Genomic DNA, 121,792 nt, shown 5'->3' with positions numbered 1-121,792 from the left:
CAGGGACAGGGTTGAAAATTATTATATATGAATAAAATATGACTGTTTGGTGCAAAAAACCTTTACTAACATTCTAAGTCGACCTCAGGGAAGTTAATAAAATTATTTAAAAAAAGAATATGTCATGACCCATTTAATGCAGAGGTTATCAGGTCTTATCTTGTTATTTGTATATAATGTACCACACATGCAAAATATATAAATATATGTATATGTATCCAGGGAATTTTAAGTGCTAAGCATAAACTTACACTTCTGGCCCAGCAGAGTTTAAGCATTAGATCAATAATGTGCATTCAGATAGTTAGTGATGTCATGAAACTCATGAAATTCATGTATTTTAATATTCATATTGGAAAGTGGGTGAACCACTGATCTGTTGAAATGGCTGAAAAGACTTAATGTTTGTTATTTATGTAATAATTATTATTTTGAAAATGCATTAAATTCAAGCTACAAGTTACTGTTATTTAGGGAGGAAACATATTGAGTGATCAGTACATCATTCAGTTACACAAATAACATCTCACTAATCATTATAACAGGTTAATGGGACAGGAAATAGTCGGGTACATTGTTCAGATGCAAACAAATCCACATCACTTTACGTCACTTATAATGCATTTGAAAGATGTTGCCTCCTAAGGAACTTATGAATGAATGGCTATTTCATGGCACTGGTGATAGAGATTTATAATTGGATTATAAACCATACCAAATATACAGTGATATACTACAATTCAATATGGTGTAGTAAGTGTAATAAATATATTTTATGTGCACTTTGGTGTTTTTTTCTCTACATATTATCTTAATAGATGCTGATATTTTGATTTCAGGTATTAGGACAACAGAAAATACTTCAATAATAGTGAAAGTTTGAAACTGAGGAGTTCTGCTGTACTTCAGAAAGCAGTACATGGCCTTGTGAACTATATGATCACCAGTAGACCTACCAGAGCGTCTGAAGATCGTGCAGTCACTGCAGGATACAGTCCATTCTCTGTGGTCAACAGCACTGAACGCGCCTTCTCACTGCCTGCAATGCAACATCAAATAATAATTCATTTATGAAGTACATATGTACATAAATGTAATTTAAAAGCAATAGTATAAGTCCTTCTAGCTGAAAACATGGCAGAATAACACACACACACACACACACACACACATGTTGGTGCGGCTATCCTTATGAGGACTCTCCACTGACATAATGATTTTAGAACTATAGATTCTAACCCTTTCTGCATTTTTACATTTTCAAAAAAACATCATTTAGTATATATTTTTTTAATTGACTTGAATTATGGGGACACTAGAAATGTCCTCATAAACCACATTTATAGCATAATACCCTTGTAATTACCAGTTTGTAACCTAAAAATGTCCTCGTAAACCATCCAAACCCGCACACACACACACACACACACACACACGCGCGTGCGCACACACACACACACACACACACACACACACATATATATATATATATGAGGTTTTTACAGATGAACACTTGATTCAGAGTCATGGTACAAAGATCTGAGATCTAACCTTGTTGATACAGTTGAAAATGTGCAATTTTATTGATGTTTTTGTTTAAATAGTGGAAAAATATGTAATTCAACAAAGCTGTAGAATAGATAAAGCCTTTTTGGGTCACCTTGTTCATTGTATGGGTCATTTGGTTAAGTAATTAAGAATTTTTAAAAGAATATCTACAAAAATGTGGAATAATCTGGAGTACTACATCAATATAAATGTTATAGAAAATGGGTTGGCAGCTTTAGCAGATTAATTAATAATTCATTTAGACATGATGGGTGTAATTGTTAAAATACATTCTTCTATCCCTTAAAGGTGCTATAAGCGATTTTTTCATGGAAAGGTATGCAAAAAATGTTCCTACTCCCTGGAAGATATTAATAAAATAAGTGTCCTGAGATAACTCACCGGTCACTGTGACAGCTCTAGACTCTGTAAACAGCAAACAAAAATGTGTCTGTGGTCCACAGACAATGACGGTTTCTGCCTGTCAATCATTTTGCACGTTTTCATAGTATTGTAGTTGCAGCGAATTATTGAGGCATAATGCATTTTTATGCCATGTTGTTCATAACAGTTGTCAGATGAGGGCGCTATTTTGCAGCTGTTGTTTTTAACAACTGTTTCTGCTCTCAATAAAGCTCATTTTGGTATCTTTGGAGTTCGGGGCGTGGCTAATCCAGTGGCTCAGTCTCGTGGAAGTAGAATGGCTGAAATCGCTTACAGCACCTTTAATATGCAGAGACAATTAAAAATGAGCCATTCATAGACTAATTTCCCCCAAAGAGTGTAAACACTGTGGCACCTTCAAAACATGTCAGCATTGGGCTCAACAAATGTCATGAGTTCGGACTGGAAGTTTGACCAGTTTGAACGATCAGGGGTGCGTTTCCCAAAAGCATCGTTAGCCAACTATTGTCGCAAGTTCCATCATTATTTGGTATGCTGTCTCACAAATTGGTGTTTCCGGAGGCCAAAGTTCCAATGAACATTCGCAAACAGCATTGCAAAGTTGTGTGGTTGGAACTACAGCTCTTCACCTGTAGTTAGAAGAATAGTTCCTTGTTAGTTTGCTGTGTGGACATCATTTGACTTCACTGAGGCTTCTAGATCTTTTATTCCATATATATCTTTCATTCTATCTTTAAACACTTAAGAAAACTGCTTATTCCGGGGTTTTGCAGAAAGCGGCATTGTGAAACGTCATGTAAATGCGAATGCAGACATTTAAAGGATTACATACTGTTAAGAGAAAGCCCTTTAACACACAGTTTCTGTTGGAGAACACAGTTTATGCGTCCATGTTAACACATAAGATAAGTTCTTATATGTTTTTGAAGAGTGCACATGTGCTAATGTTCTCAAGTGTGCTGGGGGAACCCCAAAGCCTGATGTAAAGGGAAACTCCACTATTGCAGCACAATCATCTGTTGTATTTACATAGTGCATGCAGCTTTTGTGTCTTCAGCAGTTTTTGCACACTAAACAGCTTTCTGGTTTATGTGTAAACGAGCTATTATGATTTAATATCCACAGAAGTTACTACTCCATCCCCTGCGTAACGTCATAAGCTCAATATTGTTAAACCAACATGGTTTGAACAATGGATGTTCAACATAGTTACTACGATTTTGGGAAAAAGTGGTCACTAGCTAGTTACTTTTTTAAATGATGCATCGTACTATGGTGATTAAACAGTGAGTTACATCATTGTATGGGAAATGCCCCACGGTAGTCAAAGGGAGTGTTTAGGAATCCTGTATGAAAAATGTCATTATTTTTGCAGTTATGTTTTGTGACGCTAGTGGCACATTACTTCACCTGTGCAAAAGTGTTTAATAGTGGAAAAATTAAACATTTAAGCTGTTCCCAATTTTTTGCCCATGACTGTAAAACTGCGATTTTCATATTAATTAAATTATATTCTCTGTCCTAGGACAATATGATTTGGATCAGATAAAGTATTTAGAGAAGAGGATGTGTCCAGGGCCAGCAGTACATGTGTTTGAAAGCGGCCCACACACACACACACACACACATGCACACAAACAAGCTTAAGGGTCAATGATCAAGACAATGTGGTGGGTATAAAATGCTAACTATGCTGTCTTACTGTGTTTCTGCCTCACATATTTGCTTAGCTATATAAATGAGGACATACTTAGACTTATATTGTTTTAATATAAAGCTAATTATAAATACTACAGACTAAACTTAACCATACCTAAAAGAAAAGCTTTTGTGTGGTGTTGAGGGGCCTCCAGGAGAGGTTTGAGAACCACTGCCATAGATATTCTATGGGCAGAACTGTCTTAACCTTAACATGCTAAAGCTGACCGTTACATTCTGTCCTATGAGTGAGCCGTGGAGATTATCTCATTAAATAAAAGAATCTCTGACAGTGCTTCCCTGTCAGTGATAAAATTATGGAGAAAGCAGCTTTTAGCGCTATTTGATGGACAAAACAATCCCAGATGAGACTAGTGACAGAAATCAAGTATTTTTCAGCCTATGTAAGGCACATGGTGAGTTCAAAGCGGCGCTCAACACCGGTGTTGCCGCTCTGACACGAATCATGAATGCAGCTTCACGATTGCTGTAGGAAGGCGGATAGCCACAGTCTACCGGCAGATTAATATTGTGCAGGATGAGAGTTTAAGAGATTTAATACCCATTGCAATGAATATGCAACCTATGTGGGGACCAGTTCTTTCAATTAGTCAAACTCCCACTTAGACTTTGGAAAACATTTGATGTGACTTGAATAGGTGATATTTTAGTGCATTTCTATGTTTATATTGTGGAAGGCTTTGTTTGTTAAAATGTTAATAAAGCGTTACATTGCTACATTTTGTTTTGTTTTGTTTTCTTCCTTAGATGGAAATAAATTAATTTTGACAAGAAAAGAAGCATATATAGTGTCAAATTTCTAAAATTAACTAAAACAAATTATGTGATTAATTGCGATTAGAAATTTTTATCGACTGACAGCACTAATATACATATACGTATGTATATATATATAAAACTATGAATATTATTAGATTGGCTGTTGGCCATTTGTAATCAGGTCAGAGTTTGGAACAGGCAGATCTGTCAATAATAACCCTGTTGCTATTATTATCGGCAGATAGTAATAGTGTGCTTCTATTTTACACTTAGAAAAAAAAAAGTGGTAACTTGCAATTGTTACCTCAAGAATCTATTTCTACCTGATCTAATCCATAAAGCTTACTTTTATTCGCTTCAACTAATATATAAACGTATTAATAAACTTGTTTTGTCAAATATTAATATCACTAAATCAATCTGAATATATTAGGTTACAACCACAAAAAATGTTAAGGGCTAAATCAGATAGAAATAGCTCCTAAAGGTAACAATTGCAGGTTACTACTTTTTTGTACAGTGTATTACAGTAATTAAGTAAGAGTAGTAAAATACTGTGTACCTGTGTACTGTGAATTAACTACTCATCCCATAATGGCATAATCAAATAATGAACAATGGTACATTATAATATTATTGACTTATAATCATATACTGTAAGTATAAAAAAACAATATATTTTACTTTTATTGAAGTTGTTTGAGAGTGTAGGGAGACCGACTCGATTACGTCATTCACATTGATTTATGAGAGTGGGCTGTCACACTTTTTGTGTTGTTCTTGTTTCCAAAATAACAGTGAATTCTCTGATTGGTGGATTACTGTTCAGGATTATGTGTAATTTAGTTATTTTCCAGGAATATGGCCATTTTTTTGTGTGTGTGTTTTCTACAGAAACATATACCACCAGTTACCAGTCTTGGAGTTCATGGTCGCTTTTTCATGCAAGGTTTACTGGTTATTGTTATCAGTCTCTCTATGGAGAAAATGAATGGGATTTTTCACCCAGAGCTTTGCTGTGCTCTTATATGACATTACTTCAGGTTTCCTTGGGCCAGTGTTTCCTAAACCTAATAATATGATAACTCTTACAAACCTGTAGTAAATTCAAAATTCTTCAGAGGATGTCAGCCTTTAGTTGTGAGCGAGGAAAGCCAGATTTGGTGAGGGTTTAAACTTCATGCAGTCTGTGAAACATGGTAGACATGTCAGCATATCTCATTAATGTCTGGAGAGAGTAGCTCAAGACACAGGTAGAGTTAGTGCTGCCCAGAAATGTGTGAGGAATGATAGTATGGATAGGGAAAGTGGTAGTAGTGTCCTGATTATGAAAAATTAGTTAGAGAAAGAACCATAGCATAGACACAGGAGGGTAGGCACATTGGAAAAAAAATGTGTTTATTGGACTAAGTATACCATACAAAGAAAAAACAAATTAATTAAAGCCAATGTTACAGCATTGCTGCTGGCAGTTTGTTCTGGAGAGAGTTTGTGAGCGAAAGTATGAGATGATACAGAAAGAGAATGTTATAATCATTAAAAAAATAAGCAAAGTGGAACAATTAAAAATTACACTTCAGGATTACAAAAATACAGCAGAATCTCAAGTAAGATGCACAGCGGTAATTTCATGGCAAATCAGACAGGAGCTGCACCACCAAGTGAAAGTCCAGAATTTAATTTAGCACTGTTTGGCAGTTTGTGGCTGAGAAATCCTGATAGACAACATTAACACTAGCATAACTCTGGAGATCAATTGTTTTATGCACTGTGTTTTCTTCTTGAGTATCTGCATTGTGTAAACAGAATCAGATTGTCAACATGAGACCCCATAAAATCAAAACTGGAGGTTTGTTTCATGTTTAGATAATGTCTGTTTTGAGGCCAATTAGTATTCTAAGTGTTGACAGTAAAACATTTTAGCAGATATATACATTTTAACATTAAGAGACTTCATATTTCTGGATAATGGACCAAAAATATTGATGACATCATCTTCAACTTTTAGCTTTAAAAAAGGGACAAGCCCTTTATTATGTCAACTTCCTGTTTCAGTTGGGATTACATCAATACAGGAAACTGTGCTCGTCACACCATTTCATGAGGTCTTTAAGCCTGAAAAGGTAAATTGTAATTTTGACACTGGTTACAGAATCTCCTGGGTTGCAAATGCAGCTCACCCTGGGTACAGTAATTTTAATTAATTCATTATTAAAATGATATAATATTATCATTAATTAAATTATAGCTGATTTTTCAAAATCCCTCTGTTCATTGTTTGTACATTTCAGGTCTGACCTTTGCATGGCACTGCCTGTATCCAAATTAAAGCTACAAAAACAAAATTTTTAAGAATAAAAATAGTTTCAAAAACAGTTCTCTATAACATCTATATAATGAATGTCATTGACCATGTATAATTCTACATATGAACTGATTTTGCATACTTAAAGGGATAGTTCAGCCAAAAATGAAAATTCTCTCATCATTTACTCACCCTCATGCCATCATAGATGTGTATGACTTTCTTTCTTCTGCAGAACACAAATTAAGATTTTCAGAAGAATATATAAACTCTGTAGGTCCATACAATGCAAGTGAATGGGTGCCAAAATGTTGATGCTCCAAAAAGCACATAAAGGCAGCATAACAGTAATCCATAAGACTCCAGTGGTTAAATCCATATCTTCAGAAGTGATATGATAGGTGTGGGTGAGAAAAAGATCAATATTTAAGTACATTTTTGCTAGAAATTCATCTCCCTGCCCAGTAGATGGCGATATGCATGAAGAATGTGAATCACCAAAAACAAAAGAAGAAGAATGTGAAAGTGAATGTTAAAGTGGAGATTAACTGAGCAGGGATGAGAATTTATAGTAAAAATTTATTAAAATATTGATCTGTTTCTCACTCACACCTATCATAAATCTTCTGAAGACATTGATTTAACTACTGGAGTCATATGGATTACTTTTATGCTGACCTATGAGAACATTTTGGCATCCATTCACTTGCATTGTAAGGACCAAAAAATCTTCATTTGTGTTTTGCTGAAGAAAGAAAGTCATACACATCCGTTATGGCATAAAGGTGAGTAAATGAGAGAATTTTCATTTTTGTGTGCACTATTTCTTTAACTTTTAATTATTTTGGCAACCCTTTATCAATCTAGATTTCTAATGAGTATTTTTGATTAATTTTACATACAAATTGTAATCAAATATTGAATTACATTTTGTTTTCTTAAAAAGAATATGAGCATTTTGTACAGGCGTAAACGTATTGTATTAATTGATTAATGTCACCTCTTTTTCATTGTGAATATAAAGTATTAATAGTAAGATGGCTTTTCATTTCCCCATCTGAGCATCATTTTACTCAAACATGATGCAATATGGCACAAGTTCTTCTTCTAACATGGCAAGACAAAGAGATAAGTGAAGACAGCAAAGCAGCTGGTATTAGTGAAATAAATTACTTTGTTGTGTTTATGTCTTTATGGCATTTAAGTGTGAATGTGCAACCAATGTGTATATTATAAATTGCAGCGTGAAGTATTTACCCATGTTTCCACTGATCATAGTATAAATATTGTGGGGTTGTACTTGCTGGGGCCTGAAATCTATGCCCCTGATTGCCTTTATTTGCCAGCTGCTAACACTTTCTTTGAACCTGTACAGTACTGTAGCAGATGAATCGTTTGAAACCCCTTTGTATTAAGTCTGTTTAATATTCAGTGCCCTGTTTTCTTGTCTTTTGTGTGGGTGAAACAAGTGAAATTTGAACCTTGATCCAACCTGATCCAAAATGGCAAAATCCTTCCATATATTAGAATACAGAGGCACAGAAAGGTAAATTTGTTCAATAAGGTCAGTCTGTATAATAATGTGAGCAAATGTACAGTGTTATATCACCTTTCATGTTGGGAAATATAAAACACTTTCTGTAAATAGAGAAATCCTGGACAACCAAATGTAATGAGTGGTTTAGAGGTTTCAGTAAGGCTACAGGAAAACATACATTGCATGGCCAAAAGTTTGTGACTCCACACCCATATGTGCTTGCTGAACCATTAATTTAAAACCATAAGCATTAATATGTTGTCCCATGTCACTGTATGCTGTAGCATTAAGATTTGTCTTCACTGGAATTACTGGAATAGAAAAACCTTTTAATTACAATAGGGCATCCACATACTTTTGGCCATGTAGTGTAATTGCCAAAAACATCATCACGTTGTATGAATCTACTCTGTGTTTTCATATTGTATGAAATATAAAATGGGATAGATATATTTATCAACAATATTTATATAAATTGTTGCTACATCATTGTATGAAGCACTATGATCTGATCTAACCTTTATCATATGGGATACCAAGGTTTAAGACTATCCTCTATTACATTTTTGTACATTTACATATTATTTGTTCACTTTTTTCTCACTTGTTCTGTATATTACATTTAAAAGGATAAATAAAGGTTGTTTTTCCTTGTTAAAAAGGTTTTATACTTAAGGAAATGTTTAAAATAATGTGCACTCACATGAGGTGAAGACTCCAATCATATCAGCAGCCTAATAAAAGCTGTTTTGCATGATGCTGCATCCACACCACTAGGTGTCAGTATAAAGTCCAAGTTAACTGGAATTTTAGCCAGCACAGCATACAATAATTACTGAGAGCACCTTTAACATATAAATAAAATGTTTCGTATGGGGTACAATTTTGTGGTTCACATATGCTTTGGCCTGTAGACTAGCCCCTTCTCCTACAAAAATGTTCCCTCAACTTGCTGAATGAGCCATAAAACCTTACACCAAAAGAACAAGAAAATCGGTGGAAAACAGGTCAGAAAAGAGTGAGAAGATTGAGAAGAACTTCTCTCATGTCACAGAGGTGGAGATGCTGTTAGTAACAGGGTGAGGTTTGTTTTTAAGGAAGGCAGAGCCTTGGTGAATGTGCTCCAGGAAAGAGAAGTTATGAAAGGTCACATGACAGCACAGCACTGGCAGCGTTTTTTCTTTTCTATACCTGTAGGCGGCACATCTTTGGTCGAGCTATCATCTTTGCCCTCTGAAGAAAGTTCAGTGGTATCAGACAGAGGTCGGCCCGACACAAGGTCTGCAGCGTTGCCATCAATAGTGGAGATATCAGTGACAGTCTTCTCTCGAAGAGATTTTTCGTCATCCTCGTCAATAAGGACAATCTCGGCCTTGATGGTGCCATCAAAGCCAAGGAGCTTCTTCGTCTCCTCCTCGTCTTCTATGCTGTGATAGCCCATGAAGATCATGGTCACTGGTTTCTCAGCTGATGCCTGTGGATTCTCTGTGAATTTACTTTCATAACTTTGCGGGGCTCTACTGGAGATTTGTTTCTTGTCTTGCTTGGCCTTATTGTGCACCATCTGCTCCTTAGAAATCAACTCTCCTCCCATTGTTTGTGGCTCAGCTGGTGTTAAAGTTATCCTGGCACCATCACCTTGCTGGTGTGTCTGGCCAGCTTGTTGAATTAGTTTGTCCACTTCACTGGAACTCCAGGCGTGCATTCCATTCTCCATCATAGTAGATCCCCCAGAACGCACCTCGTAGATTACTTTTCGACCGTCATCGTAGACTTTGACCCCCCGCTGGTGGGCTTCTTGTGGGCTGACTGCTGAGGCAGAGAGGATCTTGGTGGTACCAGTTTTCCTGTCCTTTTCGACGTTGATCTCCATGGCGTATAATGCTTGGGGGAGATTGCAGATGATTGTGGGTTAATTGTGAACTCAGTGTGGACTATCATGCTTTACTGAAATGTGGCATGCTTGTTATTAATAATAGTTCTTTAGTGATCACTTTGTCCATACAATGAATTTAACCTACCCTTTTGCAGTTTTTATGCTCTCAACAGCCAATAATTAACTGCACAAAACTTTGTAGCAGGGACATGCCCTCATTGCAAAGTGAACTCGTTCAATATAGTTTAGACATATGTTCTTTTACCTTGCATCATTTTGGTTGTGGTTTTCGAAGATGAGGCATGTCACTCAACCTGTCCATGCTGGCATAAGCCTAATTTGACTATCTTCTACCATGTAAAAAAGATGAATTTGAAAATACTGTTGAGTTTGACTGGACGCATGGCCCTTGACATCAACAACAAAGAATATGCTTAGTATTTTCTCCTGCCTTTTAAATGTTGATAAGACTTTATTAATTGCTTTATTAATTATGCATAATTATATGATTAATTGCATTTTACTATTTGCATTTTGAATGGCCTTTTCCGTGCTGTTTGCGGCTTTTTACAAAACAGACTTGCAACCTATTTTTGGGTTCCGATCCACCAGTTGAGAACCACTGCTCTAAACCATCGATGTAAATGAATTAACTAATAATGTTTACCTACTTTTGTCATTTGTTAGGATGGGTTCTGCAGCATTTCTACAATACATTTATCGTACATCTCCCTCCAACTGATGGAACAAGACATGGACTAGAGATGCAATATGTCATGTTATAAATGTTTAATGTGGAACCATTTTCACATCACAGGTCCATTGTAAGCGTGCTTCTCTGAACTGGTCATTAGCACATACTCAATAAAGGCAGGTGCTACAATTGTCCAAAGTCTTCCCAAGTTTATTCAATCTAAGCCTTTGATATAATTTTGAAACTAGCGACCTGTACACTACTGAATATAGATTGTGAAAATTGTCATCTTGTCCATGCACTCTCACAACTATGTTCTGTTGAGTAACTGTGCCATCTGGAATCTACATTACCATGCCCGCTTTTGGCCATGACCCAAACCCGTGACCACCCCAGCCCCTCCCACAAGCCAAACAAGCACCTACCAGATTTTCTTGGGTGTTGTTGATCCCCTGAAGCTGAGACAGGAGTTTGGGAGTTGAATTCTGGGAGGTCTGGGATCTGGGAGCAGTTGTAATTCACTGTATCTGTCCAGTGGAGAGCAGAAGAGAAACTAAAACTGGATTCCTTCATTCCAAAGCCCACCAAGTATATGCTCTCCCCTTCCAATCTCCCTTACTAAACTGAGTTTCTTTCTCTCCCTGTCTCTCTCTCACCCTTTTTTCCGTGAAGCAGCTCATTGCTTAGACAGCAAAAGCAGCGCAAGTGAATTAGAGCAAAACAATGGTGCGTTGGGTTAGTGGGATTCCCTGTGAATAGGTGGATCATGGTATACAAAGTGCAGAGTCATTGCCGTATGTTTGGAGTTCAATAGTCTAGCTGAGGCAAGAGGGATATGGTCCAAGAGGCTAATGTGTGGCTAGGAGTGACCCCTCTGTCCGACAAAAGGATGTAGGTAAACGGCATGTGTGTTTTGAAAGACTGTCTACTAGGCTTGGGATCTATACCCTTTTCATGCATTGATAATTAGAACATTTTCCTGATGATTATCAGTATACTGTATATCGGAATTTTTACAGATATAAATAGGGTGGCTTATTGCACAATTTTGTCTCTTCATACATATTTCTCAACACAACTTTGGTAAAGTGTGAGCTCAAAATTCTGTAGTGCTACAGAGCGCAACTTGCATAGTTTTCCATTAAATTCTACCCAAATCATTATCAGAGGACATAGATTATGAACTCTAGCCATCACTGGATGATATATTGTGCATAAAGTATGTATCTTTTATATAGCATATACAATGTATATTAAGTTACAAGTATGTCTTTTTGTGGTTTGACAGCTTGAATGAATCCTATTCAAGGCTACATACAGTAAATTGTGCATAATAAACTTGTGTACCATAAAAATGTACACCAGTTTCATACAGTAACCTGCAAACTCATCAACGTCACTGTTCATTCTAGAAGTACAAAAACCTTTGTAACTTTTGTGTGTATAGTGACTAGATCCACAACTTAGTTTGGACTGCCACCTGCCGCATCAACGTGTCCTGTGTTTGATACCTGTGCCTTGTTCTACCTGCGACTGGCTTCAGTAAATTTAATATCAACCCCTTGTGGTCTCCTATTGCTATTACTTCAGACTACATTAAACTGAAAGCCAACTCTACAGTGAATTGGAAAGCATAGAAATTGGGCTTCTAATTTAAATGTCGGCTTATTTTAATATATTGATGCTTCAAACAACGTATCGAGAAAATAACTGATTAATAAACAATATACATCGATATTGTATGATATTCCTCCTACCTGTTCTAGCACCTTGGGAGGGGGATACCATGGTTAGATCATGAAGTAACACATAACGGCTTATAGAGATGCCTATGAGTTTGGCCTTAAATGTGGTATTGTCAGATTGCTCTGGATCCTATGGGAAAAAAGACTTATAAAAGTACAATATTTATACATGTTATCCATACCTCCATCTGGATTCTGAAGACTCTGTGGATAGAAAAAAACGAGAAGCTGTTAATGTTCATACAAGACGCTGATGTAGTTTTAATTCAACATATTTCTGCTGTATAAATGTGTCATGGGGGGGATTTCACTAAGAATGATTTGCGCTGATAGCGTTGTTTATTTATATACAATATAAATATATATATATTATATAAATAATACACTGTTTGCGTTGTTTTAGCACCCGATTCACTACATGAAATGCAAATCACAGAATGGCACAAATTTCCTATCTTGCAGGTTAGGATAATGCTAGGTGCTTAGTGCTAGGTTGTGGAGGATGCAGAAGTCTACCAGGCGTGCTTCATTGCGACTGTACAGCTTAATTCCACTACTGTTATCCAGACCTGAATCAGTTCTATAAAATGCAGAAATTTGCTCATCTAAACCGTCTTGCTATATGACCAGTTATAAAATGTTCTCCATCATTTGATTAATTATTGTCATAATCGTATAATCATAATCCATGTGCTATAACGTTAATTGCACCAACCAAATAGCTCTGATTGAAAAGCTTTTGAAAATTAATAAAAAGCTATTTAAAATAAACCTGATTTGCATAGAAAGGAGGTGTGTTTGTGCAGAAATACCATTTGCAAAAGTGCCGCGACTGTTTAGTGAATTTGCCTCAGAATGTTTCTTATTAAGTTATTTCTCTGTTTTTCTGAATTACTGCATTACTGTTCTGAACTTTGCATATGTTCTTCTATAATGAAGATCACTCACCTTCTGTAGATCTTCAATAGATCTCTCTGTTTCCCGCAGTCTCTCTCGGAGAACCTGCTCTTTAGCTGAAATCTGGGATTCTTCATTCTCCAAAAGACAGATTTCTGATTCTAATCTACGAAAACACAATAAATAATTTCATAAAACAAATTTACATAAAATGCTAAATATTTTAATGAGAAATGCAGAGAATATTCCCCAACTGCCACAAAAAAGAAATGAATGCATTAGTAAAGCTTTTGTAAAGAAGAAGTCAAGATTTACATTTTAATTATAGATTTACTGAACTATTGATTAAAGGACCTTTATTTGACACATTAATATAGTTTAGTACAATATGGTAAAACTTTATAATACCTACATGGTATAAAGTATTTGTAAAGAATTTGTTTATTGTTAATTAATTATTTATAAATTGTAGTTCTTACATTGTTGATACACTAATAGAGTATATACAAATATTATGTTATTCATTTATATGTTCTGTTGCAAATGATTTAAGATTTTTTCATATGTTCATGTACAGTATAAGCTGTTTGATAATGGTTTTTCAAACTTAAGTAAACAACTCGTTAACCATACCTAACCAATGTATTTCATTTGATGCAAACCAGTGGTAAAGAAGTGTTTATAAGAACATAAAGAAGATATAAATCTGTATTTAATAATGTTTTATATATATACATTTATATATGTAATCAATTGGACACACTGCATATGAATATTTAATTAAAGGAATATTCTGGGTTTAATAAAATTTAAGCTCAACCAACAGCATTTATGTCGTAATTACCAAAAAAAATAATAAAAAAAAAAATAAAAAAAATGGACTGGTCTTACCTATTCTTTAAAAAAGACAAAGATCTGGGTTACGGTGAGGCACTTACAGTAGGACACATACAGACGGTTTCATACATATAGCCACAAACAAAACATGTGCTAACAAGATTTTAGTGTGATAAAATTGCTTAATAACCTTTCCTGTGTAATAATATAATTTCTTTATTAACTATGAATTTATTCCTTCTTAATGTTCTCACACATTTTTTTTCCACGGGTTTGCATCAATTAAAATACATTGGTATGATTAACAAGTTGTTTACTAAGGATGAAAAACCATAATCAAACTGTTTATATATGAACTTATTAAACAATAATAAATCATTTGCTACAGTGAACATAAGTGAATAACATAATATTTGTATGTAGCCTATTAATAATATATATAATGAAATATCACACTTGATGTGTTATGTGTTTTGCTGTGTAGACATGCCACCCATTGAGTAAAACTATTGCATGGAATTCTCAGTTGTTTGCATACACACAGTGGGGAAATGAATGATACATATCCCTTTAGTGCCAATTAACCCATGCATATTCTACTGTTCCCAGCAGACTCCATTCTCACTCATTCTGAATGCTGGCAGCCAATGAGGAAGCGGCTCTGCCTCCGCCCATGAGAACTTCCGGCTATTGTTTGGATCACTGAGGTTATGTGGTCTGCAATAACAAAAGGCAAGGAGTCTTCCCACGATTCCTGTCTAACATTCCCTCTACATAAGGACACACACTATCTATGTATATAAAAGTAATAGATGGATGGATTTCAGACTTCTCCTTTTGTGTTCCACAGAAGAAAGTCAGTCATATGGGTTTGAAACAACATGTGGGATAGTAAATAAAACAGAATTTTCATTTTCAGGCGAACTATTATTAAACTATAGCATTAGCATTTTTTTTTTTTTTTTTTTTTTTTTTCGCTGAGGAGTTGTCTCCCCACACATACACAAACACACACACACACACACACACACACACACACACACACACACACACACACACCAGCAGGAGGTCAGGCCCTGTTTCCAGTCTCTAAATATGAGGTGGAGCCCAATAGAGAGAAAACACACCAGCAATAAATCACAGCAGCTGAAATTGAGCAACAGAGAAAGTGATGTCACAGGTATCAGACAAGTGAGCAAGAATACACACACTCCATGTACTACTGGCAGTTCATGGCCATCCCTAGAGACTGCTGTTTTAAAGGTGTACCACCAGTGAATTTGATCCTGCACTTCATGAAGTTGGTTGAAAGAATAATCAGAGTGTGCAGAGCTCGAATCAGGACAAAAGGTGACCAATTTGAAGAAGCTTGAATATAATTGTTTTGATTCAACTTTCTTGGTTACTATGTAATTCTCATATTTGTATTATTATTATTATTATTATTATTATTATTATTTTTTTTTTTTTTTTGGTGGCCACTATCATTCTAAAATGTGAAAAATAGTTATAATAAAAATTATGAGTAGAAATTTGCTAAATCTTATCATTTACATGTCTATTTAATTATGTGCATCTCCCTTTGTAGACTCTTAATACTGAATGACTGCAAGCAGGGGTGTAGGAACCATTATAACTGAGGAGGACATGTCCCCTTCACATTTAGAAATAACTAAATTCGCCCCCAACTTTTTCACACACACACTTTTTGAGAAATAATAATTACATTTTAATATGTTTATTTTGCAAGGGAAAAAAGTGCAGCCATTCACCTAAAACAAAGCCTTTAAGACCCCGCAGAAGCCTCTGCCAGTTGGTTGCTTTGGCAGTGGGCGGAATTAAGTCAAAAGCGCTAATCCCATTGGCTAGCGCTCACATCTCACAGTCCACGTTTTGAACCAGCAAATCAGTTTGAGTGAACACAGATAATGTGATTAATATTAATGAGTACAACAGCCTCCCAGGCAAGACGTGCACAAAAAGAGTCATATTTGACTATTGTGAATGAAAACACTTTACATTTTGGTAACTTTTAGCAAGATTTTAATCTCAGACCTCTTTATTTTTTGTCCTTTTCACTGAAACACCGAATGACCAATAATCATGTACAACTTCCAGCCAAAAACATGAAGAGGACAGACATTCGGGATTTCTTTCATAGAGTCGTGTGTGACAACAATAATCTAATGTCATAGTACACATCTAAACAATGATATTGTTTTTGTTTTTGTTTATTTTTTTACTTTTCCATGTTTTTTTTTTTATTTATTATTTTTTTTTAGCTGTTATATTGAATTTAGATTAATGGTAATGGTGATGTTTGTGGCATATCTAATAAAATAAATAAATAAAAAAAAGATCAGTCTAAGTCAACAGTGTAGACAGAGACATGACACAAGCTTCTGGAATTGGTAAGGTAAGAAGACCATATTTGACACTGTCCTTACGGACATTAAGGAATTGTGTGTGTGTGTGTGTGTGTGTGTGTGTGTGTGTGTGAGAGAGAGAGCTTTGATTCTTTGGTTCTGGCTGACTGGACCAATGTTTGAAATGTTTGACAACAGTCATTCAATTATATGATAATTCTTTTGTTTAACATGAACATTTTGATTCATACATGGTTTCTACATAAAAAAAATGCTGATGTTTCTTAAAAGGTCAGTTGATATGCTTTCTTTCAAATGATATAACATATTCTTAAAAGTTAAAACACATTCTAAACAAATCAAAAATTATTTTAAACTGTCATATTGTGAAAAGAGGCTGATGAGATTTTGAAAGTGTCCCCCCAATTTTTAGATCATTCCTACGCCCCTGACTGCAAGCCTGATTAATTATAGGGACAGCAACACCAAAAAGTCTATGACAGATCATTCTGTAACTAGTGACAACAATACACCCATGACTAAAATAAGAATATGACAGAAAGGAATATGACTTTGACTACAAAACTACAGACAGGAAACACTAGGGAGCAGCAGGCCACATATGAGGCTGGTTATTACAGAGAGTCAGAGACACAATTCTTCAAGGCCATCTAGTGGTAGAATCATGTCATAGCAAGGGTCAATTTCATCAAGGGCAATTACGTTCAGAATGAAATACTACTAGCATACTGCTTACTGAATAATGTGCACTATACTTTATATTCATACTATTTTTAAAAACAAAATGATAAATGTTCCAGTAAAATGCTACATTGTTGTCAAAAGACATCATTGCATGCATCCAGCAATTGGCATCCAGTAATCTTGGAAATCTTGAAGTTGAACACCCACAGTATTGCTTTGTGGATTGCAGCATTGCATGTAGTATGCTATGGTTGTATACTAAACATTTTAGTAAATGTAGTATGTTACTTAGGTATTCTACAGGATATTTGCATACAGTGCATTCGGGCAGACTCATATATTCTGTATTATCATTATCTTCATCATTATCATCAATAATTATACATTTTGTTGGGGTAACACTTTACAATAAGGTTCCATTGGTTAACATAAGTTAATGCAGTACGGTATCATTAACTAACAATTAACAATATATATATTACAGCATTTATTAATCTTTGTTAATGTTAGTTAATTAAAATGCAATTGTTCAATGTTAGTTCATGTTAGTTCATAGTGCATTAACCAATGTTAACATATGCAACTTTTTGATTTAAAAAATGTATTAGTATATGTTGAAATTAACATTACCAAGATTAATAAATGCTGTATAATTATTGTTCATTGTTAGTTCATGTTAACTAATGTAAAAAAATGGAACCTTATTGTAAAGCATTACCATTTTTTGCTTAATATATCCACATTAAGGTCATTTCTGCCTTAGTAAACAGTATATCCAACATCCAATAAGGCAGGCCTATGTTTGAGAGATATAAGTTATTAGTTTATGCAGGAGGACTATTTTGTTTATTTATCTGTCGCAAAACATTCATAATATACTCTGTCTGGGTGTGTTTATATATTTATGACAGATTCATAACCCTGTATCACACTTGTGCTCAAAGCTCTCACAGAACAGACACAACTAGCACGAAACAGTCACAAAGACTTTTATTTTGAAAACCAGTAACAGGAAATCTGTCATACAAAAGCAAATGGGACATTTCTGTGAGGTCTAACTGCATATGCACACAAGGTTTTCATTAATCTGAACACTGGGCCTTGTCACTATATATTTTCTGTAATACCTTCTTATATTCCACTTCCATGTGCAAATAAAGAAACAGTGTTTGCAGTTTAGTGTGAAAGGCCTGCACTGAATCAAATTACTGTCCTGCGGATATCTCAGTTTATCCAATATTATGATGTTGTTTTTTAAGTCAGTTGGAAATTTGATCAAACAGAACTTCTTTTATCATAGAAAGGTGCCCGCTACAGACTTTATTTGTTACACGTGTCGACTGCCATTGAATGTGATGGGTGTACACCATATGACTCATTTAAAATCAGCTTGAACTTTTTGTTCTCCATTTTTTTTCTTTTTCCAAATCAGTCAGAGGTCAAGACTCCATCTTCTGCTGTGTCTCCGGATGACCTCATGCAGGTCTCACGCCCACCCCTTACTTCCTGCATTGTTTCTCACATGTCCTGTCTGTGTGTGTCATTATGTTCTATTGACTCTGAATAATGTGGGACTAGTGAATGAACTACTGGTGCTGTTGAACTATATTTTTGTGTGAATCTTATGAAAAAATGTCCAGGTCACATTTCACTCCAAAACCAAAGGAAAGAAAAACACCAAAAAGAAATGATAATTTCCATAAATAAAATGAAGCCTTTAAAAGACCTACAATGTTTTTGCATTGTAACACTACATAACAATTGAATAATGACCATAATGCGTCCAGTTTTTTGATTTGTTGGAATTCACATTATTCTCAATGCTGATTCTCATGAGATTCTTATTTCTGTAATACAATAAAAAAAACACTGTAATGAGTGTAATCCAATTATTTTTTTTATTTGAATCACCATAAATGTGAGAATGTTTTACTTTACATTTCAAATAATATTTTTGTTCACATTACAGTAATGATAATGCATTATTATTATTATTTATATATTATTATAGTTTATTATTCATAGTATTATTATGATAAATTATAACTGATAATAATTATATTTTATTACTACAGATTTATATTTTTATTATTATAACATTTTTATCATATTATATTTTCCATATATAAAATTGAGCCAATTTTTAAGACCATTATTATTATTATTATTATTATTATTTTGCATTGTGACATTATTTTAATGACAATTAAGCACATTTCCCCCAATTTTTTTGTAATTAAGATTAATCTCAGTGGTGATTTTCATTCATTTCTCATTATTATAATACAGTAAAATACTGTAATACAATGATGTTTTGATTTAAATCACCATAAGTTTGGAAATGTATTAACATTTAAAAAAACATTTTTTTTTCATATTACAGTAATGATAATGCATTGTTATATTATTATCATTATTAATAATAAAAATAAGAATAAAATGTCTTTATTTAATTGCTATATTATTATTATTATTATTATAATGCATCCAGATGTTGTGCCTTTTTTTTTTTTTTTTTTTTTTTTCGTAATTCAGATTATTCTCAAGAGTGATTCTCAAATACATTAAAAGTATGGCAATACAATGATTTATATTTTGTGTGCAAATGTATTTGCATTTCAAATAAAATATATATTTCCCCCACATCACATTAATGAAAATGCTATTTTATTTGCATTATTGACAATGTCTTAACCTTTTAAAAGCAAAATATATTTTATTATTCTGTAGATTTTGTGGTAAAATGTGAGCTGGACATGTTCTTGGCAGAAAAAATCTGTAATAATCATCACTCCAAACACAAACAGAATCATTCATTGGTGTCACATCATGATCTCATGGTGACCATGATGTCTAATCCCATAAAAATTGTTTGAGAGCCATCATAAATGCTTAATGAAACATTTTCCATGCTCCCTATCCCCGTCAAAACAGTGGCAGACATGCAGTAGCAGAGTCACATGATAAGTTACGAGGTCGTAGAATAGTAATGGCTGGCAGTTTTATCAGCAACGCTGATGTAATGTTTATTTATGGCTATCTTTACACCAGTGCAAGAGGAGAGACTTTACACTCTCCTTTCACCATATTAGGAGGTCATCTCGCACAGTTGTATAAACAGTGTGTGTGCAGGTGTGTGTGTTGGGGAGGGAGCTCTATGAGTGAGTGAGTATCATGTCAATGCTACATTTTTCCTGGAGAGCCCAGTAGTTACAAGCTTACTTAGACTTAGTGGCTGGGATGTCTTCTGTAATAAATTTTTAGGAGAGGTCTGCCCTCAGAAAAGATGCAGTGCCGAGCCTATAGTTAAAACCATACACACAAATGTTCTCATTTTTTTTCAATAATTGAATGAAGCCAAATTTCTACAACGAAAGAAGCTAAACTTGGTGAACGAAGCCCGCATTTATACTATGTGTGGCGTTCACCCAAAAAACAATTATCTTTTCATTTACTCACCTACATGCCATCCCAGATGTGTATTACTTTCTTTCTTCGGCTGAACACAAACAAAGATTTTCAGAAGAATATTTCAGCTCTGTAGGTCCATACAGTGCAAGTGAATGGTGGCCAGAAATTTGGAGGTCCAAAAATCACATAGGTCAGCATAAAAGTAATCCATATGACTCCAGTGGTTTAATCCATGTCTTCAGAAGCGATATGATAGAAACATCAATAAATAAGTCCTTTTTTACTATACATTTTCTTACCTGACCCAGTAGGTGGCAATATACCTGAAGAATGTGAATTTGAAAGTGAAAGTGTAGATTTATAGTAAAAAAGGACTTAAATATTGATCTATTTCTCACCCACACCTATCATATTGCTTCTGAATGTATAGATTTAACCGCTGGAATCATGTGGATTACTTTTATGCTGACTTTATGTGATTTACATGCTTCAAAGTTCTGGCCACCATTCACTTGCATTGTATGGACCTACAGAGCTGAGATATTCTTCTAAAAATCTTTGTTTGTGTTCTGCAGAAGACAGAAAGTCATACACATCTGGGATGGCATGAGGGTATGTAACTGATGAGAGAATTACAATTTTTGGGTGAACTATCCCTTTAACACTTTTTCTAGGTGGATGCGTTACCAACATAATTATGTGGGCAATGTTTGATTTGTAAACAGTACTTTAAGGATTGTTATGTCACATCCATTTCTGGTAACTTCGTGCATGCCGTATGATACCAAAGTTACTGCATTTGCATGACATAGGTTAAAATATTTGATATCACTAACATAGACAAGGTTAGTAAGCTATTTTATCACACTTTCCTCATATTAACATGTTTAATGGTTAAGTCTTTTGGCTATACTTTTGAAATAGTGGGTATTTTAATGTTTATCCCAGTGCAATGACTTGCCTCGTAGACTTCTGTTGTAAGTGCAACATTATCTAAATTATTGTCTGTGGTTGTGACAGCATGAAACAGATTCTGTCAATTGTGCTTACATATTTTGAAGCTAAACCCTTAATAACCATTCATCTTAAATATTCCAGTCTTCATTCTTCTTGATCAACACTGCAAAAAGTCTTGTGCACCCATTTATTTTGGGGAATCTACACTGCAGGCACAGAAATAGCCACCAGCCACTCCCTCAGTCTCCACACATCTGCCACAGAGGCTGTTCTATTCCTCCATTCCTCCCTCCGTCCTCACAGAAAGACTTCTGTGTGCGTCCCCACCCCCAAACCCAGGAAATATCACCTGGCACCCACAAACAGGCTGGCCATACAATGCTCTGAGCAGCCACCTCGTCCATTCGCCTTAATTTACCTTTACAATGACAGATGAATGTTCACAGCCCAGGGATGTTTGCTTTTTTAAGTGACCATAACCTAATGCAACCTATATGAAGTGAGAGAGCGAAAGCCAAAGACTTGCTAAAACCTACACAATGGATTAGACAATGAATTTCTGTGCATTACTGAAGGGCAAATCAACAATCAACACAATGATGTCATATAGAAGAGCATCATCCACTCCAACACTTCAATCACAATGTAACTGTTTATATAATCACTTCTGAGTATCAAAGGTAACACATTTTTAACTTATGTAATATGAGTTTTCAAAATCAAAAGTGTCAAACTTTTTCCAAACACTCCCACACAGTTTATATGAGATATTCAACATCTGAATAACAACTGATTAGGTTGAAACCAGTTAACCCTCTTCTCTGTAAAAACAGTGTAGGCAACAGTGTACATTGCTATTGTTTTTAGTTAATTTAATTTATTTTAAGTAAATGTCTACACTGAACCTTAAATGTCAGTAAAAGCTGCCATCATTGTAACAATTACGTGTTTAGAATATGTTACTTTAAGAAGATTTCTTAAGATGAGTCCATCACAAATACTTTCGAAATTTAATAGCAAGGAGGATATGAATTACAGTTCCCTATCTGTCACTCACTCAACATTGTGTCGATGTAGTGACACTAGGGGTCACTCTTGGGAGCCCCGAACACCTCTGCTTTTTGAAAAAAGGCCAATGGGAATTGGCAAGTGGAATTTGCATGCCACTCCCCCGGACTTACGGGTATAAAAGGAGCTGGTATGCAACCACTCATTCAGATTTTCTATTCAGTGCACTGAATTCAATTCAAAATCAGTTCTCTTTACTGTTCACCTAAAACTGCTGGATTTACGGCGCATTTCAGCGGCTTCTCCCCCTCTGCACCCGTGGAGTGCAGAGAACGCCCCTGGGAGCTTCGGCAGAGCAAAAGAGTATATTCTAAAAGAGTATATTTTCCTTATAAAAGAGCGGCACACACGGAAACGTCTATTTCCACTTGAAATACCCCACCTTCTCTGGGCGGGGTGTGGTCTCCGCGGTGTCTTTCCCTTGGGAGTGACATTTATGGCCCCCAGTCGCTTAACAAATTCCATGAAGAAATGAAGGACGGTCGCAAAGTATTTACATGTCCCAATCAGGCAATGTCTTTTATTGAATCAATGGGTGAGTAACCATTGGGTGTTTCTCATGTGAGTGAATTGACTCACTGTACTTACTCTTGAGGAAGCTGGGCGACATTTTGGTTTCTAGCGGCTGGAGTTTATTTTGTAAATAACACTTTTCCTAATAGAAACTTCTACATTGACGAAAGATTAAATTTGCATTGAAGTTCCCGGCCAGTTTGAGAGTGGACACTACAGATGACCACAAAATATCTACATGCTCACTCAAAGGATGTCTTTTATAAAGTTGACGGATTGTGTAATCATGGTATATACTTTTATGCGGCCTCTGAGTGAATTGACTCGACCATCCGGGAAACCGGGATGTTGGTTTTGTTTCTTGTTGTATTGGTTCCGCCTAGCAGCTGGAGCTTGCTATTGCTTGTTGAATAACACTCCTTTGGAACAGCTGTGGATTAATCTGTTCGTTCTTCGTGCTTATTCCTCCTGCTGGCTGTAGTTTGTTTTGTTGAGTTTTTTTGTGGGACATTAGAATGATTACGTCATCCATTGAACTCATGAACATTGAAACAGCCAGCTCACTGAACATATCTGAACATTTAGATCAGCTGTAATTTGTTTTGTGTAAGATCACACCTTTGAGACAGTTCTGTGAATGAATCTACACATTCTTTGTGTTCATTCTTTCTATTTGCTGGGTTTATTTTACAAAGTATTTTCTGTTATATAATTTTGCCTCACAAATTTGTGAGTCAAAATTGTGCAATCCGATGGCAAAATTGTCGTAGGGGCTCGAGGGCGTTCATGGACCTTTTGAGTTTAGAGGGATTGATGCCGGTTGGCGCTTTCATGCACGGGGTAAATGCGCATGTTTTTCTTTTTTCTGTTTGTTTTGTTCGGGGGGAAGTTTGGGGTTTGATTGTTTCACTAATGGGGAATGTGGTCTGTATAATTTTGTTTTTGACACACAATTTATTTTTCCTACTATATCAAAATGTCATATGTTAATATGAGTGTACTATCTCTCTCCACATGGAATGTAAATGGTTTGGGGCACTCCATAAAAAGCAGGAAGGTTATTACTTTTCTTAAACGTAAGAAATATGATATAGTGTTTCTTCAAGAAACACATCTCTCCCCGCAGGAAGCTGAAAAATTTGGGAAGATATGGGGTGGACATGTTTTTTTTAGTGCTGGCTCAAGTAAGAGCAAGGGAGTCATTATATTGATAAATAAACATCTACAATTCAAATGTCTCAAACAGACTAAATATAAATTAGGGAGAGTCATTATTGTTTTAGCTGAAATTCAAGGGCAAAGGTTGATTTTGGCTAATATTTATGCACTAACGCTGATGATCAGGGCTTTTTTATAGATCTTGAAGGGATGTTGCAAGCCGCTGGCACCCCTCATGATATAATACTGGGAGGAGACTTTAATCTATTGATGGACTCAGTCCTTGATCACAGTGAAGCAAAAGTGTGTAAGCCCCCTAGAGCAACATTGACACTTCTTGGTCTTACGGGTATTTGGAGACTTTTGAACCCATTTGGTAGGGACTATACATTTTTTTCATCAGTCCATAAGATTTATTCTAGAATAGATTTTTTTTTTATATATCCAAATTTCATCTGTTGTGGATTGCTCAATTGGAAACATTTTAGTCTCAGATCACACCCTGGTGAGTTTAGAGGTGATGCCACATATAGAGAAAAAGAAATCATATAGTTGGCGCCTTAATGTATCCCTTTTGCAAAATCCTGATTTCCAACAAATGTTAAAGACTGAAATCAATGTTTATATGGAGACCAACTGTTCCTCAGTATCCTCTGTGGGTGTGGCTTGGGAGGCACTTAAGGCAGTTCTTAGGGGCCAGATCATACAGTATGCCTCATTCATCAAAAAATCCAAAGCATGAGAACTCGTGGAGTTGGAAGGAAATATTAAAAGTGCAGAGGCAGAGCTGAAGTGCTGTATGTCAGCTGATGGCCTCAGAGAATTGACCCCATTGAAATATAGATATAATACTATTTTGTCGCGGAAAGTGGAGTTTTGGTTATTCAGGGCAAGACAGTCATACTTTGAGTCGGGTGACAAACAGGGAAGCTTTTGGCTAGATATATAAAGCAGAGAGAGTCTCTTTCTATCATTCCCTCAGTGAAATCTGCTGGTGGTGAAATTTTTACCTCAGCCATTGATATTAATAATGCCTTTAAAGAATTCTATCTTGATCTTTATAGTTCCACATCTTCGTCTACTGATGAAGATATTAGAAACTTTGTGGAACCATTAGATCTTCCTAAACTGACGATTGAGCAAAAAACTCTCTTGATTCTTAGACAACCTTGGAGGAGCTTGACGAGATAATTAAGTCCCTATCTACTGGCAAGGCTCCGGGGCCAGATGGTTTTGCCGCAGAATTCTTTAGATCTAATTCTACAGAACTGGCTCCACTTTTGTTAGAAGTTTATACTGAATCAGTAAAGAATGGAAAGCTTCCTCCAACCATGACACAAGCCCAGATCAGTCTGATTCTTAAAATGGAGAAAGATCCAAGCGAGTGTAAAAGTTACCATCCAGTCTCCCTGATCCAACTATATGTAAAAATATTGTCAAAAATTTTGTCTAACCGATTAAGTAAGGTTATGACATTTCTTATACATATAGATCAGGTGGGATTTATTCGGGGCTGTAGCTCTTCTGATAACATCAGGCGTCTCATCAATATCATGTGGTCAGTAGCGAATGATCAATCTCCGATCGCTGCCATCTCACTTGACGCCCAAAAGGCATTTGATATGGTAGAATGGGATTATCTTTTTAAGATTTTGGAAATGTATGGGTTCGGGAGTACATTTATTGGTTGGATTAAGTTACTTTGTAGACACCCCATAGCAGCGGTACAAACAAATGGATTAATTTCAGATTATTTTACTCTGGATAGGGGCACTCAGCAGGGCTGCCCTCTTTCCCCATTATTGTTCTGTCTTGCCCTGGAACTATTAGCAGCCACGATAAGATAGGAGGATGATTTTCCAGGGGTGGTTGCGGGAGGTGTGGTGCATAAGCTTCTGCTTTACGCAGATGATATTTTATTATTTGTCTCTGAACCTACTAGATCTATGCCTTGCCTCCACAGAATTATTCATTCCTTTTCCAAGTTCTCAGGATACAAAGTCAATTGGTCTAAATCCGAAGCTTTGGGACTGACAGCGTACTGTCCAGTAACGGCTTTTCAGCCGGGCGCCTTCCAGTGGCCCAAACAGGGCATTAAGTATTTGGGGATTTTATTCCCAGCAAATTTGTCTGATTTAGTTACTGTTAATTTTGACCCTTTAATAAAAAGGTTTTCAAGCGATGTGGGCAGGTGGGCTTCATTACATTTATCGATGATTGGGAAGGTTAATGTTATTAAAATGAATTGTATTCCAAAATTTAACTACCTGCTACAATCTCTCCCTGTAGATGTCCCCCTCTCTTATTTCAAGCAATTTGATAGCATAGAGAAGTCCTTCATTTGGAATGGTAAACGTCCCAGATTGCATTTTAATAAGTTACATAGGCTGACAGACAAAGGAGGGCTAGGCCTACCTAAGATTTTGTTTTATTACTATGCGTTCAGTCTCAGACATTTGGCTCATTGGTCACTTCCACCTGAGAGAGCCCCTCCCTGGTTTGTTATTGAACAGGCAGTTCTTGCCCCTATTTCACCATTACAAAACATCTCTATCAAACTAATTGGAAAAGTTAAGTTACACCCCCTTATTTCGCATTTACACTTGGTATGGACTAAAGTGTCCAGATTGTTTAAATTGGACACTTATTTAAATGTTGCCTCGAGCATATGGCAGAACCCAAGATTGTGTATTGGCAAGTCCCCTTTCTGCTGGCCAGAGTGGATTGTGAGGGGGGTTGCTACACTCGGTGTCCTATATGAAAGTGGAGTGTTGAGATAGTTTGAAAACTTGGTCCAACATTTTGGGATCCACAGACCTCAGTTTTATAGGTATTTACAACTGCGCCACCTGTTTTGTACTATTTTTGGGAGTAGCACACACCCCCCTAAGGAGGCAGATGCTTTGGGAGAGGTGATTGCGGCTTTTGGAAAAGGTCATGAGGCATCAGTGTACTACTCCCTGTTAATTCAGAGTATGGGGGACGGAGCCTTAACTTCTCTCAAGAGAGTATGGGAGAAAGATTTCAACTTGGCATTGGAGGAAGGAGTGTGGGCTAAGATTATTAAAAACGTTAAGTCTGCATCTAAAGATGCAAGGGTGCGCCTTATACAAGTCAAAATTTTGCATAGATTTTATTGGACCCCCTCTAGACTGTATAGGCTTGGTCTTAAAGACACACCCACCAGCTGGAGATGCCAATCGGAGGATGGAGACATGGCCCATGTTTTTTGGTGGTGTGTCGAGATCCAGAAATTCTGGTCGAAGGTTCAGAATTTTGTGTGTGACGTGGTAGGCACTCAGGTTTCGTTTTGCCCCAGACTTTGTTTTCTGGGCGATGGGGCGGTCATCGATGTGGGGGATGGCCATATAGAGAACTGGGTTCTGACCTGTGTGATGATTGTCAGGCAGGTTATTTTGAGGGATACCGGCGGTGGTGTCGGGGAGGGGGGGTTGTGGGGTTTAAATGTTTATTTTTATATATATGTATATGTTTACATTTCATTGTTATTGTATGATTTAATAAAAAAATGTTAATTACAAAAAAAAAAAAATATAGCATTGTAACAGAGCCGAGTCTCCATCATTTCAAAATAAGAACCCCTGTATGTTTTGGGCTTGTTTACAGTTAAAAGTCCCACATTATGCACCAAAACTTCATTTTTTCCCCTGGTCATTATTGATATTTTGGTTAAACAATAAACTAAATCTGGAAGAAAGAAAAAAAATCTGGAATTTTATTCATTTTGGAATGTTGTAGCCTTAATGTTTGTGCCCGTCACAGTAAGAAAATACTTTTTTTTTTTTTTTACATTTTATAAACTATTAAAAAAAACTATCAACTGATTAATCGGTTACCGCCCTTTTCCACTGTCTTAGTTATCGGTATCGGCAAAATCCAGTATCAGTCAACCTCTATCTGTAATTACACTTTTAGTATTACAGTTTCACAATGATCTGTTATGCATTACTATTTAAAACGCAATTACATATATAATTAAATTCTTACAAGTTTACATTTTCAGTTTCACACGTCAGCGATGTACTTCTTTTGATTTTTTTAATCAGTTATTGAATTGTTACTAGTGCAAATGTTCATTCCTGATATCAATAATTCAATTACAACTAGTAAAAATGCTATGCTGTCTAAAAATTATTTTAACATGTTTAATTCAGTATTTCAGATATCTGGATATTGATTTCAGACATTAAATTGAAGAGTAATTATAAATATCTTAAAAGGCTTTCTTATTAGTTACAATCACATTGCAGATATCTGAAATGTACATGGTTTTACAATGTTAAATATTAAGTGCTTTATCTCACGTATTCTATGAGAAATTTGCATGTAATGGAGAGCAAAGTTAATTCAGCATTATTTAATCTTTTTTTCCACAGACAACAAGACAAGTTTCTTAAGACTAGCAATCTCTCTGGGCTAGGTTTCTCTACATTCAGAAGCTTTGAGACATTCTCAACTTCAGTCTCATAACAGATTGTAAGAGAATGCAGAGACCCTCAGGCCTCCTCTAATAAAACACAGTTACTATAACTGAAAACACATGCTAACACACAAAACTCCAATTAAGCCAACTAAGCTTCCAAAAGTGGAAATTTCAACAATCAACAGCTTATTGTTGATTACTGTAGGAGTATTCGCTATTCCGCTGGCGAGCTGGGCATCAGCCACGGAAACTTCAACCAAATGAATAGAAAATAGTTTGAATTTATTGAACTGACGTAGAAAGTTATTTTATTAGTATGCATATTTGTGTGCATGTGCATCTGTTCCTTGTTTATGCATATTTTCTTTGAACTTATTAAGTAAAGTAAGAATTCCCAATGAGTTCCAGCTTTGGTTCGTGCATGGAATAATGCAAAAATACAGAGCTAACAAACTTGTTTTTAAAGGGTGTCGTACAATGTGAAGTAGTGTTTAGTTCTTTACGGTTGGCGGGTATGTATTATACTGTAGAATGAAATTTATGTTTAGTCACAAGTGAGAACATTTGGACTATTTTACAATAGCTGAACATGAGTCAACAAACTTAAAGTTGGAACTATCTATTTTATAATAAAAATATTTTTACTATTAGTTTTACTATTTTGAGTCTTTCGTTTTTAACTTATATATTACATAACATGTTTTTGCACTGAAGCCAGACTTAGCATTCATTTGTTATGAATAGTTGTATCTTCAGGTGTCCATCAAGTTCCAAATAAAAAAAAAAAATAATCCAATCAAATAAAGAACCATTCATTTGTAAAAAATAATAATCATAATAATTTACATGGGATTACACTGTATTTTTGCAGAATTTCCAGCAAAAATAACTATATAACAATATATACCGTTATCATTATTTATAATTACTCATCCTGTCATATATACGGGTCATGCTGCCGACCCCTACTATTAAGTGTGATGTTCAACAAATGATTTAGCTGGTTTTCTAGCATATTAAGCAGTTGTAATGCCTCCTTTTTTGAAGCAACAATGCTGTGGGGTTACCTTTCCAAAATATCAGACAGACTATTATTGAATAGTAATATCTGTTATTTAGTTCTCCCAGAGCAATCAACAGAAAATCAAATCAGCTACACAATGCATTCCATATGAGGAACCCTACAATGTCGTCTGCGGAAGGTCAAATACATCTACCAGATGCACTTGAAGGAAGTAGCTTTGAAGTTCTCATAATTAAAAGCAAAGCTGAGCAGAAAAACAGATCCCATTGAAGACTCAAGAAAATGATTCCAGTGTTTGGGAAAAGAGTTGCCTAATGGATGTTGTTGCAGGAAGTACACACATGACCCCCAAAAGGGGCTTCTTTCGAAATATGCCTTCAAAGATCTCAAGTAAAGTGAAAAGTGTTCAGTAAACATTCACCATCCTGACAAGACTAGCTTAGATCAGCTGGTTCAGCTTGAATTTCCATGCTGGTCCAGGCTGGTTTATGCCAGACCAAGGATAACTTGCTGGTTAAACTAGTGAAGCGAGTAAAGAATGGGAACCAGCATCCAAAACCCAACATGTATGCTGGTGACTAGCTATGCTAGTCTTTTCAGTAGGGGAATCTTTGAAAATTATTTTTTTAGTAGAAAACTGAACACATTGTCGTACCTCTGAATGCAATCTTCTAGTTTTTTGACGTGAAGTTCATCTTGCTCGACTTGTTTCCTGCGGCATTCGTCTTCCTCTTGTGGTACTGCTGGTGTCCCCTGTAGAAGCCATCTCTCCCTCATAGATTTAGACTGTAGGAAAACAAACACATATCTCACAGTCAGGTTGATCTAGTTCCTGAAGGCTACGTTCACACAGTCAGTGTTTGGGACTGACAAACATATTTATTAACAGGTGACTTTTGAATTGTCCTGTACTACAGTAAACTCTTCACCAAAGTAAATATAAAAGATGGCAACTTTCATAACACAGGAAAGTTTAATCACAGTTAACACAAAGACAAAGTTATAGCATTTGGGTCACGCCAACCCGGTGTCATGACAAACAGTAATTCTAGAACAAGATTGCAAAATTATAAAATGTTCTATTAATTGGCTCGTACAAAAATCACATGACTTTACTCCTAAAGAAATATAAACGATTTTTACTAAGTTTAATCCCTAACCTAAACCTAACCATAAAGTTTAACCCCTAAATCAAACCCTAATAAAGTGTTGGATTGATTTGTGGCTAAAATTTGATGCCTGTAATTATAGAAAAAAAAAAAAAAAAACTAATGTGCCTTAGATTAAAAGGCACATTAGAAATGAAAGAGACTCATGAAAGAGATTTTGTCTTGGCCTCAGGAGATAAGTTGGCTTGAAGGAAGAGAGATTTTTATTCTCAATGACTGAAAGAGATTTGATAACGATTTAAAATTCTGTCTGTTGATTGGTTGGTTGGTTTGTATGGGAATTAAAGTTGTACCTTCTCTTACAATTGAGAGTTCATGGCAAATTTGCAGCAAATTGTTGCCAAAGTTCACCACTACCGGTGAACCTCTGCGGCGAATCCTGAGCTCATTTAAATGTGAAAAAAATGAGTGGGAAATTTGCGGCTAGTTTGAAAGAACTCTATATTTTTTAAAGGTTTTCATATGAGCCAAGTTGTAAAATATTGCTTTTATCATAAATATGAGTTTCCCACTCTGAAGTTGCACATCGACCCCTCGAGTCATAATTACGACTGGGAAACTAGATAACTAAAAAGATAATTCTGATACCCGAGTTTCTGAGTTGGGAGGAGATGTAAACTTTCAACTTGGCGGAGGAGAGTACGATTTATGTAGTGAATGGTGGTTTTATTTATTTATTTTTCTAAATACAGCTAATTGTTAGCGCTTGCCGTTTCGGTCATATACATTTACATATATCAGCAACCATTTGATGCATATTGTACAAAATAGCATGTGATTGCTCAAAATACCATTATCGTCAGCAAGCTTATGGAGTAATAGGTATTAAGGTTTAAAAAAAAAGTTCCTCAACAAATATGCACGAACGAACATGGCTTCATCCATGTTTCCTGTTCTTTCCGAAAACAAATAATTTGAACACGACGTTCTCATACTCACTTCAGAAGTGGGAAGTAGGATAATTCCAACAGCACATTAACACATCTTAATTTACGGTTTTGCCATCTCGTACAAATTATAACGAGTTGTCATGAGACTGTGTTAGTCAAACCCAGACCACAAAACTAATGGTAGCGGATCCGGAGGAAAGACAATGACTGGATCTAAAATCAGCAGATGACACACAACCTACATCTCAATCTCTGAAAAAAATAAATAAACATGTTGTAAACATGAGACATGCATGTGTGCAGTACAGAGTATCTCAGTGTATGATGTGACAGAAAACGAGTTGTCCCAGTTCAGTTCACACAACACAGGTTAACTGAACTCACAAACAAAAAAGAAAAGTTGTGAGTCCTGAAATTTTAGGACAATTAACATGCCACCCTAACCCTAACCCTAACTGAACTGTTTGAACATAACTGTATTCACTTTAAACAGAACTGACAATGTACTCTGTAACTGTAAGTGTATTCTGCTGCTGTGTGAATGTAGCCTAAACATACCAGCTGAATCTAAAACAGGATTTCAGTTCATACTTTGGTCAGCATATTAGGATGTGGACTGTGGCTTGCTACAAAAAAAAAAAAAAAACCTTGGTAGGACTTTTGTTTCACATTTAAGTTCTTAATCTAAACGTCATGTTTTACCACATTCATATGTAAACTTGCTAGAATATATTTATATCATGTCCAAAATGAGCAGCTGTTAAGGAAGTAATACCAGGCAACTGTGGTTGAAATGACAACTGACTATGTGAGCTATGAGCTCCCTCAAGACCCCTTACACCCAGTAATCACCTTAGTGAGGGTCAGCCACAGGAACTCACTGATGCTCCTGACTGTTTCACAAGCTGCTGAAGGTATGCAGCAGAAAACAGTGTCTTACATTTCAACACTACCCACATGCTTGACTTCAACTATTTATATTTAAAGCAGTTCCTTAAAATTGTGTTTAAAGGCTCTGATTCACTCACAGCAAAGTTCTTCCTCGTTCTTCACTCTAATCTAGAAAGAAGTTCGAAACAGGTATACTGAATGCGACCATTTGGACACCGCCCGGCACCACACTTTTAGAGGAGCATTTAAAAATGAAATGCATGCTGTCCTATACACAGGGTTGGGGAGTAACGGAATATATGTAACGGGATTACGTATTTAAAATACAAAATATAAGTAACTATATTCCACTACAGTTACAGTTTAAATCGTTGGTAATCAGAATACAGTTACATTCAAAAAGTATTTTGATTACTGAAGAGATTACTTTGCATTTTATTGTTATTTGTTTCATTTAATATTTAGTCCTTTCAGATGGAAAACATTTATACATATAAATGATGCGATCCAAAGTGCATTTGAACAGCGGTGAAACACTTTCTTATGATGTGTTACATTCATACGAACAGACAGAGAAGTTTGAAGCAGAAGAAATAGAAATAAACCTTGTGCAAATTGTCAGCTTTACGCTAAGCTAAAATGCTATTTCTAGCCATTTTCATATTTCATCCTGTAAAAATATCTAAAAATCCTTAAAACAAGATCAGTTTGATTTATCTTGTTTTAGAAACAACACTGCATAAGATATTTAGGTTTTTCAGAGAATGTATTTTTAACATGTATTTTGTCTTACTGTACTGGCAGAGTTTTTATAGTCAAAACAAGTGAAAAAATCTACAAGTGCTGAAGAAGTAATCCAAAGTATTTAGAATATGTTACTGACCTTGAGTAAGGGAATACGTTACAAATTACATTTTACAGCATGTATTCTGTAATCTGTAGTGGAATACATTTCAAATGTAAACCTCCCAACCCTGCCTATACATGCAAACTGACACTTAAATGCCCTTAAATGCCGCAAACTTGTCGCAAATTCACCACTGATAATTTTCACATGCAAATGAGCTTTGCGGCAAACTTGCAGAAAATTGTCAATTGTTGCCAAAGGTTTGCTGGAGGTTCACCACTACCGGCGAAGAGATGCAAACTTATGGCAAACATTTGCGCTGAATCAAAAGCTCATTTGCATGTGAAAATAACGAGCAGCAAATTTGCAGCAAGTTTAGATTTTTTGAAAGTGTGACTACATTTAAACATTAACTAATGTTACATTAAAATGTGTTATCAATGACAATGTCTCATTCTATCTATAGAAAACACAAGGTCAGAAAAAAAGCTGTTTTAACCACTCGATAATGATTTAAAGTAATATACACTACCGGTCAAAAGTTTTGAAACACTTACTTATTCTTTATTATAATTTTTTCCCCCACATTTAGAATAATAGTAAAGTCATCAAAACTATGGAATAACATAAATGGAACTATGGGAATTATGTTGTGACTAAACAAAATCCAAAATAAATCAAAACTGTGTTATATTTTAGCATCTTCAAAGTAGTCACCCTTTGCCTAGAATTTGCAGACATGTACTCTTGACATTTTCTCAACCAACTTCTTGAGGTATCACCCTGGGATGCTTTTTAAACAGTATTGAAGGAGTTCCCATCTCTGTTGGGCACTTATTGGCTGCTTTTCTTTATTATTTGGTCCAAGTCATCAATTTCAAAAACGTTTATATATATATATATATATATATATATATATATATATATATATATATATATATATATATATATATATATATATATATATATATATATTAATTATATTTTAGTTTTATAATGAAATAAATTAATATGGTGGCACAATTATATTTTTGTCTACAAAACTAATTTCAAACATTTAAGCATACGCCTTCAGATCAAAAGATTTTTAAGATCATGAGAAACATTTCAGTCAAGTTTTTCAAAACTTTTGACCAGTAGTGTATATGCAGTAAATAATGTGTAATTTGTCATGTTTACATTCTGCATTCATGGTGCTAATGCCAATGCTAACACTAACACGCTTTGCGTGCCATAATATGCGCCAGCTGACCAGTTGTTATAGTTTATGATGACTTTTGTGAAAAGAACAGTAAGATCATGAAAAAAAATCCTTTATACTTGTTTTTTAAAGCAGCACATCAACACCACTGCAAAGATGGGTGAACAAAACGAAACAAACAAAAACAACTTTTTGGCTAGATTTTGTTAGAAATTAAATCACACCTGTTCTTTCTTCAATTCTGCTAGAAGTACATTGGCACCTTAACGCTAATTCTAAATTTACACCCAATTTGCTTGTGGACAGCATAAAAAAAGGGTTAATTACAGTAATACCTTTTATATAGCTTCAATAAGTACATGTTTTGCTAATATTTTATGCTACTATTAAAGACCCCATCTTTCCTGTGTTGACATTATTACTATTGAATCAGGGAGTTAGGGCCGGGCATATCAAAGGACATGTCCCTTTTTTGATCGCCAGTAGCTTTCATTTTATGTCACAGCCATGAAAAATGATTTGCTACTTGCAATTATTGGTTTGTTTTCCCAGGAGAGAAAAACTGTAAACTGTGTATCTGCTAAAAGTTAATTTTGTCATCTTCAAGGAGTACATTAGCACAGTTGTTCTTGACTGGTTTTGCTTCAGGAGCAATATTTTTTATTGGACATCAAGTGGCAACCCAACACAGTAAAAAAACAGTATTTAATTTAGCCTGGGTAGCAGGTTTGAGTTCCCCCATAGCGCTTTAAACTAGAAAATTCTCACTAGAATTCAAATGGGTTGAATCAGTTTCGTGGTCTGTGTCACACAATGTGTCATGTGTGTGTTAATGTTTGTGTCTTTATCCCTCTCCTCGGCTGATTAGCCCGACTGGGGGCCAGGCGTGCGCACTCACGGCCCGGCCCCACCCTCCTCCTCGTCACACAGACCTATGAGCCATTTTGGGGTCATTGAGAAACACTGCATTAGTATATAGATGCTAATGCCTTAAAGCTAACACACATGGACTATAAGCCACCAAACACCAATTTTGATTTCATGGGATCTTTAACAAGGCAGGAAACTTTTTATTTAGAATATAACATCTAATTTTATTCCTCCAAGAATAAATAAGCTAAGGCAATGCAAGCATTGCTGAGGCCTACTTTCCGATGAGAACTTGCTTCAGACTCTGAATCCACCCACTACTAAATAAACATCTCTCTTCCTGGATATGATCCTCATTTTTTTCCTCACTCACTTTGAATTCAGCTCTTTGAACAAGGTTCACTTCCTTTTCATTATGGACAAATTCACACTGACTGCGAAGACATTGCCTCATATTTATAAACAAGATCAGTTAGCTAGGTGTCAGGACTATTGTATGCTAACTTCATGAAATAAATTCACAATAAACATTCACTGTTATCTTGTAGTCTCTTGGAAGTCTTTACAGAAGTCTCACAGTTCTAGAGCATTATCAAATCTCTTTCAATCATTGAGAATAAACGCCTCTCTTCCTTCAAGCCAGCTTCTCTCCAGAGGCCAAGACAAAATCTCTTTCATGAGTTACTTTAATCTAAGGCATATTTGTTTTTTTGTATAAACTAACTGCCATAAAATTTGTGTGATTACACTGCAGAGCAATTCTGTCTAAATGAGGCGAGCCGCTAACTATCTGATAACACACAAGAGTTGAGTCAGACATGTTCCTCGGACTCCCACAGAGAATACAGATTATCGTCAAGACCAAACTACCAAGATTTCTTTCTCTCTAAGAGGTTGTTCACACAGGACATGTTCTTGCGTCAACAAACAGTAACACTCAACAAAACAGAACGCAAAGGTCTCGGGATGCATTTATGGCATTGTTAGACTTACAGTTCACGTCTTAAAAGAATTGTAGTTTACCCCAAAATAATAATTCTCTCATCATTTACTCACCCTTATGCCGTCTCAAACTCGTATGGCTTTCTTCTGCGGAACACAAACAAAGATATTTTGATGGAGATATGAGGTGTTTATAGTCATACAATGCAAGTCAATGGGGTCCAAAACTTTCAAGCTCCAAAAAAGACATAAATGCAGCATAAAGGTCTCCTTGGCGCATGCTCATGCACAATCGTGCTTCAAAACATGATCTCGCCAAGGAGACTGCAGATGTCTCTGATGCTTCTTGTCCTTTAAAGAGCTTGAATGTTTTGGACCCCATTGACTTGCATTGTATGAATATAAACACATCATATCTCCATTAAAATATCTTCGCTCTTGTTCTGCAGAAGAAAGAAAGTCATATGAGTTTGAAACGGCATAAGGGTGAGTAAATGATGAGAGAATTACACTTTTGGGTTTAGGTATGTAGTAATGTTTGTCAAAACACAGGTGAAGCGTTAACTGGGTCTAGCTGGTCTGCCAGCTCATCCAAGCTGGTGTTGAGCTTTTTTACTTGGTTGGCCACCTGGTCTCTAAAACCCCTCTAAAACCATCAAACTAGAAGTCAACAGTTTCAGTGTGTTATTGAAGCTCTAGTGTAAAATTGTGCACCATGCATTGATACCCAAGTAAACATGTAGAAAACAGATAGAAAGCTGAATAGTCACATTTCATTTATCAATCTATTTACTAGTGCAAGACTGAAATTTCTGAAAGAGTTTTTACCTTGAAATGTTGAAGTTGCATAACAAGTTCATCGAGCTGTCGTCTTTTGTCCACGATCTCAGCTTGTCTTTTCCGTTTTTCCTGAAAAGATTATAGAAATACTGTTTTACACAACTGACAGTAACTCCATTAGGATGCTTTAAAATGCAACTAATCACACAGAAAGTCGATATGTTGCTAGCAAATGTTCCAGTACCCTGACATCGACCCCATTCAGCCGAGTTACTGACAAGTGCCAGCTCCCATCAGACTTTTTTTTACATAAATTAAAGTCTGTTTACATTTTTCAGTGGAGCTAGGCATAGCGTGTTTGTGCAAGCGACCTCAGAGACACGGGTTCTGGTCCCATGGAATCCAGGAAGTAATTGCGTTCACATAATTATTAGTGTGATTCTGATGTTGCATTTTCCCTCTAAGATTACATTTTAGGTTTAGGATTGGGATGTCCCATATTTGCAGGCCGGAGATCTCCAAATGGGGGTGGAATCTCCAAAAGAGGGCGGGATTACTCCAGAAGGGGGCGAGGTTAATCCAAAAGGTGGTTGCGCCAACTCTAAAACTATTCCACACATGATAAGGTTCAGGGAAAGGGTTAGGCTAGGGGCTCCCTATATCTTTGCTGGCGGTTTGGAGCTCCCATCCATTTTTGGAGCTCTGCCTGTGTAATGATAGCCAGGCTGGTAAGTGATAGCTGTGCAGTATGTAAACCTTGCTCTCCTGGGCTTATGAGACTAGAGGCTAGAGGCCATGGCTTTTATAGCCTCCTTGCTAGCTTGTCCAACTCCCATGCCGGGGATCGCCGGTTCGAATCCCACTCGGGGCGGGTCGAGTAGGACCAGTGACAATGGTGCCATAACCCAGATGGGAGTGAGGTTTAGGGGGGTGAGTGTAACGGCAGCCAGCTGGTATGTGATAGCTGTGCGGTGCATAAACCACACTCTCCTGGCTTTAAGAGATGCACTAGCATCCTAGGCTAGAGGCCATGGCTTTTATAGCCTCCTTGCTAGTGTGTCCAACTCCCATGCCGGGGTTTTCTGGTTCAAATCCCGCTCGAGGCCAGTTGATTAGAACTGGTGACTCTGGTCCCATGACCCGGATGGGAGTGAGGTTTAGTGGGATGAGTGTAATAGTAGCCAGCTGGTTTGTGATAGCTGTGCAGTGTGTAAACCTCACTCTCCTGGCCTTAAGAGACACACTATCAACCAAGGCTAGAGACCATGTCTTTTATAGCCTCCTTGCTAGCACATCTGACTCCCATGCCGGGGATCGCCAGTTTGAATCCGGAGACACCTGCAGCTATATCCTTCTCCATATTTTGGCATAAAATACACAATGACCCATTTTCATTTCAGTGGCGAAACGCTCAAGGGGGATCCAAGGTTTTAATACTGTTGACATCTTCTCATTCAAGGTATTACATGAATATAATATTTATTTTTTATATTTTTTCTGAACTTTTCTAAAATCCAAATCAGTTCAATTAAGACAGAATCAGCTCCATTTACACTTCATCATATAAACTTGAATTATAACCTATAAATTTTGACCTCCTCATTTTACAGTCACTCTACTGGAGCCTAAACATTTATTTCTCCCACAAAAGCGGATGAAATCCATGGTGTGAGAATAATTTAGGTATATTAAAGTCCCACTACACACTATCAATGTTTCTCAGTTACCCAGTTTGTAAGGTCTGTCACAAGAAAATTTTGGCTCAGGCAGGAAACACTTCAAACCTGAAGCACCATCTTCGTGTACATCATCACTGAATTTACAGAGTTGCCATACACTAGGAAAAGTTTTCCACAACAGTACAGGGCACAAACTCAACTATTGTTTGACAGCCTGTCTTTACATGTGATCTAAATCTTGTTCATTTTACACGGCTGTAGAAGCACATAGAGGGATATATAGCTGCATATGTTGGTTCTTCATGTTCTTCAGTGAATGCCTCAGCTCACTTTGACACAGTTTCATGAGCACATTCCAGCACTGAGCACTGGTGCAGTAAGTATGCACTCCCCTGTGTGCTAGAGAGAAGAGAAACTAATATGCTCTGCAGATGTGAACAAATGTGCCTCTAAAAATGGACTCTTACATCCTTTAGTGAATGATGCTGCAGGATTTTACAAGAAAGCTGAGGGGATATGGATGACTGTTTCTTTTTAACAACCTAAAAGGGTGGTATTTTTACGCCTTCTTTTCGAAGTTGAGTACTGTGCTACTGTACTGTACCTGAAACATGATGCCGGATTTTAACATGTTGAGGGAGAGAAAGAGAGGGAAATGGGGGAAAGGCCTAATTAACTTGTACTCCAGAGGAAATGATGTAATTTCTTGTACAACTGGGAAAGCTTGCATTATTCTACACTAATCACTTATGTTAATTATATCACCTCTCTGCAAAATAACAAGGTTGATCTCATTCGAATTTGTAGGTGTTTGTTCATAAAGTGTGTACATACATTTTTGTACATTTGCATAGACACTGAAACAAACAATATCAATGTATTGACAGCATCTTAAACATACCTTTACATTTGTTTAACTGTAAAAATGTAAAATTTTTATAAATCTTCTGATGACTGGTCAGAACTGGAATTGCCAGCACTTTTGTGAAGCAACAGGGGATTTGAGTCACAGGGATCCCTCTCAAGTGTTTGAGATGCTGTCATTTAGGCCAAAATATGTGAAAGTTACAAATACTTTAGGTACAAACACTAATGAGATCACATTGAGAACATACTGAAAAGAACGGTGTGGTTCGCTCAACACAGTGAAATTTAAAGGAAAATTAAAAATGACACTTCATGTCAAAAAGGTTGCCGACCCCTGCACTAGGTTTAACTGTATAACAAGCACACATCAGGGTAACAACGATTAAAAACATATGTCTTCTTTTTCTGGATTTGAAGTTTTTGTCTTCGTATTTCTATTAATGTAACTATTTATATTCTACTGATGTAACTATTTAACTACTTATCCTCAGACGGTACACCCACGGATGGTCCACATTATTATTAAATAATTTACAAGACCAAAGCAAATTACAAATGAGGAGAAACACAAGTAATTTATCAGGAGCCAAAGATATTTACAGTACCAAAATACAACAACTGTATTTGGTGCTACACAACTACAGTAAGCGCTTTTGAAGAAAAAATGAATCACCTGATTTAAGTTTGCCTGTTTAGCGGCATCCAGAACTGTATATTCTGCTTTGTATTCTGAGTTTTGTATGTAAAGTGATCTCCAATTACTACTTTTGTACAGAAGTATAATTTGGCTATAAGTGGGCAGTTCTTGGCCAAACTAAGCTGCAAAGTGGACCAGACTTTATCCTTTTAGTCAAAAAGCTATGCAAGACTAATTGGAGTAATATCTACACTCACTGATCACTTTATTAGGAAGACCTGTACACCTACATATTCATGCGATTATCTAATCAGCCAATCTTGTGGCAGCACTGCAATGCATAAAATCATCCAGATACGGGTCAGGAGCTTCAGTTAATGTTCACATCAACCATCAGAATGGGTAAAAATGTGATTTGGATCGTGGCATGATTGTTGGTGCCAGACAGGCTGGTTTGAATATTTCTGCAACTGCTGATCTCCTGGGATTTTCACGCACAACAGTCTATAGAGTTTACTCAGAATGGTGCCAAAAACAAAAAACATCCAGTGAGTGGTAGTTCTGCAGACAGAAACACCTTGTTGATAAGAGATAACCACTCTGTACAATTTTAGTAAGCAGAATTGTTTTTCAGAATGCACAACACGTCGAACCACGAGGTGGATGGGCTACAACAGCAAAAGACCATGTCAGGCACTTTATTAAGACCATAGTGTTCTTAATAAAGTGCTCTGTGAGTGTATATATCTGCATTGAAAATGGAAATGGAAAACCCACATTGGAGTTGGAGCTGAGTGACTTCAGGGCTGTAATTACACTGACAAAGCATTCGTCACTGGTCACATGCCCTACAGACTGATACGACACTCCACACCCCTCATGTTGAGGAATACTAGAGCCAGATCTATTTCACACCAAGTATGCTTACATGTACCAAAGCTTAGAGTAACACACAGAAATAGGCCATGATTCTCACCACAGACAAGTAATCTGTGGCTCAAAAGGTCTTGAAATATTGCTCATGCTGAGGTCAGAGGTGAAATGCATGGCTAATTTCCAGACAGAACGAAGCATCTGTGAAGAATTGAGAGCAGGTAATAAAAATGCTCAGATGTGATGTTGAGCTTGTTGGTGCGCTGAGACCCAAACAATGAGGATTTGTTCCCAGCTCAAATGGAAAACATCTGCATGATAGTGAAGCCACCTCCTCTTTCTTAAAAACCAAAAATTGTAGGAAATCTCTTGAGTTCATTAGTTATATCTAAGAAATGTCATGGGATCAGTAATATAGCTGTAAATCTTGGCTATCAATGATAGATTCTCTCAAAATATCACTTTTGTGACAAACAGATTTCCATGTTGACTCTAACAAACCTGATTTCTCTATCAAATGTTCAAGGATAACCACATGTTAAAGACCTCATGAAATAAAGGTAAGATAGGTTACACCTAAATGTTGACCAAAGTTGACCAAGCCATTTCATGGTGTTTAAGCATTATCCACATATTAAGTCACATAAACATTTGCTTGTTTTAACTTAAGCCTATAGTATCATGGATATTATAGTAAAGAATTTATGCCATAAAGCTCAGATGAAGCTGAAGCTCAGTTGATACAATCCATTCAACATGTAAGTGAGATTAAGACTAGTCAGTACAAAATCATAGTACAATTGAAAATACTAGAGGTCATTAGTATATCGGTTTTGCCGATTAATGTGCTTGTCACAGTAAGGCAAGACTAAGAAAATTTTCTTATAAAGAAAACACATTCAGTAAATCGATTTTAAAAACTATCGGCTAAGTAATAGGTTATCATCCTTTTCCACCACTTAGTTATAGGTATTGGCAAAATCTAATATCAGTCGACCTCTAGAAAATCTTATTCTTCTTTCAACTGCTCCCACTGTTTCAACTACTCCCACTGTTTCAACTGGTCACCACAGCGGACCATCCGTGATCCTCATATTTTACTTGGCACAGGTTTTAGCCTGGATGCCCTTCCTGGTTGTTCTCTAGAAAATAATAGGCCAAAACTGTCTAGATGGCATACTTTTTCTTGTTGATTTTTTAAGTGTGTAATCATGTGAGCTTCTTTTGACTAATATTGCCACAACTTGCAATGGAAGAGGAGATTTTTTTTGTGACACTTGTCTATTAGCTTTATCAATAGTTCAACGACAAATGTAAGAGCGAACCTGACACAGAAGTGTTAAAATATATGCACATAGATAATTCATTTTTAGTCATTAACTTAACTAAATGAGTAACAAAAAAGGCTGGTAAAATCACTCTTGACCCCATTCACCCAGCACACAGCCTCTTCGAACTGTTGCCCTCTGGCCGGCGCTACAGAGCACTGAGCACCAGAACAGCCAGGCACAGGAACAGTTTTTTTCCTCAGGCCATCCACCTCATGAACAGTTACAACTGCCCCCAAATAAAATACATTCTTACTTATATCCATATTTCATTTATATTCTTTAACATATCCTACCTCTCCTTCAATACATTACATCACCTACACATAACTGTATCAAACAACATCATTGCACTATTGTATATTGATCTTTTTTTTAATCTGTTATATTTTCTTTTTCACTAAATGTATATATGTTTAAATGTATATGTTTGTATGTATGTATATATACGTTGCATTCTCTTGCACTGGAAGCTTCTGTTACCATGACAGATTCCTTGTGTGTGTAAGCATACTTGTCAATAAAGCTCATTCTGATTCTGATTCTTCTGAAATGCTAATGCTTACCTTCAAACTGAAATATGCCACTAATGTAATGAAATAATACTGGTGTGCCGTCTTACAAAAGTATGTACTTGCTCATCACCAGTAAACACCAGTACACTTTCTTCCAGTAACAGTATACTAAATGGGATGAAGCCACACTCACCATGTGCAGAACTGTTCTGTGGGTTTAGCCAATGAGTCACAGAACACAAACTGGACTAAACTTTCAAGGTCAAAAAAACAGACAATAGCAGCGACATTACAGTATGTGTCACTGTTAACTCCTACAACTGACGCCTCCATCGACAGCAATGCTGACATTTCTGATGCTCTCACTCTTTAACAAAGACAAACTAATACATGGGTTGTTTTTGGCTTAAAGTATTCGATTTAAATGCCAAATTCTGTTGTTTGATTTCCATCAGTTTCATTGTCATTGTCAAATGAGCCCATAAGAAAGAAAAATCACTAATCCCAGATAGAAAACGTAAATCTCTGAGATGTCTGTTTTAGATCTTTTCATCTGAAAAGCATCACAATCTAATTAACATCTGCTAAACATCTTAAAAAGATCAGATTTACAAACATTCTTAATCATAAACATCTCCAAGACATTTGTTGAATGTCATATTGACATCCGAGACATACTTATTGATACTTTTGTCTTATTGCAGGTGAGCAAACAATGTAAAAAAATGTAGGTCTTCCAGATGTAAACACACACATCAAATAGACGTCTGGGTGATGTAAGTGTGCTATCAGGGATGATATCTCTGTAATATCTCAATGGCTTCTAGACAGCAATGAGATTAAATAAACAGTTTAAGACATTGCTTAAGTTTCCTGCTTCTCAGATCTTCTACTGGGAAAAAGAGACCTTAATAATGTCTCAAACTGTGTTCAGATTTGCCAAGATCAACTTTTCTCATCACATTGTTACAGGAGCTATGCTATCCACATTAATTTTAAAGTTCAACAATTTTATTGTATGACAACAATGATCTCGTTTTTTTTTTCTTCGTAAAAGAAACATCTGTGTACAAAATCGTTATTTTCACATGCAAATGAGCTTTTGATTCACTGCAAATGTTTGCCAGAAGTTTGCAGCTCTTCGACGGTAGTGATGGACCTCCGGCAAACTTTGGCAACAATGGAGAATTTGCCGCAAAGCTCATTTGCATGTGAAAATTATCAGTGGCGAATTTGCGGCAAGTTTGTGGCAAATTTGCCATGAACTCTTGATTTTTGAAAGAGACTTCATACAAAATCGAAGAAAAAATGGGTGTGAAATAATTTAAAACAAAATCTGGCCAAAAAGAAGATGTTTTTGCGTTCGTTTCGGTGGTTCGTGATCGCTCGCCTGTGCGAACATTTAGGAAAAATTCTTACCAGCTGCTAAACACCTTCTTACGGCCATTGGTCCACATCAGTGGTAGGTGTGACCTAGAGCTCCACCTACCTTGAGGCCGACAGCTAATTTTGATTACACTGTTCAGTCAGTCAAAATCAGTCAACATGAATACACCGGTGTAGAGTTATTAGCAAGCTGCCCTTACAAAAAATCTAAACTAGCCGCAAATGTGCCATAAATTTGCAGCAAGTTTGCCACTCGTTATTTTCACATGCAAATTAGCTTTTGATTCCTCGCAAATGTTTGCCAGAAGTTTTCAGCTCTTCACCGGTAGTGGTGAACCTCTGGCAAACCTTTGGCAACAATGGACAATTTGCCGCAAGTTTGCCGAAAAGCTCATTTACATGTGAAAATTATCTGTACGATCGCTCGCTTAGAGACATTTTCCAAGACCAAGTCATGTGATTTTTTTCTTTGTTTAATTCTGCACATGAAAACTTTATACATTCACCTTTGCTATAATATCAGTGTCATCATAAATTGCAATAACAGAGTGTAATCGCCGCATATTATGGCTGCGTATAGCGTGTGTTAATGCCACAAATTCAGAATGTAAACAAGACAAATTAAACATTTTCTACTGCACATATATTACTTTATATCATCATCAAGTGGTTAAAACAGCTTCTTTTATTGATCTCGTGTGAATTCTGCACATAGAATGAGGCATAAGTCATTGATAACACATTAGTTAAGGTTTTACTGAGCGGCCTTATATTTAAATGTACTTCTAAATGCATGTCTGAATGTTCGCAAAGAGTATACCATTGCTCGGCTGTTTAGAACTTTTTAACTGAGATCTTAGTCTACTGAACTATGAAAGAACAACATCTGAGAAGTAACATTTTCATTTGGGAGCTGGTAACTGTCAATGGCCAGTTGTGTGTTTGCAGAGTAAGCTACAATCTTATGTATTCGTTGTGTGTCTTATCTGCCATAGGCAAAAATGTCTTTACTGATGGTGCTGGCCATTTATCAAGAGTCACAAGTGCTTGTCTCAGAGGACAGACAAAATTAGACTGGACACAGTTTTCCCAGAAAGCACTTTGATAAAGGAAATCTTTGACATGTACTTGTGTCTTGTTTTTTTTTTTTTTTAAGGGCTATTATTAAGCAAATTTTTAAGAGAAGGCACTGCATGAGAAACACAAATGTTTCTTATAAGTAATTGTTATATTAATAATCTCCCTTTTAATTAAACAAAAGCACTAAGAATATGTATAAATATTTGATTGGTATCACTTAAGTGTATGCCTTCAAAAACAATGAAATACTAGCAATACCAAGGTTTTTGTTTTGATTGCAAGGGAATGCATATACTGGTAAAAATGTATAGCTTGAATGCACTGTAAGTCACTTTGGAACAAAATGTCTGCTAAATGCATAAATATAAAAGTCAGATTTGGTAAATGTGTGTAAAAACTTGCTAACCATTTTTTTTTTTTTTTTTTTTTTTAAGGAACCCCAATTATCTTGTTCTGTCTATCTAGATTTAAAGTTTAATGGTGCACTCAGTAATTTTTTGAATATATCATCTTGGACTTACAGTGACACCTAGGGGAATGGATGCAGCATCATTCAAATGCAAGCGTTTTTATTTACCAAAGCCATTGTAGAAATTCACTATTCACAGTCAGCCAGGATTAATTTAATCGCTGGGTTAAAGTGTCCAATAACAGGGCAGTTACTGAGATTAAGCGAATAGAACTTGGCTGGTCATGTGATTCTATCATGGCAGCCCCCATGTGCGGACCTTCTCCATATAGAATAAAACAGCTTTTATAAGATAACTGATTTGACTAGAGTCTTACATTTTATGTGAGTGGTCATGATTTTATACACATATTTCAAAATTCAAATTCATTTCTTTAGAAGTAAAACTTTTTAAATGGGAAAAATTGCATCTTTAACCCTCCTATGGTTTTGAAAAATGGCACCTCCCTTTGTTATTTGTGGTCATTGTGTACCGGAAGGTTCAGATGTGTAACATTTTTTTGATGATGATGATGATACCATTTCTTCTTCCCTGAAATAACATTAAAATTATGCATTTCTTTTGGGATTTTATGCTATTTTTATCTTATTTACATCTAAACTTTACCATTAATTTGCATATAAAAATAAGCACATTTTTTATTTTTATTTTTATCATTCAGAACCTACACTTCTATAAGTTGAAACCTGAAGAAAATATGAGAACGTGACATAAAGTAGAGGCAGATTGCTGCCATCTGGTGAACAAAATATAAATAACATGATTACAAAACTATGTCATGCCAGTAACAGTCAGTAGATGACTGTAGCCACCTATTGTGTTGTCTGATAGCTTGTAACCTAATTTTATATTTTATCACAAGATATGCATTTAGATATATATTTAGACATTATCAAACAATTATTTGTTTAGCATTTTTAAATTGATTTGAAGTTTTTGTAGTTAATGTCATTATACTTGCAATCAGACCTGACCATGGCATTACAAAGATTAAGACACAGATTAAGCATTTTTCAACCAATAATTTATTTCAAACATAAAAATGTAATAACTTAAAGTAAATGCATAATAATGTCAAGAAAATGAACATCAAGAAACAGAAATTAGCTGCAAAATTCTGAAAATTAGAGTATAAAACAGAAGAATCAGTGTAAACTGTGTGTGTGTGTTTTCTGCATTGTGAGTCTGTTATCATCTCACCCCTTCATTTCTGTGTGTGTGTGTGTTTAGCATTGTGACTGAATGTTTTTTTTTTTTTTTTTTTTTGACAAATGTAAAAAAAAAAGCTCTGTGTTGTAGTCTCACCAGTTCATTTTTGTGTGTGAGTGGGGGTGTGTGTTTTGCACTGAGATTCTTTTAGAGTCTCACCCTGTAATTTTGTTTTGTGGTTGTTGCATTGTGTCTGATTTATTGATTGTATTCGACAGATAAAAAAATAAATTGCTCTGTTTTTTTTTAACTTTCCCATTCATTTTCAATGGTCTCAATTTTGACTGCAAATACCAAAGGTGTGTTTTTTTTTTTTTTTTTTTTTTTTTTTTTTTACCGACCACTTGGACTTATCGAATCAAGCCCATTTATTCATTTTTTTGTATGTTCAGATGGCAAAAAGAGCAAAAGTCACCAAGTCTTGTACTGCTCGGATAAAGCAAATCATTTTTATTAAATGACGAAAATGTTTTTCGGGATTACCGAATACCATAGCCCTCCTATGGTATTCAGTAATCCCGAAATACATTTTAGGGGGATCCCAAACTTCTTCAGTCTGACAAATTTTCCCAAATTACTTCTGTTATTGTCTGCATCTTTGCTTCTTTATGTAGGTATTTCCAGGGGAGAATTTGAGCCAACCTTTTCTATCACTTTTTTTCCCTTATTTAAACTTTACATGTTATATGAACATGCACACTTAATAATAAAAAAGTTACTCATCAGCTTGGCAAATTCATTGGCAGAGTTTATTCTCCTACTAAAACAAAATATATTACATGCATGTGTATGAAACGTCAGGAAATAAAGACCATAATTATGTCTTTAAAGAAAAGTTATGACACCATTATCTGGATTCTTGAGGAATATATCATGCAGTCTTAAAAATTTAATTTAACATGTTCATCTGCTAACTGATATTAATTAACATGTTTCTACCTCATGCATGTCAATTCTCTGACAGCATCCCCACAAGTTTACCCTAAATACTTGGACACGCACATTAAGGATAAAGTGTTAGGGTTTGAGAGACCCCAAAGCGCTTTTCAGGTTAATACTTCCTGACTTTTGCTTATACGAGATCTGATTATAAACAAAATTTCAACATAATAACATGTTTTAAACTGCTTGAAAAATGTTTTATCACCCATCACAGGTAACAGCAAAATTAGCTGCCTAAGTTACAGAACACTTACAGGCAAAACTCCCTCCTATCTATCTTTCATAATCCTGATAACATCCTGTGAACGTGAAAAAGTCATAAAACCACAATACATCATTACATCCTGTCTAGTATGCCACAATCTGTAAGTGCTCATTAAGGCGTCCTGCCCATTAAAAACTAGATAAATAACATGCCAAAGACTGGCATGACCCCTCAATGTACTGTAGATGGCATTGAACAAGATAAAATCAGGTGACTGTCTTTAATTTCATTAATGCAAACAACATACTGCAAATGACAATGTCCCAAAGGGAATTACTACAGTGGCCACATAGTAAACATATTTAGAGAGAAATATGGTACACACACACACTGATATGAGTGCATAGCTGTTCTCATGTGCTCGAGCTATTTTGGATGTGTGTGTTTCTCCAATGTCAGTGCAGCTACACCCTGCTGTATTAATATGCAGTATGGACGGCATTGTGAGGTTCACATTGCAGGTCAGGTGGACATCAGGCCAGAATCCACTACTTATAACTTCATGCCTCACTTCTATAATCATTTTAAATCCTTTCTTGTGACAAAATCTTTGGTTCTAATGGTTCTAAACAGCACCACAATACACTCAGAAAAAAAGAATGGTACTGTTAAAGGTACACTGGCCATCACTGGTGTGTTACTGTCATTGGGTACATATTTGTAGTCTTAAGGAGACAAAAAGGTACTTTTGTTTTTGTTTCCAGAGGAACAAAACATATAAATGTACCTTTAAAGGTACACAATAGGTCCTCAGGGTACAATTATGTACCCCAAACGAGTTATACATTTTAACTAGAGGTTCAGTACAGAAAAGGTCCCCTTAAGGGTACCACTGTAGTGAAGGCGGTTGTACCTTCAGCAGTAGGCTACTATTTTTTTTCTGAGAGTGTGGGATCATTTGGTTTGTAACAATAATTGAACGCATAAACAGAACCCTGCTTTTTAGATTCCACATAGAACAATAGTCTATTATAGGAATAAGGAACCTTAAACCTCCAACACAAAGAACCATTTCAGCACAAAATAGTTATTTAGGTCAAATATCATTGAAGTCAACGTGAAACACTGTTCACAACCCATTTTACTTCCATAATATAATGTATTTAAAAGTTAAACAGAATATTTAAAGATAAAAAAATGTTGGGTGGGATTTGATTTTATCCATCGAGGATTGTGAACAGTGTCTCTCATCGAAAAGTGAAATGTCGCACACCAGAATTGAGCTACGTGATTAGAGGAGAAGGGTTGAAAAGTAAGAGGGACTTGTGACATTATCACAAAAGGAAAGTCAATTCAGTGGTTGAGCAAGACACTTTGACATTTTGATTTAAGATTACGAAAACAAAAGCTGTGTCCCAAATGACACACTATACACTATTCACTTACAAAATATACTATTCACTCAGCCAGGTAGTGTATGAATTTTCAAAGTGTAGTATCGTCCCAGCTGGAACACTTAAATTTTTTTTTTTCTACACAGAAGCATTCAGCGTTTAACAGCTGATGGAAGTGACATTTCAAGCGCACGTGATGTGTTGCTGCTAGCTTTAGCTTGTTAGCCAATCTCAGTTCAACACTTGTATATTAAACAACGTACATATTCACACAGCTTGGGGTGATGGTAAAACAGTCAACTCACATTTGTAAGGTGCTGTATCCACTGAAGTTTCGCTAGCTGCTACATTCTTCATTATTTACAACTGTTTTGTCAGACCAGCAGCGCAGCCAGGTAACTCCACCCCTTCCGGTATGTACGGCAAGCCACGTGCGCTGAGTGCATGAAGTGTCCAACATTTCACACTCTATTTTGACGGCAGAAAAAGTGCATCATCCGGGTACTTAAAGTGCACTTCTTTTTGCTGCATTTTCAGTGTAAACATACTACTAACACTACTTACACTACAAAATGGTGTAGAATAGTGCAGAAGTGTACGGATTGGGACGCACCTAAACATTTTTCTTTGGAATAACATGCAATGATGATTTGTGCACAATAAGACCAGGAACATGTTTTAAGAAATTAAAGAGGGTCAGTTGTGATTTCATGTGGAATTCTTAAATGAAACAGATCTCCAACTTTACTTTTAACAAATTCCAGAAAAATTGAATTTCACAATGGCTTTTGATTTGACTAGAGAGCATCTGAATTAATCCAACAAGGAGATTCACCTCATTCAAACCACCATCTTGGAAAAGTCAACATTTCACAGTCTGGTCTCATGAACATTACGTGAACGTGGCAAAATTTTTGCAAATCAAAATTACGTGACTTATTACATGTTTTGCTACAGTTTCCCAGTGAAATGTCCAGTGGGGTGCGCCAAAAGCGAATGAAATTGTGTAGGAATCAAACAAAGGCTTTAAATGTGAATATTAGATGGAGGTTTTAATGAGTAAAACGAGGCGCGTCGTTAGGTCAAAACGAGCCCCGAATGATTTTGGTCCAGCCCCGAATGTTTTTGTTCCAAATTGCAGGTGTTTGAGTGGAACTGAAGCAGGAGTTAAGAAAGTGTTGGTTATTGCAGTGGTTTTCCTGCAAATTTAATGACATTCATCTGCCATTTGGCACTTTATACGCGCTAAATATGCTTCCTAATCTGAAACACGTGCGCAAGTGTTGTGCGAGCCATCACAAAACCACTTGCGTGAAGCTGCCTGGCACCGCAGCGCGTCTTGCGCACACAGCTCTCAATGGCCTGAGGCATTGACGTGCACCGCAGTTGCACTGTTCTCCAGACGAAAACCAGGCTTGATGCGCTCTGCTCTATCCTACTGTATCTCTGAAGCACGTGCATCATCTGGGCTTCCTTCGATATCTCGGTGCTTACAACAAAACTATTGCAACCTATTTGACTAAATCAGAATTGTCTAGTTTAAAACACTATGGAGAAAATCAAACATCTCAAAGAGCTAGACAGCACTGATGAGGTAAAGACTTAAGACTAGCTACATTGATCTAACCACAGTAATAATGAGCCATCCATGGTCTTACCTGCTTATGGTATTGCACTGTAAATATAAGGGAATGTAAATGGGCTTTAATGTCTGGATCCAAGAAAAATTATGGACCAAGTTTTCCTCCTGTGTAATGGGTGTTCTTCATGAATTATGTTTAATAAATAAACTCGCCTTGTTTGACTATACGAAGAGCTTATTGAAAGGAAAACATTATCTGGAGTAAGAAAAAACATTTTCACTAGCACAGTCCCAACTCAGTGAAGTGGTCTACTCACGGGTACAGTAAGAAAATTTTAGTCTCATAACTAATCTCAAAGAAACATGGTGTTAATTAAATTTAATTTGATTTCACATGGCACCTTAAAGTAAAAAATAAATAAATAAATAAATCAGTGTCAAATTCAAAATGTTACGGATGCTTAGATGGAAAATAACTAAAATACTAAAGAAACCTTAGAGTATCATTTAAATAACATGATTTAAATCAAAATACCATGGTACTGTCACAGCTAGCTACTTTTATTTATTTTTTTAAAGGCCATTGTGAGAAACTTCAGCAAGTGAGGTTATGTAAATACTTGATGTCTAGAGACATCATGGGACAGCATGCCTCCGGACCCCCCTAAAAATAAGGGAACACTATTTTACTTCATAGGTGAATCATTAAAGGCTAGAAGGCCAAAAACACCCCTCCCATGTGGAAAACAAAATATAATGTACATATTTTTTATTTCTATGCATTCAGAGATTATGGTTGGATACTAGCCCCTAATGTAAATCCTAATTCAAATAAAATCCACTGTTGTTGTAGCGCCTCTAGTGTTAATTTCACCAGGAAACAGCAACGAAATGCAGAATTCGGCACGTAAATATTTAGTTATAGTTAGTTATAGTAATGCTCATTCTATTAGACTAGGTTGACATTTCAGGTTGAGCTCATATAAAGTAATTACTAGCCAAACTACTGTCATTACATTGACAAAAATATAGCATATAACTTTACAAATTGGTGAGACGGACTCAAAACAAAAATATATACTGTATCTTTCTCAGGTGAGAGTGCAGATGACACTTGTTGCAGGTTGCATCAGTCAATTTACTTGCAAGTGTTTACGGGTGGATCTTGACGTTTTAAAAATGGTGGGCAAGCTGACACATCACGGTAATTAGCAACAGTTGCTAATTCAGCATCTATGTATTCCATATGGTCAGCACTGCCTTTGAACATTACATTTATACAGCACTTTTCTGACACTACACTCAAAGTGCTTTACACAGTGAACAGAGGACTATCCTCAACCACCACCAGTGTGCAGCATTCACCTGGATGATGTGATGGCAGCCATAGTGCGCCAGTATGCTTGCCATACACCAGCTATTGGTGGAGAGGAGAGAGTAGAGTTATAGAGCCAATTAATGGATGTTGATTATTAGGAGGACATGACTTATTAGGGCCAGTGGGGGGAATTTAGTCAGGACACCAGCATCACACCCCTACTCTTTTTGAGAAATGTCCTGGGATTTTTAATGACCACAGAGAGTCAGGACCTCTGTTTAACATCTCAGCCGTAGGACGGTGCCTTTTTAGAGTATAGTGTCCCCATCCCTATACTGGTGCATTAGAACCAACACAGACCACAGGGTGAGCACCCCCTGCTGGCCTCCCTAATACCTTTCCTAACAGGTTCATTTGACAGCAGCAGGTGTTGACCGGTCACATTGTTTTCATGTTCCGACCATGCAAAAATCTGTGACTTTTATGACCAAATGCAAATGCCATAACATACATTCCAAGGTTTGAACCCCTGACCGAACATTTCAGTGAGTACTGTGTGGTGTAGTGGTTAAAGATTTGGGTTGGCATCCTAAAGTTTGGAGTTCTAAATCTGACATTGGTTCATCCTTAAGTTATCACCACTGTGCCCTTAATCAAGATTCTTAACCACATTCATTTTGATTATCTGAAATCATTGCTTTCTTTCAAATTAGTTAAAACCACTTATATACAGCAATACTGCTTGAAATAACTCATAAATATATTTATTTATTTTTATTTTATTTTTTTTACCAGCATGAAACCATTTATTCACATATTAACAGCCTGTCATAGTAACAACTTTTCATGATCCAATCAATTACCAATGGATAAAATCAAGTCCTGCCCTAGTCAAGTCAAGTCATTTTTATTTTTATAGCGCTTTTCACAACACACAGTTTCAAAGCAGCTTTACAGAAAATCATGCTTTAACAGACAATGAAACTGTAATATCTATGAAGTCTTTTATAGATTGTAAATTGTGTATAAAAATAAGTAATTAAATAATTAAATAATAATTGTATTGAGAACCCCCATGAGCAAGCCGAAGGCTGCTGTGGCAAGGAACACAAAACTCCATAAGATATTGGTTAATGGAGAAAAATAACCTTGGGAGAGACCAGGCTCACTGTGGGGGCCAGTTCCCCTCTGACTAAACAACATGAATATAATGCCAATATTAGTTATTTATGTGCAGTGCAAGTCATGGTTTAAAATTGGTAAACTAAGTAAGTGTTAAGGTCCAGTGTTTTAACAAAGATTTAATATGAACTGTGAGATTAATGACTAATGCAATTTTCCCCATTTAATATCCTGTGTAATTCAGAAATGTCAAATTACATAAGTAAAATGGGTTGCAAATGTTCTAATTTGAACTAATATTATCAATGAACCTTTAATAAACCCTTGTTTTAGTATGTAGGTATATGAAATAAAATGCTGTTTAACTTAAAATATTTCTGTAATTGCAAAAATATGTGACTGCTATAATATTTGTGCAAAGGCAGTTAGCAGAAAGGCTTTTAGTTACAGCAGGGTTAGTTCCCAAAACTCGTGTCAGAAACGCAGCTGAGCCCCTCGCACTCATGAGCTCTGGGGATCCAATCCCACCTGAGGCATGTTCCTGCTTCCCAATCCCACCTCCTTGAAAAATGCAAACCCAGAGCCAAACCATCAAAGGCAGCTGCTTCTAAATTTAACCCACTAGTAATGGCTACCTCGCCTGTGCTATGCTAGCAAAAGCTCAGTCTAAATGGGGCCCGAAGAAAAGGTCTGGTCCTGAGCTTGACTAAATGAATCTGTGTAAACAAGTCAGAATCACTCAGGGTAAGCACACAGAATCAAGAGGAAAGTCTGCCCCCCCCAGGCTGAGCCCGCACGCAATCACCTCCGCCCAGTGTACCGCAATTAGCAACCCATTGACTTGCCTCTCATTTGAGCTAGCAATATTGCCTCACTTGTTGGCCCGTAAACAGAAGCTACAGTTTTGGACCAAACGACTACCCTGTGCCACAACAGCCTGTGGTTTGAGGCCAAGAACCTGGAACATAGCTAGTTAGCTTAGCGCTAAACTGACAGTAACAGCATTGAGGGAGTGGTGGAGTAAAAAAGGAGTTTTCTGGCAAATCTATAAAAAATATATATTCTTTTATGGGATAATGTCACTCTTGTAAACTCTTATTAAAAAATAAAGTAATATTCAAACAGTTTGTGGTTAGTGTTTTTGACACACAGGTCTTCCTGCTGTAAAAACAACAAATAACAAAGCTGGTATGCTAGTCTTAGCTGGATTCCCAAGCTGGTCTGGTTTACTGGTTTTACAGTGGTTTTGGGTACTTGTCAGTTGGTCAGGCTTGGAGACCAGCAGGCTGACCAACTAAACCAGCTAAGCACCAGCTTGGCCAGACTGGGAGACCAACTAAACCAGCCTTAACAAGTTATGACTAGCTTGGGCAGGCTGGGAGACCAACTAGACAATCTTAAACGAGTATTTATGATGCAATCCCAGCAAAACTGCATGATAAAACACACTATACTGATGGAGATATAAATGTTAAGTTAACTGTGATATAATAACCATTAAACTTCTCTTGATTTCAGTGATCTACCCGAAAGTATAGCCTCTGTTTAAGGTTATTTAAAAAACACAACTGCTTGGCAAACATCAAGCAGCCCACAGACTTTGCTTTTCTTGAGTGCATGGGAACTGAATGAAGTCCAGATAAAGTGTGTGGTTGGGATACACAGATGTTGGATGAATATTGACTGAAACAAGAAACCCTAAATTGTAAATCTATGGGCAAACTCCTGAGGTACTTTGCTTCATGAGGGCAAGCCTAAATGAAAAGCTTTCTAATAAGCGCAGCATACAAAAAATGGGCCAACTGACAATTATAAACTCATTGAACAAATTTGTGCGAGCTTAAGTTACAACATCAGCTGTCTGTTATTATGATAAAACTGTAAGTGCAACAATTTGTTTAAAATTTCACTCTCTGTTTGTAAGTAAGTGTAAAGTCAACATGAAATCAAAATGGACCCTATTTACTTTCTTGATGCATGTTTCTGGTCTAATTGTGAACAAATAATTGCTGCACATTATTCCAAAGGCTCAAAATTGCTTGTCTTTGGAATGTTTTCCCCAAAATAACTAGCTCTGAAGTCTGAAACGACTTTCCATTTCATCTGACATCATCATGATGGTGTGGGCAGAAAGAATAGCCAAACATATTTTATCCACTTCTATCCAACTAACTGTCTGCTGCTAATTGCAACCACCACATGAACCTAGCATTGCAAAGAGATGGCAAGGACATGAAGTTTTTAGCTGTTCTCTATTCTCAAACTAACCTGGTTGTGGACAAACATGGCTTGAATTTTTAAGCCTGATTTCATGAAAATTATGTGATTGTGGCAAAATTATATTACATGGTTCCATATGTTTATTGGAACAGTTCTGAGTTGAAATGTTCACCAGGGTTAACCCTAAACCTAACCTAAGCGAGTAAAATTTTTCCCAAACAGATGAGGTTTTTTAAGGTTAATGCTCAATCAAGTTTTAAATCAACAAAATCTACCTTCCTACCTTAACCCTAAACCTACACCAAACCAATAGTGTCTTAAAAAGTAAATGAGAATTGAAAATTCTCTGAAAATTGCTGAAGTAACTGCGTCCTTTTGTGGTGCTTCTTTGTCACTTCCGGCTCTCATGTTGACTCGCATGGTCTTTAGGACTCGTACCCCGGTCCTTTGCATCACAAGTGCAATGCTTTATCAGTTGAGCTGCTACATAAATGTATTGTGCTTGAAAATGTAATTGGTTGTATAATGCAAACCTTAAAATGTTTCGCTTTACAAGTCATGCACTAGAATAGAAGTTTTTAGATGTAAAAAGATAGCACTGTGTATGGAACAAGGCGAAAAGCATGGGTTTATGAACTGATCTTCTGCCGTTTTACTCATGGTTTGTGTGAAGGTGAATAAAAGTAATTGCTGTTGTAGTGCCTCTGGTGTTTATTTCACCAGGAAAGTATTGTGACATGTAAAAAGAGTCACGTAAAAAACATTTTGCAAAAATGAAGGTATAGAATTGTGATTCTATTAGATCAGGTTGGAGATTTTTGCACTTTGAGGGAGGAAAATCTTTTGTTTGTGTTTGTTTGTGAGGCATTTCACTACTGAATGCTTCCAAAACTTAAAGGCAACTCGAAATGTGGTTCAATGAGACTCTGTCCTTAAAGTCAAAATGAAATCTAAATTGACCCTATTTATTTCCTCAATACACATTCCTGGTCTTATTGTGCACAATTTATCAGTGTGATTTCCGTTTCTACAAAAAAACAAAACAAAAAAAAAACCTTTTGTCTTCAACATGATGAGTTGTTCACCTTATTCACCCATGCTACCATACAACATTAACATTGGTTTGTGGAACTATAACAGCTTTCTGTTGAGCTATCGACAAAACAGACAGTGCAAAGTTTCACCAGCTCATCCGTGTCACTCTTTTTCCCTAGTATAAAAAAGAGGAAGCCCACATGTTGTTTCACACTATGCTGATCAAATATCAGTCAGTTTGAGTAACTGACATATGTAATGCTTTGTCTAAATGACTGTTTTGGAATAGATGGCTCGAAGGGAATTTCTTGGCATAACTTGATGTATACCATGTAACATACATAGCTGAATCAACATAATGGTAAAGTGGTTTGAAACAAAAACAGCAACCATTAAGTTGATTGAAACACACGACACACCAAATACCAGGGTAGTGCGTACTAGAAGCAATCTTTCTAATGTGTCCTTTCAATGCATTTGCAGTTGCAGGCATGCAGCTGCTGTCTCAGTAATCCTGCAAGAGTGATTCACAACACCACGCCATCACTACTATAAGAATTTACACAATATACACGTCATTTCCTTCACATCTGTTTTTGGTATTCTGCTCACAACTATCAGATGTGGTACAAGTACTGAACTCTTGCTAAAATGCAGGAAAATTGTCTCATAATTACTTTCATTCTAACTATTGAAGAGTAGCCTCCACTTTTGCAAAGTAACTCTTGATGTCAAAGCAATCGCGCAGATGGTATTTAGATCATCTCTTTTTGTTTCACGAACCAGTCACCTCCCTAATGCTTGAGATGCTGCCAGACACTGTATAACTTTAATTATTTATGTTTTCTCCATCTAAGCGCAGCACCATTACCGGTAAAGGCCCCCTATCTCAACACTTCACCTTTCGCTTAGCAAACCTCATCCAAAAGGTATTAGCTAGTTACAGTTTAATGTTCATTGTTTAGATTGGATAGACTTTTAATTAGTGGTGTCTGCTAAGGCAAGCATCACTTAAATTATTGCTCATACTTAAGGTTTTGGACTTGAATGCACCCCAAACCCCTAATTGCTATGAATAATACCTCAGATCAAGATGCTTGTTTAGGAGGGGTCTGCTATTACTTTTCAAAGTAATCCAACTTCATTTTTTTGCCTGACGAATGATAAAATGGGTGAAAAATCACATAGATTTAAATTGAAGGAGGGACTCGAGCCATATCTAGGAACCAGAATATTGAGCCTTGGGGGTGGGCCAATTAGTCTTGGTCCAGTGAACAACCAACCAAGAACACCCTAAAACCATGCTGGTGAGATTTGCATGGGCATGTAAAGTTCACATTTTCTTCAGAAAATGTAAAAATCTAGTTACTTTTGAACTAAATGCTATGACTGTGCAGTCGCACAGATCTTAGTGTATACCAACATATGCTGGTACCTTAAGCCTATTTTTAAGATTTATTTGTATTCTGTGGATTTACAAAGATGTTAGCAGTGTGGCCAAAATAGTTTTCCATCTGTTGCACACTGCTGATCTATGCAACGGGGTTGACCTTGTGCCACATTTAGTCCCTCTTAGCCACATTTCAAAATTCTTGCCCTCTGGTTCATAGGGTGATTTGTCAATGTTAGTTCTTCTATCAATGAGACCATGCTTGCAAAAAACTTAAAATAAAAAGAACAAAAAAGAGCACCAAAACCGATGAGTTGTCATGTAGAATGAGTCAATCGTATCCATTCTTTTTAGGACAAAGTTTCCTGCGAAAAAACAAAACAAACAAAAAAACAGCCTAAGCTTGCTGGTCTTTGCTGGTTTAAGCTGGTTTTAGCTGGTCTCCCTGTCTGACTAGCTGAAAAGTGCCCAAAACACTAAAACCCATCAAAAAGACCAACCAGACCAGGCGTAGCCTTGTTTGAGCTGGTTTTCTCAACAGGGTTCTGATTTCAAATGGATCCTAACTACAGTAGTTCACTTGTCCTGAAATGTTTAGTGTTGGGGAGATTAGCTATGAACATATTACCAATGTCTATGTTGGTATCACAGGAAAAAAAAAAGGTTAAGGAAAGAATATAAGAGTGGAGGAACATAGTGAGAACTTACCGCAAGGGCTTGGAGCCTTTCCTTATGAAGTTCAGCTTCAGCCATCCTGGAAAAACAAAGGCAGAATTCTCAGTCACTGTGAGGTTGGTAATCCCAAGTGTGTTTTAATGTGTGTGGGGTGTTAGGTGAGCAAATGGAGGTACACACACACACACACACACAGCCCTGGTCCTCTGAAGTAACTCAACCAGTAAAAGACACAGTGTACTGAGAGCAAGATTCTCAGTCACTGGCCATGTGTCTGCCAGACTGTTTCTCTCTCCGATTCTTTCTCTCACTGCTTTTCTCTCTCTCCTCCTACCTACCACCTCCTCCGTCACTGGCCGTGTATGTGCATGGGGGGGGGGGGGGGCACAGCGAGGGGAGGGTGTATGGACATATGAAAGAGTCTTGAAACCGCCCCCTGTGTTGAGCAGAGAGCTACAGATGAGCAAGCATAGCAGTGACTAAGGAGGGAAGGACAATACTGTCACACCTAACTGTGACTGCAAGTGCTGTGTGTGTCTGCCTGCTGGGTTGGAAAACAAAGGTGTGCCATACACTGGGGATATGAGCCGCTGCAAAATCTTCCATCTGCCATTTTTTTTTTTTTTTTGCTTTTGTTCAACAATATTTGATGAGTTAAAGGGATAGTTCCCCCAAAAATGAAATTCTGTCATTATGTTGCTTCCGAAAGATCATGTACCCTGAAATTGAACCCATTCTGCCGAATTACTGACAAGTCAGACACTTGACTCATCAGACATTTTTGTATCAATTCAAACATGTTCACCTTTTCCTCTAGCACCATTGATTGTGCATTGTGTGAGCAACCTTCGAGATATGGGTTCTGGTCTTGTGAGGACCAGGAAGTGAACTCGTTCACATAAACAATGGTGAGTAAAATTACATTTTTACTCCACTGATAGTTATGTTTAGGGTTGGGGTTTGGGTGATGGGGTAGAGATAATTAAAATAAAAAAAATGCATTCATGTTGACTTTATTGCATCATCTACAACTAAAAATAAGACTTGCTTTTTGCACCACCCTGTAAACATTACACCCGGAAATTGGAGCTCACGTGTCCATACGTTCAACCACACTTCCAGCTTCGGCCTCTGGAGGAAGTGGTTCAAAGCACAGACCAGTTTCAGCAGCAGAACTTTTGACCTACTGTCACTAAATTCACTGTGCAATTAGTCTGTTCTCAGATGTTATTTGTGCCTGCAAGCATACAAATCTGGTGGCTCAAGATGCGTGCAAAGTTTGACGTCAAACGTCACTGGTTCATGGCAAATGCGATTAGCGTTACAGTGAAGGAGAAGAGTTTCAGTCAATGATGGCATAAAGTTCAGTCTATTCCTCATTCAAAACTATCTTACCACTTGAGAAAACTTGGAATGTAGCTCACAAGTTGTATGGACTACGTTTATGGTGCTTATTTTGGTCCTTTTGGTAGCATGACAGTCCCTGGTCACTGTACGCTTTCATTGTATGGAAAAGAGCAGTGGGAACATTCTCCAAAACTTGTAATTTTGTGTTACACAGAAGAAAAAAAGTCATATAAACATGGATAAACGTGATTACAGAACATGAGTAAATGATGACAGAATTTTCATTTTTGGGTGCTAACCCTTAAGGGACTAATTGTTCTTATTTTTCAACTATTCTTGTTTTAGGAAGTAGATGTTTTTATTTCTGTGAATGTATATTTACATCACCTTCAGAACATGAGCAGAATACATCTGCAAAAAGTTGCTGACTCTAAGCATATCTACTTTCTCTGCAAACATGGCTTTCTCTTTTTGGACAGCAGCTTCCAAAGTCTGTACTAAACATTCAAATTTATCCACCAGTGAAGCCAAAAGGAGCAGTAGGGAATGAGAACATGAGGGTCCAACTTTCTTTCCCCATCCAACCTTTCATTCAACTCCAGTGGAAGGATACAAAAACTCCTTATATGGTGAAAAGGCCAAGCTATCTGACTTTGGAGCATTCTGCAAGAGGAGAACTCATTGGAATGGTGAGAAATGCAGTGAATGAAATAATAACAAAATGTTATGACCGGTAAGTAACAACTACTGCCTACTGTTGCTATGTATAAGATATGGCCAGTTCTGAAGGCCAGCCCACGCAATACTGAAACAACCATCAATTTATACTGGAATAGTAACATCAACAGATTAAATCTAACATGCTTTATAGTGTGTTTAATTTAGTTGCTCTCACATACTCATTGTGCACTGTGCACTATTAAAAGTAATTATTCCAATGGCATGTCAAACACAACATAGAAAAGCTTTACAGGCCTGTAACTGTATGTCAAAAATAGTTTTGAATTATATTACCTTTTAGACAGTAAATAACTGGACACTGAAAAAATGTTAGCCTAAAAAATGTGCTTCACTGGTTTGATTTAAATCACATATTATTTAAAAAAATATATTAATATCACAGAATCAACCTTAATACATTAAGTTACTCCAACAACATGTGTTTAAGAGTTATATTAAGCATATTTCATTTAGGTTAGAATTATAGGTTAGGTTATATTCTTCATACTGTAAATAAAATTAAGCTTATTTTATTTAGTGCTATTAAAATTACATTGTCCCATAATTTAATGAGATTTCCCCCAAACTTCTCATTACTGTAATGCATCCAGAGTTCCCATTATAATTCCCATTATTTTCAATGCACTCTCTTATTAGATTCTCATTACTGTAAAACAGTAATAATAATTGTTTTGCTGGATTATAATAAAATACTTCTGTAATACAATGATTTTTAATTAAAATCGGCATAAATTAAAGGCACTATGACAAATACTACCTTGATGTATACATAAAATATATATAAAGATCAAGAGCAAGTGAAACATGGTGCTGAAATAAGAAATGGCACAAGAGAGACATTGAGATAACTAATAATGATAAACATTATGTGAGTGGTTAGATGCCCCAGTCGTTAACGTATAATCTAGTTTAAAGTGATTAGTTCACCCAAAAATGAAAATTTTTCTCAATATTTACTCACCCTCCTGCCGTCCCAGATGTGTATGGCATTCTTTCTTCTGCTGAACATAAACAAAGATTTTTAAGAAGAATATTTCAGCTCTGTTGGTCCATACAATGCAAGTGAATGGGTACCAAAATTTTGAAGCTCCAAAAGGACATAAATGCAGCATAAATGTAATCAATAAGACTCCAGAGGTTAAATCTTTATCTTCAGAAGTAATATGACAGGTGTGGGTGAGAAACAGGTCAATATTTATGTCCTTTTTACTATTAATCTCCATTTTCACACTTCTTCTTTTGTTTTTGGTGATTTGCATTCTTCATGCATATGAATTTTCCCTACTGGGCAGGGAGGAGAATTTATAGTAAAAAATGACTTAAATATTGATCTGTTTCTCAACCACACCTATCATATCACTTCTGAATTCATGGCTTTAACCACTGGAGTTGTATGGATTACTTTTATTCTGCCTTTATGTGCATTTTGTAGCTTCCAAATTTTGGTACACATTCACTTTCATTGTGAGGACCTACAGAGCTGAAATATTCTTCTAAAATCTTTGAATTCAGCAGAAGAAAGAAAGTCATACATGTCTGGGATGGCATGAGGGTGAGTAAATGATGAGAGAATTTTTGGGTAAACTATCCTTTTAACTCTACCTACAGAAGCACTGAACATCGGTGGATGGAGGAAATTCCTGGAGGTTCACGTAACTACTGGAAATAGGCTGAAAGCCACAAAACACACACAGTGCTCACAGACGGAAGACTTCAGAAGCTGTGCAACTGAAGCAGTTCTACAAACGTGTAGAATAAATCATTCAACAGAGGCCTGTGAAACATTCGGGCCGGTTTGTTTGGCCACGTCAGCACTACAGAATGAGAACCTGCACTACTTTGGGCTGCAAGTCAATTCAATTTCAAATCCCTCTCTTTAAAACTGAAGCGTGTCATTTCTGCACCACTAAATGCAATTTAGTACCACCAAACAGAATTGAAAAGAATAATAGGACAGGTTTCCAAAAAATACTGCCATCTTCCATTGGTCAGACAAAATGATAGCCTCGCCCCAAACTCGTGTCATTGGTTTGGCCAATGTTGATGTGTTGGGATGGTTGGGATGCACAAACAAACACTGTTAAATGTACAAATTATTTACTTATAGTTGTCTAGGCATATTAAGCTGGAAAAGGTCAAATTAATCCAGCATCAAAAATATTACATTGTTAACTTTAACATAAAAGTTTATTTTCCAGTCAGTTAAGATAATACATTTTAGAAATTGAAAACAGAGACTTCCCCAGAGTTTTCAAAGCAGTCTCAAAAGTGCTATATATTCCTCTTCGCACTAGTTCACTTGTGTACAGACTGTCTTTCCCCCCGCTGCCCACTTTACTTTCCATATCCAGCCAGCGACTGCAACGTCATCAGTCGGCATTACAGACAAAAGCAACATTGTTTCTCTGGCACAGTGACCTCATCCCATGAGCCAGCGAGAGCAGTAATTCCATCCAGATGTGCAGAAGTCCAAACGCTGGGAATCAAATAAACGCAAAGTAAAACGACCCTCGAACTCTAAAAGTGAAACACACCATCAGTGGGCTGCCTCATTCCTACTTGCACTATTTGGATAAGAAAACCAAATTACTCACAGACAGATAGACTAAAATGAGCTGCTGTTTATATGCTTTAAATTTGTAACTTTCTGTAGTCATTTAGGCGGCTATAATATTACTTCAGACATTTATGCATATTTCATGAAGGGTGTGAAACATGAGTTTGTCTTTGTAGAGATGTCACATAATTAAGTTCATGCTTAATCACACCACTGTAAAATATCTTAATGATAGGAGGGGCTCAGACTTGCAGACTGGACATTATTTCAATAATATATATCAACTCTAGTCCTTTATATGTCTCTATTTAAAGATGAATGCGGAAGTAATGGTACTAGAAATCTTGCATCCAATGTTATAAACAGAAATTAAAGTGTTTGATTATCATGGATGATTATGTAGAAATAAGTCAACTTTGAAGTGTAAAGATTATCAAGACTGATCATTCTGTGAATTTGGCAACAACAGGTCAAAATTTCCACTGCTGAAATCGGTCAGTGCTTACTGAAATTCAAACGACTGCCCCCAGTGGCCAAAGCTGGAAATGTTGTTGAGGCGAAAAGTCTACAAGGTTGTAGCTAAAGCAAGTTATCATTTTTGTTGTAAATGATATAAAACAGTAAACAGGAATGCATATTTTATTAACCCTACCCCCTAAGTAGGGTTGTCAACTATCCCGTATTAGCCAGGACATCCTGTATTTTGGATGAATTTAAGACATCCTGCATGGGACGCCTGCTGACCCATATTTAAGTAGTGAAACGCTCAAGGGGGAAATGTGGCGAAACGTCCCATATTGAAGTCATAAAGGTGTTTACCGTATACAAGCCATGGTCTGATGGCGAAATGGACTGTATTACTTGCACTGAAGCAAAAAATGTCTAATAGGTAATGCTGCTCGTCAGTAAATTGGCTGAATGTGATCGATTTCAGCGTACATGAAAATTCATTAGCAGCATGCTGATTTCCAGTGTGATCATGTTGCATTATTGTTTGGTAGTTGGTCACTTCCTGCAACAATGAACACATATTTTATCTGTAATTAAATTTTACACTCCTATTCATGGCACTCATGTGGAAAATACATTAGGTTGAATCCAGTTCACAATATATATACAGTGATGAGACAAAACATTATGACCACTCACAGGTGAAGCAAATAACATTGATCATCTCCTAACAAGGCCACATGTCAAGGTCTGGGTAGATTAGATGGTAAGTGAACAATCAGTTCTTGTAGTCAATGTGTTGAATGCAGGAAAAATGGGCAGGAGTAAAGACCTGAGCGACTTTGACAAGGGCCAAATTGTTATGGCCAGATGACTGGGTCTGAGCAATTCTTAAATGGCAAGGCTTGTGGGGTGCTCCCGGTCAGCAGTGGTGAATACCTATCGACAGTGGTCCGAGGAGGGACAAACTGGCGACAAGGTGTTGGGCACCCAAGGCTCATCGATGCACATGGGCAAAGAAGGCTATCCTGTCTGGTCCAAACTGACAGAAGTTCTACTGTGGCACAAGTCACAGAAAATTTTAATGAAGGTTACTGGAGGAATGTGTCACAACACATAGTGCATCGCACCTTGCTGCATATGGGGCTGCATAGCCGCAGACCGGTCAGAGTGCCAATGATGACCCCTGAGCACCTTCGAAAGCGCCTACAATGGGCACGCAAGCATCAGAACTGGACCTTGGAGCAGTGGAAAAAGGTGGCCTGGTCCGATGAGTCCCGTTTTCTTTTACATCATGTAGACAGTCGTGTATGTGTGCGCCATTTACCTGGGGAATAGATGGCATCAGGATGCACTGTGGAAGACAACAAGCCAGTGGAGGGAGTGTGATGCTCTGGGCAATGTTCTGCTAGGAATCCCTGGGTCCGCCCATTCATGTGGACGTCAATTTGACACGTGCCACCTACCTAAACATCGTTGCAGACCAGTTGCACCCCTTCATGGCAATGGTATTCCCTGATGGCAGTGGCCTATTTCAGCAGGATAATGCACCCTGCCACACTGCACACATTGTTCGGGAATGGTTTGAGGAACATGGTGAAGAGTTCAAGGTGTTGCCCTGGCCTCCAGATTCCCCAGAACTCAATCCAATTGTGCATCTGTGGGATGTGCTGGACCAACAATTCTGATCCACGGTGGCTCCACCTCGCAATTTACAGGACTTGAAGGATCTGCTGCTAATATCTTGGTGCCAGATAACACAGGACACCTTCAGGGATCTTGTAGAGTCCATGCCTTGGCACTGTTTTGGCAGCATGTGGAGAACCAACAGCATATTAGGCAGGTGGTCATATTGTTTTAGCACATCAGTGTATTTATACATACATTATATTAGGGCTAGGAAATGTAACGCATTAATTTTTTTGAATAAATTGTATGTAATTAATGCAGAATCTGTTTTTTTTTTTTTTTTTTTTAAACTTCACTAATGTTTTACCCCACGTCCTGTGGCAAAAATTGGCATATATAAATTTACAGGATGTACACACTTGACTTGACTGCAAATTCTAGCACAAACACTGATTGTGTGGAGCAGTGCATGGTTATTCATTACATGCGACGCATGTCCCGGACCGATTGCTTTAGTGGGGTAAAGTTTAGTTTAGTTCATGAATTGCTTTTGTAATCGGTTAAAAATTTTTAATGAATATGCTTCTGCGCTGACTTTTGAGACATTTTTTATGCCGTTTGCCAGAGTAAGAACATTTTAAGTGCCTTTTTTATTTCACTCAGAAACAGAAAAATAGGGAGCAAAACACAAAAATCGTATAAATTATCATATTTTGATCCGTTGAGTACGTTTTTAGTAAGTTAAATAGTGCACATTTTAATTAAAGTAAATACAGAGATTTAAATTCATTTTGACATCCATATAAAATGTAACAAAGCTAGGCTTTTCTTCATGACACTTACATTGACAATAAAATCTGTAATGTTATCTTAGGTATGTTCATTATTTAGGTTAATAAATACTTAATTAACTAAATTCAACATAGCTTACTACTGTTATTCTAGTACAGTGTTTAAAAGGCTCAAAGCTCAATACTTTGAGCCTGTTAAAGACTAGACTTATTTTTTGTTAGTACTGTGTTTGTATTGGCACTTTGTGCAAATTACCTTCTGGAAAAATCGCCACAATAGGTGAATAATTAGCAAAATACAGACCATACATTTCATAAGAAACTTCTCACACATGTACTAACAACCTGTTTGTTTGCTGAAAATAACTGATCATTTAGGCAATCGTACAATTGTTATGGTTATTAATGAGCTTCACAATGTTGCGCAATGTGTTTTATAATATTAATAAGGTGTTTACTGTATATGTCAAGACATTGATTTAGGGGTGATTATGGGCCATTCATTAACAGTGATTGCAAAAACAATCATCATCCAGAGTAATCACTTCTGGTTCATTTGTTTAGTTTGTGGCTCAATATATAAATAATTTTAAGTGTATACCAAATCACTGCACTGCTTTTACATGTGTATTACAGAGATGTTTAAAAATATAATTTTTTTAATTTAATGCCAAGTTTGTGTGAGGTCCATTTATTTCATTACTCTTCAAAAGTGAATTTTTTAGGTCAATATTTTTTAAATTCTTCATTCTATAGATGCACTTGGTTTAGAACGATTATGAGGGGCTGTTTATCAGGAAGCTGTACTCCAAACGAGAGAGTTACACACAGGGCCTCTGCTTGCTCCCCCATGATGTCTGTATTTGGTCTGGATATTGTCACAGCTCTTCCTCTGGTTTCTCTCTCAACAAACACTTTAAATATATGAGTGCTGCCAGTTTGGGGATTATAATATTTAACTCTTATGAAATTAACTAAACCTAAACCAAGAGAATTTAACCTCTAAACTGCATGTGATTGACTATAGAACAATGGCAATAGATCCAGTGCATGTTCATTATAAAATTCACAACATGATCACACTGAAAATGGACATGTTGCTTCCAAATGTTCATGTACCTTGAATGTATTTACCTTTCCCTCTGGTGCTACTGATAGTGCGTTGTGTGAACAATCATTGGAAACCAGGAAGTATGTTCACATAAACAATGGTGAGTGTGATTTGGAGGTAGCACTTTTGCTAACAGTTGGTTTAGGGTTGGGATTTGGGTTATGATGATTAATAAAATATGCATTCCTGTTGTCTGTATTATCCTCGTGCGACCCTGCATACACATGCATGGAAGTTGTTTTTTTGGCTTCGATATACGCAACGCATAATTTAAATACATTTAAACCGACTGATTTCAGTTCAGAAGAATCTGGGCTGACAGTAAAGGGTTCGACAGTAAACATTTCAACGCACGGAGTCATGTGTCCAAACAACATGACACGGCTCACAGCAGAGTTTGTCTTTGGGAGAAATGGTGTGGAGGTGGGTGTGGTCAAGCGCCGTTCTGTGGAGAGTGAGGTCTGGGAAAGCTGAGAGGTTAAGGATTTACACCTGTGCTAACACCGGTTTGTATTTCCAGTTAGCTGTGGCGGAGATAAAGTGGAGGAGAAGGCGGCAGAAGAGAGAAAGTTGGAGAGAGAGAACAGGATTCGCCGGCTCCCTGATACACCACCAAGTGGTCCTCTGCCAGCAGGACTGCCTCTTCCAGTGACGTCGGACGGTGGCACTGGACCCACTCCGCTGTCCCCTTCGGCAAATGGTCAACGAACTGCTCCAGTACCATCAATAGGCCGACAGGTGTCACGGAGCTGTTGGGCGAAGGCGAACGGGCGGCTGAACTCACCAAATATCAGCGCCTGGAAGCGCTGACGGTGCTATTCTGGGTTACGGCAGACCCATTGCAGGATGGCTCATTTCAGGTCAGAGTACTCCAGCAGACTCGTAACAGGTAGCTGTTGGGCCACAAGCTGAGCCTTCCCCGACAACAGTGGCATTAAACTGACTGCCCACTGTGCGCGGGACCACCCCGACCCCTCCGCAGCATGCTCAAAAAGTTCTATGAAGGCTTCGGGATCATGCTCAGGTCCCATTTTCATGAGTGGTATCTGAGGCACAGTGGGCATGGTCAGGGTCGCTGCTGGAGTACCCCCTTGTGGCAGCAAGCTCCGGATCACCTGTCGGTCCTCCAACTAGGCTTGCATCAGGGCCAGGAACCATTGTTCTTGCTCTGACTTCAACTCTAGGAGGGCCTGTTGTTGCATCTGGTGGATGCCGGCGAGGAATCCATGACAGCGTTTTCCTTGATCCCAGGTTTCGGCACCACTGTAACAAATCCCTTAGTTCCAGGGAAGTAGGAAGCGGGAGACGGCGTACTGCATTCCAATAAATAGTAATTTATTTACAGGATAACTTGTTGCTTTTCAGCAACACACTCTACACACACACACACATGCGGTTCAAGCACGATTCTCTCTCTCTTCTGCCACCGTCTCCTCCCCTTTTATCCTCGCCACAGCTCACTAGAAATACAAACAGGTGTAAGCACAGGTGTAAATCCTTAACCACTAAGCTTTCACAGACCTCACTTGCCACAGATTGGCGCTTGAACACACCCCTGCCTCCACAAATGGCAACAAAACTACATCTGGTAAGAAACCTAATTACGTTTTTAACCTGAAACCTGTTTGAGTCCAAATATTAGAGTCTCTAGTTTCATACGATATGCCATTTTTAAAATTTGAGCGATTTAGCTTGAAAAGCCACTCTGCTAAACACAATGTACTGTAATGTGTACTTAAGCACATTTTCCCCTTAAAAATCCTATATTTACTATGCAATATCACATTGAGGATCTATCGATTCATCCAAAAGCTGAAAAATTTGGCTTTCAGAGGCTTTATATGGAGTTAGGGTGAAAATAAGTTGCATTTCGAACTGTTCAGAAAAGTTCAGTTTCAGCCTGCAGATGATGTTTGGATCACTCAACAGACATGGGACAATAGTAATCAATAAACAGATTCAGAATTTATCATGTATCATTTTATTTTAACATTGTTGGCAGTGATTGGATGATGCTGGCCATTACTTTGAATCAGAATTATTTATGCTAATTTCTGATGTAATGTCTGTAACGTCTCAAAAATATGACTAACCAACACTCCTAGAAACGTCATAAAAATATATGACTTTCTACAGCTTGTTATTATTAAAAATTTCACAACTTAGCCCCACTGTCCATATATGTTGCCATCAATTTCTAGGAAAACTATTTTGTCTTTTTTTTTGTGTGTGCATATTTATTAGATGCTACTACTTACAAATCAAAAAGGGAAATGGAAAATGCACACAGCGGTCATGCTGGGGTCTCAGGAGGTTAAATCATTTACAACTAAAGATACAACTTGCTTTTGCTGCCCCTCTGTGGACATTTACTTGAAAAATGGAGCTCACATATGCCCATACGTTCAACCACACTTCCAGCTTCGGCCACAGGAGCTAGTGATTCAAAGTTTTGGTAAGCACAGACCGATTTTCACGTTAACTTTCGACCTACTGTCAACCCCTTTCCCACATACAGTCCCGGTACTTTACCCATAATAACTTTCTAGAGTAGAACTCTTGAGAGGAACGGCACACCCGAGGAGTCTTTCCCCTCTTGCATTCTTACAAACAAAACTTCCCAAAACTATAATGCAGCAGCGCTCGTCACCCCTCGCACAAACATAATACAGTATGTGAAACAGGTGATCATTTTTGGATACTTTGTTGGTTTTATGTTATTTTTGTTAGGGAATTGGAAAATTAGCACAATCCTCTGAGTAGCAGGCTAGCAGCTACAAGTTTGTTTACTCCTGGCAGCTACTTCGTATGTCTCAATACTTTGTGAGTCATTCGTGTTTGACCAATTACAGGCTACAGCACATCCCACAGTCCCTCTTCTCCCCAAAAGTACCTACTCCAGAGTAGGAGCTAAAAAGTCTCTTTATAGTCCCTCTAAATGCCAAAGATGAACTTTAGTTCCTCATGTGCGGAAACGATGTAAAGTAGTAGTTCCGAGTAGAAGTACCTAAAACGGGCTTTAGTTCCTGCAATGGGAAAGGGCACACAGTGCGATCATTAGCATTTTTCATACTTCCGATTTTCTCACTTCCAGGGATTGCCGTCACAGTGTAAACTTACTTCCGGTAACAACAATGGACAGTCAAACAAAAGATCTGCTGAAATCAAAGTCTTCATGCAAATTAAATAGCGTGTAAATGTTTGAACTGGCTTTTACTTTATTGGTGACTCTACAGCACTCTAATTAATATCTTAATTATGGGACAAGAGCATTGTTAAAACTTTAAGAAAGGCATATGAGAGACTGAATCCAGTGTATTCTCTGACATATTTAAGCTGCTACCAGTCAGCATTATCATCTTAATGTCTGTAACCCTCCGCTGCAGTATTCGATGTAGTGCTTATGCCTTTGTACATGGTAATATTGTTATAATTAGAATAAAATGCATTATTTATTTTCTGGAATACTAGCATTCTGATTACCGCATACTGTGTAGTATATACTGTATACTGCCTACTTTTTTAACTGTATGTGAAATAATATGCAGTATGCAACTATAAATAACATTAGCATACTACACTGTGTAATGTGACCTCACTAAACAGCAACTAAACGCATAAATAAGCTTTAGCGAAAAATCAAATGGACTGGGATTTTTAAGTGGACTTGACTTTTGTATTGACTCCAACATTACATGGTTTATGTTGAATTTTAAGAATGATGCACGTCTTCTAACAATATAGGATGCCTTTTCACTGAATGTGGAATGTTCCTCACATTAGCCACCACAACTAATATATTAGGAACAAAATCATGATGTACAGTAAGTTCTTAGCATTTTGCACATACTGCAAATAGTATACACTGCATACTGCAGAAATAGTAAAAGTAGTATGGAAGTGTGCTGTTCCGAACATAGCCCCAGTGAAAGGATTAGTATTTATTGGTTTCTATGATTTAAGCTTTACTTTAACAATGCTGAGCAGTGTGGCTAATGGAAAACACAACTGGTATGTTATATATATAATCTCCTTATAAATAAGATTAATATGGCATTTATCTCTGAGTATTTAGCCATGGTGTTTATCCTACAGAGTCGCCTGTTGCCATGCTGTGACTGCTGCTAATTTTGCATGCGTCTGGAATGCGACAGCTGCAGTCACATAAGTGCTCAGTACAAACTGAAAGGCATTCTTTGGTGTGATGGCCCCAGGCCTTCTTTATTGTCAAGATAACACTCTTAAACTAGACTGCAACACTCACATAAAAGCACACCAAACTCACACTTTTTGAAAATCTGGTAAGATTCAGTCAGGATAAGCTGGATTACTATGGTAAACTCTTATGATGCATTTCAGACAACTCAGAATTTAGAATTTTGTACCTCCTATTGAAAATAATGACTGGAAGACCTCTTGAAGTCGGACATCCGACTTTTGAAGTCAGGGTAAACCAACCAACCCCAACCACAGCGAGAAGCATCATTTGACGTCATTTCCAAGATGGCGGCGACCAATGATCATAACAGGGAGTTACGATTTGTGAAACGTAAAAACAAACTTTTAAGAATTTTCACTACACGAAATGTAGGAACATGCAATATACAATAAATATACAAGATGATATTAAAAAGAATTGTTTTTGTGTCAGTCAATTTACCTGTTTTGCTGGTGAATAGCTACTAGTTCCCTATCTGTCACTCACTCGACGTTGTGTCGATGTAGTGACACTAGGGGTCACTCTTGGGAGCTCGAGACACCTCTTTGATAAAAGGCCAATGAAAATTGGCGAGTGATATTTGCATGCCACTCCCCCGGACATACGGGTATAAAAGGAGCTGGTATGCAACCACTCATTCAGATTTTCTCTTTGGAGCCGAACGGTCATGCTCACTGAGCTGAATACTACTGTTCATTCACCTCTGCTGGATCTGATGCCGCATTTCAGCGGCTTCTCCCCCCTCTGCACTGGTGCACTGCAGAGAATGCCCCTGGGTGCTTCGGCAGAAATAAAAGAGTATATTTCTCTAAAAGTGTATATTTCTCTAAAAGAGCGGCACACACGGAACGTCTTTTTAAAGACGCGTCTTTTTAAAGATGCTTTTCCGATTGTGTGTTATTCCTGGTTGTGCTCGTTATCTCTCGCCTTCTGACGGTCACAATCATTGTCTTTTGTGTCTGGGCACTGCTCACACGGAGACAGCGTTCGTGGGTTGTCATGTTCTCATTGCGAGAATATGTCCATGGCAACGTTGCTGTCATGGCTCGCCTTCGTAAGAAAGCAAGCCACCCCAGAGGCTCCCGCCTCGGTCCTTTTACCCAAAGGTATGAGGCCAGCACGGCTAGCACTGGGGGCGATTTGGGGACCCCAATGGGACCGCCTCCGCCGGGTATCCCCCTGTGGACCTCCCATTCACCAGCACGCTCGTCCAGTCGGAAGCCTCAGCTGGGCTCCTCCCTTCAGGGTTGACTGCCCAGTCACAGGCTGACGCGGAGATGACGACATGCTTTCCCGGGCAGCCGCGAGCGTCAGCTAGAGTGGAACTCACTGCTCTTCCCTGAACCCTCGCGGCTCAGTGATTGGTTCCTGGGCTCGCGGCACCGCTCAAAGCCACACCCCGCCCCCGTTCCTTTCTTCCCGGAAGTGCATGAAGAGCTGACAAGGTCGCGGGAGGCACTTTTTACTGCCCAGTCCCGATCTTTTCAGCTTCCCTGCCCTCACTACCCTCGATGGTGGGGCAGCCAAGGGCTATTCGGCAATCCCTGGTGGATAAAGGCGCTCGCAGTGCACCTATGCCCGCAGAGCACCGCCACCTGGCGCGGGTGCCCAAAGCCCCCATCCAAGGCCTGTAGGTTTACGTCGTCTCTGATGGCAAAGGCCTACGGTGCCGCTGGACAAGCCGCCTCTGCCCTGCACGCCATGGCTCTCCTGCAAGTCCGCCAAGGCGCTAAAGGAACTGCACGAGGGTAGTTCCGCCCCGGGATTGATGCAGGAACTGTGCTCGGCGACCGACCTCGCTCTCCAAGCGACGGAGGTCACAGCACGGTCTCTCGGGCGGACGATGGCCACACTAGTGGTCCAGGAGCGCCACCCTTGGCTCAACCTGGTCGAGACGGGTGAGGCCAACAAGACACGATTTCTTGCTGCCCCCATTTCCCAGGTGGGCCTATTTGGCGACACCATTGAGGACTTTGCCCAGCAGTTTTCGATGGTAGAGCAGTAGATGGATGCTAGCCGGCATATCCTGCCCCGGCGCGGCTCAAGATCCCGCACCCCATCTACTCATCGCCAAGGGCGTCCCCCTGCGGTGACTGCACCAGCTCCTTCGGCCTGGCCCCGGCGTGGAGCCCACCGCAGGAAGCAGACGCCACCCGTCTCATGGCCGCCTAGAACCCGTGAAAGGCTTCAAAGCGCCCTTGTGACGGGCGACACAGGGACAACGAAACCCACTGCTCTGGAGCTGGTAAGCAGATCTCCATCTTTTTGTTACCTTTTGCATTTAATTGCGCTGCATGCCCAAGTGGCTGCAGTACTCAAGAGCTCAGCAAGAGCGGTTTCCTTGTTCCCTGGGTCACGTATCAGGTGTGCATGGCCGTCATCACGACCACTGTCCACCACTCTATTTGGCAGGTTTGGCGCTCCAGTGGTGGTCTCCCGCCCCTGAGCGCCAAGCTGTGGCACAAATCCGACCCCGATGTGACAGTCTCCACGGGTCACGAGGACAGGCCTCTTCCAACCCCCGTCCCAGGCTGTTCCGGGGGTGGTCACAAGGAGCCAGGTAAGTGCTTCGATGTCCTTAGACTCAGCATGGCCACGACGTGGTGTGGCACCTCGAGCTCCGCCCCGCCATGAGGCCCTACCTGCCGGTACGTCCGATGATGTTGTCCCTTTGGTCCCCCTTGCGTGGAACTTGGACACATGCCTTGCGCTTTCCAATCCATCGCGAGGGCTGGTCCGGACCGTCCGACTCGGCTGCGCGATTCACTTCGCCGGGCATCCGCCCAGGTTCAGCGGTGTCCACTTCACCTTGGTGAAGGATGAAAATGCTGCTACCTTGCACGGAGATTGCTACCCTCCTACAGAAGGGAGCAATAGAACATGTCCCTCCAGCCAAGATGAAGAAGGGGTTTTTCAACCCCTACTTCATCGTACCGAAAAAAGGCGGTGGGTTGCGGCCAATCTTGAACCTGTGAGTTCTGAACTAGGCTTTACCCAGACTCCCGTTCAAGATGCTGACGCAAAAACACATTCTGGCGAGTGTCTGGCATCAAGATTGGTTCGTGGCGGTAGACCTGAAGGATGCGTACTTCCATGTCTCGATCCTTCCTCAACACAGACCCTTCCTGTGGTTTGCGTCTGAGAGTCAGGCGTATCAGTACAAAGTCCTCCCTTTTGGCCTGTCCCTGTCTCCTTGCATCTTTACGAAGGTCGCAGAGGCTGCCCTTGCCCCGTTAAGGGAGGTGGGCATTCGTGTTCTCAACTATCTTGACTACTGGCTAATCCTAGCTCATTCTCGAGACATGTTGTGCGCACACAGGGACCTGGTGCTCTCACACCTCAGCCGACTAGGGCTTCGGGTCAACTAGAAAAAGAGCAAGCTCCTCCCGGTTCAGAGCATCTCTTTTCTCGGTTTGGAGTTGGACTCAGTCTCCTTGACAGCGTGCCTTACGAACGAGCACGTGCAGTCAGTGCTGGCCTGTTTGAAGGCATTCAAACAGAAAACAGCGGTTCCACTGAAACTTTTTCAGAGGTTCCTGGGGCATATGGCATCCTCGGCGGTGGCCACCCTGCTCGGGTTGATGCATATGATGCTGCTTCAGCACTGGCTCCAGACTCGAGTCCCGAGATGGGCATGGTCATCACGCTGGTCTGTCACCATCTTTTCAGCCCTTGGACCGACCTCTCGTTTCTATGGGCAGGTGTTCCTCTAGAACTGGTCTCAGTTCACGTAACACAGTTCAGCCAGTTGTGGCGTTTCGTATAGGGACACAACGTCGAGTGAGTGACAGATAGGGAATGTCATGGTTACTTGTGTAACCTCCGTTCCCTCCGTGTCCCTCCTGCCACAACGCTGAACTACCCGCTGAAATGGCCAGACCTTATATCGGCTCCTCAGCATAAAACCTGAATGAGTGGTTGCATACCAGCTCCTTTTATACCCGTATGTCTGGGGGAGTGGCATGCAAATACCACTCGCCAATTTTCATTGGCCTTTTATCAAAGACCAGAGGTGTCTCGGGCTCCCAAGAGTGACCCCTAGTGCCACTACATCGACACAATGTCTCGTTCCCTCCATCAGGGAACGGAGGTTACACAAGTAACCATGACGATAGCCAGCTAGCTAGCATCTGGAAGACTGTGGCTGCGTTCCAATCAGAAGTGATCATCCCTATGCCCTATTCGCTTCAAAGTCTTTACCATCTACTGTGAGAGCATTGAAGGGCTGAAAGTTGTGGGGCTCCAAAACAACAGTCATTCGGGAACTCACTTTTTAAGTAATTTATATTGGAAATTCAGTTTGAAGTGATCTTACAGCATGACTATAAGGATTGTTCTCCCTTCTAAGTGCCCTTCAGAGGCTGATTTATCTAGTTTGGAATGCAGGATGTGTGTTTGGATTGGATACATATGACCATGAAGTGTGATTGGCTGGAAGCGCTGAGGTCAGAAGTGGGAAAACTCAGGTATTCCCACCTTCGACTTCATCTGGAATTCAGCATTAAACCTGTGTTTGGCTTTATTGTTACATAGCAGTTGACAATTGTAACATTTTTGGAGGGAATGTGTATGTACCGATCTGGCATAATCAATAAGCAATTACTTACAAATTATATTAAATAATGTCAGGCAACATGATCAGATGGGAAGCTGACATAATCAATGATGAGCGCAATTCAGAGGTTGCATTTTCGCTCTAAAACTACATTTTTACTCCACTGATGGATAGGTGTTGGGTTGGGGTTTGGGTTAGGGAGCGTGGTTGATAAAATATGGATCCCTCTTCACTATATTACATCATTTTCAACTAAAAACAACTCACTTTTGGTGCCCCTATGTGGACTTTTTAGATGGAAACTGGAACTCACACATGCCCATATGTTTAGGAACACTTCCAGCTTTGGCCACTGGGGCAGTGATTCGAATTTCAGTTAGCACAGACTGAGCATAGCTGAATACATTTCAGTCTACAGTCTTGGAATATATAGTGACATCAGTCTCATAACATAATAAAGTAGTTTCAGTGTAACTGATTGAAATTATTTTTGTTTCTAGTTTTTAATTTTTAATTTTTTTTAGGGAAGTGATACATCCTGTTTTTCCTTTTTAATGTGATATAACTTCCATTGTACCATGGTCTGTATGAATACTCAATTCTGATTGGATGGAATGCTTGGGTTAAAACCGTTTAATGCACAGGTAGATCTAGTCAGTTTTTATCACTGTTTAATGCGCCTACTTTTCTGTCCTCCATAATGACACATTGCGAGAGTTTGATGCATCTGTTCAAATTACCTCCGGATGCAAATATAGTCTCAGAGGTGGGATCACATCACAAAACAACATCATCAAGTCATGCTGTGCCGTCTTTAAATCAACTGTTAAGCGCTACAGGAAACACAGAAAAGACTACAGTGTTCATCAGCCTCGTTTTACTCACACAAAGTGCTTGTATGGAAAGTATGGTTTGACATTCAGCTGCTTTGCACAGAGGGGGAGAGAAGGTAACCGGTACCCATCAAATGCGTCTTTCGCTGTCCGGCAAGATGACTGAAATTGTAATATAATGATCTAAAATTGCTGCCCTTCTCTACATGTGCACCTATAACCGCTAAAGGGTGCTTTGTGTTCACACATCGCTCACTGGAGCTCTGAATGGATGGAGACCATTTCATAACACACAGCCATTTGCTGTTTCTTAATTGTACAACCCCACATTGCAATTTCATTCTTAATTCAATCAATCAAGCAGCCTTAATGGATACCTTATGGATGTCTCAGAGGTCAAAGTCTGCAGGCCTAGAGTATTTTGATAAATTTAACCGTTATTGTTATTTTTCCAGTCAAAATTTGCACTGTAAAAATCAATGACAGCTGTAACTACTCAATGCTGGCAAGTGACCATGGTATAAGCAGGATAAGCCACGGCTAGATATGCATTAAACTATTTAAATGCACTATGCGTCGGGTGGTTCTTTGCCTCCACGTCGTGCATTAAAATAATTGAATGCACACCTAGTTGTGGATTATCCCTTACTTTTATTAGTCTTTTTACAGACAGATTTGATCTAAGTGTCTAATTCTTTGCATGTTAAATGTGTATTGGATGGATATTTAGGGATATAAGAAGCAGATGTTTGTACTGTCCTTTGGACATGCCGATCATAATTTATTTTCCTAGTCAGGAAAAAGCCAGATTCAAATCTGTTCAAGTTTTCTGACTTTTTAAATTTGGGGCTGGTTTTGAACTGATACGTTCCACTGCTTTGAGAATGACAAATTTATTTAAAGGAATATTGTGATTATTTACTCTTTTTATTATTTACCCTCATGCCATTCCCATTTGAAAGGAATTTGAAGAATCTTCACGCAGCTCTTTATGATAATTTTATAGTGCTTTTCTCTATTTTGGATCTTGTGTTGTATTGAAAAGAGCTATGTAAAGATTCTTCAAAAACTATTTTTGGTGTATCACGGAAAACATAACAGCATACAGTTTTGAAATTACATAATTTTCATTTTTGGGTCAACTATTCCTTAAGATTGAGCAAAGTATAAGTGAATGTGACACCTTTCATATGAGTCACTGCCTGGACATCATATCCTGTAGTAAACTAATGTCTGCTGTCATTTAACATGGTAGTCACTACTGCAAGAACACAATGTGGGCTGTTAGCAGTATGCCCAATCATATCTGGTTAATGAATTTGGATGCTATATGGTGTAAGTGAGAAGACTGTTAAAGTGAGTGGGTGCAGAGGAAAGTAGTGACTGCAGTAGTCTTGAGTAGCCATTCTTCTTTTAGCATAAAGTCTGGTCCAAATTACATCAAATTCTGGCCAAGAACCGCCCATTTAGATAGGATGAGACCTTCTGTCCGACATGTAACTTGAATGCAGGAGTCTCCATGGACCATCTCAAAGAAATCTGAGGCAATACGCAATGCTATTTTTTGTGTGACTCGTTCATAAAGCCATTCTGACGTAAATTTTCGGATTCATGAAAGTTTTCGTATTTTCAAAACAATAGTTGATACGAACAAAATTTACACCTGCTCTGACCATGAGTAAACTGTAAGACATCGGAATGTGAGTTCTTTCAGGAAAACTAACATGACTACATTTTGATAGAAGTGAAATTAAATAAGTAATTTGTATTTGCATTTATTTTTTCAAAGTATTGTTTTTATTCTTCGAATAATTTTTCCAGCAGAAGTGCATGACATTGAGGGAAAAGTTCATGGAAAGATGCAGTTTGCAGTTGATTTTCTTGAAAAAATTAATGCCCTCTAACATGACTGGTTGGACAGTTTTTTTTATATTTGATATGAGCTCTATAATTTAGGTTTTATAATTTAATATAGGAGTCGGTAAATCGCATTCAGTTGTTAAGGTATGGTCAATGCTAATGCTGTTAAACCTGTAAATACACACATTGTGGGCAGGTGCATATACAATACAACGGAGAAAAAAAATGAAAAACTATGTCATATAGCTTGCAAATCTATAATATGCGTTTCAGTCAAAGATCTTCTTCAGGCATTCTATTAATTTCTCTGAAGATTCTTCCAGTTGAAAGTAGCCTATATCACTGTTACCATCATGATTTACCCGAGAAGTTTCACAAATGATGCTGGCGATGCACTGCTAACTGAACCAGAGAAGGTTAATGGACATCCTCCTATCGGCTTGAACTGAACATTCTTTACACTCACGTCAAACCATTTTTATTGACTTCTTGAACTGTTTGATTCACAAAAGAGCCTCCGATATCAGCAAAAACATCCTTTCTCTAATTTGCTTTCATTGAGATGCTATTGTGCTTGCTGAATACAAATTTTACGATGTGAATGAACTTCATTCATAAAAAACTAATTAATTACAGTTGCACATAGATGTTAAAAGAATTAACTAGCGAGTCTGATGCCTTCCTTATATGGAATTTTCATGGATTATGATAATTGTGAATGAATGTGCACACACCCCCTATTTACCGATGTTTAGAATTCACGAACATACACACATTTTACAAAAAAATCTGGGGAGTACGAAGCATTTGTGAATCCAGCGAAAAGTTTTTGGGAAGGTCCATTTTACATGCAAATTACTCCGAATTACTCATAAATTTACGAAAGTTTCATGAATGAAGCCCAATGTATGTAGACTTTGTGATCAGAATTTCTGTCAGTTCAATAATAACAAGTAGCGATTATTTCCTAAACACAGAAAATTGTGTGACTGTGGCAGCATCTTTGCAAAATGACATTACATGTATCGCGGCAGTTCCATGTTCCACTGTGTGGCGCTAAAAGCGAGTTAAATGTTCTCCCAAACAGATGAGGTTTTTAAGGTCAAACGAGTTTCAAAATCACAAAAACCTACTTCCAACCCTAGACCTTAATCCTAAACCTAACCAATACATTCATAAAAAGCAAATGTGAGATGAAAAACAATTGCTGAAACAACCACGTAATTTTGTGGTGCTTCTAAGACACTTTCGGCTCACATGTTGACTGGCGTGCTCTTGAGGACTTGTACCCCTGTCCTGTACATGACAAGTGCAATGCTCTATCAGTTGAGCTTGAAAATTTAATCATGCACAATAGTAAAAGTGAAAAAAAAAAAAACAACAAAAAAAACATGACATATTCGAGCTGCTACCAGTCAACATTTTGACTGAATAAAGGGTCAACTCCTCAAAACACAAGACCATAGACAGTCCATTAACCTTACTTGTTTTGATCTTGCCTGTGCAACCATATATTCATTCATACTCACAATTTCATTGGCAGTGGCACATTACATGCATGTGATATGCTGTTCTCACGCGCACACGCACAGATGCAGGAATCCATGACTGCAGACAGCAGCTGCAGCATCATAACCCATGCGCTGCCCTCGCTCCCGTTGTCAAGGCAACCACTCGTGATGTCCAACCCTACAAAGATAGAGCGAGGAAAAAATGGAAGTACTCACTCGTATGCCGGGGCGTTCCTCTGGAGAGGTGTGCCCATCATGGCTGCGTCTCCTCTCTCTCCCTCTGTCTTTTTGCGCTCTGTCCTTCTCTCGGCTGCTGTTGCTGCTTCAACTTGGAAATGAAGGATCTTCTTCACCTTTCCTGAGAAATCTGAAGGATGCTTGGTGGAAGCTGGCAGCTTGTGTCAGCTCTGTCTAGCCTGCAGGAGAAGAGAGAGAGAGAGAGAGAGAGAGAGAGAGAGAGAGAGAGAGAGAGAGAGAGAGTGAGAAAGACAGACAGAGAGAGAGAGAAAGAGAAAGAGAGAGACAGAAGGGAGGGTCACATTTGTTTAATGTTTGGTTTTATTGGTAGTGAATATGCTTGCGTTTGATCTTTAATTTGACACTGTAATATTAGAGTCATACTCATTATTAACATGTAATAAAATCTACAAGTCTTTAGACATTTATCAAAGCTGTCATATTATAATGAACCTTTGATTTATGCAATATTATTCAACAGTTAATTCTGGTCCTGTTCAGATTTGACAAGTAGGGTTCCAATAGTGCTCATATTTAGTATAACAACACTGGGATGCTTCACTGTTTGTAACACTGCGCTTGTCTGGCACACAATAGTTGGTCCTGCTTTGGCTTACTTTGAAACATCTTTAGTATATATAACTGACCATATTGTGTAAAATATCTGCATCAGCATTTTTGTGTGTAACATTGCGACAATGCAGCACAAATTAGCTATGCTAACCGATAGCCAGATTTATTGAATCCATATGTTTAAGCCATATTAAGTATAGTACAGTAATGAGACATGCACTAATGCAGTATATTATGTGCAATCGGAATTGTCATACTTTCCACTTAAAATGTGGCAATGACAAGTTTAATACATATATAAATACATATAACTTTTTGTGCATTTCAATGTTTAAGTAGGTCAAATGTAAAAAAAAAAAAAACATATCACACATAACTATCATATTGTTCGTTCAAGTGGTGCAATCTGGTCTTTTCTACATTAATATGTCCACAGAAGTCTGGACGCACAGCACAGCGCTACTGAAGCCTTGCTTCAATGGGAGTATATGGCAGATTCATTTAGCATTCAAATCAGTGGTATAAAAGATTGATGTTGATTGGACGAGATGCTTTAAAATCGGCATTTTGGGTCCCGTCCGGAAGCTGTGCTTCTCTGGGAGTCTACAGGAGCTTCATGAGCGATTTTTGCATTAGTTCTGCATGTAAGTGCTTACTGGACATTGGGCTTTTAATCAATGCATTTTTGTCCCGCCTGGAAGCCCTTATTCTATATGTGATGATTGGTAAATCTCTCAAATGGGCGGGACAATGCAACAAAAGGACAATAATTGAAACTGTGATCGTGGTTGACAGCATATGGGATGCAACAGCACTGCTGTCGAGTGCAGCTTGTTCAGTGCTCCGAGATACAGTTTTTGCTACTGAGCCTAACCAAAGTCTTTCTAGCGAGTCAGTCCACAGGCGGCCATCTTTGTAATGCTCCAGGGAAGCTATTTCCAGTTATGAAAGTGCAGCTCCAACTACTTGAATGGAGGAAAAGCTAAAATCTCCAAAACAGTTGGTCAATATTACGATCAAAGAACATATTTCAAATCAGCAGTAAAATATGATAACACTGGTGTCATAAATTGTGCTTCTTTACCTCAGATTATGCTAATAAAAATGCTTGTGTAGCTAATGCGTATTCAAGTTTTCGAGTTGATTGACAGGATGTCTGTATCTAAAAGGTGATTGGTTCTTGTACCTGTAAGGCGGGACTTCCTTTCTACATCTGTTGACTGGTGGGCATTACAATTTCTCCCATTAATTTTAATGGCCTATCTCTGCTAAATAGTCTCTGACGTTACACGTTAATTTCAGCTTTTTGTTTTTTAATTGATTTCATTATGAAATTCCACAGTTTGAGTAGCAGTCGGAGCAGACTTTGGGAACAACAATGCAGAAATCAAAAACAATAGTCTGTGCTTCCCCATTTTTTATTAGCACCAGCCACCAATGATGGAGGACGACAGGTTCATTCTTGCATATTTCTTGGTGAACTCTTATTTTGACACCGTAATACATGTTAGTCATCTTGCTGACAATTATGGAATTGTAGTTAAATACATACAGTATTTGTATTTATTTTTTTGGTGTGACAATTTACAGTATGCATCTAAGGTAGGGTGACCAGATATCCCCGTTTTCCGGGGACAGTCCTGGTTCCCTATCTGTCACTCACTCGAAATTGTGTCGATGTAGTGACACTAGGGGTCATTCTTGGGAGCCCCAAACACCTCTGCTTTTTTGAAAAAAGGCCAATGAGTATTGGCGAGTGGAATTTGCATGCCACTCCCCGGACATACGGGTACAAAAGGAGCTGGTATGCAACCACTCATTCAGATTTTCTCTTCGGAGCCGAGCTGTTCTATTCATTGAAGCTGAATTCATCCACGAAGTTCATTCACCTCAACTGCTGGATTCAACGGCGCATTTCAGCTGCTTCTCCCCCTCTGCACCCATGGAGTACAGAGAATGCCCCTGGGCGCTTCGGCAGAAACAACTAAAAGAGTATATTCTAAAAAGAGTATATTTTCTTTCTAAAAGAGCGGCACACACGGAACGTCTTTTTAAAGATGCCTTTCCGTTTGTGTGTTATTCTTGGTTGCGGTCATTATCTCTCCGCTTCTGACGGCCACGATCGCTGTCTTACGTGTCTGGGTGCTGCCCACGCGGAGACATCGTTCGTGGATGGGTCTTGTCCACATTGCAAGAATATGACCATGGCAACGTTGCGGTCGCGGCTTGCATTCATAAGAAAGCAAGCCACCCCAGCGGCTCCCCGCCTCGGTCCTTCTACCTACGGGTATGAGGCCGTGCCGGTTAGCGCTGGGGGCGATTTGGGGACCTCAATGGGACCACCTCCACCGGGTATCCCCCCATGGACCTCCCATTCCCCAGCACGCTCGCTTGCCCTGGTCGGGCACTAGGGAAGAAGACGAGTTTTCGAGCGCAGCATCGTAGAGCAGGCTCGTCCAGTCGGATGCAGAGGCTTCGACTGGGCTTCCTCCTTCGGGATTGGTCGCCCAGTCCGAGGCCGATGTGGAAATGATGGACATGCTTTCCCGGGCGGCCGCGAGCGTCAGGCTAGAGTAGAACCCTCCACTCTCCCCTGAACCCTCGCGGCTCGATGATTGGTTCCTGGGATCATGGGCGGCGCTCACGGCTTTACACACCTATTTGGATCGCATGCAGAGCCTTAGAAGCTCCGAGCAGCTCTTTGTTTGCTTTGGTGGACAGCGGAATGGAAGCGCTGTCTCCAAACAGAGGATTGCCCACTGGGTCATTGACGCCATCGCGATGGCATATCAGGCTCAGGACATGCCACCCCCTGCGGGGTTATGAGCCCACTCCACCAGGAGTGTGGCAGCCTTCCTTGGGCAGAGGCCCCTCTGCCCCCGGTCGCCATGCTCTGTAAAAACTCCTCCCCCTTCGGGTAGGACCTACCATGGGACCTCTCCACATGACATACTTCTGACAAGACTCGGTAAAACCATGCGATGTATTCCACTCAGAATACCCCCCCCCTTTGGGCGGGGTGTGGTCTCCGCGGTGTCTTCCCCTTGGGAGGGACACCCCCCGACGCAGACACTTATGGCTCCCAGTCAGTTAACAAATTCCACTCTTTTTGGGGAGAAAAGAGAGGGAAAAGAGGCCTCGGCTGGGCTAGCCTGTCCCTATAGTTGGGCAGCCGACTTGTTCCTAATGGACCATTCGACGCTCATAAGAGCATTGGGGGAGATTATATGACGGCCTGGTGCGCTGGCTACGAGGCACACAGCAGTCTGCCCATCACACACCGCCAGTTCACATAACACAGTTCAGCTAGTTGTGGCGTTTTTTGCTGCATAGTGAATTATATTACATGGTTAGAAACTTAGCCCAAGCAGCAAAACCTACCGTGTGATGTTTATTTTGACCAACAGAGGGGGCTGCTCACTATAGCAGCTTCAATTCATTCATGTTCCTTCACAGATTACTTGTTTTGTCATTAAGAACTGGACCAGGCAATTGAAGAGAATTATCACCATTGTTATAAATTTCAAGGTAAGACACATACTAGCTATTTATCTTATAAAGTTATATTGGTATGTATTTTATAACAGGTTCTGAATTTGGCGCGGGATTGAATTGAAAGTTTGGCCTTCATAATGCTGGAATTCCTGCACAGACCAAACAAACTATAACATGCTGGTTAAAAGTAGTCAGATTAATCCCCGCAGATGAACAAATAAAATCAACAATTTTATCTTTGTATTAGACTGTAAAACCAATCAGTGTGATAATCTCTCAGTGTGATCAGTGTAATATTCACACACTAAAGGAAGCACCTTCTCACATATTTGCTCATTTGTTGTTTTAAAATATACCCAAACAATTTCAAATAAGAATATGACATTAATGACATGGAAACATAAATAAAAAATGTATAATAAAATATCTGCAAGATGTACAGTAATTCAGTACATTACAGCATAAATTACATCACGCCTTGCAGGTAAACAAGCGACTGACAAGGAGCACCATAATACATAAGACTTGATCAAAATAAAAGGTGGTAATTAAGAAAAACAGGTCCATGTGAGTTACGCAAACAGTTAGGAAAATAGCATTATGATAATTATTATTAGTAGTATTATACAAAATTGAATAGCTTTGTGTCATATGATAAAATATGTTTTAGATGCTAAATGTTTACATTATTCACCATATTCCATGACATGATTAAGATGCTCAAAGGGCTGGACCGCTGTGCTGTAGAGTCAGCTGCAGTTTCTCATTGTTTATACATGTTTGTTTAGTTCAATTTTATGCCACTATGTCATCTGTATAGCATAGAAAAGATGAAACAGAAGAGCACTATGATCAACTTTACCTCTGTCTTTGAATTTCATTGAGACAAAGGCTTCTATATTCAATAGAGCATGATACACCACACCGTAAAAATTATTTCCATGATTTGTTAACTTTATAATTTTTGCCAAATCAACTTAGATTCACTAATTTGTTCAGATAACATAAGAATTAGTGTTTTTATTGAGTAAACTAAAGGCACAATGGCAATGCACTGATATAATGTTAAATAATAATAATAATTCCACTAATTGTTATTTACTATACCTTTTTATTCAAATTATTATTTCTTTATTTTATTATTAAATTTAATTTTAAATGAACTCAAAATTTAAAGGCAAACAGGTTACTTACTTTTTTAAGTTAAACCAAAATAATTTCTTACAGTGCATAGTTCAGCACATTATCACATTCACCATGGTCAAAATACATAAAATCTGATTTGTCCCCTTTTTTAATAAGTAACATGAAATTTCAATAACCTATTGACCACTGAACTTGAAATGTCCACGTTTTTCATTTCAGAAATCTGTTCACCTTAATCTAAGGCATACTGATTGTAACCACTAACAAGGTACTGTAGCTGGATTTTGAAGAATTAATAAAACCTATCATTCACTACAGAAACCGTACTCTCCTTTGTCATGTTAAAAGTTCATGTCTCCTTTCAACTTGGAAACTCGGGTATCAAAATTATCCCAGTCTCCCAGTCTTAATTACGACTTGAGTGTACATTTATGTGCAACTTCCAAGTAGGAAACTCGTAGTTATGATAATCCTGATAACACAGGATGGCAGCATAGATAGAGTATAAAAATACTTTGTGTAATTTTGGCTGTTAATATACTTTATCCTAGGGGGACTGGGTTGCACAGCAAGTAAAGACACTGACTACCACCCCTGGAGTCACAAGTTCGAATCAAGGGTGTGCTGAGTAACTCCAACCAGGTCTCCTAAGCAACCAAATTGGCCCAGTTGCTAGGAAGGGTAGAGTCACATGGGGCGAGAGGAGAAGACTATTTTATTTATATAAATTCCGCACCTGCATTCCAATCTACATCTTGATGTAATCCTTCCTCACGCATGTTTTCATGAGCTGAATGGGAGGCTAAACAAAAACTTAAAATGTGATGAGACAGCAGTATACCCAACAGACTCGTGCAGCGCGTGCATGCCTTTTCACGCATCATGAGCCGGCAGCGCTTCACTTTTGGTTAATCACACGAGTAAACGCTCCCGCTTTGCTTCAGTCAGGCTGCGCGAATGACAGCCTACGTTAATTTGTTTCTTTTTGCTTTAAGAACAACACGTCATTTAATAAGGAAAACACCACTATTAATCCTTGAGATTTCCAACTCAGCATACAGGTACACCCTCCTTAAACCATAGTCACACTCAAAATTACATTAAACAATTAAAAGAGAAAACATAAACCCACATTGTGGTGAGTTCAAAAATCTGAGTCTATTCAAAATATAAATTAAACCTGGAAATAAAGTTTTAGGAGAATGGCTTGCACGTGCAGCGCGAGTCTCGTCACACTTTGATGCTTATTGACCCCACCCATGGGTTTGACTTCACTTTGCTTAAATGAGTTCACATTTACGATATGGACATCAACAGGTTTAGTAGTGCTTAGCCTCAAATTCAGCTAATGAAAACACACTGCGTGATTATGAGGAAGGATAACATTAAGATGTAGACTGGAATGCAAGTGCGAAAAACTTCGTATAAATAAAATAGCCTGCTCCTCTCTCAATGTTGCTTGCTTACTAGTGATCACCCCTCTGCTTGATTTTGAAAAACGAATTTAAGATTCCAAGCAATTTTGTGATCAGTAATCAAATAAGCAAATTTGTGACATTAACTGTTAACTCATTTTGTACAAAAGGACAGGTTTTCTTTCATTAAATCACTTTCACAAGATGCTCTGTGAAAATTTACATGCAGTATCGTGATTATATCATAATTTTTTACTCAAACTGTTATGCTAATAATATCATTAGTAATGAAAAATAAACAATTAAATTATAAAAATGCAAAATAGAAACACTTTCACACGTTGTCTCAAATTTCGGATACAGTCACATACATTCACATGTTTTTTTGTTTTTTTTCGGCACAGCCATTGACCAGGAAAATAAAAAATGGCACTCAATGTCAAAAAGGTTGCCAACACCTGGTGTAGTAGATTATTGTGAAGAAAGGCATATACACAGCCTGGCCAAAAAAAAAAAAAAAAAAAATGTCATTTTGATTTAAATAAGCAGATACTTAAGAGCCTATGATTGGATCATTGTTGCAGTGATTAATATGTTTCAGCTGGCAACAATTCTTTTAACTCTAACTGATGCAGTGTGTAAGCATCTCATTTCTTAAACAACTATGTTAGAAGATGTATCCCGTGGTTGTGGAAAAGACATTACTGTGTTTCAGAATGGGCAAATTATTGGCCTGCATCAAGCGATGAAAACAGCTAAGGAGATTTCTGAAATCACTGGAATTGGGTTAAGAACTGCCCAACACATTATTAAAGGATTGTGGTGAACCGTCAGCTTCATGGAAGAAATGTGGTCGAAAAAAAGTCTTGAATGATCGTTATCTGAGATCACTAATATGCTTGGTGAAGTCACATCATAAAAAATCGACAGTAGATCTCACGGCTATGTTTAATAGTGAAGTAAGAGCGTTTCCACACGCACAGTGCAACGAGAACTTACAGGACTGGGACTAAACAGCTGTGTGGCCACAAGAAAGCCACTTGTTAGTGAAGCTAATCAGAAAAAAATTACTTCAGTTTGCTAGGGAGCATAAAGATTGGACTGTGGAGCAATGGAAAAAGGTCATGTGGTCTGATGAGTCCAGATTTCTCCTATTCCAAAGCGATGGACGGGTCAGCATAAGAAAGGAAGCACATGAGGTGATGAACCTGTCATGCATAGTGTTATGATCTGGGGTTACTTCAGTTGGTCAGGTCTAGGCTCAGCAATGTTATGCAGCAATAATTTGAAGTCAGCTGACTAACTGAATGTACTGAATGACCAGGTTATCCAATCAATGGATGTCTTTGGGATGTGCTGGAGAAGACTTTACGGAGTGATTCGACTCTCCCGTCATCAATACAAGATCTCAGCCAAAAATGAATGCAACTCTGGAATGAAATAAATGTTGTGACGTTGCATATGGTTGTCGAAACAATGCCAAGATGAATGTGTGCCGTAATCAAAGCTAAAGGCGGTCCACAAAATATTAGAGTATGCAAATGTTTTTTGGCCAGGCAGTGTAAAGTGTGCAAATATATTACTTCCTAAAAATATATTTTCAATAAACGCCCCCAGGGGTGGTGTAGTATGGTGTAGAGGTTAAAGCTCAGGGCTGATGACCTTGAGGTTACTGGGTCAGTCCCCATAAGGACTGAGCAATGGGTCCTCACTGCTGTGCCTTTGTACCCAGGTTGCTCCAGGGGGATTGAACTTGTTATCATTTCACAGTGACTTCACGTGAAAGCCATGGAAACAAATTCTGCTGGCCCTGGTTGCCTGGTGATAAATAAAGATTCTATTTTGATCCGTTTTTAGCTCATATTGCCTTTTTTATATACATCAAGCTGTTTCATTGCTGTAATATATTTATGTGAAGATAGACTGTGGAAATTATTCTTAAATGGCACCATAAGAGAGAGCCTCTTTTAAGAGAGGAAATGCTTAGGAAATCTTTTGTGGTATTAATTGTTGTCATTTGTTTCTAAAATATCTAAAATGTTTCTTACACAAAATACAATGAATAAAAATTTAAGTGTATGTGTAAAAATAAGTGTTAATGCACATTTGTTGACTCAAACTATGGCACACTATTGTATTATGTTGATACTATGTTCTTATAGGCAGTTTAAATTTAATCCATCTTTATTTATATTTAATCTGTTGCCACTGTAGGGACAATTTCACTTATACGTAATTTATTATTGCTTTAACAAGAATAAAGAAGTTAAAAATGTTCAGCACATAATTTCAGTGTTATTTTAACAGAACAAAAGCTTTGGTTTTAAAATATTCCCCCCAGGCAGTGTGACTGAGGGGGGCTGCTCTTAAGAGATGAGACCAAGGTCACATTGAGCTGAACTGTTAAGACTCTCTGCATGCTTGAGTGTCACACACTTACATGTTTGTGATTATAGTGAGTTAGTACATGGAGTTATCAAACTGTCTGGAGTACTTGTAGCGGTCTCTTGGCGTCTTTGTGCCTTATTAGGCTGTAGCTAAATACATATAACTCTGCTTACTATATTTTTACAGCATTACTAAACATATATATATATATATATATATATATATATATATATATATACTTCAAGTCCTGTAAGTTGTGAGGTGGAGCCGTCATGGATCGAACTTGTTGGTCCGGCATATCCCACAGATGCTCAGTCAGATTGAGATCTGGGGAATTTGGAGGCCAGGGCAACACCTTGAACTCTTCATTATGTTCCTCAAACCATTTCCGTACAATGTGTGCAGTGTGGCAGCGCAGATAATCCTGCTGAAAGAGGCCACTGCCATCAGGGAATACCATTGCCATGAAGGGGTGTACCTGGTTTGCAGCGATGCTAAGGTAGGTGGCACGTGTCAAATTGAGCTCCACATGAATGACCAGACCCAGGGTTTCTCAGCAGAACATTGCCCAGAGCATCAAACTCCCTCCACCGGCTTGTCGTCTTCCCACAGTGCATCCTGATGTCATCACTTCCCCAGGTAAATGGCGCACACGTATACGGCAGTCCACATGATGTAAAAGAAAACAGGACTCATTGGACCAGATGACCTTCTTCCTCTGCTCCAAGGTCCATTTCTGACACTCACGTGCCCTTGTAGGTGCTTTCAACGGTGGACAGGGGTCATCGTGGGCACTCTTAACAGTCTGCGGATACGCAGCCCCATACGCAGCAGGGTACTTTTGCTTAATTAACATACGCAGTAGGGTATGATGCACTGTGTGTTGTGAAATATTCCCTCCATAATCACTGGTTCGGACCATATGGGATAGCCTTCTTTGTCATCACGCATCCATGAGCCTTGGGCACCCAACACTCTGTCGGCGGTTTGTGGTTCATTCCTCCTTGGACCACTGTCTGTAGGTCCTCAGACCAGGAGCACCCCACAAGCCATGTGTGAGGATGCAGGTAAGGAATGAGGATCTAAATGCAGCTTTTAATGGAACAAAAAGGTAAACAAAGTACTCAAAATAAAACAAAACAAAACACGGGAAACCAGGCACAGAACGTGACAACACATGTGAAGACTCACAAAGAAACCAGGGGAAACGCCCTGGTTACTTCCATAACCTCCGTTCCCTGATGGATGGAACGAGATGTTGTGTCGATGTAGTGACACTAGGAGTCACTCTTGGGAGCCCCAAACACCTCTGCTTTTTTGAAAAAAGGCCAATGAGAATTGGCAAGTGGAATTTGTATGCCACTCCCCCGGACATACGGGTAAAAAAGGAGCTGGTGTGCAACCACTCATTCAGATTTTGTGCTGAGGAGCCGAGACCAGGAGGGGGGTATTCTGAGTGGAATACATCACGTGGTCTTACCGAGTCTTGTCGGAAGTATGTCATGTGGAAAGGTCCCATGATAGGTCCTACCCGAAGGGGGAGGAGTTTCTACAGAGCATGGCGACCGGAGGCAGAGGGGCCTCTGCCCAAGGAAGGCCGCCACACTCCTGGTAGAGTGGGCTCGTAACCCCGCAGGGGGTGGTATGTCCTGAGCCTGATATGCCATCGTGATGGCGTCAATGACCCAGTGGGCGATCCTCTGTTTCGAAACAGCGCTTCCTTTCCGCTGTCCACCAAAGCAAACAAAGAGCTGCTCGGAGCTCCTAAGGCTCTGCGTGCGATCCAAATAGATGCTTAAAGCTTGCACCGGACACAGCAATGCCAAGGCTGGGTCTGCCTCCTCCTGGGGCAGCGCTTGCAGTTCCCCACCTGATCCCTAAAAGGGGTCGTGGGAACCATGGGAACATAGCCTGGTCGGGGTCTCAGGATCACGTGAGAGTAACCCAGACCAAACTCCAGGCACGATTCGCTGACAGAGAACGCCTGCAGGTCCCCTTCCCTTTTGATGGAAGTGAGAGCAGTCAGGAGGGTAGTCTTCAAAGAGAGTGCCTTAAGCTCAGCTGACTCCAAGGGCTCAAAGGGAGCTCCCTGTAGACCCCGAAGGACTACAGAGAGGTCCCACGAGGGGACGAGGCGCGGTCTGGAGGGATTCAACCTCCTACCACCTCTCAGGAACCTGATGATCAAGTTGTGCTTCCCCAAATACTTACCATCTACTGCATCGTGATGAGCCGAAATAGCGGCTACATACACCTTCAGGGTGGAGGGGGACAGCCGCCCCTCCAGCCTCTCCTGCAGGAAGGAAAGCACTGATTCGACTGCGCATCACTGGGTGTCTTCGCATCGGGAAGAACACAACTTAGCGATCAGATGCCACTTTAAGGCATACAGGCGCCTTGTAGAGGGAGCCCTAGCCTGAGTGATCGTGTCTATCACCGCGGGTGGTAGGCCACTTAGGTCCTGAGTGATCATGTCTATCACCGCGGGTGGTAGGCCACTTAGGTCTTCCGCGTCCCGTCCAGGGGCCAGACGTGGAGATTCCATAGGTCTGGTCATGGGTGCCAGATGGTGCCTTGTCCCTGAGAAAGAAGGTCCTTCCTCAGGGAAATTCGCCAGGGGGGCTGTCGCAAGGAGCGTGAGATCCGAGAACCACGTCTGGGTGGGCCAGTAGGGTGCTACTAGGACAACCTGCTCCTCATCCTCTCTGACCTTGCACAGGGTCTGTGCAAGTAGGCTCACTGGGGGAAACGCGTATTTGCGTAGGCCAGGGGGCCAGCTGTGTGCCAGTGCATCTATACCAAGGGGTGCCTCGGTCAGGGCGTACCAAAGCGGGCAATGGGAGGATTCCTGGGAAGCAAACAGGTCTATCTGTGCTCGACCGAATTTACTCCATATCAGCTGGACCACCTGAGGGTGGAGTCTCCACTCTCCCCTGAGGGTAACCTGACGTGACAGTGCATCCGCTGCAGTGTTGAGGTCACCTGGGATGTGAGTGGCTCATAGCGACTTGAGGCGCTACTGACTCCAGAGGAGGAGATGGCAGGCGAGTTGTGACATGCAATGGGAGAGTAGACTGCCTTGGTGGTTGATGTACGCTACCGTCGCTGTGTTGTCCATCCGGACCAACATGCGCTTGCCCTGGATCAATGGCCAATACCTCCGCAGGGCAAGCAGAACTGCCAACGACTCTAGGCAGTTGATGTGCCAATGCAGCCGCAGGCCAGTCCAGGAGCCAACGGCTGTGTGCCCGTTGCATACAGCACCCCAGCCCATCTTGGAGGCATCTGTTGTAACCACGAAGCACCTGGAGACCTGCTCTAGGGGAACCCCTTGCCATAGAAATGCAAGGTCGGTCCAAGGGCTTAAGATCAGCATGATGGCCACGCGATGTGTCCCAAGGCACCATGCCCATCTTGGGACTTGAGTCTGAAGCCAGTGCTGAAGCGGTCTCATATGCATCAACCCAAGCGGTGTGGCCGCCGCTGAGGATGCCATATGCCCCAGGAGCCTCTGAAAAAGTTTCAGTGGAACTGCTGTTCTCCATCTGAATGCCTTCAGACAGTTCAGCACCGACTGTGCGCGCTCGTTTGTGAGGCGTGCTGTCATCGAGACTGAGTCCAACTCCAAACCAAGAAAAGAGATGCTCTGAACCGGGGAGAGTTTGCTCTTTTCCCAGACCCGAAGCCCCAGTCAGCTGAGGTGCCGGAGCACAAGTTCCCTGTGTGCGCACAGCAACTCTCGAGAGTGAGCAAGTATTAGCCAGTTGTCGAGATAGTTGAGGATGCGGATGCCCACTTCCCTAAGCGGGGCAAGGGCTGCCTCTGCGACATTCGTGAAGACACGAGGGGACAAGGACAGGCCGAAGGGGAGGACCTTGTACTGGTATGCCTGGCCTTCGAAGGCAAACCACAGGAAGGGTCTGTGTCGAGGTAAGACCGAGACGTGGAAGTACGCGTCCTTCAGGTCTATCGCCGTGAACCAATCTTGATGCCGGACACTCGCTAGAATGTGTTTTTGCGTCAGCATCTTGAACGGGAGTCTGTGCAAAGCCTGGTTCAGTACTCGCAGGTCCAGGATTGGTCGCAACCCACTGTCTACCTTCGGTACGAATGAAGTAAGTTATTGCCCTTCACCGAGGTGAAGCGGATGCCGCTGAACCTGGGCAGGCACCTGGCGAACTGAATCGCATAGCCGAGTCGGACTAATCCAGTGGTAACCGGCACGGCCTCATAGCCGTAGGTAGAAGGACCGAGGCGGGGAGCCACTGGGGTGTCTTGCTTTCTTACAAATGCAAGCCGTGACCACAATGTTGCCATGGTCATGTTCTCGCAATGAGGACAAGACCCATCCATGAATGATATCTCCGCCTGGGCAGCGCCCATACATGTAAGACTGTGATCGTGGTCATCAGAAGCGGAGAGATAACGACCGCAACCAGGAATAACACACAAACGGAAAGGCATCTTTAAAAAGACGTTCCGTGTGTTCTGCTCTTTTAGAAAGAAAATATACTCTTTTTAGAATATACTCTTTTAGTTGTTTCTGCTGAAGAGCCCAGGGCGTTCTCTGCACTCCACGGGTGCAGAGGGGGAGAAGCCGCTGAAATGCGCCGTAGAATCCAGTAGATGAGTTGAATGAACTTCGCGGATGAATTCAGCTTCAATGAATAGAACCGCTTGGCTCCGAAGAGAAAATCTGAATGAGTGGTTGCATACCAGCTCCTTTTATACCCGGATTTCCAGGGGAGTGGCATGCAAATTCTAATCGCCAATTCTCATTGGCCTTTTTTCAAAAAAGCAGAGGTGTTTGGGGCTCCCAAGAGTGACCCCTAGTGTCACTACATCGACACAACGTCGAGTGAGTGACAGATAGGGAACAAGGGCTTAAATACAAATGGGCAAACAAGGAAACGAGGAACACCTGGGGAAAACAATCAGCGGAAAATCAATCATGAAAAGAAACTACAAAGTACTACAAAATTAACAGGAAACAGGAATGGGGAACTAAACAAGAATTTCAAAATAAAAGTCTAAGCAAAAACACAAGGTATACGTAACCATGCTGTTTCAGAGATGCTCTGACCCAGTTGTCTGGCCTTAACAATTTGGCCCTTGTCAAAGTCACTCAGGTCTTTACTCCTGCCCATTTCTTCTGCATTCAACATGCTGACTATGAAAACTGATTGTTCGCTTGCCATCTAATCTACCCTGACCTTGACATGTGGCCTTGTTAGGAGATGATCAACATTAAACGCTTCACCAGTGAGTGGTCATAATGTTTTGGCTTATCGGTGTATATACAGAATAAACTGTAGACTATATACTAAAGGATTAATTGACTATGATATCGTTCAGGAAGTTACATCATTTTGATGGGAAAACAACAGCATCTGTAAGTATTAGCTAACAGGCTGATCACTCTTTGAATTCAGCATCAGGAGGTCGAAAGTTCTGCTGCTGAAATCAGTCTTTGCCCCCAGTGGCCAAACTGGAAGTGTTGTTGAGCTGAAATGTCCACAGGGTGGCACCAAAATGACATAATACCATCAACAGGAATGCATTATTTATTAATCATCCCAGACCCCAACCCTAAACCTAACCATCAGTGAGGTAAAAAGTACATTTTAGTGTAGAAATGCAACCTCCAAATACCATTGTTTATGTTTACGTGACTACTTCCTAGTTTCCATGGGAACAGAACCTGTGTCACAGAGATTTTGTGCACAACGTGCTATCAGTAGCACCACAGCACATTAAACATGTTTGAACTGATGCAAAAAAAATCCTGATGGAAGATGACACTTGTCAGATATTTGACAGTGTGAAGTCAATTTCTAGGAAGATTAAAATTCTGAACACACTTAAAACACTGAATTCCATTATGTTTGATAAAATTACTGGTATTGGTATAATAATGTAAAAGAAGAGAGAACGCATTATTGTTAGAGTTTACAGAAGTGTGAGATGAAGAGAGTTGGGGTTAATACAGACTCTACTCACTTCTTGCAGGTCTGCAGATAAGCTGCTATCCGTGTTACACTACCCTTAGCATTCCTAAAATGGCTGACAATTTTCAAGTGGCCATCTCACATGTTTGCCCACTGATGAGACACAGCAATGGTCCCGAGGCCCGTCTCAGTTTACCAGGAGAATCATGCACGTGTGCTGTACCTTTCAGTGCTAATTGGCTAAATTTGTTTTTGGCAGACCTTGAGACATTTTAGCTGGAAATGTCCCTCATGTTCACAACACATTACAGCACAAAACTGCCTTATATGCCCACAACAGAGGGAAAAAAAACTAAATGGGGGCATAAGGGACAAGGCCAGTCATGTAAGCGACAAGACAACAGATATCACACGCTGATATAATGTTAGCTTTGTTAACGAATGTTTCTGGAATTTTTCCACTGTAGCTGCAGTGAAGGACCCTTTCAGTGGTCACCGTTTGTGCTCTCACCACATTTGTAATGTATTTAATGTTGTTTGGCACTTGCTAACTACCAGTATTGGCACAAACATACTAAACAGTTCAGTTTACATTGTTTTACTGTTTAACGGACTTTAATCCTTTAAACTCTTATGGGCCTGTGAGGGGAAAAAAAAGTCAAAATATTAATAACTAAAGTCTTGACAACACAAAATAGGTATCGTTTGAAAGCTTAGAAGCTCTATTTTCCAATGCAATTTTTGGAGGATTTAAAGGCAGAAATGTGAAGCTTATAATTTTATTAAAGCACTTACATTAGTTCCTCTGTGAAAACTTGTGTATTATTTGAGCTGTTAAGTTGTATAAATCGGTTTTGCAGCGGATGACTAAATTACTGGGATTACAGGGTTTACTGCGTTAAGTCGTCATGGCAATGAAGTTGTAAAATATAATTTAACACAGAAAGTGTTAGTAAGCTATTTTATTACACTAAAATCACTTTAACACACATAATGTTTTCATCTTGTGGCTATTCTTTTGAAACAGTGAGTATTTTAACGTTTACGGATTGGCCCCATTCACTTCTGTTGTAAGTGCCTCATTGGAACCCAGATTTTCGCTTTTTCTAAAGAAAAGGAGAGACAAGTTTAAATAAATTTTTGTGGTAATCAACATTATGCCAAAAATGTTGACAGTTGAGTTTGCTGACTATGTTGGTATTGAACTGCAATATTTCTTTAACTGGTTTTATTCAGCTTAAATATTTTATTCATTAGGTGACTACATTAAATAATACATCAACAAAAATCCTTTTTAAGAGTCAGATAAAGTGGAAATAGTTCTTTACGGTAACAGTTGCACATTTTTTACTGTGCATTACAATATTTTAATGACAAGATTATTGTCATTATATGGTTATACAGTAGTAACAACCTATTTATACTTTGATATTTCATTAAGTTAAATCATATCTATCTGTCTATCTGTCTGTCTGTCTATCTATCTATCTAATATTTAGTCATATTATCTTAAATCAATAACGACAAATTGTTATATCGAACTTGATTGGCCAAGTGGTGTTCCAAGGGTGCTGATATTCAGTATAACAGCGCTGGGATGGATCACTAATTGTATTACTTTGCTTGTCTGTGTTCACTGCTTTCCAAATAGTAGTGAATATTTTGATTCATTGTTCTTTTTTTCTTTTATTGATTCGTTCATTGACCATTTCTGCAGACTACATCTTTATGCCAGTAGGTGGCGACAAATGAGCGTGACTTTTGTGAATTTTTGTGTATTTTGTGTTGTCACAAAAATAATAGAAGTGAATGAGAACTAGAAAACAGATGCAACAGATGCATTCAAAAACTTCTCTTCACTTAAAAGATTTTTAAAAAGACATTTGTGTACATATGAAACACCACTAGTTTGAGATCAGTGCAGAGAGAGTAGTTGTGCTTGATGCGTTGGCTTCGGCTATATGGCTATATTCACTGGCAGAGAAGAAATGTAGAAACTAATTTCTAGCAAATATATATATATATATATATATATATATATATATATATATATATATATATATATATTTACTTGAAAAAGAATTGCACACCTAAGAGTGTTTGTCAACCAATCAGAATCAAGCATTCAACAGACCTGTGGTATAATTCACAATAAACTTTGAAACAGTTTAAATTTGTTGTCACGTGACCTCTTCACGTTTCCTGTGAGTGCTGTACAGTTATTATCTTGGAAATAAATTTTGTACTTTTCAGTAAAATTTAGTTGAAAAATACCTGATATTGTTTCAGGTTCAAAAATAGTAAGAATAGTACATTAGTCTGCCGATTCTATACATAGCCAATGTCACTTTTTTACTTGTAAGCTCCACAACGCAACAGCAGAGGGCAGCATTTCTATACAATTTGAAGGTATTGAACTGAAAAATAGTACAAAAACATCCACACTTACTGTTTAGAAGCTAGTGCCTTCTTGTCACATAGTTTTAGTTAACTCCAAATTAACTCCAAAGTGTACACAATGCTCAGTGTATCTTAATTATAAAGAATAATAACTCATAATTGTTTCTAAATGGTATTGGCAACTTAAATTGATATAAGAGAGAAAATAATGTGAAAGGTTTTACAATAGAAACAGACATAAACTCATTTGAGCTTAATGAGTTATTTGTTTGTGCATCTAAGGAGGATTATAGCATAAAAAAAAAAAAACCAGACAGAATGTGTGGGCTCTGCAAGCGTGTGACGCATCTCTCCGTGCCAACTGTCACATTTGTTTCATACCAGATTCACACAATCACACAACTGAATCTTTCACTCCAGAAGGGGGGGTGCAGGGGGGCCGTGGCTCCCCCGGATAGAAGTCTGGACACCCCATTGGCCACCCCACTCACAGCCGCACCTCTATGTGTGCCAAAGCTTCCACAGTAGGCTACTTCTTAAATGTATGAACCTAAAAGGTAAAAAATTAATTTACAGATAGGCTAATTAATTTAGCTAGATGCTAACATTATGCAACAAGGGGGTCTGTGGTATCAAGAAGCAATTTTATGATGTGTAAATATTGCTACCTTCAAGTTATCATCTTCATGAAATGAGTGCACATGGATGGCGTAATTATCAGTGGGAAACTGAAATTTTCATGACTTTCCGAGTTGAGGGCATGGCAATTAAAGACTCTCAGTGGAAGCCAGGGGTTGACTGGGAAGAGAAATCGGCCCGGGATTTTACATAGAAACTGGCCCAAAATTTGTTGGGGGGGTCCTTTTCTGCATATCGTGGTTTTGTTGCCCATTCTGCATAACGCGGCAGCTCATTTCAGCTTAGTCCCGGTTCTCCCGATGGCCAGTCCGCCCCTGATCGGTCCCAAAGTGCATCGGCCCACCAGGAAAATGTCCAGTATGCCAGATTACCAATCCTGCCCTGGTGGAAGCTAATAGTTATCGATTATAATTAAGGTTTAATTGTTAATGTTGCAGCCTGATCTCATAAAAATTACGTGACTTTGGCTACACTTTCGCAAATGACATTACGTGTTTCTTTACAGGTATCTTGGCAGTTCAGAGGAGAAATCTTGACTGTGTGGCATTAAAATTGAGTTAAATGTTCTCTAATGAGGAGGTGTTTACTTACAAGGTTTTTAGGGTTAATGCTCTATTGAGTTTTAAATGAAGAAAATGGATCTCTTTACCCTAGATTTAACACCTAAACCAAACCGACTGTGTCATAAAAGCAAATGTGAAAGGAAAAATGCTATTGCTGAAACAACCACATCATTTTGTGGTGCTTCTGTAACACTTTCGGCTCACGTGTCGACTCGCGTGCTCGTTATTTTTTCATGCAAATGAGATTTTGATTCTCCGCAAATGTTTGCCAGAAGTTTGCAGCTCTTCGCCGGTAGTGGTGAACCTTCTGCAAACCTTTGGCAACAATGGACAATTTTCCGCAAGGCATTATTATCAGTGGTGAATTTGCATCATGTTTGCGGCAAATTTGCCATGAACTCTCTGAGTAGAGTCTGTAGAGGGTTGATCTTCTGCGCAATTTGATTATGTATGAAAAAGCTTGTTAATGGAGTTTGTTTATGCAAACATTCAAATGTATCGCCTTACAAGTCATGCGCTATCGTAAAAGTGTTTAGATGTCATACGATAGCATTTTGTGATAAACAAAGCTTAAGTACTAATTTATGAACTGATAATCTGCCATTTTATTTGTGATTTGGGTGAAAGTGAATAAAAGTCGTTGTTGTAGCGCCTCTAGTGTTCATTTCACCAGAAAACTGCTGCGATACGTACAACGAACCATATAAAAATTATTTTGCAACAATGTAGGTATAGTAATGTGATTCTTTGAGACCAGGTTGGAATGTTGGCTGTGCAATTTAATTTGTATGCATTGAAGAATAGGGATAAAGCTTGTGATAAAATACTTTTCATTTAGCCGGTTTATGATGTGACCGTGTGCGAAAAAGTTACATTTTTGCATCCTTTGCTCTTCATTTTGATCCATGGCCCCTAACCACATCCTCCACAATTTTAGCAATAAATGCGTTGAGTTAATATGCGTTATTAATAAAGATTGTATACCCTTTCTTATATGTTGAAATTAGAACTTTCCTGACCCCTGACTTATAAAATAAAAAAATACATCTTTTGTATGTTAAAAATATATTGATATTTGTCTCATACATTATTTATGTATACATTTTGGTTGGTTTATACATATTTTTTTTTCTTCCTTCACCTGTACTTGTCTTTATGACTCAGTGATTGTATTCATACATTGTTTGAACATTTATATAGAAAAAAATCCACAGTTTTAGCACCATTTGTGGACTTTTCGGATGGTCCTTTACCCACCATAGGCACATTTTCCGACTTATATCAATGTTAAATTAGCGATCTGGAACGATTTCACCATGACGCCATCTGACCAGCTTAAATACGGGACAAATTGCGTCCCATACTGATTCGATACAGGAGACATAATTTTATCTTTAAATGCGGGAGGATCCCATATTTTACGGGAGGGGTGGTAACCCTAATTGATGACCATCGAAAAGTAGCCACATATTCTGATGAAATTAAATATTTTGCAAGCAACATATAAATTATAAATAATTCATTATATTATTGTAGATGTTTAACCAGTGTCCGATTTTTAGAGGGCTTGTAAAATATTTTTGCCTGTCTGGTGCCTTTGATGTCATAACTCAGCATAGCAGTATAGACATCCTTGAGTAGAAGTATGCAAAATGCAACACAGCCCGTCACAGTCATGTGCTCATCTTTATCAGTTGTCTAGCACACAGGGCTGGTATTATGTGGTTTTCTTTTACTGTCCCAATGGTGATACAGGTGTTCATCAAATCCTGACTGTTCAAAGGCATCCTGTCTCATGAGAGCGTGAGCTGTAGCTCAGGATGATGGAACATTTCTCAGTAACTGTGTTTGAATAATTCAGCCATCATCACAAAGCCTCAAAAAACCTGTGTTACTTATAATTTAGGTGAGCTGTACTTTAATACCAGTGCAGAGTCATCTCAAAACAGCTTCGATCTGTCTGTCTGAACTATTTGGCCCTTTTCATCAGGAGCTCTTTAGAGTCCAGTGACTCTGTCAGCCTGCGGCCCATATTTGACAGCACAGCTGAGGAAGACAGAGATGGACTTGACAGCTGGGTGTGTTGAAGTGAACGGGGCAAAAGGGACAGCACTATGTAGGAAGAGAATATTATAGCATGATGGGAAGTCAGGGTGTTTAATATTGTTTAGTTATGATGTAATCTGTGGTTATATGTTTGTCACATTGCCGTAGAATTTTTTGGGGGGGTGCTGCAGAGGGGGTGATTTGTACCCCCCAATCATGCATCTGTCCTTGTTTATATACTTTTTATTAATGCTGAAAATACTTTTGTATGGGATACCTTGCAATTACATGACTGTAAGTCAGTCATAATCAGACAAAAACTGAAGTCCCCCCTCCGTTGTACGAGCTGGTATCACCCAACTAGTGTCGCGCAGTCACCCTCTAGCGTACACAGTGGTGTCACATGGTACCTGTTACATTTCTCAGCGTCGTTTATTATTATTGGATGAGATTTTTAAAAATGTTTTATAGATAATGCTGAGGCGGATTTCCATTCACAGGTATGAATCCTTGCAACTATCAGTTTTTATTTAAAAAATTCTATCCAAATGGCTCCACTGAGGCATAAAAAGTTCTGAGATTTAAATACAAAACAGTGCATTGATGATGCTGACATGGTACCTGTTACTTTTCTCAGCACTGGCCAGGATGGGCCAGTCACAATCGTTTATTATTGTTGGATGAGGATTTTTTTAAATGGATTTATAGATAATACTGAGGTGGATTTCCATTCAAAGATATGAATCCTTGCAACTATCAGTTTTTATTAAAGAGATACTATCCAGCTTAAAAAATGTATTAATGAGATATAAAATGTTCTGCGTTTAAATGCAAAACAGAGCATTAATGATGCAGACACGTGGTACCTGTTACTTTTCTCAGCACTGACTAGGATGGGCCAATCACAGTTGTTTATTATTACTGGATGAGGATTTAAAAAAATGCTTTTATATATATATATAATGCAGAGGATTTCCATTCACAGCTATGAATCCTTGCAATTATCAATTTTTATTCAAAATAACTATCCAGTGTAAAATGTCTCCAAAGGGATATAAAATGCTTTGAGTTTTAAATGCGGATGCCTGGAGGATTCGGTTTTCAAAGCGTCAAGAGCCCCCTGCAGGAATAAAACTTTGTGTCTCACAAGACATAGTCAGTGGCTGACAACATGTGTAATTTCTGTATGTAGTTCTGTTACCCACACAAAACTTTTGTATGAATTTAGAAAACATTAAATATATCACATGAGTCATATGTGGAGTCAGTGAAGATGTTAAAGGCATCCACAGAGATGATCAGTTATTTGTTTTGTTTTTTTCAGGGTGAGGAAAGCATTTCAGATGAGCAGGTAAGATTTGTAATTTTCTTAAAGGGTTAATGTTTTTCTGAAACATTAATGCTTCTTCTGAATGTTAGATATGATACACAGTGTATAAATATTTAAGAGTATGGAATGAATATAATTTTCTATTCATCTGTGCATTAATTTGAACTGTTATTGTGCAGCGTGGAATGTGTTGTAATGAAACAACCCCCCGGAACCACATTTGGGTCCATCATTTCTTAAGCAACCATGTCGGAAGACATATCCCGTGATCATGGAAAAGATGTTACTGTGTTTCAGAAGGGGCAAATTATTGGCCTGCATCAAGCAAAGAAAACAACTAAGGAGATTTCTGAAATCACTGGAATTGGGTTAAGAACTGCCCAACACATTATTAAAACCTGGAAGGATAGTGGAGAACCATCAGCTTCGCAGAAGAAATGTGCTTGGAAAAAAATCTTGAATGATCATGATCGGAGATCACTAAAATGCTTGGTAAAGTCACATTGTAAAAAATCGACAGTAGATCTCACAGCTATGTTTAATAGTGAAAGTATGAGCATTCCCAAGTGCACATTGTGACAAGAACTTACAGGATTGAGTTAGAAGGGAAGCACATGAAGTGATGCACCCGTCATGCATAGTGCCCACTGTACATGCTTCTGGAGGCAATGTTATGTTCTGGGGTTGCTTCATTTGGTCAGGTCTAGGCTCAGCAACATTATGCAGCAATAAAAGGAAGTCAGCTGACTACCTGAATGACCAGGTTATCCCATCAATGGATTTGTTCTTCCCTGACAGCACGGGCATATTCCAGGACGACAATGCCAATATTCATCGGGCTCAAATTGTATAAGAGTGGTTCAGGGAGTATAAAAAATCTTTTTCACACATGAATTGGCCACCACAGAGTCCTGATCTTAACCCTATTGAAAGTCTTTGGGATGTGCTGGAGTAGTTAGACTCTCCCGTCATCAATACAAGATCTTGGCCAAAAATGTATGCAACTCTGGATGGAAATAAATGTTGTGACACTGCATAAAGTTGTCGAAACAATGCCATGACGAATGCGTGCCGTAATCAAAGCTAAAGGTGTTCCAACAAAATATTAAGAGTATGCAACATTTTTTTTGGCCAGGCAGTGTATGACTGATTCACAAGCAATACATGCTGACATGAGCTGATAAAAAACGAACACATCATAGTCCAGAGAATGGTGAAATGACACACAAACATACTGTAGGCGCACTGAGGAGCACATCGCCGGAAACACACCGAAACGGTCAAAGACATCCATCGTCAAAGACATCCAACGTCAAAGACATCCTATGTTTACATACTACATACCATTTACATACATACCAATAATGAAAAATAGTGCAGATGGGTGAAAGAATGCGTCCATGATGCGTTTGAGCTTAAAACAACAAGAGACATCATCTGAATGAAAGAGAATTGCTTCTCAATTTCAGAGTTGTAACTTGACACCACTTCTTTTAAAAGTGTCACATGGCAGTGGTCAAAGAGTAGGTGTATTTCATGTTCAAATACAAAATATTTCAAAATAGTCCAGATGAGTCCCCTTAGGTGTTATGTTAGGAATAGTTAGCCACGGAAGGCCTGCTTTCTTGACTTGAACTGCGTGCCAGTGGGCGGGGCCAAGGGTGTGATGACGCATGTTGTGGGATGTGTAAATATAAATGAGCAATGTGTCATGACGTCATGAACAGACAGTTTTCAAAATTAGATGTTTCAGTAGGGTGGCAACTATAAATGCTCTTTTTAGACTGGGGAGGAAGTTTTTAGTTCTGAAATTTACAGTATGTTTTATATTACAGTTACCACTTATATGTCTAAATATCAAGGAAAATTTGATTATCCATTTCATGACCCCTTTAAAACTCGATAGAGTATGAACCTTAAAAACCTAATTTGTTTGGGAGGACATTTAACTCGCTTTTAGCCCCACATATGTTGATATGACTACTTGTAATAAACCACATAATATGATCGCCACAGTCACATAATTTTTATGAGATCACCTTTCGTATCAGCCATTTATGAGACCAAATGGGAAATCTGAAAAAAATAAAATAAAATAATGCACAGAAGAGGAGGCGAACCAATCCATTTTAATGAATGTGACTTGATAATTATTTAACGGCATAATTGCTTTGAACTATGCAGTTCAAATATGAATTATGCAACATGCTTGCAGGAACAGACATGCAGTCCGTTCAGTGGGTTATAATTGTGTAACTTGATGTTGATTGATAGTTAAAAATGAATATTCTGGCATCATTTACTCCTTTATGTTGTTCCAGATATGATGAGCTTTTTCGAAAGTCTCCATTTTCGGTGGAGGAAAGTGCAGGAAAATGTGGATTAGAGGCATAAATGTAGCAAAATCAATATATAATGAAAATGGATTAGTGTGCATGTGGTCTCAATCTCGTCACATTGCGATCAGTTGAGATATGGGTGAGAACCAAAGGCGACTCACACAAGGTATTTCATAGCGTAATAAGACTTGGAATATAGTGCAATATAGAGCCATACACTCTATACTGATTTTATGGTGCCTTGTTGTCATTTTTTGGAGCTCGACAGCCTTTGTTCCCATTCACTGTCATTGTATCCAAAAAGCAGTTTAAACATTCTGCCTATAATATCCTTTTGTGTTCAACTATTGCTGAACTACAATAATGGAACTATTCCTTCAACCATTCAAGAGATGAATTAGTGTACTATGGTTTTCTAAAAACCAGCAAGTTCAGCTAATAGAGTCACTACAACATAAAAGAAGGATATCTGGTGCTTTGCTGGAAAATAACTTCATTAGTAACGTTATACAGGAGATTATGTATTGATTTCCAATACCACAAAGGCCGTTGTTACAAATTATAAAACAGTTGTGTAAAAAGCAAGCATAATGCTATCGCCATGCTGTAACCCCCACAGACTGTCAACAACGATCCGATGGGAGCAGATCGCTTGAGGGAGATCCACAGAGCGTGTATAATGACAGGGAGGAATACATTCCCTCAAATGGAGTGAAAGCTGATATTTGTAGGAGAGACCCTGGTTTGACCCCATGTGTTAATTGCTTAGTTGAGGGATGAAACAGCAGTAAACTGGAGAGCAAAGCCAGGCCCCTGGAGATGGGAATGTCAGCCCCATAGATTCTGTTGCTATGGTGACAAAGATGGGAAAATGCACTGGAGGAATTGCCATTAAATAAAGGAGGGTGTGTTTGCACATTGCTTTATACTGGATGCCTTAAGTCACAGACACTCTGTGAACACAGGCTATGTACACACCATAATACATACTATTTCTGCAGTAAATATACTGTGCACAGTAAATTAAAAAATTTTGTACGGATGACTTACTACATTTGGCAAAATGTGCAAAAATACAATAAAGCAAACTGCTTTGCACAATGCAATGCACTCAACTTGACCTTGGTTGTGTTCGAGACTAGCTTACTACTTACTGAATATTGCGCACTATACACTACACTCCATACTATTTTTGAACATAGTAACAGAAACAAATGGCATTCTTCCACAATAAACATTTCAAACATTGTTGTCACATGACCTCACTATTTTGCATGTGAGTGGAGTCCAGTTATCATCTTGGAAATCAAAACAGTTTATCTGTCTGAATAAATTTAGGGTGCTAATATGGAAAGGACAGTTTATGGATTTGGTCTTGGCGGACTAGATATGCTATGTTGCTGCTGCTGCAGAGCAAGTACGGAGACTTGCTACTATTATAAAATACACAGACATACTATGTTGAGCATGTGAGACATGCTGCTGCACAATTAGACATACATACAACCCCCTTGAAGCAGAACTAGACAGGTGGTGCTGGAGAGGAGGATGGTTTAAAAACTATTGCGAAACCGTCTTATCTGCAAACAACCGAGCAAGTTAAAGGTTTGACAAAGATAGAGTATGCAAGTTGATTACCTAACAGATTAAATGTCAAATGACCTATTACATTGGGCCATGAAGTATGAAAGCTGATTGGCTAACAGATAACATGTTCAAAGGACCTATTAGCTTGCGCCATGTAGAGCTTCATAACTGAACTTAATATCATATGTTTACACATTTTTAATCACATTTTTTATACACATTTCTCAACATTTGGCAGTCTGATCAAATAATTTGGAAAAATATAGTGGAACATCAAATTATGTCCATGACGATCACTGTTTGACCTAATTATTTTTTGTTTCAATAAATTAATTTAATTTTTCAAAATCTAAATCAACCGGTAGAACTGAAGTGCATTCTGATACTATCACTGTTACTACTAGCCATGATTTGTGTGTCAGTAGATGATTATAGGACAGTGCTTTGAAAAAGTATTTTCCCCCAACCTTGTGTATATCTAATACAAAATTTTTCAAAAATTCTAACAAAATCTATATAACTATAAAACAAAGGCAATCTGAGTAAACACAAAATACATTTTTTAAATGATAATGTTATTTATTGCAGCAAAAAAGTTATCCAATACCAAATGGGCCTGTGTGAAAAAGTATTCGTTTTAGTTACTAAATCCCCAAATCTATGAAACTGAATTCATAATGGGGTTCAGCTGGACAAGACACACCCAGGCCTGATTACTGCCAGCCTTGTTCAATCAAATCAACACCTAAATAGAACTTTTTCAGCAGCATGAAGTTGGCTAAAAGGTCTCACCCAATAGCACACTATGCCACGGTCGAAAGAAATTCCAGAAATAATGAGGAAAAAGGTGATTGAAATACATCAGTCTGGGAAGGGTACAAAGCTATTTCAAAGGCTCTGGGACTCCAAAGAACCACAGTGAGAGCTATTATCTCCAAATGGAGAAAACTTGGAACAGTAGTGAACCTTCCCAGAAGTGCCCGACCTTCCAAAATTCCTCCAAGAGGACAGCGACAACTTATCAAGGAAGTCACAAAATAAGTCAAGGACAACATCCAAGGAACTGCAGGTCTCACTCGCATCAATTAAGGTCACTGTTCATGACTCCACTATCTGAAAGACACTGGCCAAAAATGGCATCAATGGAAGAGTGGCGAGGCGAAAACCACTGCTAACCCAGAAGAACATTAAGGCTCATCTGAAATTTGCCAAAACACACTATGATGAACCTCAAACCTTTTGGGAGAATGTTCTGTGGACTGATGAGTCAAAAGTGGAACTCTTTGGAAGACAGGTGTCCTGTTACATCTGGCGTAAATCAAACACAGAATTCCACAAAAAGAACATCATACCTATGGTCAAGCATGGTGGTGGTAGTGTGATGATCTGGGGATGCTTTGCTGCTTCAGGGCCATGGTGACTTGCAATAATTGAGGGAAACAGGAATTCTGCTCTCTACCAGAAAATCCTAAAGGAGAACGTCCGGTCATCAGTCCGTGACTTGAAGCTCAAGCGCAACTGGATTATGCAGCAAGACAATGATTCAAATCATAGGAGTAAGTCCACCTCTAAATGGCTCAAAAGAAGCAATATTAAAGTTCTGGAGTGACCTAGTCAAAGTCCTGACTTGAACCCAATTGAAATGCTGTGGCAGGACCTTAAATGGACAGTTCATGCTCGAAAAACCTCCAGTGTGGCTGAACTAAAGCAGTTAAAGCAGGCCAGAGCTCCACCACAGCGTTGTGAAAGGCTGATCTCAAGTTATCGGAAGTGTTTGGTTGCAGTTGTTGCTGCTAAAGGTGGCACAACCAACTATTAAGTTTAATCACATGGATGATATAGGTGTTGGATAACTTTTTCGCTTCAATAATAAATAAATAAATAAATATATATATATATAATTTTAAACTGTATTTTGTGCTTACTCAGGTTGCCTTTGTTTTATGTTATGTCTCGTTTGATAAACTATTTAGTTTGAAAAATACACAAAAATAGAAGAAATCAGGAACGGGTCAAATACTTTTTCTCATCACTGTACATTCTCTATAATTAAACGAACTGTAAATCCAAATCCTGACGATAACCACATTTTTCATGCATATAAAAAGGAGTGTGTCACTGTCATAGAAACATGCCTGACATTCAACAAGGATGCAGTTAATGCACAAAATAATATAAGTCCATATTTATGTTCTTCTAATTAATTGCATACAGTCCATTTACACTACTAACGTCTTATGAATGTGATGTCTCTGTTTATATCGCTGGTGCTTGACAGGGAATGGACTGTATAATAGGACACAGACAGTGCTGGAAAAGAACCTCCGAATTAAAATACACTTGACCCAGCCCATTAGCACTTTGCACATTCAATTTTGCCAAACCCACTTGCGCCTAGACTTAGTGCATGCTTGCACGAAAATACCAAACTTCATGGCCATGCCCATTGACTTTGTGCATATGACTTATGGCATAGCGCTGTGCTTAGTGGTAGTGCTATTAAATTAGGGCCTTCCATTGTCAGATACAATATATTGTATACTGCACATTTTGGCAAATGTAGTAAGTAGACCATCCAGGTATTCCATACATACAGAACATATGCATACTGTGCACAGTATACATAGTATACACTGCAGAATTATTAAGAGTAGAGTGTTAGTTCACTATTATGAATATAGAACTTCCATTTCTATTGTGTAATAATTTTTAACATCTCATTTTTGACTCGTCATTTAATCAGGCTGCCAAAAGGCATTTTACATAAAATTTGATAAAAAATGCAAAATAACCATTTTATTTTTATATATTTCCAAGATAATAGCTGAACGGCACTCGCTGAATTAAACATGCAACATGTTGTGAATGAGATCATGTCACAAAAATGCAGCATACTACATTTTGAAATGTTTATTGTTGCGTAATGTGTTCTGTTTCATTAACTATTTTTCAAAACAGACAGTTGGCTGCGGTGTTGTAGTCAAGTCACTAGATCTGGAGTTCGAGTCAAGTCCGAGTCCTCACTGCTCAAGTTGAGTCCAAGTCACCAATATTGTGTCCGAGTTTAGTCCAAGTCGAGTTGCCAATAACGGTATACAAGTCTGAGTTATGAGTCCTGGTCTATGTCATAAAATAAGCGAATAATCACAATTAGGTTGTAAGTTTATTGGCATGCACACACACACACACACAGTCTTTCAAAGTGTATTGTTTTTTTTTTTCAATTTGGAATGCCCAATTCCCAATACTTAGTAGGTCCTCGTGGTGGCGTGGTTGCTCACCTCAATCCGGGTGGCGGAGGACAAGTCTCAGCTGCCTCCATTTCTGAGACCGTCAATCCACGCATCTTATCACGTGGCTCGTTGTGCATGACACTGCGGAGACTCCGCATGTGGATGCTTATGCTACTCTCCGCGATCCACGCACAATTTACCACGCACCCCACTGAGAGCGAGAACCACTAATCGCGACCACGAGGAGGTTACCCCATGTGACTCTACCCTCTCTAGCAACCGGGCCAATTTGGTTGCTTAGGAGACTTGGCTGGAGTCACTCAGCACACCCTGGATTCGAACTCGCGACTCCAGAGGTGGTAGTCAACGTCAATACTTGCTGAGCCAACCAGGCCCCCCTTCAAAGTGTATTGTAAGTTTTCTTCTGAGGTGAAAGTTTTGAGAGGACTTGAGTCACAACCTGTTCTTTGTTAACGGTTTCTGTCATTTGATTTGCTCATGTCTCTTACATTGTCAGTGAGCATCAGAAAATCATTCTTGCAGTACAACTTTAACTATGTATTATGCACCACCGACCAGATGGCAAGTTGATTCCCTTGCTATTCCATGTCTACAGAGGCAGAATATTTGTATGAATAAACAGAGGCAGAGTTATTTTACATTATAGATTTGCGAGTACACATGACATGTTTTGAATGGCACACACACTCTCTGAACGAGAACAGGGAGATTTGAGAGTGTGTGTCCAGTTTTGAGTGAAAGCAAAGGAAATCTGCGTGTGAGCACAGAGATTCGCTCTCACAAAACCAATACATGGCATAACATGCATGTGATCTCAAGCCATAAAAGCGCAGAACGCACAAATTAATGGTTGTAAAGAGTCCTCTCCTCCAAGTCAGAATGCACCCAATGCTCGACTCCAAGTAAAAGTCTGAGCTGTTAGTGTTTAAGTCTGAGACGAATGTCGTACTTGAGTCCGAGTACAACAACACTGGTTGGCTGTATACAGTATATACTGAACAGTAATAAGTACATAGTAAACTAGTATTCAATTAAGAACATAGCCACAGTCTCACGCAGTCAGACATAAACACACACAGGCAAGGTTACAAAATTAAGTGTACTGTTGAAAGACATCAGACGTAAACTAAGACACAGACACACACTCCTAAGCACCAGTATAAGAGTCTGTGAGTGTTTCTAAGTGCTTTGGGAATCCATTTTAATGAATGTGACCTGATAGTTATTAAACTGCAAAACTGCTTTGCACTTTGAACCATGCAGTTCAATATGAATTATGCAAGATGCACAATGTCAAATAAAAAATTTCGCTGCCCCAAATAGGATTTGACACAAATGAGGCTGTGAATTCTGTTCAGTACTGCTGTGTTCCTTGGTGTTGTCTTTTCAATACTATGGCAATGGATAGTGCCCCACTTTAATAAATCTTTAAAAAAGGATCCAAAAGTCTCATAAAATTATTCCATGTGACTCCTGCATCATATTCTAAGTCTTCTGAAAGCATTTGATAGGTTTTGGTAAGAAACAGCCCACAATTTCAAAGTCATTTTACTGTGATAATCGTTGTGCATTCATGAGCACTGTGATAACCCTTTTCCACCGAAATTGCAATGGTTCTTGTGCCAAGCCTGTGCTTGACTGGTTCACGTCGGGGGCAATCTTGAGCCTATCGTAAAACGGTTTCGCTTTTTCACTGACTTGAAACCCGAATGGTGATGAAACTGGTTTTGTGGCTATGTGGAACTTTTACATGGCTGTCTCACCTGCCCATAAACAAACATGGCGTGTCGCAATGTTTGTGCACAGATTTTACTTCTGTTTTTGAGGACATATTTAAACATACAGAGAAATGCAATCCAACATTATTACTTTGCTTATGATTGCCAGAGACGACATCAACGTTCAAGACGATATTTTGTATGAACTTTTTAATGTGGCTTAACTTGCTAAGTTCTATAAACTGTAATAGTGGAATTGTTATTAACACTGACGTAGCAGATGATTATATTTAGATTTTTGCCATGGTAAGAGTGTTCATTTCGTCTGCGTTTCAACACTTTTGATGTCTCACATTTTTGTGGGCATTTTTATTGTTGTTATAGAGTGATGAAGTGCTCCTTGTTGTAGACAGAAGCTACTGTTGTTGTTTGGAAAACTTTGGTGATGAAACATTGCTCCGCCCCCTGACGTAATCGGTTCCTGCGTTGAGACCAGAAAGCTTTTGGGGCCGGTGCGGAACCAGTTTTTAAGCCTCGAAACAGCCTTTTCTGCAGTGGAAATGCACGAAACAGTTAGAGAATTTGTACTGGCCCAGGAACCCACCCCCAAACCATGTCGGTGGAAAAGGGCTATGAGAGAAGCTTGTTCACAGTGACTTGTGTGAAATTGTGTTGTTTACTACACATTTTGACATAATGTTTTTAGTTTTTTTTCGGTGAACTATTCCTTTCATTGGCTGTTCAGACCAAACGCGTTCTTGTGCTATGTAATTCACTTTTAAAATGCGTTCTGTGTAAACGGCAGTCTATCTAGCCTTCATAGCCTCATTTTCAGTCACATAAAATTAAAAATGACATCTACTCCAACTAATGTCTAATAATATCTCAATGTATAGCCTACATTTTCTATTTATTTTGGAAACTGATCATATTTTTGCAAATCTCCAATAACCCCTCTCATAGGCTGACCAGACTGGGAAACCAGCTAAGACCAGTTAACCATTTTGAGCTTTTGTTTTTCAGCAGGGTGTAAAAACTTTAAATTCGACCAATGCGAAAGAACAACCTCTACAGTTGATTTAAGCTTTTTTTTTTTTCATGGTTGTTGTAAGAAGCTGATATAATATCACTGGGCAACAGCTGACTTTTATTTCTTAAGATGGAGGGAAATTATGTTGACTGCTGCCCCCACTTTCACATATCCCACTACACAATGAGAAAATTAGCATTGATTTCTGTGCAACACTTGATCTATGTAATTCACTTCCCAAATGATCCATTGAGATTCTATTTAGCTTGTGTATCCATTTCCGTTACAGCTCTGCCCTCACCAAACAAATCCTTAATGTACCATACACATGGAAGAACTCTTCAAAGACATTGCTGCTGGTGACATTTCCCAGGCATTGGTATTCAGTTGTTTGAATGGCCTGGTTGTCTTGCCTTAAGAAGGAATTTAACTCCCCCTTCCTCTTTTTTACAGCTCACAGTAGATCTGTCCTCTGAATACACATCTTCAATCACATGCAGATATTAATATTCATGAGATGTTGCTTTGCCCTTGTGATTTTGAGGGATGGATAAAATGTTGTGATCATATTAAACAGCGTTTAATTGCAATGTAAAATGGATAAGACTAAAAAGTATTGAGCATTGGCGATTGCATTAGGGTGTTGCTAAGGCTAGCATACATATTATTGTAGCTTATACTTTTTAAAACTCTTAACCCTACATCTTAAATTTTGGAGCTAATTTGTGCTGCAATGTTTCTGCTACGGACAAGAATGATACCTCAAATGATAAGTGATCAGATTTTCACCCGGCAGATGAAAAACATGCAAAAGAGTCCCACAGACTTAAGGCTATTTCACACCAAACGCAAGTCTTTGTCGCAATTTCTCACCGCAATGAAGATTTTGAGTAAAAACAATGGATTCCTATGGAGCCTTTAACATCGGAAGAAAGCATTCGTACGCTGACAGTGTGTTGATTTTTCTTTCCTCGCTTGACACCCTGACATGTCAGGAGCTGCTGCAGTTACCAAAACCAGTGCAATTGGTGGTGCTAAAGTACGAAAATTACAGAAAGTATTCACCTTATTCAGCCCGCCCCTTTTCCGTGTTCCACTCTTCTGCATTTTGTCATCTAACTTCCTGTTTGTATTGAAGCTTTTGAGAAGTGTCGATCATAATGGATTACGTGTGGGAGCACAGAAAGTATTTTTCACCAAGAGTTGAAGGTGTAAGTCAACACCACCCCTTAACTGCGTGAAAATGATCATAAGGTGTTTTGCTGTCACTGTAAATGTTTGTTTTTTTCCATCACCCATGGAGGTAAACTGGACCTGGAAGGTCACATTCAGACAGCTATGACAGCTAGTGATACAAGCGTTTAATGTTATACGTGTAATTTGCTTTTTCAATTTGTTTCAACTTGTTAATAATTTGCGTTACAATGTGTAGTTAACATGAAATTTCAAACAGTGACAGTTCGTATTATTTCACATGCAAGTCCACAATATTAAAGGAAGTTACATTTGTACTTATTAAAATTAATTTGTCACCCCTCATTTTTAAAAGGCTTAAATGTGTTTAAAATGGGTTTAAACGGAATATAATATAAAACGTACACTTTCACATGTATATGTGTGTGTTATGTGTGTGTGTACACATCACCTTCGACTTGCTCACTGGAGTTCTAAATACAATTATTATAAAATTAATTCATTCATTATTTTTATACACAATTTACAATCATATTTAATCAAACTACTCAATGATGACTAAGAATTTATAGATATTACAGTTTCATTGTCTGTTAAAGCATGATTTTCTGTAAAGTTGCTTTGAAACGATGTGTGCTGTGAAAAGCACTATTCAAATAAAAATGACTTGACTTGTGTATAAATATAGTAGCACCCCTTCCCCCATCCCAGTTTAACACTCAAAAAGTCCGCTCACCTTAACTATAACACGAAGGGTGAATGAAGGGAGAAGATGGTCAGAGGTGCCGTGCAGAGATATTTTTAATGATTTTGTGTTGTCTCTTGGAGTTTCATGAGCACAGAGGCATATCAGTACATCCACAGCGTGAAGGTAAGATCTTGTTGATTTATAAATGAAGTGTTTTAAAATCTCCCTGCTTGGTGTGTAACAGTTGCCCTTACACACCAAGCACGAATCTTCGCCACAATTTCTCACCACAATTAAGATTTTGAATAGGAACAATGGATTCATAAGAAGCCTTTAACACTGGGAAGAGAGCATTCGCATGCTGACAAGTTTTTTTAATAGTGAGCGTGTGTTATGATGAAACGCCCTGACCAATATAATTTGAGCAAATAATTTGTCAGTATTAGATCACTGCGTAATTTTATTAATCACCCAACCATGTGCTCAAATAGCTGGTGTTCTGTCCTGAAACAAGAGGCACTGAAAATGTAAAGCTGTTGAAGGGTTTGATTTTAGATCCCCACACTGGTCTAAAAAGGGGGGAGTGAAGGGGTTAATATTCAAATATCCTTTTACACTTACAAGTTATATCTCATCTTTTATCATTCTCATTTATTCTTATTCTATTAATCAACATTCTATTTTCCTTTTATAATAAGGTGCAAGTGAGGGGTGACTGAGGGTCTGACTCTGATGGCAGGAATGCAATAACAGTGATTATTCATTTAGCCCAGCTCCCAGAGAATATGCATTTATATTGTACTGCATTTATTTACAAACATATGTATCTGTTATAATTATTACATAATTAATCAACTATTCTATAACCATTTGATTCTATTTTATTTCAATCACTATTAATTGAATGAGAGAGAGAGAGAGAGAGAGAGAGAGAGAGAGAGATTTTAGTTATGATATGATTTTATTGTCATGTTAGGTGATTATGTGCATTAGTAGGCCTTGTGTGTATGCTCTTTGTCGTGCTCTGTCTTAATTTTCTGCAGATGGTGAAAAGTAAAACTGCATTCCACCAAAGTTAAGGAGACGACCTCCAGTCCTGGGAAATAGATAACGCCTACCGATTGCAATATCTAAATCATTCAGTGTGACATCTATAACGTGTGACATCTGCACATAAGTTCAACAAAACCAATAATGGGAACCTGATTAATGTTATGGCTAACTAATTATTGTTTGCACAAAGTTGAAGTAGAAATTGTTGTACTGTGACACCTCTAATTCAATTTGCATTTGACTATAATTGCTTGTGAATGTTTTTGAATGGGAGCTTTTTTCTTTTTCTTCTGTATATCTGAACTACTGGATCCCATTGACTTGTGAAGTAAATTGGAACTGCAGAGAACAGTCAGTAAACTCTCTCATAATTGATTGCAAACATGAGTCTTTATTCCTCAGTATTCATATTGGGGACCCAGCTGTTACCCCCAACACTGTCTAAAGCACTAAACACTTAAAATCTCATCTAAATAATCTATATGGTTTTATAACAACAGTTTGCTCTTCAATGTAAGTATACTTGGTGTGAGAATATGTGTGTTTGAAGACCAACTTTGCAATAATATCTTTGGTCTTTTTTTTTTTCTTGATGTTGTTCTTGATAATACCTTCATTTGACCAACTGCTTTAAAAACATGAAGACTGAATTAGCAAGTGAATAAAATAGGCTTTAATGTAGTACTTTATAATGGATGCATTCTCACCCTGAGTCATACTGCAAGTACTGTATAAATTACATGTCCAAATTTCTCATCAAGTTAACTTCACCCTTGCAGGCAAAAGATGCCCCCCCAAAAAATAAAAAATAAATCTTAAATATTTAGAAATATTCCCTGATGCTAACACAACTAGCCTTAACTCACTAGTCATTGAAATCTGATGTGCTTGATGCAAATTGCTTTCGGTCAGCAGCTGTGAGTACCTACCGACAGTGGTCCGAGGAGGGACAACGCACAAACTGGCGACAGGGAAGGCTATCCCGTCTGGTCTGAACCGACAGAAGGTTTACTGTGGCACAAGTCACAGAAAATTTTAATGATGGCTACAGGAGGAATGTGTCACAACACACAGTGCATCGTATCGTGCTGCGTATGGGGCTGTGTAGCCGCAGACCAGTCAGAGTGCCCATGATGACCACTGTCCACTGTCGAAAGCCTACAATGTGCATGCGAGCATTGGAACTGGACCTTGGAAGGAGCAGTGGAAGAAGGTCGCCTGGTCCGATAAATCACGTTTTCTTTTAAAATCACGTGGACGGCCATGTACACCACTTACCTGGGGAAGTGATGGCACCAGGATGCACCGTGGGAAGATGACAAACTGGTGGAAGAAGTGTGATGCTTTGGACAATGTTCTGCTGGGAAACCCTGGGTCCGGCCATTCATGTGGACATCAATTTGATACGTGCCATCTACCTAAACACAGTTGCAGTCCAGGTACACTCCTTCATGGCAATGGTATTCCCTGAGGGCAGTGCTCTTTCAGCAGGATATTGTGCCCTGCCACACTGCACACATTGTCCAGGAATGGTTTGAGGAACATAATGAAGAGTTCAAGGTGTTGCCCTGGCCTCCAAATTCCCCAGATCTCAATCCGATTGAACATCTGTGGGATGTGCTGGACCAACAAGTCCAATCCACGGTGGCTCCACCTCGCAACTTACAGGACTTGAAGGATCTTTTGCTAATGTCTTGGTGCCAGATACCACAGGACACTCTCAGAGGTCTTGTAGAGTTCGTGCCTCGGCGGGTCTGCGCTGTTTTGGTGACACACGGAGGACCAACATCATATTAGCCAGGTTGTCATAATGTTTTGGCTAATTGGTGTGTTACAGGTTATTGACACACATCAGTGATTTGCATTGCATTGCATTGCATAAATATGATATGAGTAACCAAATTTGTTCACAGATGTTTCCTTTCTTAAAATAAAACATTGGATAGGAGACAAGCGTACATTTAATGGCTGTATTGTATCAATTTGAAATTCTGCTTGTTGATTAGTCAGTCTTTATGGGAATAAAAGTCGTACCTTTTTATACTAGCCAAGTCATAGAAAATCGTACAATTTTGCCATCTCGTACAAATTACCATGAGTTGTATAGAGACTATTTTGGAAAACATGATGATTACAAATCTCAAGTTAACAGTTTTCTTGCATTGTCAGATTTTTATAATGAGCCAATTTTTGATCATTAACAGCATTTGGTTGTAAACACACAGTGTTTATTAAATGTATAGCTTTCATACATTTCATATGTATAGAGTTCAATTTAAACAGTAGCTGTACATTTTTCAGATTAAAAGCACAACATAATTTGTTGTAACAATTTTTTTAAGAAAAAAAAAGTTTAATCAAAAGCAAAAATATATATTTCTGACTCTTTCAGAAATGTGTTTGTAAATGAAAAAAAAAGAAAAGAAAAGAAAAAAGAAAGATGTTTTTTGTGGTGGTGTCACTGAAAATGTTGGCAGACAACACATTTGAACCACTGGCCTGAACGGGCAAGCACAAAAAATCCTTATAGTTGGACGCTGGTCTGTAAATACTCCATGTTAACATTACACTATGATAAAGTACTTTTACTAGCACCAAATTAACAACGTTCAGTCTTATTATGTGTTATTTATGTTCTCTCTCATTTTTCCATCAGCTAATGCATCAATATCATAAACCCAGCAGAATTTAAAAGCAACAATTCTTCATGGTTCCAGACAGCAATCCTCTGCTTGAATAAGCATACAGTGGATCTGACCTTCTGCCCCTCTCAATCCCATGGCATTTATCTGAAGGACAGATCATAAGACGTTAATTACCTGCCTGCTCACCACAGATGGGGCTTTATCAATATTGGGAGGGGTTTGGGGGTGGATGGGTGGGGGCAGGGGGGTATGGAGGTGCCATATATTCTAGAAAATGCAAAGGGTGAATTTGTGGTATTTTTCCTTGTAGGCAAATTTAATAAGCCTGTGAAATAATCAACAGTGTATATTATCTTCATTAGGTTCAAATCTAGTGTGCCAAATCTAGCTTGCTTTTGAGTATAAAAGAAGGGATTTGTAATTGGTAATTGTATGCAATCAATACATGTGTCTTACCTCAGCTATCAAATGATAATGTCAACAAGGAGACAGCAATGCAAAACAAATCATACAAGAAGTCTTGATTATGACTTGTGCTGTTATTAGTTATTAATTAATAAAATACATAAAAATAAAAAGTTAAAAATAAAAAAAACACTCACAGTGCATTTTAGCTGGAGGAGAAAAACAATAAATTATAAACCCTAAATAAATTATAAACAATAAATTATAAACCATAAAATAAAAGGATGTGAGGGTCGCAATAAAGACCAGATGAAAGCTTAGTGGTTGTAAATCATTTGTAATTTGGTTGACCAGCTTACAGTCTCTCTGTTATGGCACACATTGCAAGTGTATGAGTTATTTTGTGTCCTAATTTCACACCACCCAAAAAATTTTATCAACTTTGTATTTTTATAAATCCTTTATTCATAATTAACTTGCAAGGGAGGGTTATTCTTCAAGTGAATTTACACTTACATATTTTATTGCAAAAGCAAAACAATAAGTCTTGCAGAATGCCCAATTAAATGTAAAATATTTTTGAGGTGCACTCAGTAATATTTTGAAGTATGTCGAAGTGGCTTTCACTGACACCTAGTGGCCTGGATGCTGCATCATTCAAACACAGTAGTTTTCAGTTACCAATGCCATTATAGAAATTCTCTATGCACAGTAAGGCAGGATTAATTTAATCCATGAATGAAAGTGTCTAATAACAGGGCAGTTACTGACATTGAGCGTGTTGTATTCAGCTGGTCATGTGATTCTAACATGGCTGCCCCCATGAGGCACCCCTGCTCCATGTAGAATAAAAGAGCTTTTATAAGGTTTCTGATATGACTGAATTCTTCATCTCACATTAGTGCAGATGATTTTATACATACAGTATGTTTCAAAATTACTATTATATACTAACTTTTTAAGTGAGGAAAATAAATTACTGAGTGAGCCATTAAATTCCTAAATTTTAATTTACATTTAATTCCATTTTAATTCTATTTACTTACATTCAAATCAAAATCCTGTTTGCTACCTTATAGTCTGCTGTAAAACCACTTCATGCTCATTCACAGCATGTATCATATAATAAGACCTGACAACCATTAAACCACACTGAACTTTATGTACAGGTTTCTAATGTTGGCAACTCTTTAATAAATTGTTCATTTGTGTTCACGTTCTATTAAGATACATTTTAATAGGTTACTATTGTTAAATAACTGTTATTAAGCATTAATAATATGTGCAGTAAGTTTAAATTCTCCCTATTGGCCATAAAAGTCACCCTTTTTATGCATGTTGTTATAACCGCATATCAATATCATATAATGCATTTATAAATGACTTATTAGTCATTAATAACACCCTTAAAACCCCTTAACAAAGGGAAAATTAATGTAAAGTGTTCATATTTACTTTCATTTTATAATGTGAAATCATCATCCATGGTGAAGGCACACTTCATTTCCCAGAATGCTCTAATTTACCCCAAAGTTTTTAAAATGGGTTGGTCATACTTTATATTTGGTGTCTTTAACTACTATGTATTAACATTAAAATGCACACAATACAATGTACTATTGTGTAACTACATGGAGTTCTGCAAAATCTTCACAAGATTCACATTTGCTGCTACTGTGGTTAAGGTACGTGAAGGTTTAGGGGTAGGGTTTAGATTAGGGTTTAGGGTAAGGGTTGGGGTAGGGTTAAGTTTAGGGGTAAAGTTAATAGTGTAACTACAGAGGAATTAAATGCAGGTACTATAAATGTAAGTACAATGCAGCAACACATTTGTACATAATAAGTACATTGTGTCAAATGCTTTAGTACACACTAGTTAACGTCATGCGACCCCCATTTCCACATGCATGGACGGTGTATTTTGGCTTCACTATATGAAATGCATAATTAAATTTCATTTAAACTGACTGATCTCAGTTCAGGAGACTCTGTGCTGTCAGCAAAGGGTTAAAATGTTGACACACGGAATCATGTGACCAAACAACATGGCGTGTGTGTTTGGTTGAAACGCCAACAAATTTACATATGGTAAGAAACCTAATTACGTTTTTACATTGAAACCTGTTTTAGTCAAAAGGTTAGTCTCTAGTTTCTTCCAATATGCCATTTTTAAAAATTTGAGCTTTTATTGCAAAACGGCACACTGTGGACTGTATCCTATATTCACTGTGCATTATCACACTGTGAATTAATGGATGCACCCAAAAACAGGAAAAGTTTGTTTTCAGAGGCTTTAAATGGAGTTAGGATAAAAATAAGGTTCATTACAAAATGTTCTGAGACCAGTGCAGATAGACAGCACACTGGAAGTTAAGTCATTACCTAAATAGGGAGCAAGGGAGCATCCTATTCTCCTTATTCAGCACCGCTCCTTTTCAGTGCTCCACTCTTTCGAATTTTGTCATCTAACTTCCTGTTTGTATTAAATCTGTTGAGTCGATCAAAATGGATTAAGTGTTGGAGCACAGAAAGTATTTTTCACCAAGAGGTGATGGTGTGAGTCTACAGCACCACTTTAATATGTGAAAATGGTCATGGTTTTGCTGTCAC

The 121,792-nt window shown here is 38.4% G+C and overlaps 1 protein-coding gene across 1 annotated transcript; it reads right to left on the bottom strand.

Annotated features, from left to right (window-relative positions):
* Positions 1–5,813: 5,813 nt before the first annotated feature.
* Positions 5,814–81,423, bottom strand: LOC127433392 (paralemmin-2-like). The gene is made up of 8 exons (XM_051685258.1): positions 81,306–81,423; positions 59,519–59,564; positions 37,607–37,687; positions 30,624–30,754; positions 13,537–13,651; positions 12,771–12,792; positions 11,269–11,370; positions 5,814–10,157 (listed from the first exon to the last, which is right to left on the bottom strand). The coding sequence occupies exons 1-8, from the start codon at positions 81,344–81,346 to the stop codon at positions 9,421–9,423; spliced, it is 1,275 nt and encodes a 424-aa protein (XP_051541218.1). The 5' UTR covers positions 81,347–81,423; the 3' UTR covers positions 5,814–9,420.
* Between the last annotated feature and the right edge of the window lie 40,369 nt (positions 81,424–121,792).

The sequence above is a fragment of the Myxocyprinus asiaticus genome, chromosome 43, assembly GCF_019703515.2.
Source record: "Myxocyprinus asiaticus isolate MX2 ecotype Aquarium Trade chromosome 43, UBuf_Myxa_2, whole genome shotgun sequence".
NCBI lineage: Eukaryota > Metazoa > Chordata > Actinopteri > Cypriniformes > Catostomidae > Myxocyprinus > Myxocyprinus asiaticus.
The sequence above is the reverse complement of the archived record's forward strand: the minus strand, read 5'-3'. Positions and strand labels throughout refer to the sequence as shown.

What these genes read in the sequence shown, in the direction of transcription:
- LOC127433392 (XM_051685258.1), bottom strand. Translation starts at nt 81,346, where the DNA reads ATGATGGGCACACCTCTCCAGAGGAACGCCCCGGCATACGA. An exon ending in AAAGGCTCCAAGCCCTTGCG is followed by an intron (nt 37,688 to 59,518) that starts GTAAGTTCTCAC and finishes TAATCTTTTCAG; the next exon opens with GAAAAACGGAAAAGACAAGC. An exon ending in ACAACACCCAAGAAAATCTG is followed by an intron (nt 10,158 to 11,268) that starts GTAGGTGCTTGT and finishes ATCTCCCCCAAG; the next exon opens with CATTATACGCCATGGAGATC.